Raw genomic sequence first — 144179 nt, forward strand, 5'->3', positions numbered from 1 at the left:
GAAGACATGATGCTCAGTGAAACAAGCCAGTCACAGAAAGACAAATACTGTGTGATCCCACTCACATGAGGCCTCTGGAGCTGTCAGTCATAGAGACAGAGGTAAGATGGGGGGCACCAGGGGTGGGGGAGGAGGATGGGGCATTATTTAGTGGGGACAGAGTTTCAGTTGGAGAAGACGAGAGCAGTGATGGAGATGATGGTGGTGACAACCACACAACACTGTGAGCTCAACAGCACTGAATTGTGCATCAAAAATAGTTAAAATGGTAAATTTTATTGTGTATATTTTACTGTGATAAAAATATTCAAAAAATAAACAGCAAAAACAACAACAAAAAAAACAGGCCAGGTCTTACACACAGAACCGTGGTGGGACGTGCTCAGGCTACCTGATCTCTTGCTCCCACGAGGCCGCTGGGCACACAGTGATGAGAAGAACTTGGGGTCCGAGGTCCCTTGAGCAATCTTGGACAAGCCTCGCTCCCTCCTGTTTACCTTACAGGCCTCTTAGGGAAGGAAAGGATGCCTTGTTGGGGGAGTCGCCACTGTGTGCGCAGGCGCAGAAAGGTGTCCCCACAGGCAAAGTGCTGCTTTCTCACACCTTTGTGGACAGCTGAGCAGCCCTGCCTGATGCACAGCCACCCGCAGCTGATGGATGGAACCCGCATGGCGACCCCGCCCACCAGCAGTGCCACAGAGACCTGCGCAGGGGCCCGCTGAGAAGTGCCAGACAGGACTCAAATGGTGACCCGTTTTTAATGTTCACATTAATAAATGTTTTAATCTGGCAAACATTGATTCCATGTAGTAATTGTGCTACTATTACTTTCCAAAGTAATAACTCCTAGGACTGTGCTGGTGATGCTATTACTTGGGGACACACATTCAAATCAGATGGGATCATTGTTCAAGGCTGTCAGTGTGTTTTTGTTAAACGTGTTAAATTTGTTTGTTTTAAATATGATTTTCAATTGATTTTAGAGAGAGATGAAGGGAGAGGGAGAGAGAGAAACATTACCAGGGTTTCCATGAAACCCCTCAGGTATGACGATTTACCAGAATGATGCACAGAACTCTATTCCCGCAACACGACTGTTCCACTATACACCCCCTTTAAAAACTTTTATTCATATTCTACCCAAAGTATTTATCTTCTTTTAATGATACCCTCCTGAACCTTAGGCAAAATTTCCTCATTCAGTGCTACTCTTGAACCTAGTTTGCAGGTCTTCTATTAGGCATTTTATTGTAATTGTAGGTTAGTTGCATGTGCCCCTTAATCGATCATTGCCTTCCTAAAATCAAGGCTTATAATATTTTTGCTCTTTATCCTCTGCAGTGTGTCTTTCATGCACAGGACATATACACTGTGCTTTTCATACACAGAATACATGTACTCCCACATATGTATGTGCATGCATGCATGTGTGTATGCATGTATCTATCTGAATATGTTTGTATGTATATACGTGCGTGTATAATGCAGGTAATTTTTTTGTCATGAGCAAAGGTGCATCCCCTAAAGGAGTCACTCACACATTTGTATGTTCCCACAATGCCAGATTTATTAGGATTAAGAGGATTATTAGATTTAAGAGGATTCTCCACACAGAGGCCTACTCTCCATGGAAAAAGTCTTTACCAGCACATCACCCCATCTAAAAGGAAGGGCATGTATCCATTACCCTCTAGTCTTCCTGTCTCACCTAAGGAGTGGGGAGCCATGAAACACACAGGAAGGTCACAGCCCAGGAATATAGGCTCACTAAAACATTGAGATTTAAGCATAAGATTACATAATGTTTCTCCTCTCCCACACCTTAGCACCACACTAATGGCTCCAGGATAGTAACGTGGATTACTGCCAAACAAGGTACAAGATGCAGGCTCCATCTAAGAGAGAGCTCTTAGGGCAGCTAGAAGTCAAGAGGACAGACAAAAACAAGGGCACTGAAGAAATGTGAACTCTCTGGCACCCACCTACACCAAACATGAAACACAGCCCAACTTTTAGACATATTAACAAAATCTCACACAACAGATCTATTTATCTCGGTTCCTATTATGCAATTAAATATGTCTGGCTTTCAACAAAAAATAATAAAGCCTACTGAAATGCAAGAAAAATCACAACCTGAAGAAACAGAGCAGCATAAAACCAGAATAAGATGACATAGATTTTTAAATCACAACACAGTAAACTTAAAATATCTATAACTAAAGAAGGATTCTGAGAAAGAGTAGACAATATGAAAGAATGGCCTGGCTGGCATGGCTCAGTGTTTGAGCATTGACCTATGAACCAGGAGGTCATGATTAGATTCCTGATCAGGGCACATGCCTGTTGTGGGCTCAACCTCCAGTGTGGGGCATTCAGGAAGGAGCCAATCAATGATTCTTTCTCATCATTGATGTTTCTATCTCTCTCTCCCACTCCCTTACTCTCTGAAATCAATAAAAATATATATTTTTTAAAAGTGATGGGCAATTTAAACAGAGATATAGGGACTCTGAGAAAGAAGCAAGAGAAAATGATAGAAAAAAACAACAACACTGTAAAAGAAATGAAGAATGCTTTGATGGGCCCTTGGGTAGACTGGATATGGCCAAGAAAAAATAAAATCTGTGAAATTAGCATAGGTCACTAAAAACCTTCAAAAATAGTAGAAAAAAATGTAAAAGAACGGATCATTCAAGAACTGTGAACAATTTTAAAAGGTATAATACATTTTGGAATACCAGAAGAAGAAGAAATAAATAACAGAGCAGAAGAAATATTTGAATTAATAATCACAAACAATTTTTGTAATGACAGACACCAAACCACAGATCCAGAGGCTCAGAGAACATCAGACAAGATAAATACCAAAAAGTCTATACCAAGACATATTTCAAAGTGAAAAAAGAAAAATTAAAGGCAAAGAGAAAACCTTAAAAAGAGTCAGAGGTGGGTGAAACACCACAACAATACAGGAATAAGGATAAAAATTTCATTTGATTTATCAGAAACTATGCAAGCAAGAAGAGAATTGAATAAAAAAGTTAAAGTGCTGAAAGAATAAAACCATTCTTCTAAAATTCTATATCCAGTGAAATTATCCTTGAAGAATTAAGGAGAAATAAAAACTTTCTCTTTTTTTTTTTTTTATTTTTATTTTTATTTATTTATTTTTTTATTGCTTAAAGTATTACAAAGGGTATTACATATGTATCCATTTTATCCCCCCGCCCTAGACAGTCCCCTAGCCTCCCCTATCACCCAGTGTCTTATGTCCATTGGTTATGCTTATATGCATGCATACAAGTCCTTTAGTTGATCTCTTACCCCCCTACCTCCTGCCCCCCAACCCTCCCCGGCCTTCCCACTGCAGTTTGACAATCTGTTTGAGGCAGCTCTGCCTCTGTATCTATTATTGTTCAAAAGTTTATAATGGTCTCTATTGTCCATGAATGAGTGAGATCATGTGGTATTTTTCCTTTATTGACTGGCTTATTTCACTTAGCATAATGCTCTCCAGTTCCATCCATGACGTTGCAAATGGTAAGAGTTCCTTCCTTTTTACAGCAGCATAGTATTCCATCGTGTAGATGTACCACAGTTTTCTAATCCATTCATCTACTGATGGGCACTTAGGCTGTTTCCAGATCTTAGCTATGGTGAATTGTGATGCTATGAACATAGGGGTGCATATATCCTTTCTGATTGGTGTTTCTGGTTTCTTGGGATATATTCCTAGAAGTGGGATCACAGGGTCAAATGGGAGTTCCATTTTCAGTTTTTTAAGGAAACTCCATACTGTCTTCCATAGTGGCTGCACCAGTCTGCATTCCCACCAGCAGTGCACAAGTGTTCCTTTTTCTCCACATTGTCTCCAGCACTTGTCGTTTGTTGATTTGTTGATGATAGCCAGTCTGACAGGTGTGAGATGGTACCTCATTGCTGTTTTGATTTGCATCTCTCGGATGATTAGTGACTTTGAGCATGTTTTCATATGTCTCTTGGCTTTCTGAATGTCCTCTTTTGAAAGGTGTCTATTTAGGTCCTTTGCCCATTTTTTGATTGGATTGTTTATCTTTCTTTTGTTAAGTTGTATGAGTTCCCTATAAATTTTGGAGATTAGGCCCTTATCAGATATGTCATTGGCAAATATGTTTTCCCACACAGTGGGTTTTCTTGTTGTTTTGTTGATGGTTTCTTTTGCTGTGCAGAAGCTTTTTATTTTGATGTAGTCCCATTTGTTCATTTTTTCTTTAGTTTCAAGTGCCCTAGGAGCTGTATCAGTGAAGAAATTGCTTCGGCATATGTCTGAGATTTTCTTGCCTTTGGATTCTTCTAGAATTTTTATGGTTTCCTGTCGTACATTTAAGTCCTTTATCCATTTTGAGTTTATTTTTGTGTATGGTGTAAGTTGGTGGTCTAGTTTCATTTTCTTGCATATATCTGTCCAATTTTCCCAACACCATTTATTGAAGAGACTATCTTGGCTCCATTGTATGTTCTTGCCTCCTTTGTCAAATATTAATTGAGCATATTGGTTCGGGCCGATTTCTGGGCTCTCTATTCTATTCCATTGATCTATATGCCTATTCTTGTGCCAGTACCAGGCAGTTTTGAGAACAGTGGCTTTGTAATACAACTTGATGTCTGGTATTGAGATCCCACCTACTTTGTTCTTTTTCAGGATTGCTGCAGCTATTCGGGGTCTTTTTTTATTCCAGATGAATTTTTGGAAAGTTCGTTCTAGATCTCTGAAGTATGCTGTTGGTACTTTAATGGGAAGTGCGTTGAATTTATAGATTGCTTTGGGTAGTATGGACATTTTAATGATGTTGATTCTACCAATCCATGAACATGGTATGTTCTTCCATCTGTTTATGTCTTCCTCTATGTCTTTTTTCAACGTCCTGTAGTTTTCTGAGTAGAGGTCTTTTACCTCTTTAGTTAAGTTTATTCCTAGGTAGCTCACCGAAATAAAAACTTTCTCAAACAAAAAGTGAGAAAAATCACCATAAGAAAGTAGATCTTGAAAGTTGTGTTAAAATAATTTTTCAGGGGGAAGGAAAATTATATAGATCAGAAACTCAGACCTACATAAAGAAAGGAAGGATGTCAGAGAAGGAATAGATGAAGGTAAATTTTTTTTGTTTGTTTGTTTTCATCAATCCACACCCAAGGATATATTTTTCTATTGAGTTTTTTAGGGAAAGGGGGAGAGAGAGAGGAGAGAGAGAGAGAGAGAGAAACATCAATGTGAGAGAGATACATCAATTATTTGCCTCCAGAACACACCCTGGTGGGGCCAGAGTTTGAGGCTATAACTGAGGTATGTGCCCTTGACCAGAATGAAATCGTGACCCTTGAGTCCGCAGGCAGATGCACTAACCAAACTAACTAGGGCAATAAAGTCACTTTTTAATTTTTTTCTTATTCTTACCTAGAGGCCTGGTGCACAAAAATTTGTGCACTCGGGGAGGAGGGGGGGTCCCTCAGCCCGGCCTGTGCCCTCTTGAATTCTGGGACCCCTTGGGAGATAACGACCTGCTGGCTTAGGCTTGCTCCCGGGTGGCAGAGGGCAGGCCAAATCCCTAGGTGCAGCCCCTGGTCGGGCTCAGAGCAGGGCTGATTGGGGAGTTGGGGCGCCGCCCCCTGTCATGCACAGAGCAGGGCAGATTGGGAGGTTGCGATGCCACCCTTAGTCATGCTCAGGGTAGGGCCGATTGGGGGGTTGGGGCACCACCCTCTGTCACACTCAAGGCAGGGTCAATGGGGAGCTTGCGGCGCCACCCCCTGTCACACACAGAGCAGGGCCAATCAGGGGGTTGGGGCTCCTTACCCTGTCACGCACAGAGCAGGGCCAGTCAGGGGTTTGGGGTGCTGCCCCCTGTCATGCAAAGAACAGGGCGGATCAGGGTGTTGGCGCGCCACCACTGTCACACTCAGGGCAGGGCTGATGGGAAGGTTATGGCTCTACCCCGTCACACACAGAGCAGGGCCCGTGGGGGGTGGGGAGCTGCACCCTGTCACACACAGAGCCGCAGGGCAATCAGGGGGTTTGGGCGCTGCCCCCTGTCACACTGATCCCGGTGCTGGGAGGCTTCTCAGCTCCACTGATCCCGGTGATGGGAGGCATATTACCCTTTTACTATATAGGATTTGGCCTGGTGCATGGGTGGGGGCCAGCTGGTTTTCCCTGAAGGGTGTCCTGGATCAGGGTGGGGGGTACCGCTTGGGTGCCTGGCCAGCCTGCGTGAGGGGATGATGGCTGTTTGCAGCTGGTCACACACCCTTCAGGGTGGGGGTCCCCACTGGGGTTCCTGGCAAATCTGGGTGAGGGGCTGAAGGCTGTTTTCAGGCTGGCGGGTGACTGAAGCTCCCAACCGCTCCTTTTTTTCTTTTTCTTTTTTATATTCTGGGCCAGCTTTAGCTCTGGCTCCAGGTCTTAGGCCTCCACTTCTGAAAGCAGTTATCTGGTTTGTTTAGGTTCTATAATGAGACTCTGTATCAACTCCAGCTCCGAGATCCCGGCCGGCTGAAAGCTGGTTTCTGGGGTTTTGTTTAGCTTCTATATTTGTTACAATGTTTCTTAAACTGCAAGCTCTGAGGCCGGCAAGGCAGGCAGGGAACGTTGGAGCCCTCCGTCACTGAAGCAAGCAAGCCTCATGTTAGCTTCCAGCTGCCTGGCTGCCTGCCGCCATCTTGGCTGGCAGTTAATTTGCATGTCACCCTGATTAGCCAATGGGAAGGGTAGCGGTCGTACACTAATTACCATGTTTCTCTTTTATTAGGTAGGATTGATGTAAAATGTAACTGTTTAAAGTAGTAATAGTGAAAACTTACTAGGTGCTTATACTAGTAGCCTATGGATATGTGAAATGAATGACAGCAATGTAATAAGGAACTGGATGGAGGAATTGGGAATTCCCTGCTATAAGGAACCTGCACTACTCTTGAAGTGATGTAGAGTTTTTAGAAAGTGAATTTAGATTAGTTGTTAATATATATGATAAACTCTAGGATAACCACAAAATTAATTTTTGAAAGAACTGTAATTAATATGCTAACAGAGGAGATAAAATAGAATCATCCTATATAATAAAAGGGTAATAGGCAAATTGACCCTAACAGCAGACGACTGGGAATGACTGGTCACTATGACACACACTGACCACCAGGGGGCAGATGCTCAATGCAGGAGCTGTCCCTTGGTGGTCAGTGTGCACCCACAGGGGGAGCTCTGCTCAGCCACAAGCCAGGGTGATGCCTGCCAGCACAGTGGTGGTGAAGGGAGCCTCTCCCGCCTACTCAGCAGCACTAAGGATGTCCGACTGCAGCTTAGGCCTGCTCCCTGCTGGCAAGTGGACATCCCCTGAGGGCTCCCGGGCTGCCAGAGGGATGTCTGACCACCAGCTTAGGCCCGATTCCCCAGGGAGCAGGCATAAACCAGCAGGTGGACATCCTCCAAGGGGTTCCAGACTGCAAGAGGGCATAGGCTGGGCTGAGGGGACCACCCCCTCGCCGAGTACACACATTTTTGTGCACCGGGACTCTAGTCCTATATAATAAAAGGCCAGCCACCATAAGCTTAAGGACTGGAACAACCAGAGATCACAACCACCATAGCCTTCACCCGGCTGGCTCCGCCCCCAAGCAAGCGGTTAGGGGTGGTCAGGCAGGCAGGCAGCGTGGTTAAGGGTGATCAGGTAGGCAGACCAGCAGACAGGGGCAATCAGGAAGGCAGATGGTTCCTCACAGAGCTGGCCCTGCCCCCCAGCAAGCAGTTAGGGGTGATCAGGCAGGCATGCAAGTGGTTAGGTGTGATCAAGTAGGCAGATGGCCCCTTGCAGGGATGGCCCCATCCCCCAGCAAAGAAAGAGGGAGGCTCAGGCCACCGGCGGCAACTCTGTGGCAGGTGGGCAGCCAGCCAGCAATTGCCCCGCAGAGGGGGGCCTAGGCCAGCCAAGACATTGCACCCCACACCTGTCCCCAGCAGAGGGTGGCCACCAGAGGGGGGCAGTGCTGCACAGGTGGCAAGCAGTGGCAGCAGCGGGGAGGGGGCCAGCTGCCTGCAGCCGGAGGAAGGAAAACCCCAATAGGCCCTGATCTCAGGCCAGGCCTATGGACTCTACCCAAGGGTTTAGAGCAGTGGTTCTCAAACTGTGGGTTGTGACCCCTTTGGGGGTCGAAAGACCCTTTCACAGGGGTCGCCTAAGACCATAGGAGTACACATATATTTTTGTGATTAATCACTCTGCTTTAATTATGTTCAATTTGTAACAATGAAAATACATCCTGCATATCAGATATTTACATTACGATTCATAACAGTAGCAAAATACAGTTATGAAGTAGCAACGAAAATAATTTTATGGTTGGGGATCACCTCAACATGAGGAACTCTATTAAAGGGTCACGGCGTTAGGAGTGTTGAGAACCACTGGTTTAGAGGGTGCAGGCCAGGCTGAATGACCCCCCAAATTAACGAATTTTTGTGCACTGGGCCTCTAATATTAAAAATATATATATATGAATTGTCTTGGAAGGTTTACTGTATTGTATCTTTTAGAAAATTGTGTTAACTAAGACATTCCACTAAAGAAATCATACGATAAGGGACAGAAGAAAGGTAGGTATTGATGTAGGTGTTGCTGTATCAATTTCATCATATCTATTGACTGTGAAATTATAGAAAGCTCAACCTAGACCATGCATTTCCCTCATTTTACAGGGAAGAAACTATGGGACTAATATGTGAAATGACTTGTCTATATTTAATTATACTGAGGAAATGGATCCACTACCTATATCCTCTTATCTTCCTATTTGCCACATATAATCATTGGGCAAGATTTGATTCTATTCCATTCTATTTTTGTTAGCTTGTTAACAAAGATTAGACATAGGTGCCATGACCTTCGTGGCGGGGTTCAGAATCTGAAGGAGGGGCTGACGCACAAATGAAAATGTTACACAAGAAATATGAATTTAGAAGGCATTGGGGGCCAGGTGGAGCCTCTTTATTGAAGAGACACACCTACTTCTGGCCTAGTTCGCCTTTTATTGACTTGAATACACATTTGCCCTTTAGCAATGCCTACAGGCATATCAAAGGTAAAGTTTGGTAAATAGTAAAAGGATTATCAGGTTAGGGAATTGCCTTGAGCCAACACTATCTCAACAAGAACAATCATGCTTAGCATCAGCCCTGCTAACGCCCAAGGTCCATTGGCCTTCCATGTTCCTTGGTGCACTCTCATGACAGTATCAGCAAGCAGTGGCTTCCCGCCCATAGGTTTTGTGTGTGTGTGTGTGTGTGTGTGTGTGGTGTGTGCAGGGGCATGATGGACAATCAAATTGTTGTGTGTGTTTTTTTGTCAAATACTTATTTTCTTTAATTTTTATTTACATTGTATTTTTATTTTATTGTTAAATACACACTTTTTTAAAATGTGCTATTTATATAAATCTGATATTAACTACTAATTTTTTCAAAAACAATGAATAAAATTTTCCAATATTTTAAAGAATGTTATTCATGAGTAATGACCTCTTTCTATCTTCTATAAATAAACACTTTGGAAAATAACATTTCAAGAAACATTTAAGCCTTTGGATTTTTTCTTGGTGAAGCTATTTTGTGATATGTGTAATGTAGTTCTTGTGATTTCTGATGCATTAAACTTTAAAAATAGAAATGATTTTCTTGCTATTACCCCCAGAGTAAGAAGGGAAAGTAGACAGCAAGAAGAATACATTAGAGCCCATGAGTGTCTCCCCATCACTATTTAAATGCCTAACAATGTAAGCACCTATGGCTAAAAATACATTTAAACAAATCAATAGAAAATTCTTCAGGTCCTCAGTAAGTATCACTAATTTCTCTGGTCCTGGCCTGAGGCAAAAAAAATGAATAGCTGAGTGTAGATTGTGAAGATAGGTCACAAGGAAGTAGAAATGTTTGTCAGCTAAAGATAATCATGAATACATGATTCAAATAAGAGTGTAAACTGAATGGAAGCTAAAAACCCATACTATATTTTTTATTACATTTGGAAACCTGCGACTATTAGATCTCACTAAAATATAAATTATTTTTAAACTAAATATAAGATCAAGAAAAAGTAGCTACTGAATGTTACCTATTCAAATGCATTTCATTGCAATAGATTATAAAATTATGAATATAGATGATGATTAGGATTTTGTTTTCTTAATGAAGCTTTGAAAGTTATAAAGCTGCTATTACACACTTTTTGAGCTTTCAGTACTGCCCTAGGTAAGCACTCAGAGGTTTTATAATTGCCTTCATGTCTAGATATTTCTTAAACATAAAATCTATACAAGAACCTATTATGCTAGTGATGATACTAAGGTTTATTTTGAATAGTCTTAGTCAACTGAAAAGTGACTTCATTTACATAAAACAATGAATACCAAAATAAGGACCAATGGCAAAAATGAAGTCTATGGAATAGACCAGAGTCCTACCGAGGTTCAGAAGGAAGAACAGCTAACCCTGGGTTTATAATATAACTATATCCTGTACAGGTACAGTATAGAATGGTGTGAGGCAGGAGCCCCTTTTGGGTTACATAGGTGTTATAAGTGGTTTTCTTCAGAGAGAGGTCAATTGTGTCTACTGACGTCGTATTACAGAATGGAGTTATCATCCCTGCATATCTTCAGGGATGGTAGTAACAAGAGGCTCTTATGTGGAAATAGGCTCAACTGAAACTAACTACTTCCTGTCAAGCAGTTCCCGAAGGTGGAATCAAAGAATTCAAAGGAAACTGCATTCAAGAGGTATGATCAATGGAGACAAGAAATTGCATTTGAACGGGGGAAAAACACCTGAAAGGGACTTGATGCCCACTGTCAACTTCTTGAGATGACTCCGGTGTTTTCAGTTAAATTTATCTAATTAGATTAGCTCTTAATTTAAATTAAACTCTCTAGAACGTTAAATATTTGATTTTGAAATGTATTTAAGTTCACAATTTACTAATACATTTAAAACACTGGGATTCACACTTGAAAAGCCATGAAATGTCATATAGCAGCCATAACATATTTCATCAGAGATCAAAGTGAGCAAATCTTACAGACTATAGAGACCTGAAAGTTAGTTTTCCAAATGTGGTTAAAAAAAAAAAAGTGTTGTGTTTTAGCTTCATTCAGTTTATATTTATTATAACTTTAAAAATTAAAGTTTATTTAAACTAAAAAGCAAAAACAAAAAAGCAGTTTGCCCATACGTTTCTCCCAACCTGCCCAGGAATCAGAGGGTCACACAGAGTTCATCCCAGCCTTCCATCATGGTGATGCCAGGAAGGTGACACATGTCCCAGAGCCCACCACTGTCATGACCTCCAGTCTCACCCATGCTGACAGTACCTTCTCTCTTCTGTCTCTGCCCCTGCAACCCTGCTCTGGACTTGGCCCCACCCAAACATGACTCTTCTCTCCCTCTTCCATCAGGAACCTATTGTATGTAGATTAGGGACCATCAGGGCTGAGAAATGAGGGTGAATGACAAATTCAGTCCTTCAGACCATCCTCTCAGCAAGGACCAGAGAGGGCCCAGGGAGGGCAGCACTGTCCCATGGCACAAGACAGGCGAGGCCCCGACTGGACATGGTGTCAATTCTAGGGGAAGGCAGGAGGAGAAAGAGGGAAAGTTAAATGTCCTGGAGTCAAAGGATTTGTACAAGAGGAACAAGGTTCCCTCTGGGCTCTTTCATTGCCATCTAATGACCCTAGCTGGGCCAAAGTATATAAATTGATTATAACACTTCACCTGTAAAATGGGCCGACATTGCTACTGATGTCTCTTCCCAATGAAGTTGTGCATCTGAGAGGGAGGTTGTCCAGGTCAGAGGGGTTGTGCAGGTCATACCCGGGACTTGTGAGGATCACAACCTGCTTTATGGCGTGAAGGGACAGAAACAGGCAGAGAGGAAATGAAAAGCTGCTCCAGTTGGGAGAGACGCAGAAACATAAAATGTGTGATTCATGCTGGAGGTGAGGCTGAGTGAGAATACAATATTATTTTCCTAGAGATATGACTCCTTTAATTTTGCTGGAGTTATTTGCTTTGTACAGTAAACCAGAGACTATTTTTATCAACCTAGGGGAGGAAATGAGGGCCCAATCCCTGGGTTGCTGACTGGGAAGTGATTTATTTGAAACAAAGTTTGACCCTTTGCTGATAACAGAGTCTAAAGGGGGCCTTGGGCCCTGCTCTTGTCTGAGCTCAGCACCTCAGTCCTCAGTGACATGGGGACAGCTGAGGGCACCTGGGCTCCACTAAACCAGGCCCAGCCACACAAAAGAAACCAACACCGGGCCGGGCGGGAAGGACATCCTCTCCAGCTTTCCTGGGTCACCAGACCTCCGGCCTGGGGTCACAGAGTCCTAGGTAGCACCACCTGAACTGCCAGCGAGCACAATGGACACTTTGTGCATGACGTCCGGCCAGGCCTGTCATACACTTCCCATTCAGGGTCACATGGTGCAGGACTCATCAAACAGACCCATCTGCAGAACAGTTGTATTTGGATTTTCTCAACACAGCTCACACTGTTTGGAAGACACAACTCATCTCTTTGCAGATTTACTGTTTGATTTGCTGGAGTTTCCTGACCAAGAAACAGCCCTTCCCTATGGACAGCATGTCTGCCTCTTCTATTTCCAAAGCATCTGCTTTCTTAATTCCAGGGGGACCATCCAGACACCTGACATCAGCCTCTCCCAGAACCTCTAAGGCAGCCAGGAGAGGAGCTGCCATCCAGGAGGGGTAGCCGGGCAGCAGGCCAGTTAGTGGGGGGCTTTGGGAGGGGTTGACCCACACTACCTGACCCCCTCTCCCTGCAGGCTTGAAGCCAGGAGCAAAGAGCATGGGGCTGCCCCACATTCAATGGTCACAATTCCTGGTCCCCAAGTAAGAAATGAATCAGAGCTCAAGGATTAGGATCATCAGAGCATGCACAGCCCTGAGATGGGGTCCCCTGGCACCACCGAAAGTAGTACCAGGTGGGTGAACATGAGATGAGGTGTCAGGACCACTGCCAGTCAACTGGCCACCAGAGGCCTGAGGGCAGGCTAGTGGGGAAAGGTGGACAGGAGGCACATCCTAGTGTGAACCGGGTCTGCTGTCAGGATCCTCTCCCCCTCTGAGGCAGCTCACAGAGCAACTACTGCATTTCTGAACCAAAAATCAACACACAGGTTTTGACAAAAATATTTTTTTGTCATTTGTGAATTTAGATATTTGGGATGTCCTAAAGAGGTTTTAAAAGTCATATGTAGCCCTAGCTGGTTTGGCTCAGTGGATAGAGCGTCAGCCTGTGGACCAAAAGGTCCCAGGTTCGATTCTGGCCAAGAGCACATGCCTGGGTTGCAGGCTCCATCCCCAGCAGGGCGTGTGCAAAAGGCAGCCAATCAATTATTCTCTTTCATCATTGATGTTTCTCTCTCTCTCTCTCTCTCTCTCTCTCTCTCTCTCTCTCTCTCCCCCCCCTTCTTCTTTGAAATCAATAAAAATATTTCTTAAAAAATAAAAATCATATGTATTTATATGTAAATCAATCAGGTTTATTACAAAAATAACATTTTATAAAATCTGAAAAGAGCCCTTCACTCCCGAACTCATTGAACACATGTGTGCCCCTCCATGTTCCTCCCTGGACCTGGGTCTTTGGGGGGAGGGCCTTCACAGTTTACCTTTCAGGAGCTGAAAGGGGCTGGGAGACAGACAGGAGAACAAGAGCCACATTTTATTTCAGAAGATACCCAAAGCCATGGAGAACACAGGCTTGGTGATATGAAGAGGGGGTGACAGTTACTACATGGGCTCCTATTCCTGCCATAACAACTAACTCAAACGGAGTGGCCCTGTACTGGGCTGCATATCGGGGCACGCTGTACTGTCTGTTTCTGGAACAGACAGATAGGAAAGTACTGACATCAGGTCATTCCTTGAGTTATGGTCTCATGGTCCCTCCTCAATATACTGTGCTCTCTGTTCCCAGAAAACATAGATAAGAAGGTGATAATGCTATACTGTGTTGGGAACAAATTGCGTAAAGAAGGCTTTGTAACTTTGTAGTTTTTGCAAATAAATAGGCTGTAACGCTTGCGGTCATTGCTGCAGTTCAGCCTTTGCTTTGGCAGAGTGCTGGGACTGCAGACAGCTGGCCAGCTTAATAAAGTTTCCTAAATTTAAATTCTGAGTCGGTGGTCTATCTCGCTGAGCCAACCCATAACATTTGGAGGCCCCAGCGAGATACCCAGCAGGCATGAGAGGGACCCCATGTTTAGGGCAGGAGGCTCTCCCCCGGCAGGGAGGAGAGGGACCCCCTATTCAAGGCAGGAGGATCTCCCCCACTTGTCGCCGGGCACTCAGCGAGATACCCCACACCTGTGGAGAACGACTACCAAGGAGGCCTCCACTCCACCCAAAACTTTCAATTCGGAAACGGAGCCACCTGGACTCTCGAGAGAGGTAAGGACCGGTCGTTAACAGGAATTGGGACGTCCCACGGAAGGACCTATACGGAGGGCTGGACGCAGCGGTATTCCTGGTCCTAACCCGCTGCCACGACAGTGGCAGGGGTCCCTGGTTAGTGCGGCTGTAGGCTGCACTGGGTTTGACTGTCTGGTATTTGTTTGTCTTGGTATTTATTGTCAAAAAGTTGTTTGCCTCTGTGTACACCCTGCTACAATGTTTTTTGAAAGATTTTCAGGAATTCAAGGAGCGAGCTGCAGGTTCGGGGCAAACTTAGGTTGCATTTGGCTGATTTATTTTGTCTTTGTTCTTTGTTGTCTTTGTCTTTGTCAAATGGGATAGGGTCAGTCATCTTCGTCGACCCCCTATCAATCAGGCCCTCTCCTAGTGAGTGGAAGGGGAGCTTGATCACCTCCCGGGAAGCCATAGAGCTCCCTTAGATAATTAGTCAGGAATTGGTTGGATTGTTTAAACTTTGAATAAACATTTGGTAGAAGTCAAAAACTCGGACTGTCTGGTGTATGAATGTAAGTATGAGAGTCTGTGTGAAGTGAAAGAAACTGAAGTTCTGGGGTAGATTTAAAAGTTATAATGTTAATGCTTTTTGATTTACAGCGATTCTGTGAACAGGAGTGGCCCACTTTCCAGGAGGGGTGGCTGGATACAGGGTCTTTTGATCTGACCACTGCCTACCGGGTCCATTATGTCATATACGGCCGTCCAGGGCATCCTAATCAAATTCCTTATATTCACGTTTGGGTTGACATATTGTCCATGAAACCCCGGTGGATGACGGCATGCCTCCCGAGGGGAAAATTGGGACAGAAACAGACAGTCCTCTTGGCTTTGGCCCAGAAGGACAAAACTCCCCCTGTTCTCCAGGGTCCAAGTGAGGAGGCACTCCCCAGGGTCAGGCCTCCCCCGTATGCTCCCCCACCCGCCGGCCCGACGGTGGCTAAAGACCCTGGCCCAGAACCTCTGCCACCTCCACAGCCGGTTTCTTTTCCTCCAAAAACACCAGTCCAGGACCTGGCTTCGTTCTCCCCTCCTCACACTAGGCAAGGGATAGTGTATGGAGAGAGAGAAGGAGAGGGGGAGAACCTGCAGGACCCAGCGGCATCTGCCAGTCCTGCAGTTCCTATGCTGCCACTATGGCAGGCAGGCCCTTTAGATTTGGTTTCAGACGGGCAACCTTTCATGGTCTATGTCCCCTTTTCTACCAGTGACCTGTACAATCGGAAGAACCAGAATCCTTGATTCCTCCAGAACCCACTCTTTTAGAGTCTGTGTTTTTTTTTACCCATCAATCTACCTGGGATAATTGCCTACAGTTGATGCAAACTCTTTTCACTTCAGAGGAGAGAGAGTCAAGGCAGAAGGGAGGAGATTTGTACTGGGTCCGGATGGGCAGCCTACCTCTGACCAAGACAGATTAGAGGCTGTGTTTCCCTCCAGGAAACCTAACTGGAATCCCAATAGTGCAAGGGGAAAGGAGGCTCTCTATCAGTATCACCAGACTCTATTGGGGGCATCCAAGCTGTTGCTCAGAGACCCACAAACCTCTCTAAGGTGACAGAGACAGTCCTGACCCTAAAGCCCCGGAAAGTCAAAGGGCTGTCATTGTAGCATTTGTTTCCCAGTCGGCTCCAGATATTAGAAAAAATTGCATAAGTTAGAAGGCTTTGAGGGGAAATCAATCTCTGAGTTGGTTGAGGTGGCCCAGAAGGTTTTTAACAATCGGGAGGACCCTACAGCAGGTTTAAACACCCAGATGGCCAAGGTCCTCCTGGCCCTAAATGAGGAAAAAGGCCCAAGGGGCCAGAGTGACAATAAAAATAAAGAAAAGACTCGTGGGAGAAAAGGAGTCCAACCCAGGCTTGGAAAAAATCAGTGTGCACTTTGCAAAAAGGAAGGACACTGGAAAAGGGAGTGCCCTGAACGTGCGGGGGAACCGACTCCCGTGCTGGTGGAGGAGGTGGATTAGGGTTGCAGGGCTCAGCTGGCCCCCAAGAGCCCGGGATAACTCTGACAGTGGGGGGCCAAGAGGTGGACTTCCTTGTGGACACGGGAGCCACCTTCTCTGTCTTGCAACAGCCAGTGGATCCGGTCTCTAAGACCAAAATCGCCATCAAAGGGGCAACTGGAAAAGTGAAATCCTACCCATGGACTGAAGGTCGGATCAGCGACCTAGGAAACGGCTCAGTGACTCACTCATTCCTAGTAATGCCAGAGTGCCCTTACCCTCTGCTAGGCTGGGACTTGCTGAGTAAATTACGGGCCACAATCTCTTTTGAAGGGCCAGGGCCAGAGGTCAAATTGCAAGACCCAGGGACTGCGGGGATCTATCTCCTGACATTGCCCTTACAGGAGGAATATTTACTACATGAGGAGGAGCCTGGGGAAGTCTCAGCAGATGCCTATCTCCAACAACTAAGACAGGCTATCTTGGGAGTTTGGGCAGAGGACAATCCGCCAGGGTTAGCTAAACACCGGCCTCCAATTGTAGTCCAGCTGACCAGCAGTAACACCCCAGTCAGAGTCCAGCAATATCCAATGAGCCAGAAAGCAAGAGTGGGAATTGCCAGGCACATTAAGAGGCTGAAAGAGGCTGGAATCTTGATTCCTTGCCAATCTGCTTGGAACACTCCCCTGTTGCCAGTACAGAAACCAGGGACTGAGGATTTCAGGCTGGTGCAAGACTTAAGGGAAGTAAATAAGAGGGTTGAGACTATCCATCCCAGGGTTCTGAACCCTTACACTCTTCTCAGCCTCCTCAAGCCAGAACACCGGTTCTATACTGTTTTAGACCTAAAGGATGCCTTTTTCTCCCTTCCCCTGGCAAAGCAGAGTCAACCTATTTTTGCCTTCGAGTGGGTGGACCCGACAGAGGGAGAGTCTGGACAGTTAACTTGGACTAGGTTGCCACAAGGGTTTAAGAACTCACCCACTCTGTTCGATGAGGCCCTAAACCAAGACCTCCGGGAGTTCCGTCAGGACCATCCACGGGTGACTCTGCTCCAATATGTAGACGACCTCCTACTGGCCACGGAGGAGTAACAGGACTTTAGACAGGCCACTCGAGAGTTGCTGACCACCCTAGATCATTTGGGGTATCGCATCTCAACCAAGAAAGCTCAGCTATGCACTACCCGAGTAACATATTTGGGTTACAACATAGAAGGGGGTAGGCGAACTTTATCCAGTAGCAGAATAAAGGCCATCTTGTCAATCCCCAGGCCTACCACCAAAAGGCAAGTCCGGGAGTTCCTCGGGGCAATGGGTTATTTCAGGCTATGGATACTAGGTTTTGCAGAAATTGCAAGACCACTATACTCTGGAACGGGGAGAAAGGAGGCTGCCCTGGTCTGGACAGAAAAGGAAGAAGAGGCTTATAAAAGACTGAAAGAAGCCCTGATAAGCGCCCCAGCACTCGCCCTGCCAGACCTAACCAAACCCTTTCAGCTATATGTAGCTGAGAACAAAGGGGTGGCGAAAGGGGTTCTCACACAACCCCTAGGACGATGGAAACGCCCCGTAGCCTATCTCTCTAAGAGACTTGACCCAGTGGCCTCAGGATGGCCCAACTGCTTGAGAGCCATTGCAGCCACCGCCCTCCTGGTAAAGGAAGCCTCAAACCTAACCTTTGTCCAAAATCTCCAAGTAGTTGCTCCGCATGCAGTTGAGACCCTATTAAGGAGCCCCCCGGAGAGGTGGATGTCCAACGCCCGCATTACCCAGTACCAGGTGTTACTGCTAGACCCACCACGAGTCAGCTTCCTGAAAACAGCTGCCTTGAACCTGGCCACACTCCTCCCTGACGAGGAGGCAGAGCCCCCTTTGCATGACTGCGAGGAGACATTGACTGCCCTCACTTCCTCCGAGAGGACCTTGTGGACCAGCCCCTGCAGAATCCAGATGAGACCCTCTACACAGACGGGAGCAGCTTCATACAGGAAGGTACCCGGTATGTGGGGGCGGCAGTGGTGACACAAAAGGAGGTTATCTGGGCACAGGCCTTAGGACGAGGCACCTCAGCCCAAAAGGCAGAACTTACAGCACTCACTCAGGCCCTCCGGTGGGGAAAAGGAAAAAGAGTGAACATTTTCACAGACAGTCGGTATGCTTTCGCCACTGTACACGTGTGTGGGGTCCTATATCAGGAAAGAGGCCTCCTGACCTCAGGAGGAAAGGACATTAAAAATGCTTCTGAGATACTTAACCTCCTGGCAGCCACATGGGGGCAAAAGAAGTGGCAGTAATTCATTGCCGGGGGCACCAGAAGGGTATTAGTCCTGAAGCATAGGGAAATTGACTTGCAGACCAAACCGCCAAGGACGTGGCTAAAAGACCAGTAGGGCCCCTAGAAGTTCTCGTAGCCCTGCCAGCACGAAGGCTCCCAGAGAAGCCTACTTATGTGACGGGGGAGCAGAGGCTAGCTGTGAAACTAGGGGCCCAGGAAGGAGAGGCTGGATGGCTAATCCTGCCGGTCGGGAGGCCTATAGTGCCAGAAGCCCTGGGGCAGACCATCGCTTCCCAGACCCACCAGAGCACCCACCTGGGGAAAACGAAGCTATCAAAACTACTGGGAAGAGAATTTTACATCCCAGGGCTCCAGAAAATATCCCAAGATGTGGCTAGGAGGTGCCAAGTGTATGCCCGGGTAAACCAAGGGCCCCCTGTTGTGGCCGCGCCAGGACAGCGATTCCGAGGACAGAACCCTAGAAAACACTGGGAAGTGGACTTCACCGACAAGGACAAGAAGGGTATAAATACTTGCTGGTTTTCATTGATACCTTCTCTGGCTGGCCTGAGGCATACCCAACCAAGGCAGAGACAGCACAGGTAGTAGTTAGAAAACTCCTCACTGAAATTGTCCCCCGGTTTGGCCTGCCACTATACATGGGGACTGATAATGGCCCAGCGTTCATCGCCAAAGTTACACAATCCATAGTTAAGGCCCTGAGGGTTACCTGAAAATTGCATTGTGTCTATAGGCCACAGAGTTCTGGACAGGTAGAGAGGATGAATCGGACCTTAAAGGAAACATTAACTAAGTTAAAATTAAAAACTGGCAAAAACTGGGTGTCTCCTTCCTTTTGCTCTCCTCAGAGCTAGGTGCACTCCATACATAAAGGGACTCACCCCTTTTGAAATTATATTTGGCAGGCCACCACCTCTTCTTGCCCACCTAAGGGAGGAAGAGCTTGCCCGACTGTCTACCCGAAATTTGCTTAAGTCCTTACAGGCTTTGCAGAGCAGCGCCTCGTCGGCACGACGGGTGGTGAGAGCCGTACGGGAGGAGGACGTGCTGAGATCCAGTCCAACACAGCCTGCCTTCTCTCCGGGAGATCTCGTTTGGGAGAAGCATCACAACCCTGGCAGCCTGGAACCTAGATGGGATGGAACCTACCAGGTGGTGCAGAGCACTCCAACCACCATCAAAGTCGCAGGAAAGAGGCACTGGATCCATCATACGCAGGTTAAGAAAGCGAAAGACAGCGTCGAGGGATGGCGGGTCCAGAAGACCAGAGACCCGTTGAAGGTCAGACTCACTCGGTGTTCTTCCTAACTCTCCTCATCTGCCTGCAGCCGGACTGGGAAACCCCCATTCGGCCAGAAATTAATCTTGGGAGGTCACAGGTACTATTGATGGGACTGTTATAGGCTCTGTTGTTGGAATAGGGGCGCCTGTCATCCCGACAGATCTCTGTAAACTCTTTGGAAAAAACTGGGGAAATTCCCGTAGCAAAACTGCATCCACTGGGCATGGCTCCTGGGGCCATCCCCAGGTCACCAAAGCCAGGGGTTACGGGTGCGGAGAAATAACCCTAGAGCAAGAATTGTGGCACACTCGACATTATGTCTGCCCCCGGGAAGGGGGTAGTAACTGTGGAGGAGAGGGTGCCTTCTATTGTGCCTCTTGGGGTTGTGAGACCCTAGCCCCATGGAAAAAACCTCCCACCGACAAGCTCCTCCGTCCAAACAGAGAGGTTCGACCTGGGGCCCCGAAGAAGAACTGCAGGATCGGAAATTGTAACCCAGTCCTCCTCATGCCTCTCGCCTGGTGGACTGACCAATGGGAAGGAGGAAAGACGTGGGAACTAAGACTCTATGTAAGCGGCCGAGACCCTGGCCAGCTCTTCACCATTCAACGCCGGACTCTTCCCCGGTGGTTCAACCCAATTGGCCCCTTGCGTCCCCTAGACAAGCCAGAGAGGCCGAGCCAGCCACAGTACCCAGCCCCAGCTAAACCTCCTGGTTCCCCTGGGGCACAAAGCTCTGGGATCCCCAGCCCTACTCCACCTGCAGCCATGACCTCGCCAGCCCTTGGGGACCTACAACAGCTTTTAAATACAGGCGCAGGAAAACCAAACCGGAAGCTAGTGGGAACCTTGGACTTAATGTTTTCTTTCCTAAATCGCACCTCCCCAAACCTGACCGCGGATTGCTGGCTGTGCTTCAACCCTGAACCCCCTTATGTTAGGATAGGGGCAGGGGCCCAGCTCGGGAAGGACGCTTCTGCCATCAGGAACCTTTCGGCAGAAAGTCTGCCAGACGGACTGTGTATGTGGGGACACAAACACCAAGGACTTACTCTTGGGGACATCTTAAACCCCGGGACTTGTGTGTACCCTATGAACTACCCCCTTAGCAGTTCCACCTATACAGATCTATGTAATCCATCTATCATACTTCCAAAGAATTATACAGGACAGACCCCCACCTACTTAGTAGCTCCTAAGGGGACTTGGTGGCCATGTACAACTGGTATAACCCCTTGCATCTTCTCTCCAGTCCTTCAGAATCCGATGAACCCTGGACTATGCATTCTAACTCATATCCTCCCACAGGTATATTACTATTCGGGAGAAGGGGGCCGAGAACCTTTAAACCTCGAACCCAGAAAAGTTAAAAGGGCCCCCATCCTAGTCCCCCTCCTTATGGGAATAGGACTAGCAGGATCCACGGCCATCGGAACAGCCGCCCTAGCAACTGGCCACCAGAATTATAAAAAATTAAATAAACAGATAGATCAAGATTTAAACTCTCTCAAAAATTCTGTTAGCCAACTGGAGGACTCCCTTGGTTCACTCGCAGAGGTAGTACTACAAAACAGACGAGGCCTAGATCTGCTTTTCCTGAAGCAGGGAGGCCTCTGTCTGGCCCTAGGGGAGTCTTGCTGTTTCTACACCAACCACTCGGGGGTGATCAGGAAAAGCCTTAGCCAGCTGCGAAAACGGCTGGCTGACCAAAAAGAGGCTAGAAAGGCTAAAGGCCATTGGTATGAGAATTCATTTTCCTGGTCCCCCCGGCTAACCACCCTGCTCTCCTCCTTGGCAGGACCAGTCGTTCTGCTCCTCCGAGGGCTCATCTTTGGCCCCTGCATTGCCAGATGCCTCCTCGATTTCATACAAAATCAAATACAGGCTGTAAAGTTAATGGTTTTATACACCCAATACTCCAGAATCTTACAGGAGGACGCTGAAGCAAAGATTTGAGTCCCAATAAAACCAGTAGGGAATGTACTGGGCTGCATATCGGGGCGCGCTGTACTATCTGTTCCTGGAACAGACAGATAGGAAGGTACTGACATCAGGTCAGGTCTTGAGATATGGTCTCATGGTCCCTCCTCAATATACTGTGCTCTCTGTTCCCAGAGAACATAAATAGGAAGGTGATAATGCTATACTGTATCGGAAACAAATTGCATAAACAAGGCTTTGTAACTTTGTAGTTTTTGCAAATAAATAGGCTGTAACGCTTGCAGTCATTGCTGCAGTTCAGTCTTTGCTTTGGCGGAGTGCTGGGACTGCAGACAGCTGGCCAGCTTAATAAAGCTTCCTAAATTTAAATTCTGAGTCTGTGGTCTATCTCGCTAAGTCAACCCATAACAGGTTCACAAAGGTAGGTGAGCGGGGTGGATGCCAGAGGTGCCAGGGAGCTGACAACTTGTGGGAGGCAGGCAGACCAGTTGGCCAGGCCCTGCCAAGACCCAGGGACAAGGGTGTTGGGGGGACCTGGGATGAGGACAGTCAGCTAAGAGGGGCTGGCACATTCCAGATCCAGACCCAGGTTCAGGGGAGCGACCACCTGTGGGAAGTGGAGAGAGGAGGGGTCCAGCCTGCACCCCAGGTTTTGGCTTCTGTGATTGACAGCTGGTGGCCTTGAATAAGAAGGCAGCCCAGAGGACTCAGGGACAGTGGAGAAGCCTGCAGCCCGGGCAGGGGGTCTAAGGCAGCGACCTCAGGCCTGAAGCTCAGGAGCAGTCAGTGCTGGGGAGCAGGTGGCTCAGCCCTGCAGAGGGGCAGGGAGGGGGCTGCCTCCACGATGGAACCCAGGAGCGAGCACACAGGGAGCTTCAATGAGTGTTTGTGGAAAGGATGAGGGGCGACCCAGGGACCGGCCAGTTGCGCCCTGAAGAGATGTCCCAGACGGGAGAGAATCAGGGGACAGAGGCTGAGAGCTCCCAGGGGTGACCGGTCAGGTTCAGACCCTGCAACAGGCAATGGCGCAGGGGAGGCGGCCTGCAGGGGTCCACATGCTCAGTCTGGCTCCCAGCTTTGGGGAAGGCAGCTCGCGGAGGGGGCAGCTCCCCCAGGGGCAGGGCCTTGGAAAGAAGGGGAAAGGAGGCTAAAGGCGGCACCTTACAGAAGAGGCTGGCGAGGGAGCAGGGACACGCAAGCGGCAGCTGGATGGGCCGCCATGAGGTCAGGTCAGGGGGGATCTTCACCTGCCGTCCTCCTCCCTCCTCAGCCTCTTCCTAGTTGAGTGGCCTTGGAAAACCCAAGGATCATTTTAAGCTGAGCTCCTGCTGTGATAGAAATCCCAAATCAAAATGGGATTCAACTTAGAGGGATTTAAAATACACCAAGGCCTGGGAAGATCGGCTGCCTGGGAAACAGGAAACCTGGCTTCCCATTCTCTGGCCTCCTAGCCAAGGGATGTCTGTGTTCCAGGGGCCCAGGACCCGGGGGCGGACATGGGGAGCCCGGAGCCCGGACATCGCTGCCAGTGAGGAGCGGTGAGGAAATCCAGGACTCAATTCTACTCCAACTCATTTTATTAAAAACCCTTCCTTGTGTTCCAGAATCAATAGGTATTTAATATATGTGTCAAAACACTCAGACACAGAACACATTAGCACACCCAGTTCTTACTCAGCACATTAACTCCAAAGGAAAACCTCTTTATAGAGCCCCAGTCCCCAGGCTTAGCCCATCCCAGGAGAGCACCTTAGTAAACACGAAACCATGTGTCAGGAAACCAGCCAAATTCACACTATAGGTGAGACCCCAGGAGAAAGATTGATGTCAATTGATGTCAATATCGGCTGTTTCCCAAAAAGATATAGAGAGGGCAGGCTGTTGATGGACAATGAGTCCCCATTGAATGTAAATATAGTTTGTCCCCCAAAACAGATACAAAGAGGTCAGACACGTGATAGAAAATGACACCAACAGAATGTAAATATAAGGTGTCCCCCTTAAACAGGATGGAAGTTATGTTATGAGGCAGGTGCCGGTGACACAGCCCCCAACTCTGAGGGCCCCAGCCAAGTGGTGGGGACATCTGAGCAAGTCACTGCGGTGTGGTGCTGACAGAGGTCGAGGGCACAACCCCTTGTCTCCTGAGGGACATCTCCATGGCGTGCCCGCCACCACTTTGAGCCCAGCACCATGGCACAGATGTCCTTCATTGCACATTATTAGAAGATAACCCCGCCCTCAGTCCTCTGTCCTGGTGTTTCTCACAAGGAGCAATGACTTACAGTTTGAAACTATGAATACAAGATTTTGTTAAAGAGCAGATCTTTCTTTCACCTTTGTACCACAGTCAGCCATTTCTCTAGCCTTCTGAAATCCAGTAGTTGTTCCGGCCAAAGACCAAAGTGCCCGACGGTGGGACGTTGGTCACCCCCAAGTGCACCTACTATGTGCTAGGCAGCGTGAGAAAGTACACAGAGAAAGTGAAATGTTACCCTTTTCCTGGAGACATTACCAGAATGGGGGTGGTATTTTTGATACTCAGGTGCCTTTATCTTTTCATTGCTGTGTATGTGACCAACCCTGACCATGCACAGGCACCCATCTCATGGCAAGGAAGGGGGTGGTTTTCTTACCTGGGCAAGAGGAATGTGTGTGGTTAGGACTCTGAGAGCAGAAAAGAAGGAAACACATTTGGAATTCAGCTTTTGAGTGCTAACCAGAATTAACAAGACAGTATTTTGAAAGTCATACCTTATTAAGATGTGAAGTAGACATTCCCTAAGTGCCAGTTGCCATAGGAGAAGCCAGACCCACCTGACTTGAAGTGAGAGCCTAGCTCTGCATTCACTGCCATCAGGGGACCAGGCTTCTGAGAGTGGACACACTGTGGCCGCGTTTCCGGGGCTGCGGCCCTCCGGCCAGCAGGGGGCGTTACCCCGGCCCTCCCTGCTCCCTGCTCTCCCCAGGAAGTCCCGCCCCTCCCTGATCCCTGCTCTCTCCAGGAAGCTCCGCCCCTCCCTGCTGCCTGCTCTCCCCAGGAAGTCCCGCCCCTCCCTGATCCCTGCTCTCCCAGGAAGCTCCGCCCCTCCCTGCTGCCTGCTCTCCCCAGGAAGCTCCGCCCCTCCCTGCTGACTGCTCTCCCCAGGAAGTCCCGCCCCTCCTTGATCCCTGCTCTCCCAGGAAGCTCCGCCCCTCCCTGCTGCCTGCTCTCCCCAGGAAGCTCCGCCCCTCCCTGCTGCCTGCTCTCCCCAGGAAGTCCCGCCCCTCCCTGATCCCTGCTCTCCCAGGAAGCTCCGCCCCTCCCTGCTGCCTGCTCTCCCCAGGAAGCTCCGCCCCTCCCTGCTGACTACTCTCCCCAGGAAGTCCTGCCCCTCCCTGATCCCTGCTCTCCCCAGGAAGCTCCGCCCCTCCCTGCTGCCTGCTCTCCTCAGGAAGTCCCGCCCCTGCTGGAAGTTGGAGTTCCTGTCTCTGGAAGATGGTGGCTTTCCAGTGCTCATGGCCTCAGGCAGGCATGGGCTGGAGCACAGAGGGCAGCGGGCGGGGCCCTGGAGCAGCTAAGCCCTTGGTGAGGAGTCTGTGCTGGGGCCTCAGAAGCCAGCCCCGCGGGGGAGCAGCGCCCATTGCAGGTGGTCCGTTCCTTCCCCAGAAGGTGGCCAGGGCCAGGCAGGGCAGGGCAGGCCAGGCTTGGTCCTCCCAGCTGAGCCCCCGATCTGTGGGCACCAGCTGCATAGGGAGCCGCCTTCTAAGGTCGGGATTCCCTCCCTCCTCACCTCGCCAGGCCCGCTGCTCCCTGCAGGGTGTAAAGGAGCCAGGGCCTTCCTCCAGCCCGTGTGGATCCAGAGTTTCCCAGCCCCGCCCCCTCCCTTTGTCAGACTGGGACCCCCCACAGCCACACGGTTCTGACCAGGACAGGATTGCAGGGAGATGCAGGGACAGCCATGGGCCTGACCACCTAGCAGGTCAGTTCACTGACGGGAACACGGGAGGTTATGGCCACTCCTCACTTCACCTTCACTCGTGGCGTGAAGGGCACCAGCAATGACGGTTCCAGGGAAGCCATTGCGGCGCCTCAGCCCAGGGCAGCCCCTGAAGCCTGTGCCCAGCGAGGAGCTCTCCCGACGCTGCGCCCAGGGAACTCCAGTGCTGTGGGGCCAGGAAGGGCCTCCCGGGATGAGAGGGGCACGAAGCCCTTGGCGCCAGTCACTGAGTGGCCCTTGAGTCACTTAAAAATAAAACCAGGTCTCTGCTGATTTGTGTTAAAATCCCATCGAATGAATGTATGTGCTTAAATAACTTCACTAACATAAACGGCATTGCTATTTTTAAATGCTATATTAAGTTATATTTATTTTGAAGACATCAAATGAATTTAAAATTTGATAAAATTTGATATAATAAAATAATACCATTCCTGTGTTCAAAACGTCCAACCTGAGTGGCTTTTATGCATGATTTTTTCTTGATATCTAAAGAATTCTAATTTCCCTTTTTTAAGTTATATTTGAACATAATATAGTGGCACTTAAGGTTTATCTTTAGTGAAGGGGCTCAAATGGGGAGTTTACTGGTTACATTTATTTATTAACTAAAGAATATTCCAAGTCTATAGGAGCTGGACTCTGTGAAGTCATTGTACCATCCTGCCCATCGGTGCCTTTCTCTGGGGTCTTCTAACATTTAGTGTTTGCATTTTGTCAGTGACACATGTATATCCTGTTGAGCTCACCTGCACCCACACTTTAACTAGCCCCCACTAATCTGCTCTCCCCCCATTTTCTTTTTCCAGCTTTTGTTCCCCAACGTTTAAACCTTCCCATCAAGTGTCTGAGTGGCTGGTCACACCTGCTAATTGTCCGGCACAGCTGTGTTCCTCCAGGTCTGGGTCTCACTTCCTGACTGGACCGTTGACATCCATCCAAGTCATCCTACTTCTACCTCCTCCTCCTCCAGTCTCAGCCTGCAATTCAGAATGAGTGCTGTTAGATATGCATTGTTGTGCAGCGTTACAGACAGAGATGCGTTTGAACACTTCTAACAGTGCTATTTTGCCAGGGGACCAGATGGCTGCTGGCCAAAGCACACCACCTTGTAGGAGATGAGGGGGTGTACTTACAGGGGAGATTTGAGAGCTGTGGCAGATTGCTCTGTGCTTCATTCACCAGTCCATGCTGTTGTGCATCAATACTGTACACTCAGACTGGTTTGCAAAGATTATGCCCTGTGGTAGTGTACATCCTATCATATGTATACCTATGTGTTAATTTTAATATATTTTTGTTGACTTCAGAGAGAAAGGGGGAGGGGGAGAGAGAGAGAGAGAGAGAGAGAGAGAGAGAAACATCAATGATGAGAAAGAATACATGATGGGTTGCCTCCTGCATGCCCCCTATTGGCAATTGAGCCAGAAACCCTGGGCATGTGCCCTGACTGGAATTGAACTGTGACCTCCTGGTTTATAGTTGAATGTTCAACCACTGAGTGACACTGGCCCGGCTTATGCATTAATTTTTAAAGTAGTGACTCTTTCAACATAAACATCTAATTTTGTTGAAAAGAAGGATCCCTGAGAGTAACTTGCCAGCATGATTGTCAAGTGTGTGCTTGCAAGGTTCATTGTTCCTGTGCTGGGACCTCCCCAGTCACAAAGCTGACTGGCAACCATATCTGAGTTTCCATCAGTGTGGCTCTCACTGTTTTCTCCACCCTGGTTATTCCCTGAGACCTCACCCCATCCAATTTGCAGCCCTACCCAAGCTGTTTGTAGCCAATTTTCCATATGAGTGGCCTATCCTGGATCAGGCTTCAGACTTTGCTAGAATCTCAAACAAGCAACAGCTGGCATCGAACCTATCAATAAAAGGCCGAAGACTCTGTACTATCACCAGCCTGTTTTGCTTTACAGCTGGGTCTTGCCTGGGCACTTCCTAGCCCAAAACAAATAGCAGCCATCTGCATATCCCTCTGTAGCTCCTGCTAGGTGGCCCCAGGCAGTGGCTGACTTTGCACCTCCTGGAGGCCCCAAAGCCAATGAATCTGGTGGACAGCTTCATATCATAACAGATTACAGCTCTGCACATCCACAAGCAACACACTCAAGGAGCTGACTCAGCGAGCACCAAAGCCCCACTGAAACAAGTCCTGTTCCATATGGGTGTCTCCTGCACAGAAGCTCTTCCATTTGGGATGCAGCTGGTCCTCACAGCCCATCAGCCTGGAAATCAATTCCTCCCAGTGATGCCAACAGCAGTCAATTATCAACTACAACAAGACTGTGCACACAGCCCACACAGGAGCAGACACAGAGTGCCCTGCTCAGGTGACTGGGGAGTCTGAACCGTGACTAGGCCCTACAGGAAACCTAATATACAAGTTCTCTCTACCAATTCCAGGAGACATAGTAGTTCTACCTAATACATAGAAACAAATACAGATACAGGGAAGCTGCCAAAATACAGAGACAATGAAACATGTCACAAATGAAAGAAATGGAAGTAAGCAAACTCCTGGAGACAGTGTTCAAAACAATGGTTCTAAGGTCACTCAAGGATCTTAATGAGAGGTTCAAGGGACTTAATGAGAGCTTCAAGGGAATTAATGAGAGATTCAAGGGACTTATTAAGATGTTCAAGGATCTTGGTGAGAATGCCAAAGACATAAAAATAGGACCAGTGAGAAATTAAGCATATACTAACTGAAATAAAGAATAATTTACAGGAATTCAACAGTAGAGTAGAGGATTCTGAGAATCAAATAAATGATTTGGAACATGAGGAAGCAAAAGGCACCTAATAAGAAGAACAAAAGGGAAAAGAATAAAAAGGTATGGAGATAATGTAAGGAGCCTCTGGGACAACTTCCAGTGCACCAACATTCCCATTATGGGGGTTCTAGAAGGAGAAGAAAGAGAGAGCAAGATCTTGAAAAATTATTTGAATAAATAATGACAGAAAACTTCCCCCACATGGTAAAAGAAATCGTCTTACAAGTTCAGGAAACAGAGTAAGTCCCAAACAAGATGAATCCAAAGAGGTCCACATCATAATTAAAGTGGCAACTGTTAAAGAAAAACAGAGGGTTTTAAAAGCAGCAAGAGAAAAGCAAGTAGTTACCTACAAGGGAGCACTCATATGACTGTCAGCTGATTTCTCAACAGAAACTTTTCAGGCCAGAAGGGAGTGGCAAGAAATAAAGAAAGAGATGAATAGCAAGAACCTATAACCAAGATTACTCTACCCAGCAAAGCTATCATTTAAAATTGAACATCAGATAAACAGCTTCACAGACAAGAAGAAGCTAAAGGTATTCATCCCCACCAAGCCAGTATTACATGACATGTTGAAGGGTATTCTTAAAGAAGAAGAGGCAGAAGAAAAAAAGAAAAAAATATGAACAACAAAATGGCAATAAATACATATCTATCAGCAACTGAATTTAAAAATCAAAATAAATGAACAAGAAATCTTACGAACAAAATAAACTGATGAATAAAATAGAATCAGAAGCATGAAAACAGAACAGACTGACAAATCTCAGAGGAAAGGAGTGAGAGGGGTATGGGAAGATATTCAGGAAAAATCTTATATGCATATATGCATTACCTAAGGACACAGACAATAGGGTGGTGAAGGTCTGGCGTGGGGTGGGATCTGGGTGGATGGGGGCCCTGGAGAGCAAAGGGGGGCATCTGTAATGCTCTCAGCAATAAAGATTTTCCTAAAAAAAAAAAAGGATATTTAGATGTGCCCTGACTGTAATCAAACTGAGACCTCCTGGTGTCATAGGTAGATGCTAATAAGTATATTAAAACTACTTAATTATGATATATACATATATAAATAAAAATAAAATATGGTCTGTGTTTCATTTATTTCTTTTTAGGTGCTACAATAAACAGTAATCACAATAGAATTTAGCTATGTTATCCTAGTCTATTATATCATCCTATCTAATAAAAGGCTAATATGCAAATCGACCTAATGGCAGAAAGACCAAGCTATGATGCTGTGTCCCGCACTGACCACCAGGGGGCAAATGCTCAACACAGGAGCTGCCCTCTGGTGGTCAGTGGGCTACCACAGGGGGAGCAGCTCAGCCAGAAGCCTGGCTCACAGCTGGCGAGTGCAGGGGCAGTGGCAGTGGCAGGAGCCTGCCTTTGCAGCAAAGCTAAGGCTGTCCAGCTGCCCACAGGGAGCCCCAGACTGTGAGAGGGTGCAGGCCTGGCTCAGGCCTCTAGTAGTTCATAAAATATGACCTACAAAATTTCCTGTCTCCCACCAGAAACTGTTGCCTGTCATACCTTTTCGATTTGTTGTGTTTGTTCTGTGGCACTATTGAACACATGGCACCAGATACTGTCAGAGGCGGAGATTCAGGACATAACAAGGTATGTTCTGTTTTTGACACATCTTTATATATCGCTATAAACTGTATAATAAGAATCGTAGCTAATAACTTAGGTAGAGTTTTTAACAGTCCTCTTTCTGGTGTTGCCTTATCTTTACTTTTTCTCTCCTTTGCTTTGTATACATGAACACATTATGGTATCTAGGGTTGTGAGGGAAAAGATAATAGAAAGGTTAGGACATTCTGGATTTCCCTTTTTTCAAGGGTTACTGCTGAGGATCATCTTTTGTTTTATAGAGTAACACTTTGTTAAAGGAAACTTCAAAAGCAACTAATTCTTCATATAATAATTTTTACGTTATCTCCATGAAAAGAATCTGTATCTTGAGCAAAGTACCAGTGGTAACTCTATATAAAACCAAAATCATTCATTTTCTGTTGCATGGGGCCTGCTCTTTTAGGACTCAGCTGAGCCACAGCACAGGGCAGAGGAGTCACTGAATGCGCAGACTGTCCACTGCTCCTGTCTGAGTCGCGCGTGATGATTTTGGACAGCGCTTTTAGGCATTATTGATTTTTGTTAGAAAAATACACGGGACATATCGTTGGCTGTGTCACCTTAGGTTGATATTTGCTTTGTAAGAGGGCATTGAAAAAGGAATCTTTCCTATTTTTCATTTCCAATTGTGCTTTTAACTTTGTAGACATACTGGAGACTTTGTTGATTATCTCTCCCACAGAAATAATCATTGGAACACTCCTTGGAGAAAGAAAATCCAAGATAGTCTCTGTTTTCCTAAGCCCTCTAAAGCAACAGTCACCAACCAGTGGCCCGCAGACCACTGGTGGTCCATGAGGTCCAAAAGGTTGGCGACCGCTGCTCTAAAGAGCTCAATTTTTTCCTTCCCACTTTCTTTGTATTTGCAAAATGAAGGCTGGGAAGAGGCTTTCTAAGTAATTATGTTATAAAATCTAGGTCACATATTTTTATTTCATGAATGAAAAGGTACACACCTGTCCATTTCTTTATCTTTTTAAAAAAGTATATATTTTATGGATATTGCAAAGAGCAAGGGAAAGGGACAGAGAGTTAGAAACATCGACGAGAGAAAAACATCAACCAGCTGCCTCCTGCACGTCACCTACTGGGGATCGAGCCTGCGACCAAGATATATGCCCTTGACTGGAAACTAACCAGAGAGGGATCCTTTAGTCCGCAGGCCGACTTCCATCCACTGAGCCAAACCAGTTAGGGCTGTCCAGTTGTTAACACTTTTGCTTTATTAATAACTTTCTCCAAGTAAGGAATTCTGACTTTTTTGTTTCTCACCTCCCCTCTTCCTCATTCCCTTGCAAAATCCCACATGTACAGTCCACATATCTTAAGTGTAGAGGTGTTTGCTAATGTCTCATCGTATGTTTAAAGACTATTATTCAACTTTTCCCAACTAGGAATCTGATTGTAGAGCTGTATCTATTGATTTCCAATCCAACGGCAGAACGTTCTGAGGGTCTGACTCAGATGGCAGTAAAACTGCTTGTATAATAAAATAATTGAATTGTTGGTTTAGTTCGAGTCAAGGCATTCTCTGTAACTATTGGAAATTTTGATAGGAATTTATAACTATTAAAATTTGAAAATTACTTTCTAAGTTTTCTAAGATTTAATAGAACCATTTTCTTTTCATCCTAACCCGAGGATATGCTTATTGATTTTAGAGGGGAGGGGGAAGAGATAGAGAGACAGAGATGGAGAGAGAGAGAGAGAGAGAGAGAGAGAGAGAGAGAGAGAGAGAGAGGAGAGGGAAGAGATAGAGAGACAGAGATGGAGAGAGAGAGAGAGAGAGGGAGAGAGAGAGAGAGAGAATCATTTAAGTAAGAGAGCAACATTGATCGGTTGCCTCCCATATACACCCTGACTGGGGATTGAACCCACAACCTAGGTATATGGCCTGACTGGAATCAAACCCACAACCTTTCAGTGTATGGAATGCTGCTCCAGCCAACTGAGCCATAGCAGCCAGGGCATGGAACCGGTTTTCAGGATAGAAAACCTTATATTACTCCTAGAATTTCTGCATACCTGAGGTCCAAAGTTCAGCTAAGTCAGTGGGAGTTGATGGAACACCTGGAGGCCTTTGAGTTGATTGAATGAGCTATAATGTGTGCAACGTGCTCATCACTGTGCCTGGCTTGCACTCACTCTTGTGGTTTCAGTCTGCCTGACCCTGTTTTCTATGTCACTGTTACGTGTTTTCTTTAAAACAGTTCTAGTCCCATAAATTGTGCTGCATTTCTCTGAAACCTTGGCCCTGAAATTTGGAAGCAGAGAGTTTAAAATTTTAGTATCCAGTTAATATCTCATTGGCATAAGCTCATATAATCAACCGTTATTCAAATCCTGATTTGCATAATCATTAAAGAAATTTATCAAGAATCTCTAAGTTATATGTAATGTGCTGTGTTCTCAGTTCAGGTAACTACATTTATAAATTTGTTTCCCATTTCGGTCACATTTTGTTTTGCATTATTTTAAATCTCATCATGCTTCTCACAAATGAAGGCTGTTAGACTTTTGGTAGGTTTTATAAGAGGAATTGATTTAGGTGAGTATGAAAAAATAACACCTGTAGGTGGGCTTTTTTTTTCATTTTTGTTCTTTGACTTTAGGGAATTTGTAATATTTATTGGATCTGGGTAGTTACAAAAAATGCTAACTGGTACTTTGTCCCCCCTCTATCATAAGTCCAAAGATTTCATTTACTTAAAAAATTAAATTTATTTTAAATCAAAATAAAATTTTTAGTTAACCAAAATAAAACGATTACTAGTTTAGAAAGTAATTAAAACACTTCTAGTTTATTGATTGACAACCTAGATGTTTAAATTTGTTCTGACATACCTGCATATCTGTTCTCTAAATGTCTTTCTTGCATGTGCTAGTTTAATGCTCCTTGCACAGAAAGCTATGCACAGGCTCTTTTTGTTAAAATATTTCCCAAATACGCAGCTTTATTTTGTTCATTTTTCTTTCCTCTAAATTACTTACTAGTTAATATTCTATCAAATCGTTTTGTAGGCAGCTAATTGGTGGGTTTAGGTGTTGTAATGTATGAACTACCAACTGGAGGGTCTCCGTTCACTGTGATGGGAAAGAGAACTCCCAAGCTGAGCTACTAGGTCAGACTTAACAAAATAAAACGAATGGTTACTTCAAAGGAACTGATCAAATTTCTGCAATTTGGCTGATGGAAAAAATAATTAAAAATGGAGATTGGCAAAATTATGTTGAAGTGGTTAATTTACATTTATAAGTACATAGGCTGTAGACATAGACCTTTTATATTTCCTCATATTTTATGTGCCCAGAATGATTTTAAATTTCACAGGGAGTGTGTCATAATTTTTGTGTATTCCAAAGCACTTAGCATTGGCCGGGAGCTGCCACAGCTTCTGACCCAGCTGTGTTCCCTGCTAGAGCCCTTTGGAATATGGGTCCTAGAGCTGTTAGGAATACACGCTCAAGAGCCGTTTAGAATTTGGGAAAAGAGCCTTTTTCGAATGTGGAGCAAATAGCAGTTTAGAATGTGGTGCAAACAGCAGTTTAGAATGTGGGGTGATGAGCCATTTGGAATGTGGGGCGAGTAGCCGTTGGCACTGCTTGGCGCAGAGCTGGTGGGCTCAGAGACGGTGGGCCCAGAGCCTGTGTGCATAGCGATGGACGGTGGACACAGCCTCATGATGGACGTTACTGTACGAGAGCTCATGGAGCTCTTTCTGCAGAGCACGCTGGTGGCTGGGGTGAGTGCACCTGCCTCCCTGTCCCATTGCGGGTGCCCTGGCTCCTCTCCCGCCCCCCTGGGGTCTCCACAGACCCCACCCTCCTGGACACTAGCAGTCCTGGGACTCAGGGGTCTTCACAGGTTTCCAAACTGGGGGCGGGGGTCCTGGCCTGGGAACCTGAGGGGTTTCCTACTCTGGAGCCCATGCACCAGGTGCAGGACCCCCTGGCGCTTCCAGCCCTGGACTGAGATGAGTTCACTGCTCCTGCCAGGGGGCTAGGCTGCGGGTCCAGGCTCTAGATGGTTTCGCTCAGTGGTTTAGAGTGTTGGATTGCCGACCAAAGGGTCACAGGTTTGATTCCCCGTCAAGGGCATGTCCCTGGGTTGAAGGAGGTGATGTCGGCAGGTGGAGGAGAGGCTGCCCAGTGAGGATGAGGCCATGGGCCTGCGCTCACACCCGGCAGAAAGGGGAACCAGGTGGTCCTGTGTGGCCAGTGGGGATGAGATACAGGCTCTCCTGAGAAGTATTTCAGGTTATGAATGGTTTCCTCAAAATATAAGATTGTCATGGACCCAACCTTCTGACATAATCGCTCTGATATTTTGCCATCTCCGCGTTAGATTTTATTTGCAGAATAAGATGCCATCCCTCCTGACCCTCCCCTTCCAAGGCTTACCCTCTTTGTGTGACACATGGGTGGTGTGCGACTGAAATCCCTGGGACAGTTGAGGGAGCTCCCACACTGGGAGGAGTGCTGTCTGGTGGGAAGTCAGTGTCCTCCTCGAGCTAGTGTGACAGCAGCAGTGGTGTGTGAGGAAAGAGCTGGGCTGCAGACTGTGGCTGCACTTGCTGAGGAGCCTGCCCGCCCCCACAGGAACTTGGTGGCTGAGGGTTAATAATGTCAGTGAGGTGGGTCAGCTGTGGGAGAGTGGGCCTAGGTCCCAGGGGGCGTGGCCTTGGGAGGTGGGTGCTCTCGGGGACCCCAGCGCTGCTCCCTGCCCGACCTCTGCAGCACCTTACCCTTGTGTGCCCTCAGGTGACCCGCCACCAGGAGACCCTGTTTAACTTGCAGAGGTTGGAGGCCCCAGACATGGCCCTGGAGGAGCTGGAGTTTCTCTCCAGCAACATGACCTGTCGCCTCAGGAGGCTCTTAATTGAGCAAGACAGTTACAGCGAGGTGTGTTTGCGTTTGCGGGTGGCTCAACAGCCTGGGGGACAGTGGGGAGGGGCCTGGGTCTGGGGCCCTAGTTATGGTCTCACTCCTCATCCTGACTTCCCCTCAAGCTGGCGCACTGTCTGTCCTCCTGGCCCATTTCCGAGGGGGCAGGGTGTGGGCACTTTCCCTGCAGGGCACAGTCCCCTGAGACAACTGTGTGAGCTCAGAGGTTGAGCTTGGGGAGCCTGCTCCATTCCCTCGGCCCTTCTTTCTCACTAAATATATCCTCGCTTCTTAAAAACTCCCCACTTTCTCCTGCCTCCCTCCTGCTTTGCAGTCTCGGCTGCCATCTTCTCTTTTACTTTCTTCCGTCTTTTGGTCATTCTTCACCACGTTCTAGTGCGGGCACTGTGCCGGGCACAGGAGCACGCCGGTGAGACCCCTCTGTCTGCCCTGCTGTAGCTGGTCGTGACCCTGACCCAGGAGTGGAACACCAGCAGCCGCCCCAGCGAGGACACGCAGCCCCTGGCCGTGGAGCTGGCGGACACCAAGGCCACGCTGCGCGGCGTCAGGCAGGAGCTGTGAGTCCCCCAGTGACCCGGTCTTTCTGCTCTTGTGCCCTGTGTCACCCGCGTTGCTCACACATGTGGTTCACTGCCATGTGGTGCAGCAAAAGGGGCAGCTCTCACAGTGCCCTGGGGTGACGGGGCTCTGCTGTGAGCTGGGTCCCTGTTGGGCCCTGGGCTAGCCCACTCCCTCCCCTCCCCGGGCCTGCACAGCAGGGTTCTGCTGGGCCTGTAGGGATCAGGCCAGTCCAGACCTGTCAGACTCAGAGCAGCAGCCTGCCGCTCAGCCTCGGGCCCAGTGTGGGTGCTCTTGGCTGGAGGGAGGATGTGTCTCTCCCATCCCGTCCGGTGGGCCTGCTCCCCCTTTCCTGCAGCTGGTGATGGCACCATGCCCACTTCCTGGGAAGCTGCCCCCTTCACCTCCCTGCCAGGGGGCCTCCCTGCCTGCCTGACTGTGGAGGGAGCAGTGGCTCTGGGGGCTCCTTCCCTGTCTGCACCTCAGAGGAAAGCTCAGGTCTGTGGTGTAGTCTGAGCGCTGCAGTGACAACTTAAAGCTCACCTTGGACTCCAGAGCGTTATTGCAGCCCCACGTGCAGACGCCCTCCTCACTCCTAGAAGCCAGGACCCCCTCCTTCCCCGCTGTGGTCTCCCAGGTGGTGGGCTTTCCGGGTGCTTCTGAGGAGCCCTTACCACGTGTTCTCATCGCCCGCAGGGAGGAGAAGACGAAGCAGCTGGCGGACGCCAGACATCAGTTGTACCAGCTGGTGCTGGAGCTGCAGGAGGCCCGGCGCAATGTGAGCAGGAGGCCTATCCTGTGGGCCGGGGGTGAGGGGCTGGGACGCCCCAGTCACCGGGACCCCAGGTCCAGGAACGTGACCTGGGACACCTCTCCCTCCCGCTCAAAGCAGCGCTGCCTGAGAGCCAGCTGTCCTGGGAGCTTCTGGGGAGTGACATGCTGCAGTGACAGCATGTGGGGCCCCCACACAGGGGCCTGCACATGGACCAGCTTGGCCGCCCCTGGCTTCTCCTGGGGCTGCAGGGACTTGGGCCTTTCCCCAGCCCCGAGGGTGCTCTGAGCCAGGTCCCCTGCCTTTGCCCACCTCCCAGAACATGGAGTTGGCAGCCAGCGCCCAGGCTGCTCCTGCCCCCTCCCTGAGCTGGACTCCCTGAGGGAGAAGGTGAGGCGCGTGGAGAGGCTGGAGATGGAGGCGATGGGCCTCAGGCAGAAGGAGAAAGACATAGACTTCTATGCAGCCGCATGGAAGTGACCCCAGCAGGGTCAGGCGGCCCGCGGGCACTTGTTTCCTGGTAGAGGGGAGAGGGGCCATGATGCCTCCCCAGTTGGCCCTCTCCCTGCACTGCAGACTGTCTGCCAGTCCCCTGGGCTCCCTCTGGTAGTGGAAGGAATAGGATTGGGATTGTGGCTGAAAGGCCCTGATTCTTCTAGGACTTTCCCTTCTCCTCCTTCATGCTATAGTGATGACTTTCTATTCACTGATCTTTTTCTTTAAGACTCCTTGTAATCTCTATGGCTAAATCTTACCAGGACTGTTTCCTCATCTATAAAACAGAGATAACTGTACTAGTCTGTGAGGTTTATACAATGAAAGAGGTAAAATACCTGGTATTTGGGCAAGTCCCATATGAAACTCTCCGTGGTGTAGCCTACTCAGATCCCGAGGTTATGGGCCTGTTCAGGGGAGGGTGTCAGGGCTGAGGGGGGATGGAGACCAAGACCCAGGCAGGGTTACTGATGCTCTGACCATGCACCCAGCTGCCTCATGTGAGCAGTGGGTTCAGGACCCTCTCTTCCAGTCTTGTTTGCTCCTCCCACCTACTCAGGGAATGGTTGTTCCCGCAGGAATGTTGGTGGCTCACTGCTCTGCCCCCTGGGGAGAAGGCACCCTGGGTGCTATGCTCAAGCAGCCTGGCCCAGGACGGGTGGGGGTGGGAGGCCAGCTCTCGGCTTTGTCCTGGAAATGGTCCCCTGGCCATACTGGTGATGAAGGGCATCAATCTGCAGCACAGACAGGTGTGGGGCACGGGCACCCTCACTCACAGGTAGGAGGGTTGCGGAAGGTCATGTGCAAGCTTCCCCAGGCTGCCGCCTCCGCAGCCTCGTGCACACGGGGAACCTAAGGCAGGCCCACATCTCAGCCAACACTCTGCCCCGTGGATGGGGGTGGGTTTCAGGGCTCAGCCTCTGTCTCCGTGTCTTTTCCGGGCCTGTCCAAGCAGCCTCGCTCAGTCATGCAGACACAGTGACTGAAGGCCTGTGTGGCGCCAAGCCCTGCGCCAGGAGCAGGGGATCTAACACAAAGCGAGACTCACTCCTGGCACTGGGGAGCTTCTGGGCTTTTGCAGGGTTTCCTGTGGGAACCCCCGTTCCGTGTTCTCAAGGTGCGTGCCTCTGGATAACAGCAGCAACATTTTTAATATCCTATTTAATAAGAGCCTAATATGCAAATTGTCCCCTTGGATGGGAGTTCCACAGGGAGGCCAGGAGTCCGACTGCTTGCTATGACATGCGCTGACCACCAGGGGACGGCATGGAACATTGCTGGCATTGGCAATGCGCTGGGACCTCTTGCTGGCTACCCAGGAGCGGGGGTGACGGGGATGGAAGTGCTGTAAGAATGCGAGCTCGTTCTCACTCCCCCTGCAACCCTCCCCCAGGACGCCAGGGCTCGCCCGCCAGGGAAGCCCCTGAGCTCAGGTGCTGGGTGCCCAGGAGGAGCCCACCCTGCACCCGCACAACCTCTTTAAGGTGAGCCAGGCCACAGCAGCCAGGACCACAGGGGCCTGTGGGGCTCCTGGTGGGTTCGAGCAGGAGCTGGTCTGCAAGGCCGGCCAGGAGAGAGCGTGCTGCCCGCCGTGCTTCCGGGGGACACCACTGGGTGGACCAGAGGCCTACACTGCTCTCCGGCCCACAGTGTCTGGCCTTGCTCACCACATCTCTGTATGGAGACTTGGGCACCATGACTCAGGTATGGGGGGGAGGGGTTCCATAGGGGCCAGGGGCCCAGAGGTCAGCTGTGACCTGCCCTTCCACACCAGGCGCTCACACTTCGATCTCCGGCCAGGCCTAGGGACCAACCCAGCAGGAATTTCATGCACCGGGCCTCTAGTCAATTAATCATTTTGCTGTGAAACTAGTAATGCCTTACACTTTCCATTAGTAAATGAATTACAAGAGAAATAGAGAGGTCCATGGAGACCAGGCCACATAGAGGATGAGTCACACTGTTCTCCAAGGCCCGTGTGCCAGGGCCCAGGGAGCAGCGAAGACAGAGCTTGCGCCCACATGCTTACATCACAGTGGTGCCAACAGCCCTGCAGGCTGTGCAGAGCCTCCAGTCAGCCCTGCTGGGCCAGGTTTCCTGTGTGCAGCTCGAGCCCCTGAGGGCAGGGGCAGGGCCTGTCTGACTGCATGCCTGGGCCTGGCACACACAAGTCACTTGGTAGTGACCTCACAGGCCAAGTAAAAACACATCTCAGCATGAAAAGACTTGCAACCTGGGGAGAAGGACGGAGGAATCAGAGGTGTTGTCTCCTTCGGACGGTGACAGTGTCGGGTGTGATGGGCAGCAGAGCAGAGAGCCAAACACGACTGTCACGTGGACACCCACCACTTGGGGCCCTCCTATGGGTGTAGGGGGAGCCACAGACGGCCCGGGTGGCCGTCCAGTGTCGCCACTGAGAAACATAAAAGGGGAAGGTGTCAGTGCCACAACCTGAGGAGACAGGCCTGGGCGCCCCTAGGCACAGCTGGGAAGTGGGGGTGCACCAGGGGATCCTTGACTTCCGTCTGCAAACACTCATCCCACCTCTGCTGCCAGGGCCCGGGGTGGAGGACAGAGGCAGAGAGAGAGTGCCTGGAAGGTCCCGCTGGTCCCATGCTTTGTCCTTGGCTGAAATCCCCGCTTCCAGAGCGCAGACGTGCGGGTGCCTTGAGGGTCCTGAGCAGCTGAGGGCCAGCTGGGCCTGTCTCTGCCCCTCAGAGAGGGATAGGCACTGAGCTTCCTGGGCAGGTCTTGCTCCCAGAGGCGGCGGAGGCTCCGCAGGGGAGTCCCAGCTCTCACTCCACTTGCTGGGTGTGGAGCAAGCCTTGTCCCCATCCATCACAGAAGAGGTGGTCGAGGCACCTCTGAGCCCCTCGTGCCCTGGCACCGGGTGGCGTCGATAGGAACACGTTTCTAGTGAGCTTATAACGTGACGTTCTGTCCACAGATGGGGCCCCTGGATCCGATCGTGCAGGGAGGGGCAGGGCGGGTGGTGGCAAGGCAGGTAGGAGCTGGGTTTAAGATCGGGCCCCGGGGCAGGTGGTCTCACACTCTCTGCCTCCTCCAGGCCCAGCCTTTGCCACTTTAGGACTTGGGCACAGCTTCTCGGGGTCTGGTCTCTCACTTCTGCGGTGGTGGGGTGTGCAAAGCAGGTTTAGATGTTTCTGCTGCCTGATACATGGGGAAGGCTGACACCCCCAGAAAACTGAGGCCCATTGGAAGAATAGCTGTAAATCATTTCGTCCCATGCTGTACTCTGCTTCTGGACACTTGTCCATCCTGCCTTTCCCCAGGTCCTTCAGGGCCCAACTCACATGGCACCTCTGACTCCCCCTCATGGTATGATTCAGCTGACAAGTGTCTTTGAACACTTCTGGGGGCCCCATGCGAAGAGGAGTGGCATAGTCCTGCCCTGCAGGAATAGCCTTGCGGGGGGCGGGCTCACAGGCCAGTTCAGTGTTGCCTCATAGTGGGCACTCTGGGTGCCCAGCATCTGACTCAGTGGGTGGGATAGAGTGGAGTTGAAGTCCTCAGAGTGGGCAATTCCGGCTGGGTTTTGAAGGCTGAGTAGGAGTTGGTTGTAAGGATGACTGAGAGGCTGTGCTATGGGATCCTTCAGGGCCTGAGAATATGGTGAGACTGGTAAGTACTGGTGGGTAGACACAAGATGAGAATTCTGGGGGCAGTGGCCAAGAGGGGAGAGATGGGCCTCCTTCCTGTAGAAGCCCCTCCATGAGCTCTGTCTCACAGCTCTGATAGTGGTTGGGGCTCCTTACCCACGCGGGCTCCTTAAGGATAAGGTGCAAGGCTGCTGAGGGCAGTGAAGAAACAGGACTGGACCTCTCCTGCCTGAATACAAGCCCAGCTTAACCCCTGGCTGGCTTTGTGACTTGGGGTTCATTCCTTAATTGACCCAAGTCAGCCTCTTCGTGTGTAGGAAGGGACTGTCCCTGCCTCCCTCTGGGGGCTGTTGTGAAGAGTGAATGTGGCAGAGACAGAGAGCACCTAGTGCAGGGCCAGGAACAGGCAGGAAGGGGGCTGCGAGGTTAAGCCAGAGTCACTGGCCAAACCCTTCCAGCTGCCAGGCTTTGACCAGAACCGTGTCCACTGGTGGTAGGTGCACGGTTTCCCCTCTACCGAGAATACGGGGTTCTGGCCCGTGCGGGGAAATGAACACGTGATGGATAAGCAGGAGCTACTGGCCCGCTCCCAGGTGTTAGAACCAGTGAGTGGGGCAAGCCTTGGAAAACAGCCCGCCAAGAGAAATGGGCATGTCCCCGTGGATGCGTGCTTGCAGACTCTGAGTGCATTCAGGGGAGACTCAGTCGCCCTGAGACTGAGTGGCGCAGGGAGGGCTTGTGGGGGTGGGGCGGGACCAGAGATGAGGGGGATGAGCTGAACAGCTCCCCGGTGTGTGCTGGGCACTGGGACAGGAGTGAGTGCAGTGGACGCCTCCCGTGAGGTTGCCTGTAGGGGCCCCACCATTGTGTTCCACCCCCAGCATGTGCCTGGCACACAGAGGCCATAGTACTGGTTTGCTTGTTGTGTCTTACAGACCCTCATTGCTGGGAAACTGCCCAGAGCTGTTGTTTCTCTAAGAGTAGGTGTGTGACATGTTCAAATAGGACCTGCTATTGAACAAAAGCTCCTCTGAATTTTGTTCCATGACCCAGATCAGTGGAGTGACTGAGAGAGGCCTAGACTCGGCCCTCAAAGCCAGGACAGACTCTCAGCCCCACCCCTTCCTTGTTTAAGAAAGTGGCTCAGCCACATCCCACACCTGTCAGCAGGTGCACGCATCCAACCACGGAGGCTGTACATGTCAGACACTCTCACAGTGTTCCCTTCCCGAATTTAAATAGTGTCTTGCTGCGGGGATTTTTCCATCTGGCCTGGCCTAATGGAGAAGGGCAGGGGCTCAAAAGTGGAGACAGAGCTTCCCGTGGCAGCAGGGTCATCCCTAGGTTGTTGGTTTGGGCCCAGTGACTGGAAGAGCTGTTGTCATGATCAGGGGCCTTAACCTGATGGCTCTCATGTGTGTTCTTGCTGACCAGGTGCCGACTGGAGACGATTATTTTTCCATGGACACTGAGAGCTATCTCCAGGACCATTGGATTTGGTATTGGATTGATAAGCTATTCGAGCGGGAGGAGGAGAATGTGCAGCTGAAATCGAGGCTGCACCACCTCCAATTGGTAGGACAAGCTGTGGTCACCACGTGTAGCAGAGATGGGGGCAGTTTTAGGTTCATGTTGTGCCCTTCTCTGATGTTCAGCTACTGGGTCGGTGCTGCTGCCAACACAGTGACGCTCTGAGGGCGGAGAGTCGCTTGCTAAGCTCAGTGGCTTGAGTGGGCACCACTGAAGCCTCCAACACAGAGAGGGCCTGATGCTATGTTGCTTTCCTGTGAGGATGGAGGGGTTGGGCCTCTGTTGCAAAAAAGGGTCTCCCTGGCGTTTATGATGTGGGTTGAGCTGTGATGTGCGAGTCCCTACGGCCTTTCCAAGGCATTAGGCCTGCTAAGGGGCCACAGAGCTGCCGTCACCATAGCACTTGCTCTAAAGCCCTGCGCTGTACGTCACTTTGTTCAGACACCCCTCAGAGACCTCGGGTGTCTTCATCCCCTAGGTCACTGGGTCAGCATACCTTTTAGTGGCTGTAAGTCTCACCGCTGGGCCATGTACTGGAGTCATTTCTGTGCCGCTGTGTTTTTGGAATTGAGCAGGGGCATGGAGGCCCTTCATCCTGAGGGAATGAGGACAGATGCACGGGGGCCGGGGCTTTTCCAGAGCGTGCCCCAGTCCACATCCTCACCCCCCACCCCCACTTCCTGCACTAGGCCCGGGACACAGACCAGAAATGCCTTGAGGAGCTGCGGGAAGAGATCATGGCCCTCAAGACTGCACAAGGGCAGAGTGTGGAGGAGTCCGCCCACCTGCACTGGGAGCTGGAGCAGCTGTCAGAGGGTAAGCAGCAGCCCCTGGTGGCTGAGAGCCAGCCTGGCTGTGGATTCTCTCTTACCCAGGGAGCTGAGCCCTTGGCTCTGAAACTCATGTGTCAGCCCTTCCTCTACCCAAGTAAATAGGGTTTTATTGAAGGGCCATTTGGAACTGTGTCATTGCAATTCTCCCCAAGAACATGAAGGGCCTGGCCACCTTGAGTCAGGCCGCGAAATGCGAAGGAAGTGCTGCCAGTTTTCTCAGCTTCCATTCAGCCAGTGCCAGGAGCTTCCAGGTGACAGCACGCTGATGCCCAGGGGGGTCTTCGATCTGTCGGGGGAGGAGTGGAAGCTCGGGATGCAGGAGGCGTCCCCAGTGGTCACTCGCCTCCATGATAGTTGTACCCAGGGCATGGTTTCCTCCGTTGATTTCATCATCGGACAGATGGGTATGGTCTGCTCTCCGTCTTCCTGGGCTGGGGCTGCTCAGTGGCTGCTGTTCAGGGGACCCAGGCCTCTTCCACTCCCTCTGGTGTTGGCCCCCTCCCAGCCCCCAGAGGAGGTGAGGGGGTGGCCAGGAAACGTGGGTGTGTGGCCGGCAGTGCAGCAGGAGCCTCAGCACCCGGCAAACAACAAGCCAGTTCCTGTGTCCAATAATAGCACACGTGCACCTGAGAGTGCAGGTTAGGGTTTGCTTAGAGCTCTGCAGAGCCAGGAGGGCCTTAGGCTGGTTTGGGGAGGGGCTGCTTTTTCAATTCTGAGCAACATTCCTCAGCGTCATGGAGAGGCTGTTGAAAGCAGCTGGGTATTCCTTCTCTTCAAGGCGTCCCATCCACTCCAAACCTAAAATCAGTTCACTGAACTGCGAGTCTGTGTGAGAAGTTAGCTCTTTCCGTGGTTTGGTGTCTCCCCAGTCCTGGGAACCCAGGCTCTGGGAGTTCAGGTTCCTGGGGAGCACACTGCCCCCTGGTGGGACACAGAAGTGGTGCCAGCTGGCAGGGCCTGGCTCAGACCAGATGTGCTTGTTAGAGACCAAGGTGGCTGATGGGGTTGGAAAGCCTCCCTGATCCAGATGCTCAGTGCAGCTTGTGAGGCCTTTCACTGACTGACTTCTTCTTCGTGTTCCCAACTCCTACTGCTCAGCTGGCAGCTCACGAACAAAGCGTGAACGTACTTTGTGTGGTTGGGGTGGTGGCTTCTTGAGTCAGAAAGGCCTGGTTTAAAGTCCTGGCTCCTCTACTTGTTAGCCAGGTGACCTCTTCTGCACCTCAGTTTTCTTATCTGAAAAATGGGGGTAATGAAGCTGCCTCACAGGATTGCTATGGGTATCTTGTGAGAGGAGGCAGTGAAGCATTAGGCTGTGCCTGGCCCACGGGGCGCCAACAAAGGATCGCTGTTCTCCTCGCCCTTGTCTTATCCAAAGATACCCATTGCTCTGCTTCTTGGGGTGCTCGTGAGCAGCCCTACTAGCAGTACAGTGTGATAAGGCTCCCAGAGCTGAGTGTGTGTCCTGGAGGGACAGGCGAGGGAACAACCCTGACCCCTCAGACAGTCATGTTTTCCTCCTGAACAAGCCCCGGGACTTTCCCAAAGTCACACACCTGCTGGCGGCAGGGAGGGGCCGCGAACTCCCATTCTTCTCAGGTCTGTGCTCCCTTTCTGTTCCAATGCTGTTTAAAAGCAAAGGAGGACATTGCCTTTTTCTACCTTATGTTTTCATCTCACTTAGAATTGTAAAAGCAATTTGGATACACTGTCTCATTCTCTTTCAATGCAACTGTGAAAGTACAAAATGAAATCTCTGACTGAAGGACCTTACCCAGAGATGGCGAGTACTGGGCATATGCGCCCCATAGCCTCTTCCACCCACAGACATGCGGTCAATGATCGTGTCCCCGCTACACCCTCGGCTGAGCCACCTGGATTCCCACCACTGTAGGGAGCCGATATAGGGTTAAGCCTCGGACTGACCTGTTGGTAAAGTCACAAACAATTCCCAGCTTAGAGGGCACAGTCCTCTTAGCATAATTAGGCTTGACCTTATAACACTCCCTCGATCTTATCTGGGAAGCTAATGGGCTGAGAAAGTGCAGGAAGTATAACCATGGTGTAAACAAGTGAAACTCACAAGAACAAAAACAAGTGAAACTCACAAGAACAGTGTAACTTTGGAAACCACTACCTTGTTTACCTCTCACTATAAAATAAAGGCTCAGCTTGCCTTGGGATCTCTCTCTCTGTGGCCTCAGCCAGGCACAGGGAAGATCCACGGAGACTAAGGAAAGCTAGAGAGTTCTGAACGCTGTCTCTGTAAAACATTCTTCACCGACTCCGTCCACACCTTTGGGAACCGCTGGACCGCTGGGGCTGGACCCCAGCACACCACTCTGAGTCTGGCACAGAGAGCTCACTCTCTTTGCCATCTCCGTTAGTCTCTGAAATCCTTGGCTTGACGGTCAGGTTAAAATGTGGCAGAAAGTGGTGCCAGCAATTCCACTGTCTTGAACGTTTGCATTGGCTTCTCTCTACCATCACCTGCTTTCTTCTTAAGCTCTGCTTGCTCCCCTAACAAACCCAGCTGAGCCAGCATAGGGGCCATAACCGCCCGAGGAACCCTCAGGTGCAGACAGCAACAGCACCCTGGGAAAAAGGAAGGGCACCCAGCTGACCATCCCAGACCCTCAAGCCTAGGGCTCAGGGTGATGGCCGTCTCAGGGCCGGGGGCAGAGAGCAGAATCTGAGGCCCCTGGAATATGGGCTCTGACTCCACTTTGCTCTTCAGCCTCCAGCTGCTTCCTGAAGCTGGACAAGGAGAAGCAGAGCCTCCAGGACACCATCCAGGGGCTGTGCGACGCCTCCCTGGCCATGCAGGAGAGCAGCCTCCAGCGCCGGGAGCTGGAGAAGGAGAACCAGCAGCTCAGAAAGCAGGTACCCGTGGGTGGTGTCCAGAACATACAGGCATGAAAGTGACCAGGGGGAGCACCCAGGTGTCGGTGAGCATGCACAGTTGGGGGACAGGCAAAGTCCAGTGCAGCCACTGTTATGGTAGGGGGACAGGAGGCCTCCTGGAGAGGCGTCAAGAGGCAGCATGAGGAGTCCCTGCAGCAGTGAGACCGCACACGATGGACCTCTGTGTGCCTCGTTGCCCTCATCTGTGAAATGGGGTTAGCGATGCACCCACCAGTAGGTGTGGTGAGGATGGTGTGAGTTAGTGCAGGCAGAGGGTCCAGCCCGTGGTGAGTGCCTCATGGAAGGAGAGCAGCGCCCTGTTAGAAACCATCAGGCGGGCCCGGGAGAGAAGCAGCGATGGAAGACTCGCTCCCGTGTGGAGACCATGGATGGGCCGTTTCAGGGCTTGGCTGCTGGTGACAGGAGCGCAGTGCCCACTCTCTCCTTTCGGTCGAGGGGATGAGGGAGAGGAGATGGCTGGACTGCATTGCCTTTCTGGACAAACCAGGTCTTCCCAGTAGCACAGTAGAACAGACATCTGGGAGGACAGACAGGCTTACCAGCCAGGTTCATCCTACAGTTACCAGGACCCCATTCACATGTCAAGAAGGGCCCTGAGAGGCTAGCAACAGCCTCCCTGTGCTGGTCATTCTGGGTCAGAGGGCCTCAGTCCATGTAGCCAACACGGGTGACACAGCTGCGTCACGGGCTCTGAGCACACCTTGACAGGTGCCCGGATTCCGGGTGAGGAAGGCGCAAGGTCACTCTTGCTTGCTGACCACCTGGCAGGACTGGTGCTTTCAGGTGTCTGGTGTCTGTCCCGACCGGCCCAGGGGTCCTGCCAGCATCATTTGCTGAGGCTGCCCTGGCAATGGAAGGGACGTGGGCTGCAGACCGGAGACCTGGGTGCCGTTGGTCACAGCTCTGCTGGAACTTCATCTCTGGGTGAGGCTGGGACCGCCCCTCCTCCTGTGCAGTGGTTTCTCCAGGCCTCTCGTGGGGCTTCCGAGTTTCCGTGACTCACGCTTCTAGTCCTTTGAGGCTTCGTGCGCCTAGCAGCAGAGCAGCGGCCAAGCAGCGTGTCCTCTCCCTGGGGGCCCGGAGGAAGGCCCTCCTCGTACCGCGTCACTCTGTGCAGCGCAGCTCAGGGAAAGCCACCAGACAGCCTGGGTTTTAGATTCATGTGGGCGGGAACAGTGAATGTCTCTGTAAATGGCAGCTCAACCTCTGCCAGATAGAAAGGCTTGACCTTTAGAAAGATGAGAACCTCCAACGGGGCGGGTCCTCAGGGGTGAGCTGCAGAGGCCTGCACTGTAGCCTCTGGCCCAGCTCCCGGCAGGGCTGAGAAATGATCTCTGATGCTTCTCCTGCCCTCGGTGTCCACTCCGGTCCCTCCTCCGCACACACAGGACAGGTGGGGGCTGCTGCCTCCCCACATGACTCCTTAGCCCTGTCTCTCGGGTCCCATCCCCACTTCCTCTCCTGATCAGTTCCCTGTAGGATCCCAGGGCAGTCCTGCCACAGCCCTCAGAGACCTGTCTTGGCTCTGAGCCCCTGGTGGGAGGGAGGGGCCACAGTTCCCAGACTAGCACTGTCCCTTGTTTGCTGCCAGGAGCCCTGCGAAGGCGGCCCTTCTGCTCTCCTCCCTGTCCTGCTCAGCCCGCTGGGGCCTGGCTGCATCATGGGTCCTCCTTAATGTTGGATCGATGGTGCATCTGGGCCATCAGCTAAAAACCACAGGGGACGTGGCCTGACATTGACCTCCCTGGAGCCAGGACAGGCCCATCTTGGACACGTCCAGACAACGTGGCCCTCTGGGAGGTGTCTGAGAAGAAGGGACCAGGGTCAGCCAGGACAGGCGGCTTGGAGTCCCAGGCCCCCGGTGCCAGCTCGGCTCTCCCACCACCCAGTGTCGCCCAGGATGTAGGCTCCCTTCGGTCTGTGTAAACCTTAGTTCCCGAAGTTCACGTCCTTCCCTGTAACTCATGACCTTTCTGTGGACCTTAGAGAGGGTGCGCCCCCCACCCTCACTTGGCACTGACATCCTCAGACTGCATTCCTCTTAGGAAGAGGGCAGCCCTTTGGGGCCTATCGTGGGAACACAAGCGCAGCACAGGGGCTGATGGCAGGCCCCTGGCACCCGCGTGCTCTGGGGACCTGGAGCCTCCACACAGGAGCCCGCGGCCCAAGCCTGGTGCTTTGAGGAAGACAGGAAACCATCTCAGCCCAGTGAGCTCTCAGAGTGGTTCTCAACCTTCCTAATGCTGCGACCCTTTAATACAGCTCCTCATGTTGTGGTGACCCCCAACCATAAAATCATGTTCATTGCTACTTCATAACTGTAGTTCTTCTACTGTTATGAATCGTAATGTAAATATCTGATATGCAGGATGTATTTTCATTGTGCGCGACCCACAGGTTGAGAACCGCTGCCCTAGGGGAAGGGAGGGCCTTCAGGGAAGGACAGGAGTGAGAGTTCCAATTCCAAGACAAACAGAAGCAGAGAAAGATGGGGGTGTCCAGCGGGTGGGGGGTGCTGGGGGGGCATGGGGCAATCACAGCTTCAGACAAGAAGCAGCCATACCAGATATGCAAAGGTTGGACATAACATTCCTTTCACTGGGGCAGATGGGGGGCAGCAGGGAGAAGGATTAACAGTAAGACAGGGAGGGGGGTGAACAAGGCAGGAGGTTGGGGGGCACACACCCCAGGCCCCTTCTGAGAGAGCAGGCCTGGGGTCGGCCCACTGTGGTGCATTTGGCTCTGCCGCATCCTCACTGTGGGGCTCTGGGCAGATCACTGGACTCCCTGGGCTGGTGTCCTTCTCTGAATGAGGGGGATTGACAGCTGTGCAGGGCCTTCCCCCTCAGGGCCAGCTCCAGAGCAGGCGCTGCCATCAGGGCAGATGCCTGCTTCCTGCTGAGCCCAGACCTGGTGCTAGGAAGTGAGGCAGCGATCAGGAAGGAGAAGAAAGGTGTTCTCACTTGTGAGAAAGACTCAGACACATAGCTCCTTGCAGCGCCTTTTGCTGTTGACCCTGGCTGGGTGGGACTGCCCCGTCCTCGGGTCCCCATGTTGGGGCAGGGGGCTGGGTGTGCCCACAGGGTGCTGTGAGGGCACGGATATGAGCCCCACTGTGCCTGGCCCTCCCCCTCATGGGGAAGAAGCTCCCTGCCTGATACTTCCTAGGAGTCTGGAGACGGTGCCCAGACCTGTGAGATAAAGGCAGGGCGGCCTCGGCCCAGGAAAAGTAGGCAGAGCTGGCATTAGAGCAGCGATCCTTCCAGGAGTTTGTCAACCTGCCTGTACCAGGCCACCCCCAGCCCGGTGAATGGAGCCGGCTCTCGGTCCTGCTGCTCACTGGGTTGCAGGGTGTCTGAAGGTCCTGCCCCCAGAGGTTCTAGTCAGTGGCCTGAGGTCTCAGGTGTCTAAAAGCTCTGAGAGCCACATGATCTGGATCGTGGGGCTCCTCTGTTTTAGCTTTAGAGCCATCATCCCAAACCAGCATCAGGGTCAAAAGTCAAATGCAGGCTCTTGGGCCCCAGCCCAGAATGACCATGTCAGAAGCTCTGAGGGTGGGAGGGGCCTGGCGCTCTCAGGAGGGGTCAGCTCTTGTTGTACCTGCCCCCTGCCAGGTGTGAGCTGAGCATGTCACCCTGACAGAAGCTGGCGCCCATGCCTGCTGCTTGCTGGCACTGTCAGTTAAGGACACCTGCTCACAGTCACATCGTTAGCAGGGAATGACCCTCTTCCCGTCCCCTGTGGTCATGAGTTTGTTGTCAGTGGGAAGGGACAGCAGCACGGGCCTCGCCTTGGAGTCGCACCTCAGGGCCCACCCTGAGTCTGAATCTGCATCCATCACGGTGTTCAGGTGTCAGGCACAGTGTGTGAGACGTGCGGGTCCAGGCAGTTCATGTTCAGGGAGTGGGCACTGGTGGTTCCCGCAGAAGAGCTCCCTGTCAGGCCGCTGATTGGGCAGTCGTCCAGGCAGGACGGAGCTGGTGTGGCCTGGGAAGCAGTGGGGTGTGGAGGGGGAGCCACATGGGGAATGAGGACAGGCCTTGGTGGTCCATTTACTTGGAGGGGAGAGGAGGGAGAGAGATAGCAGAGGACCCCTCAGAGCATCTGGATGAATAGGAATGTCACCAACTGGGTGAAGTCCCTGTAGGACATCCAGTGGTGGCTGCTGGCCCCAGGAATGTGGCCTGACCCTCAGGACAGTAGTGGACACGGCCTAAGACGGAAGCATTGAGAGTGAGCAGTGGAAAGCTGGGAGGGAAGTTGACCGATGGGTGTCCATGGCCTTTTTCTCTACCATGAGCTGGAAGTGTACACCATGGGCTGAGAGGTGATGGTCCAGGGTATGGGGAGCTCACTGCACAACTAGGCCTGACCTGGGCAGCGGCTCAGGGACGCCACCCAGGAGCCAGGCTTCTCCCTTCCTGCTCTGCAGCCTTGGCAGTGGCTGATGTACCTCCCCAGGAAGTGGGCAAGAAGGTTTCCCTTAAGAAAAGGCCTGATAAAGTGTTCCGTGGGGCTGACAGGTTTCGGGTTTGCTTTAAAACACAGTTCACTCCCTGAAATGGACTTTTGCATGGGCTGGGTCTTTGGCTCCGCAGATTGAAGACTGGCAAGTCCAGATGGAAAGAGAAAAGCAGACAAGCCGGGATCTGGCGACTCTCTGTGAGGAGCTGGTGGAGGAGAGAGAACAGCTGCTCCGTGACATGGAGACCCTGAAGGCTGAGGAAGCCCAGGAGGTAGGCCCTCCAGCGCCATGCCTCCCCTGGCGCCCCTGCCTGCAAGAGGGAGAGTCCAGGACCATAGGCTGTCCTGGGAATCCAGCAGTGATTCCCGGGTTACCAGTCTCTTCCCTCAGCTGCAGCTCACACCAGCAATTCCAGCCACAGCAGGGGCGCGGGGACAGATATTGCTTCCCAGGGACACTGGCAATCTTTTTGTTTTTTCAATCTATTTTTTATTTATTTCAGAGGGGAAGGGAGAAGGAGAGAGGGATAAAAACATCAATGATGAGAGAGAATCATTGATCGGCTGCCTCCTGCATGCCACCTACTGGGATTGAACCAGCAACCTGAACATGTGCCCTGACCGGTAATCGAACCGTGACCTCCTGGTTCATAGGTTGATGCTCAAGCATTGACCCACACTGGCTGGAGATCACTGGCCATCTTGTTTATGATTGTCATGACTTGGGGGAGGAGAGGGGAGGTGCTCCTGGCTGTGCTCCAGGCTGTGGTGGGAGAGGCCAGAATGCTGCTAAATGTCTTGCAGCTCATGGGACAGCCCGTAAGACAAAGATACCCCTTCAAATGTCCAGCTTCACACTCAGAGCCCTGGATAACCTCCAGGGTTGACCTGCCTCACCCCACAGGAAGTCCTAGGGTAGGCAGCCCAGTGCTGGGGCAGCGGCTCAGGGACGCCACCCAGAAACCAGGCTTCTCTCTTCCTGCTCTGCCAGTCTTGGCAGTGGCTGTTGTACCTCACCAAGAAGTGGGCAGGAAGAATGTGGAGTGTGAAGAGACAGAGGGAAGGCCTCCCGGGATCCTCTGTGGACATCTCATTGGCCACACCTGACACATGACTAACCCTAGCTTCAAGGGAGGCTGGGTATCAGGTACCTGAGTTCTTCAGCCTTTCTAGTATTGCAGAAAAGGGGCTTGGGGAGGTGCTGTGTAGACTTAAGAGGCATGCATCTACTCTCCCCCAATATGGCTTCCAGTCTAGGAGGTGGAACGACAGGTGACTTGAGACGTGTGCTATTGAGGGAATATACGTGGGTCCAGGGAGAGTCTTATTAGGTGGAGGACATTTAGAATCATGGTGCAGGGCTTCCCTGAGGAGCTGTCAATCACACTGAGCCCTGGAGGATGAGAAGGAGCCAGTGATGCTGGAGGCCGCGGGTGGAGGCAGGTGAGCATTCACAGTAGAGGGAAGATCATGTGCAATGTCTGCAGGGGAGAGTGGCGTGAGGGGCGGCCACAGAGGTGGGCGGTCAGCTCTCGAGCCACTCTGAACCAGGGTAAAAAGCACCAAGGAAATCACTTTCATTGTTTTAAGAGAAGATGTGTTTTTTGTTTCTAAGTCATTTGGCTTCTGTGAAAGTGTTTAGACTGGAACTGTCTGGGTGGGGATCTCCGTGCCTTCACCTTCTGTCCATATCAGGCCTTTGGGAAACGTTAGGACGTCCTTTGGGTCCATGATGAAATGGGCATTCCAGGCCTACACTTTAGGTCTCCAATTTGGACCGAAATCACGTCTGTGTCATTTCCATTGTGTTTTCCTGCAGTTCAAGGATCTTAAACAACTGGTGCGTTCACTGCGGGATAGTTCACAGACCAGCAGCAAGGCCCGCATGAAGGGCCAGAAGACTGAGAAAAAAGTGCTCCTCCAGACGGTGACGGACACCAAAAGGAAAGTGACCATGATGGAGTGGGAGCGGCGGCAGCTGTGCCGGGACCTGGAGCAGGTGAAGGCGCAGGCGGTGCAGGCACAGGAGCTGGAGCACAGGAAGGTGCGGGTGAAGGAGCACGTGGTGCGGACGCAGAAGCTGGAGCAGGAGCTGCATCGCCTGCAGGAGGAGATCGAGAAGCTGGTCATGGAGGTCAGCGCCCTGACGACGGCCCCTCAGAAGGTCCACGCCCTCGAGCGGGAGAGCCCGGACCTGTTGCTGGAGAACCAGAGGCTGCAGATGTCTCTGGACACCCTGCAGCCCGAGGGCCTGGAGCAGGACAAGCAGCTGGACACCAGGGTAATTCTGGCCTCAGAATGAGTTAGGACGGATTCCTCCCGGTCAACTTTCTGGTGGTTTGAATGCGGTTGGATGGGTGTTGTGTAAATATCGGAGAAATGGGTTGGTAGTGCTGTTCAGGTTCTCTATATCCTTACTGATTTTCCATGCACTTTTCAAAGTGGCCAGAGAGGGTACCCAAGGAGCTTATCCAGAGAAAGGGCACAAATTGCCAAGAAAGGTCACATGTGCAGAGAGGGGCCCAGGACTAAGCTTAGGCCCATGGGGCAGTCCGTTTCTGCCGTGGGCCTTCCCAGAGCAGCTCCTTGAGTTCAGGGAGAACTGTCCTCAGCACGGCTGGGTGCTGCCTCTCCTGAGGGTGCTGCTATTTTGGTGTCGACACTTGACCTGCTCTTGGCCCCTCACTCCGTGTGGGGACGTGGGGATCCGGAGTCTGTGGTCCCCCTGGGCCTGCACCTGGTGAGGCATCATCCCCTTCTCCCTCCCAGCAGGTGGAAAATTCCACTCTGAGCTCCCAGAGCGCCTCGCTCACTGCGCTCACAGAGCAGAACACGCAGCTCCAGCACCAGCCGCTGGCGGCAGCCCACAAGGCCCTGCAGCAGGAACACGCGTGCCTGGGCGCGCTCCACGAGCGCCTGACTAGGGAGCACGAGGCCCTTCTGGACAAGTACCGCCGCCAGAAGACACTGCTGAGTCGGACCCTGAAGCTGGAGAGCAAGGCTCTCAGTGACAGGTGGGTACCTGCGGCTGGGGGTGACGGACAGGCTCCCCGGGCTCCTGTCCCCCTTCACTCTGGCCCCTCATGTTTCCTCTGGTCCCCCTGCTTCACAGTGAAGAGAAGTAAATCCACCTTCACTCTCAGCGATGTGGAGTTGGTGTGGCTGGAGACTGAGGGGCAGGAGGGTCCCCCAGGGGAGAAGGGTGTGCCCAGTAATCCCGGCTCAGGGAAACCAGGTGTCAGCATTGGGGTCCCAGCTCCTGGGGGATTCCTACCCCCTCTTCCTTTCCTCTCCAAACCAAGGACCAGGAGGAGAAGTCACCACAGCTGCCAATTTTCAGGGGCGTGCCTTATCTAGCTCCCCAGGCCTTTTCCCTGTCCAAGTCTCAAAGTCTGCACTTCTGATTTTCTTTTTTTACTTTTAATTTTGGAAAGTTTTGAATATATGGACGTATACAGACTAGTATAGTGAAAACCCCGTGTTCCCCTCACCTGCAGCAGCATTATCAGTACCCTGCCATTCTCATGTCACCTTTACCTCTGACTCTCCATATACCTTTTTAAGGTAAAATTGATGTACCTTAAATGCATAAATCTTAACTTTGCACTTTTTCAAAATCAGGGCTTTGTGTGCATGTTGTCAGCCAACTTCGTCTGAGCTCCTGCCAGGCAGATCCCTGATTGCAATGGCCCCAGCAGGTGCACCGGGACCCAGAGCCTGGTGGAAGTGAGATGTACAGAGGACTCCAATGTGGTGGGGAGAGAGAGGGAGAGATGCACTAAAGAGAGGCTCTCCCACACTTGGAGCAGCCCAGGAGGGAGCTGTCCACTTCCTGTGCTTGTGAGTTGTCCCTGCTGAGTAATTCTCTTGCCTCTGCCTCAGCAAGATGCTAGGCAAAGGCTGGGGCTCCCTGGGAGCAGCTGAGGTGCAGGGATTTGGCATCACAGGGACCAGGAGGGCACTGAGCCTGCAGAGCCTGCAGAGGGCGCCTGCTGCTGCATGAACTTGGGGGAGATGACATACATTTACACACTCACCCAGTGCTTCCTGTGGACTCTCCCCAGAGCCTTCCACCCCTTTCTCCACCCAGATGCCCATCCTTCGGGGGTGCCGAGATGTCTGCTCCTATCAGACTCTCGTTTCTTCCAGCCAGAATGAGCATCTTCTGCCTCTTGGCATCTCCATCTCTGCCTCCTCCGCACCCATCCTGTGTTCACGAGATACTTAGTGAGCACCCACTGGGCGCCTCGTGCTGTCTAACATGGTTTGAATGCACCCAGCTGACTACTGATGGGAGCCTCCGGTGCTGCCCACCTCTCACCAGGTGCTGCGGGCCCTCCCCTCAATGATAACCATGTGGATATATTCTTATGGCTGTTAACATGGGAAGGTTTGTACAGGTGGCATTTGACTGGTCTGAGGGAGGAGTTCATTGCTCTGCCTATGACTCCTTGCTTGGTGGACCTACTGTGTGATTCAGTGGTTTTTGCTGGTTGGACAGATAGCTGGAGGCCCTTGGTGTGTCTGCAGCAGGGCTGCAGGTTAGAGGTGGAGGTGCCTGGAACACAGGCCGGGGGCTCTGTATTCATTTCACCTGACACTTGACTGAGACACTCGCTCCTTCCTTCCCCTGGTGCACATGCACTGGGTGTCAAGCCTCGTACCCGGGATTCAGTGGGGAGAAGCACTCGCAGTTTCTGCCCTGCAGGAGGGTGGTTACTGATGGTTGCGATATGCTTGATCCTGTGCTTTTCCAAGACACAACAGGGAAGCAGGAGGTGGGGACCCTAATGGTCCATAGCCCTGTTTGTCAAACCTGGATGAGAAAGATCGCCGCCCTGAAAGCCCAGCAGAGCCATCACCCCCACCTTCCATTTCCCATGTCTGGGCAGCCTCCACTTGTGGCTAAAGGCCACAGGAAGGAATGTTTGTCTTCCAACAGCCGACCAAGCAGGTGTGTGTGTGTCTGAGTCTGCACAAGTCTTGGCTCCAGGCAGATGGTACAAGTACAGCTGATATGGGGTGGGCTTGGATGGAGGGCTGCAGGCAGGGGCTGAAACCCTGGAACTTGGGTGGACTCTGTCAGCCTGTCTCTGGGTGTGGACACCTCAGGAAGGGGGTCTGGAAAGGGTTTTGCCTGCCTGGGGAAGATTGAAAGGTGATGACTCAGTCTCCACCTAGGACCTGGGGAGGCCCCTGAGTCACCTGAACAGGGAAGGTTCCTGCAGGAGGAGGAATGGCCTGGGGCTGGTCAGGGGCTCCCTCTTGTGCTCTGCTGCCCTCCGGAGAGGCTGTGTGGGACCCTCTGCAGACTGAGACAGGAAGGAAATAAAAGCCCGAGCTGAGGGGGAGGCTGTGGGAGAGCAAGGGCAAGGGCTGGACTGGGGGTGCCTTGAGGAGCCATGAGGGGGTGAAGTTGGCCATGATGGCTGCTTGGGCCCCACCAGGCAAGACTCTGGCCCCCAAGCTGCCTGGATCAGAGCAAGAAGAGTCGTGTTCCTGAGCTGGGGCGGAGGGCTCACCCAGGGCCCATTGAGGGGGATCAGCTGTTATGGGCGGTGGAATTCTGCTGTGTTTGCAGTGGTTTCTTTGAGAAGGGCGTGGAGTTCATAAAACAGTGGTTTTGTTCCCAGTGGGATGAAGGAGGGAGGCTGCTTTGACAGGGACTGGAAGGGACCATGGAGACACGTCGGGTGGGAGGAGGGAGGACTTGCCTCCTGTGCTGGAGGAGACCCCCGGAGGTGGCCCAGTGACTGTCCCCTCTCTCTGTCCAGCCCTGTCCCACGCGGATCCCCCTCTCCCTCAGCTCTGCAGAGAGAAGCCGCTCACCCAGGCTTTGAGGTCTCCCTGGGTTTCCATTCCTAGCGGGTGTGTTTCCCTTCAACAGATACAAGGACCAGCTCCAACATAAGGCGGCACTGGAGCAGCTGGGGACGCTCTTGACCACCGAGCGGGAGGCTCTGCAGCAGGAGCAGAGGACGAGCACCATGGCCGCCGAGGAGAACCAGAGGCTGCAGAGAGAGCTGGACAGGTAACCACCAGGCCCCCTGCAGCGCCTCTGCCGGGATGTCATTCAGACCCACTCACTCAGCACCCGCTGAGCTGAGCTCAAGTGAGACCCCTGGTGATGGTGCATTTTTACCAACCCTGCCCTGGAAGCAGCTGGTGGGAACAAGGTAAAGGGGCCTCCAGCTGGTGGCTGGAAGGAAGGACTCGGCAGCTGGGATGGGGCATTGTCTCGGTTTGGACAGTCTCCCCTCCCACAGTTATGATGCTGATGACTGTCGGGCAGGGGTACCTGCATCCTCTCACACCAGCGATCCCATGAGGGAGGGGGCGTGGTCCTCAGCATTCACGCATTCCCATTTGTGAATTCACATCCTGGCTGAAATGCACTGGTGACCCCCAAATCAGTGCCCGTGGCCTGTCATGGACGTGCCCAGAGTGGGAGATACTGGAGTTGCCTGATGTGCACATTTCCAGCTTAGGTTCAACAAGGCCTTTGACCCCAGACTTGTTTCAGCTCTCACCTACCAGCGTCCTCTTCATGGGCCACTGAGTGCCATGGTGTTCTATTTTGTGCACTTTGGAGGCGATTTCGCTGTTTGAAATGGCCCCCAAATGGAGTGTTGAAGTGTTGTCTAGTGTTCCCAAGTGCAAGGCTGCGCTGGGCCTCACGGGGAATATTCGAGTGGCACACAAGGGTCATTCGGGCCCAGGTATGGTGCTGTTGGCTCTGAGTGTATTACACGAGGCGTCTTTATGTCTTGATGAGCTGACAAAATGTGACCAGAGACTCCCAGGAACCGGTGGGAATAGTTTCAGTACTCACTAATTCAGGGTTCACGTGGTTGGGCAGAACATTATACTGTGAATCACAAGAGTTGACTGAGCTATTGTTATCCTTTAAAAAATCCACAGCAACAGAGGAGGAAACAGGCTCAGGGAGATTAAACAACTTGTTCAAGGTCAATGCTCCTAGTTAGTGACAGAGGCAGGATTCGAATCCAAGTCTTGCCTCAACCCAGAGGCGTGACCATATGAACCCTTCCTTCCTACAGCCCTGAGTAAACTCAGCTGCCTGCAGTGGCAGGGCAGGTCCAGCAGGTGGGGCAGGAGAGTCAACAATTGACCAGGCCCTGGTGGAGAATACAGCCCAGCTATAGAGGCTGTCAGCTGGGAGGCAGGCGGGGCTGCCAGGGCTTCCTTCTGTATGTTTGTTGTTGTTTTTTTGTTTTTGTTTTTGTTTGTTTTTTTGTTGTTTTTTTTCCCTGAGAAGAAGATATCTGAATGTTGATGGGTACCTTAAAAGATATCTGAATGTTGATGGGTACCTTAAAAGTTTGGAATGCTGATACAGTAATTATTTTTTTTGTTTTGTTTGTGTTTTTTATTAAATCTGCTTTTTTGGGCAGGACAGAGGAATGGGAGGACCTGGAGACATATTTGAGGCCAGGGACCCTTAAACCTAACCCGCGAGTATTCACAGGACCACAATGGCGAATCTTTTTATCTTGTTCTGTTTCTTTTTTATGTTATTTTAATAGGGGCCCGGTGCACGAAATTCGTGCACTGGGTGTGTGGGGGGGGGGAGTGTCCCTCAGCCCAGCCTTCCCCCTCTCACATACTGGGAGCCCTCAGGCGTTGACCCCCATCACCCTCCAATCACAGGATTGGCCCCTTGCCCAGGCCTGACGCCTCTGACAGAGGCGTCAGGCCTGGGCAGGGGACCCTCATTTCCCCCCATCACTGGGTCTGCCCCCAGCCCAGGCCTGATGCCTCTGGCCCAGGCATCAGGCCTGGGCAGGGGACCCCCAGGCCCCTCTGATTGCTGGCTCTGCCCCTTGCCCAGGCCTGATGCCTCAGCCAGAGGCGTAGACCCCCATCACCCTCTGATCACCTGATCGGCCCCTTGCCCAGGCCTGACGCCTCCACCAGAGGTGTCAGGCTTGGACAGGGGACCCCCATCTCCCCCCGATCACTGGCTCTGGCCCCTGCCCAGGCCTGAGGCCTCTGGCCCAGGAATCATGCCTGGGCAGGGGACCCCCATCTCCCTCTGATCGCTTGCTCTAGCCCCCGTCCAAGCCTGACGCCTCTGACCCAGGCTTCAGGCCTGGGCAAGGGGGCCATCATATCCCCCCAATCCCTGGCTCAGCCCCCCGCCCAGGCCTGATGCCTCAGCCAGAGGAGTTGACCCTCATCACCCTCCAATCACCAATCACCGGATTGGCCCCTTGACCAGGCCTGAGGCATCCGGCTCGGGCAGCGGGGACCCACAGCTGCAGCAGCCCCGCGATCGTGGGCACCGCTTTAGGCCCAGGCAAGGGACCCCTAGCTCCCGGGACTGACAGCTTCGACCGTGCCCAGCTCCCATCACTGGCTCAGGCAAGGGACCCCTAGCTCCCGGGACTGCCAGCTTCGACCGTGCCCAGCTCCCATCACTGGCTCCACCCCTACTTCCTGCTATCACTGGCCAGGGCGGCAAAGGCGCCTGATTCTCCGATCATGGCTGGGGGGCAGGGCAAAGGCGGCCCCAGGGCCGCCTTTGCCCTGCCCCCCAGCTCTTAGCTCCCCGCTAGGTTTCCGATCACTGTCAGTGGCAGGGGGCTTCTTCCTGCTTTCCCTTTAGCCTCCCTGCATTGTGCCTACATATGCAAATTAACCTCCATCTTGTTGGCAGTTAACTGCCAATCTTAGTTGGCAGTTAATTTGCATATAGCCCTGATTAGCCAATGAAAAGGGTATCGTCGTATGCCAATTACCATTTTTCTCTTTTATTAGTTTAGATTTTTTTTAGTTGTCTTTATTGGAGAGACATCAATTAATAAAATCATACACACTTTAAAATGAAATAAAATAGAATAAAATAAGTAAATGTTAAAAAAAAATTAAAAAGCTGTGTGGGCCAAACTTCACACACCTGTGTTCACATTGAGTCCATGAGCCTCTGGTCATATGATCTTTTTTGGTATAATCTACCCCAAGGAATCCCAGGTGATGATGATGATGATGATGATGATGATGATTTAAGTGGATATAGGTAACACTCCAGAATCTTCTATTTTATTTATCTCAGTAGTTGAAATTAGAAAGGGGCTTGGAATTGGGGAGAAGAGCTGGATATAGACATAGAGTCTTAGAGCAGTAATGTTCTGATTCAGTGTTTAAATGTTTGAATCAAAGAACCCTTTTTCCAAGTAGGCAGATGTGCCAAAGCCTCAGATAGAAAGGACTTTAACAGGGATGCTCTGTTGCCGTGGTGTCCGAGCCTGCCTGTCGTTCTACCCCAGCTGGCAGTGGGGTACCTGGGGTAGCCTCCTCGAACCCCAATGAACAGAGTTTGAAAACCGATGATTTTGTTCAACCCTTCATTAACACATGAAAAAAACTGAGGCCCAGAGAGGTTGCAGTTTTGATTAAGGTTGCACAACTGGGACAGTGCCTGGGAATGCGCCTCAGCCCTTGGCCTTGTGTCTCTATACCCCTAGGGCCAATTCCCTGCACCAGCAGCTGAAAGGGGAGCAGGAGGAGCTGCAGACCCACACTTATAAGCTGCAGACCTCCCTGAACGACACCCAGCTGCAGGTGAACCGCTGGCAGGCCCAGTGCAACTGCCTGAGGAAGGAGCAGGAAGAGCTGCTCACAGACAACAAGGAGCTGCAAACCTCCCTTCATGAAAGGCAGCTGGAGGTAAACCACTGGCAGGCCCAGTACGAGAGGCTCAAGGGGGAGCAAGAGGAGATGCACACACTCACCAAGGAGCTGCAGACCCACGCCAGTGAGCTGCAAACCTCCCTTCATGAAAGGGAGCTGGAGGTGAACCACTGGCAGACCCGGTACAATGGGCTGAAGGGGGAGCAAGAGGAGATGCACACACTCACCAAGGAGCTGCAGACCCACGCCAGTGAGCTGCAAACCTCCCTTCATGAAAGGGAGCTGGAGGTGAACCACTGGCAGGCCCAGTGTGAGGGGCTGAAGGCGGAGCTAGAGGAGATGCACACACTCAACAAGGAGCTGCAGGCCGACGCCAATGAGCTGCTCACAGAATACAAGGAGCTGCTCACAGACAACAAGGAGCTGCAACTGTCCCTGAATGACACGCAGCGGGAAGTGAACAGCTGGCAGGCCCGGTACGAGGAGCTGAAGGGGCAGCAGGAGGAGCTGCAGACTCACAGCAAGAAGCTGCAAACCTCCCTGGACAACACGCAGCTGGAGGTGCACCACTGGCAGGCCCAGTACGAGGGGCTGAAGTCAGAGCAAGAGGAGCTGTACGCCCTCAACAAGGAGCTGTACACCCTCACCAAGGTGCTGTATGCCCTCACCAAGGAGCTGCTCACAGACAACAAGGAGTTGCAACTGTCCCTGAATGACACGCAGCAGGAAGTGAACAGCTGGCAGGGCCGGTATGAGGAGCTGAAGGGGGAGCAGGACGAGCTGCTCACAGACAACAAGAAGCTGCGAACCTCCCTGAACGACACGCAGCTGCGGGTGAACTGCTGGCAGAACCAGTGCAACTGGCTGAGGGAGGAGCTCCAGAGCACGGACATCTCGCTGACCGAGCTGGACAACCGCTGCCAGGTGAGGCCTGGGGCTGGAGGGCCTCAGGACCCTGGGTGGGCCTGTTTCCTGGGCTGACGCCTTGGGCTCAGCCAGGTGGGAATGGGTCCTCATTGGCATCTCTGCTCAAAGGGTGTGTGTGAATGTCACTTAGAGGCAGAGAGGAAGCCAGAGGCAGTTGACTGGGACGAACACCATGACTGGCAGGGGTGTGCTACAGAACACCTTTCACCTGATATTTGCTTTTTGTCGGGGAGGTGCATGGAAGCATCCAAGTACCGTTTCATCTCCATCCTCTCGACTGAGCACTCTGCTCTCTGTGTCATCTCATTTAATTCTCACAATGATCTTGTGAGCTGGGGTTCCCATCCTTGTCCCTCTGAAGTAGCGGGTTGGAACCCCGTTTGTCTGAAGCCAAAGCTTGGGACTTTCCTGCTACACCAACCACGATGATATTCTAGAGCAGGAGCTGGCCAGCCTCAGCCCAAAATTCAGGTCCAGCTTCATGCGTGTTTGTGTACAGACAACTTTCTAGTAGCCATATTCAAAAAGTAAGAGGTATCAGGTGGGATTAATGTAGGGGTCTGTTTTATTTAACCCTTATATCTAAAATATCACATGTAACCCCAAAAGCTTATTAATGAGATTTTTTAAAATAATATGATTTTTTATTGATTTTTTGAGAGAAACATCCATCAGCTGCCTCCTGCATGCCCTCTACTGGGGAGTGGAGCCAGTAACCCAGCCATGTGCCTTGATCAGTGTGGGGCGCAGCTACAGTGTTTGGACAGGTTCAAGCCTTGGACTGATGAAAGGGCACAGTCCTCTCATTGCGACGTGCAAGGCCCAGCTTGGAGGGCAGAGCCTTCCCAGCACAATTATAGCCAACAGCTACAGTGGTAAGCTTGAACCTGTGGTCCGAACACGTGGCCCCACATGCCTGAGTGATAGAGTTCATGTGCATGTAGTTGAGTAGGACTGAAACCCACGAGAATGTTGTCAACATCTTGATCACGCCCTTCCTTTGCCTCGTGGCATCTGCTATAAAATAAAGACACGGCTTGTGGGCGCTGGTGCTGGCGCTGTCTCTATGTCAGAGGAGCAGCATCCCACTGAGACCCAGCTTTCATTCTCTTGCTGTCTTTTCTTAATCCTTCATTGACCCCTCTCAGGGTCACTGAACCAGGCTGAGCAGGCCTGGCACATAAGGCAGCCTGGGGCTGAGTATGCCATGGCCGTGCCGGCTCACCAAAACTCAGAAATTACACTGGTGATTTCTTAGTGAATGGGACACTCAACCTACTGAGAAACACACACACCGGGCAGCTTATTAATGAGATACTTTACATTATTTTTAATTGTTATTAAGTCCTCAGAACCTATTATATATTTTGCACTTATGGCTCAGCTCAGACTGGCTGCGTTTTCAGTGCTCAGCAGCCACACGTGGCCAGTGGCTGCCTGATTGGACGGTGCAGCGGCAGAAGGCTTGGCCATCCCCATGGCATTGGCCGTATTGGTCATGCCAGCTGACATAGATCATACCAAAATGACCACCTTTGTGCACGTGGCCTTTTTCTCCTTTTGGATGTCGATTCCCAGCAGTGGAATCACGGGAGCGTATGGTGTTTGACACATTGTCCATCTGTGTTTTAGCTGGTCTCCCGCCTCAAGGGCAACTTGGAGGGAGAAAACCGTCACCTGCAGAGCCAAATCCAAAGGCTGAAAGAGCAGAACCAGAGGCTTTTCCAGGAGGACGTGGAGGACAAGGACCAGCACCAGGAGGAGCAGCAGCAGTACGTGTGAGGGGTGTGGGCTGACGGACGCCCGTCAACAGAGGGGCCGTGGCTTCCAGCTCCACGACTAGACCGCACCATTCTGGGCAGCAGAGAACCCCTGGGTGCATTGGTGTCCCAGGCAAGGGGACGGACCATCCTACCAGCACATCCTTCTCTCGTTTTCCCGGGAATGGTTCTAGATTTCTGCAAATAGGGGCGGTTGGCTTTGTTGGCTTTTCAGAGACACTGCCCCCTGCCAGACGCTTCTTAATCTTCTTTTGGGATCAAGTTCACTTTGAAAAATACAACAGTGATGAAGAGAGGCTCCTAGGGAAGGACTTCAGATCGCAGGCTGAGTCCTTTCTGCGTCGGTTTTTCCCTTAATGGGCTGCAGAGTGGGTTGTTGGTGCACAGTGGCTGTCCTCCCTCTGCGGACATTGTGTTTGACAACAGGCCTGGCCCTGCAAAGTGCACAGAACCAGTTACCTGGTCTCCATGAACCAGTAGGAGTGATGGGATGTGAGCAGAGCTATGTGCACACAGACGTTGAGGAGCACCATGGAGGTAGAAGGAAGCATAGTGGTAGGAGTTGGGGTTCTGCTGCTGACATGGATGGGAAGAAGGCTGGCCAGTGTGTGTGTGGGGGGATAGGGGCAAGAAGGTGGGGCAAGAAGGAAGGCTGGGGGAGGCAGTGCTCAGCTGTGGAAGGCTTCCATGCCTGGCTAATGAGTCGGATTCACTGGGAAGTGGGTGATTAAGGGATGCTGGTGTGCAGGGCCTAGGAAGCTGCCAGAAATGAGGGCAGGAGGAAGAGCCTTGGTGCTGGAAACCTTGTGGTTTGGAAGTCAAGTCATCTGAGATGCATCTTGTGGGTCCAGGGTGGTCTTCACCCCTTGGGGCTGTGCTGCTGGGACTGTCCTTCCTTGTGATCGGGAATGGCTGGCCAGTGTGGGACAGAGGGACATGGCCACAGTGGCCACTGAGGCACTGTCCCAGCTCCCCAGGGTGACGATTCTGCTCACTGTTCTCCCAGATTCATCTGCTCATCTACAGGGGGCTCAACACCTACCAAGGATGGTTGACATGGAAAACCTCACTGTACTTTTGGGGTAGAAGTGAGAGATTGTAGCCTGAAGAGGGCTCTCTCTAATGCAGCTGATAAAAATTACCAGCAGAGCTTGGGCAGGTGCAAACTAGAAGAGTAGGGACCTGGTACCCTGGGGGATGATCTGGTGATGGGTTTGCATTAGAAAGTGTCTGTAGGAGGTCAGAGAGTGGGCAGGCTTCCTGAGCCTGCTCCAAGCGGAGTCTTCCCCAGCCCTGGGATAGCTGGACCATGAGTTTGTGGGGCTAGGGGACGGCTGTGGGAACAGAATAACACAGACTAGAAGAACAGAGTCCGAAATGAGGGCGCTGGGAGCAGAGCAGGTTCGTGGCCAGGGACCCAGTGGTTTGCAAGTGATCACTTCTCGCGGGTGCTCACTTTGCGGTGAACTCGCGGGAAAGCCCTTGGATTAGGGGGCCTGGGCACCTTCTTGACTGAAGGAGCCTGAGCAGCTGCCTGGATGCCGAGGATTCATTTTCAAGCAGGGAAAGCTGGGGTCTGAGATGTCAAGGCCACATGGGTGAGGAGAGGCAGGAACTGGACAGGCGCCGGCGGCCCAGTGGGGGGCGCTGTATAGCGAGCACTGCGTGCATGGCTTCTGGACCAGTGATGGCGTACCTTTAGAGCTCGGCGTGTCAGCATTTTGAAAAACCCTAACTTTACTCTGGTGCTGTGTCACATGTATAAATTTTTTTTAATTAAATCTTTATTGTTCAGATTATTACATTTGTTCCTCTTTTTCCCCCCCCATAACTCCCCTCCTCCCAGTTCCCACCCCACCCTCCGCCCTCACTCCCCACCCACTGTCCTCATCCATAGGTGCAGGATTTTTGTCCAGTCTCTTCCCGCATCTCCCACACCACTTTCCCCCCCAAGAATAGTCAGTCCATTCCCTTTCTATGTCCCTGATTCTATTATAATCAACAGTTCATTCTGTTCATCAGATTATTTATTCACTTGATTCTTAGATTCACTTGTTGATAGATGCATATTTGTTGTTCATAATTTTTATCTTTTCCTTTTTCTTCCTCTTCCTCTTCTTAAAGGATACCTTTCAGCATTTCATATAATCCTGGTTTGGTGCTGATGAACTCCTTTAGCTTTTCCTTATCTGTGAAGCTCTTTATCTGACCTTCAATTCTGAATGATAGCTTTGCTGGATAAAGTAATCTTGGTTGTAGGTTCTTGGTATTCATCACTTTGAATATTTCTTGCCACTCCCTTCTGGACTGCAAAGTTTCTGTTGAGAAATCAGCTGACAGTCGTATGGGTATTCCCTTGTAGGTAACTGAGTTTCTTTCTCTTGCTGTTTTTAAGATTCTCTCTTTATCTTTTGCTCTTGGCATTTTAATTATGATGTGTCTTGGTGTGGTCCTCTTTGGATTCCTTTTGTTTGGGGTTCTCCGCGCTTCTTGGACCTGTAAGTCTATTTCTTTCACCAGGTAGGGGAAGTTTTCTGTCATTATTTCTTCAAATAGGTTTTCAATATCTTGCTCTCTCTCATCTTCTGGAACCCCTATAATTCTGATGTTGGTACGCTTGAAGCTGTCCCAGAGGCTCATTACACTATCCTCGCATTTTTGGATTCTTTTTTCATTTTGCTTTTCCGGTTGGGTGTTTTTTGCTTCCTCTCATTTCAAATCATTGACTTGATTCTTGCGCTCCTCTGGTCTGCTGTCGGGACTCTGTATAATATTCGTTATTTCAGTCCGTGTATGCTTAATTTCTAGTTGGTTCCCCAATATAACATCGAGGGTCTCATTAGTTTTCTTGTAGATCTCATTAAGTTTATCGGCGGCTTCTAAACAGTTCTTGAGAGACCTTAAAAGTGTGGTTCTGAACTCTATATCTTCCATTGACAATTTTGTCCTGTTTCTTTGTCTCCGCATTTTGTTATGCTTCCTTGGTGCACCCCCTAGTGGTCTTTGTTCGCAGTCTTATAGTTAAACATTGATTGTTGTAGCTAATACCAGGGAGAGTTTGACCTCCAGGCCAAGTGGCTATGAGAATCAGCTGTGTCAGCAGTGAGAGAACTTCTGTCCTCTAGGGAGGTGCTAATCTAGCCTTTGCCTGAGGCTATCTGGCAAATGCCTCTGTGCAGGGCTTGGGCAGGGCGGGTCGCACAGGATCAACAGGGTGGGCCGGAGAGAGCAATTATGGGGGCTCTCAGTCCTGTCCCCAGGGGCTCTGCCTCTCTGAGTCCCAGCACCCGCTGCAAAGCTGGGAGAGAAAGCTGCACTCGCTCTGACTGAAGCCAGACAGTCCCGCTTCTCCCGTTTGAGTCTGGGTCCCTAAAGACTCGCCTGTATCTGGAGCTCAGAGTCTGCGACTCCCTCCCGATTGAAAACACCAACCGCGCCCTCCACCACCAGCGGGCTCCACGCACTCCGCACCTCAGAATTTGACTTCAGCACTGCGCCTCCTCTGAGTGTCCGTATGCGTTTCTCTTTCCTCCTAGTTGTAGGACTTCCACTCAGCCAGCGTTCCTGTGGTTCTGGGTGATGTCGGTTCCGTCTTTTAGTTTCACTTTTGAAGTAGTTGTTCAAAGCAGCAAACTCCGGCATTAACCTATGCCGCCATCTTGGTTCTCCCACATGTAGAAATTTTTTGATATTTACAACCATAGTAAAACAAAGACTTATATTGTTGATATTTATTTCATATATTTGAATGCCATTTAACAAAGAAAAATCAACCAAAAAATGAGTTCGCGTGTCACCTCTGACACGCGTGTCATAGGTTCGCCATCACTGTCCTAGACAGACAACAGGAAAGCATGCCATGCCCTCTGCTTCAGGAAGGCCAGGCTCCCTCTCCCAGGAGCAGGGGTGCCCTCTGGCAGCCCAAGGTTTAAGAGGTGTCTCTCTGGTCCTTTCTGTGTTTTTAAAGATGTGAACTGACTTCCCACATTTAGGAATTAAGAGATTGTGCTTCAGAGCCGGGGCTTCTGGATCCTTCGGGAAAAGCTGTCAGAAGCTCCGCCACATGGAGAGCGGCGCTTCGTTTGCAGGCCCCGCATTAGGTCCCAGGTGGCACCAAGCGCTCAGCCTCGCCGTAGCCCCCACTGCTCCCTCAGGTCCTCCCAGGCCGCTTTGCTCCTGATCTTATCTGTTTGGCTCCCAAAAGGCTTTGAGTTTGCTTCACTAGAAGTGTTAGCAGAAGCCCAACATTGGAGTGGGCCCTGGTCGGAGGTCTGACTTTGCTAAACTGACCTTTTTAATCTGATGTGCGTCTAAGTCACCCAGGGCAGACCCCTCCCCACCACTAAAGGTATCGTTGGGCTGCACCCGCAGGAGCTAGCCTAGCCCTGCGTCTGACCCGAGTGCCCAACGTCCTGAGCTGACATGGCAGGAACCCTCGGGGTTTCCCAGCTTGAGTGTCAGATGGTTCGGAGTCTCTCTCCTGAGGTGACGTCCAGCCTGACCCTCGGTGTTCAGCCGTCTCCTCGACGTGTTAGGCTCCTGGACCCACGTCACATGCTTCCATCCCCGTATTCCCAGCTCAGGGGTCATGGTGGTCATGAGCACCGTGATGTCTGAGTCCCAGAAACACACTGGCTCCTTCTGGGCCAGGTCCCAGGCAGGGTGATGCGTCAATTTATGTGTTTTATTTTAAAAAACAGACTGTTTTTCTCTCTCCTCTGTTAGAGACAAATTCAATGCCTTACAGAGACAAAATGAAAAACTGGAAGTAAAAAGCATGGCTCAGCACAAGTTCCATGATCCAGCGCCAAAGAAGTGAGTTGATTTAAGCGTCAGTAGCTTACACCCAGGACAGAAAGCTTGCTTTTTCACAAGTGGGGGAAGCTGTAGCACCTTGAGCAGCGGCCAGTTTGTTGGGCCCGTACCTTCCGCTGTATGGCAGGTCCCTGTGTGCAGGTCCATCCCAGCATGGAAAGAATTTAGAGTTTCTTTCAGTCCCGCCCTCAGTTCTCAGGGTTATCCTATGAGGGATGGTGAATGCTGCTGGCCAGGAGCCTGTTTAAGGGCAGAATCGGTGCTTTTAGAGCCACTAAAGCAGGCATATCAGCTTTTGTCTCAAGATTGCCGGACCTAGAAAATCATGCTTCTGTTTTGGGAAGGAAGCTTGGGGCGGATACCTGGACCAGCACCCCTGTCTTCAAGCACAGGAACCTTTTGTTCTGCCCTCCATTCCTCTGGGTTCACTGGACCCCCCCAGGGCAGGTTCACAAACACATTCCCTTCCCCAGAGAGCAGCAGCCCGGTGGTGGGCCAATTTGACCCCCAGGACTGCCAGCCTCCGTCCAGCAGGGCTTCCCCCTGGGCCCGGGCCTGAGCCCAGGAGCAGGGCCTTCCCATTGTCCTGTCCCAGCCCAGGCTTGAGGTCAAATCACCATGAGTCCCGCATGGCCTCTCTGTAGAAATCACAAAATTTCAGAACCTCCGCCTGACCCTTCTGTCGACAGGGAAATTGAGGCACCGGTGAGGAAATTGAGTGGCTTGTGTAAGCACAGTGCTGTTTCATGGCAGAGCCAGGACCAGAACCCAGCTGTGGTCCTTGTTACATTAGAATGCTTCATTTCCTGTTAGCTGCAGTGAATTACATTTTACATTCACTATTTTCATTTATTTAGTTATTTTTCCAATCCTCACCCGAGGATATATTTCCCATTGAGATTTAGAGAGAGTAGGGGTGGGAGGAAGGGAAAGGGGAAATGAGAGAGGGAGACAGGGTAGGAGGGAGGGAGGGAGAGAGAGAGAGATAGAGAGAGAGAGAAGGAGAGAGAGAGAGACATCTATGTGAGAGAGACACATCAATTGGTGTCCATCTTCATACACCTTGACCGGGGCCGGGGATCAAACCTGCAACCCAGGTATGTGCCCTTGTTGGGGGATCAAACCCACCACCCATCAGTGCTCAGGCCGACGCTCAACCACCAGGCAACACCACCCAGGGCTCACTGTTTTTAATTCAAACGGCCCACTCTCCTACCCTCTTCCCCTCACCCAGATTCCTCAATGACGAGAATGGGCAGAGTATGCCAGCCAATTTCATGTATTATTACACCTAGCAGAAAATGAGGAGGTCCCTGACTCTTTCTGAAAATGGCGTTTTGGTGGAATTTTGCCAACCAGCATGATTAGGTCAGCACGGCACCACTTCCTGCACTTGGCACAGTAATCAAGAGCTGAGAGCTGGGTGTGAAGTTCTGTTTTCCCGAGGGGCTAGTGTGGGTTCCTACCATTTGAAGGCCTCCACCACCCCTGGGTCTGTGCAGATTAACTGCACATTTTGTGCCACCTCCTGAGCCTCAGGTGGGATGAGCATGGTGATGGAAACGAGCACCCTCATTCTGAACCAAATTAAGCGCCACCTTCTCAGGCTGGTGATGGAAATCCCAGCTTGAGTAGAGCACCCAGACACCTGCTGGAGGGGCAGCGAGGCTTGGTTGTGTCCTAAAAACCTACTTCTTACAGGAAAAAGCACTGGATTGGAGCCAAAGTCTTAGTCAAACTCATCAAACTAAAGAAAGGGGGATCCAGAGAACGACCAAAGTCAACCCCACAGAGGCCTCCCTGGCCGCTGGGGTCCTCAGACCAGGCCTCGCCCAGTACTTCTCAGCCTCTTCAATCGCAGCTGGAACCCCTCGAGGCCACCCCATGCTGCTCAAAGGTGACAGAAGAGCAAGACACCTGCAGGGGGCCCAGGGGAAAAGGTAGGAAGGGCTTACCTGGCTGCAGGCGGGAAGTGAAGGGGGGAGGATCTCAGGTCTCCCTCAGGGATGGGAGAACCAAGGAGACTGCGTGGTAGGTGTGTACATGCGTGTGTGTGTGTGTGTGTGTGTGTGTGTGTGTGTGTGTGTGTGTGTGTTTGTGTGTAGGAGCCTGAAGGGGGCATGCTACACACACCACATCTGTCTCCTTTGGTATGTGAACACCCAAGTAGGAAATATAAACCCCCGTCAGTGTGGCTGCATGTTCTCCCAGAACAATTCAGGTCCTTCAGCATGAGGAGCCTCACAAATCATGGACACTGTGGTAGGGACTCGAATATCCAGAACTGATCTCCACACACTTCCTGCAGAGATAGCTCCACAGCGGATGTTTCCTCCAGGCCACTTCTGTAGGGAGATCCCCGGTGCATTTAACACGTGATGGACAGCTGCAAGGTCTTCAGCGAGGCCTCCTGTGGCTCTGATCTTCCTGTCACTGTGACAAGCGGGTCCAGTTTTCTTCTCTGACTTGATCTGGCCTTGAGTCCTGCCACCACGGTGTGCACTGTACCTCATCATTCAGGGTTGTCATGTGGAATTTCCAGAGCTTTTGAAGTGGATTCCTACTTGCATGTGCTGTATGTATTTCATCGAATCTAAGAGGCTGTCAGACAAGGGTGCTCACATAAGAAGAAGATAAATGGGTTGTGGCAGTGACGATTTTGTCACAGTTGCCACCTGGTCGACAGTGACTGTGAGACAGGCTCGAAGCTGCATCCTGATTTCAGAGATGTTAAGGTTTGGGAGAGGGGGAAAGTGCATCTTACTTGCCTTAAACATGGCTTAGTTTTCAATTTACTTTTAAATATCATGTTCTACATGACTTACCTATAAACCTGCCAAACGTGCACCCTGAGCATTTAAATTTTATGAAGGACACCAGGACTTCCTGAAGACCAACCCAGGCCTGAGACTCATGCCCTTTCAGGGGCAGCTGTGACAGCACCAGGGCCCCTGACAAGCCGCCTCTTGAATGTGACCTGTGCACACGCCTTTCTGGGTGACATTCACCACTTCAGGACCTGGTGTGTCCCTCGAAACTCATAAAACACAATGTGTACATGCATCTATACTAGTGTTTGGGGACTAATGCTTGCATTCCAAGTCTTTACAGGAGGTGAATTAGGTAAAATCCTCACATGCAGGGAAATGATAACAAACTTATTAACATTTATCTAGAGGTATCTGTTGCCTCTGGTTTTCATACAGGATACATATTTTTTTTCACACTCACACCTCCCCTTGTGTTATTGTCTAAGTTGAGTTAATTAATGATAATCAGCCGAATTGACTTAGCAACCCTTTCAGAGAAAAGATGCTTGACTGCCCAGGCTGGTTTTTCTCAGTGGTTAGAGCATCATCTCTCATATCACAGAGTCCAGGGTTCGATTCTGTTCAAGGGCAAGTACCTGGGTTTCAAGCTCAATGCCTGGCCCGGTCAAGGTGTGTGGGTGGCACCCAATCAATGTGTCTCTCTCACAAAGATGTTTTTCTCTCTGACTCTGTGCCTCCCTTCCACTCTCTGAAAAAAATATCCTCAGGTGAGGATTAACAAAACAAAAAAAATAGGAGAAGTAAGATGGCTGTTGACAGGACTGCAGGCTTCTAGATAGTGTGAGAGTGAGAGAACGAAAGGAGAGTGCATGGAGTATCAGTATTTGTGAGTGAGGGACAGCTATACTCCAAGGGACTGTTGGGACTGGCGGACTGGCCGCCCATGATTGGGCAGACTCTACAGCAGCTGAAATCTCTTCTGGAGTGGCCAGCTCTGCTGTAGAGACCAAGCCATCTTGTAGGGGAGATGGCTGTGATTAGAGACGGACTGTGATCAGAACCCCAGTCTTACCTTAAACTGGGGAGATCTCAGATGCTTCCTGGGACTTTAAAACCAAGAATTCCAGGGACCAGTTATCTCAGCTGCGAATCTAGGAATGCCAGAACTCCAACCTCCCCGACCACGGGCACCTGGCAGGTTTTCTCTGAGGGAGACAAATGTGCGAACTCACGGACAAGCCCTGTGCCTTGTCACAGAGCAGAAGGAACAGCTGAATCAAAGAGCACTCACCTGGAACTGGCAAAGTAAACACAGCTGGCATTGCCTGAAGAAAGTCAGTGCAGGAGACAGAGAGCTACATAACCAGAAGCACTGAGAGGAGAGATCATGGGGAGACAAAGAAACAGCCCGCATACAAAAGAAAGGCGGACTAACCAGAAAAGGAAGGAAATGAAATGAAGGCAAGCAGTATGACAGAGAAAGAATTCAGAGAAGTGGTCATAAGGTCACTTAAAAGGATGGAAGACACATTCAACAATATGTGTAGGAACCAAGAAGAAATGAAGAAGAAGCAAGAAGAAATGAAAAAATGACATCACTGCAATAAAGAACTCAATAGAAAGCATCAACAGTACACTAGAAGAAGCGGCGGGCCACATCAGTGTGCTAGAAGACAAGATAGGAAAAATACCCAAGCAGAGCAGCATCTATACAAGAAACTTAAAAAACAGGATGAGAGCCTAAGGGAACTTTGGGACAACACAAAAAGAAACAACATTCGCGTAATAGGGGTGCCAGGAGAAGAAGAAACTGAACAAGGAATAGAAAATCTGTTTGAAGAAATAATGACAGAAAACTTCCCTGATATCAGTAAGAAAAAGCTCACACAGTCCCAAACAAGATGAACCCCAAAAGATTGATAACAAGACACATTATAATTAAATTGGCAAACACCAACTACAAAGTAAGAATCTTAAAGGCTGCCAGAGAGAGACAGAAAGTTACCTACAAAGGATCTGCCATCAGACTATTGACTAATTTCCCAACAGAAACACATCGGCCAGAAGGGAATGGAATGAAATATACAAAGTCATGCAAAGAAAGGGTCTGAATCCAAGAATACTGTATCCAGCAAGGCTATCAATTAAAATTGAGGGTGAAATCAGGATCTTTACAGACAAAAAAAGGAGTAAGGGTGTTTATTACCCCCAAACCAACAATGCAAGAAATGCTAAAGGGTGTGCTATAAAAAGAAGAAATAGGAAGGGAAGAAGGAACACAGGCATAAAGAATAAAAATGGTGACAAACAAGTACCTTTAAATGTAAATGGATCAAATGCCCCAAACAAAAGACATAGGGTAGCTGAGTGGATAAGAAAACATGACCCATATATCTCCTGTCTACAGGAAACTCATCTTAGAACAAAGAACTCACACAGACTGATGGTGAAAGGTTGGAAAAGGTTTTTTCTGACGAATGGAAATGAAAAAAAAAAAAAGCTGGGGTAGCAATACTTATATCAGACAAATTAGATCTCAAAGTGAAGGCCATAACAAGAGATAAGGAAGGCCACTTCATAATACTGAAGGGAGCAATTCAACAAGAAGATATAACTCTCGTAATCATAGAGGCTCTCAAGAGAGGAGCACCCAAATACATAACAAAACTTCTGGAGGATATCAAGGGAGAGATTGACAGGAATACAGTCATAGTAGGGGACTTTAGTACCCCACTAACACCACTGGACAAATCCCCTAAACCAAAAGTCAGCAAAGAAACAGCAATCCTAAATGACTCACTAGATCAGATGGAATTGACATCTTCAGAACATTACACCCCAAAGCCACAGAATATACATTCTTCTCAAGTGCACATGGGTCATTTTCAAAGATAGACCACATATTGGGGCACAGGTAAAGTTTTTTTTCAAATTCAAGAAGATAGAATTCATATCAAGAATCTTCTCAGATCACAATGGCAAAAAAGTAGAAATCAACTCAATAAAAACCATTAAAAAATCAAAACCTGGAGGCTAAATAGAATGCTTTTTAGTAATGATTGGGTTACCAAAGAGATCAAAGAAGAAGTAAAAAGCATCATGGCAACAAATGACACTGAAAACACAACATCCAAAATCTATAGGACACAGTGAAAGCAGTCTTGAGGGGGACGTTCATAGCTTTGCAGGCCTATCTCAAAAAAAAACAAGAAAAAATGGTAATAAATTATCTAACCCTACAACTCAAAGAATTAGATGGAGAGCAACAAGAAAATCCCAGTGTAAGCAGAAAGAAGCTAATAATAAAGATCAGCATGGAGATAAGTGACATAGAGACCAAAAAAAAACAATAATAAAGTTCAACAAAACCAAAAGCTAGTTCTTTGAAAGGATAAACAAGGTTGATGAACCTCTAGCCGGGCTCACCAAGAAGATAAGAGAGAGAGCCCAAATAAAATTAGAAATGAAAGAAATGAAGTAACAACCAATCCCACAGAAATACAAATGATTATGAAAAAGTACTTTGAACAACTCTATTCCAACAAAGTGGACTACCTAGATGAAATAGACATATTCTTTGAAAAATACAAGCTCCCAAAACTCAATCAAGAAGAATCAAAAAACCTGAATAGGCCAATGACTCCCGAATAAATTGAAGCAGTGAGCAAAAATCTTCCAGCAAACAAAAGCCCTGGTCAAGATGGCTTTACAGGGGTGTTCTACCAAGCACTCAAAGAACTTCAACCTGTCTTCCACAGACTATTTCAAAAAATTCAAGAGGAAGGCACACTTCCAAGCTCTTCCTATGAAGCAAGCATTACCCTAATTCCAAAACCTGATAAAGACACCACAAAAAAGAGAACTACAGGCCAATATCCTTGATGAACATAGATGCAAAAACCCTCAACAAAATTCTAGCAAATCGAATTGAGCATTACATTATAAAGATCATACACCATGACGAAGTTGGATTTATTCCGAGGATGCAAGGATGGTACAATATCCACAAATAAATAAATGTGATACATCACATAAACAAACTGAGAGACAAAAATCACATAATCATCTCAATCAATGCAGAAAAAGCATTTGCGAAAATCCAACACCCTTTCTTGATAAAAGCTCTCAGCAAAGTGGGAATAAAGGGACCATACCTCAACATAATAAAAGCCTTAAATGACAAACCTGCAGCCAACATCAAACTCAATGGGCAAAAACTAAACTCATTTCCCCTACAAATGGGAAGAAGACAGGGATGCCCACTCTCACCACTCCTGTTTGAAATAGTACTGGAAGTGCTAGCCATAGTGATCAGACAAGAAAAGGAAATAAAAGGCATCCAATTGGAAAAGAAGAAGTAAAACTGTCCTTATTAGCAGATGACATCTTACTATATATAAAAAACCCCAAAGACTCCATTAAAAAACTACTGGACCTAATAAGTGAAGTTGATAAAGTAGCAGGATATAAAGTTAACACCCAGAAATCTATGGCCTTTTTATACACTAATAATGAACTCACAGAAAGAGAAGCGGAAAAAAAAACAAAAAAACAATCCCATTTACCATTTCACAAAAAAAAATAAAAATAAGATACTTAGGAATAAACTTAACTGAGGACATAAAAGACCTGTACTCAGAAAACAACACAACATTGAAAAAAAGAGATAGAGGAAGATATGAACAAATGGAAGAATATACCATGTTCATGGATTGGTAGAATCAACATCATTAAAATGCCCCTACTACCCAAAGCAATCTATAAATTCAATGCAATCACCATTAAAATACCAATGGCACACTTCAGAGATCTAGAACAAACTCTCCAAAAATTCATCTTGAATAAAAAAAGACCCCAAATAGCTGCAGCGATCTTGAGAGAGAACATTGTAGGAGGGATCACAATACCAGATAGCAAGCTATACTACAAATCCACTGTTCTCAAAACTGCCTGGTACTGGCACCAGAACAAACATAAAGACCAGTGGAACAGAACAGAGAACCCAGAAATCAACACAAGCCAGCATGCTCAATTAATGTTTGACAAAGGAGGCAAGAGCATACAATGGAGACAAGAGAATCCCTTCAATAAATGGTGTTGGGAAAACTGGACAGATACTTGCAAAAAAATGAAAATAGACCACCAACTTCCACCATACACAAAAGTAAACTCAAAATGGATAAAGGACTTTAAGATAGGAAACCATAAAAATCATAGAAGAAGCAATAGGCAGCAAAATAGCAGACATTTGTGGTAGCAATATCTTTACCGATACAGCACCTAGGGCAATAGAAACTAAAGAGAAAATAAACAAATGGGACTACATCAAAATAAAAAGCTTCTGCATAGCAAACACACACACACACACACACATACACACACACACACACACAAAACTATCAATAGAACAACATGAAAGCCCACTGCATGGGAGAAAGTATTTGCCAATGTTATCACCGATAATGGTTTAATCTCCAACATCTACAGGGAACTCATACAGCATAACAAAAGGAAGATAAACAATCCAATAAAAAGTGGACAAAGTACCTGAATAGACACTTTTCAGAAGGGGACATTCAGAAACCAAGAGACATATGAAAACATGCTCCAAGTCACTAATCATCAGAGAGATGCAAATTCAAACGACAATGAGGTATCATCTTACACCTGTCAGAATGGCTATCATCAACAGTTCAACAAAGGACAAATGCTGGCGAGGATGTGGAGAAAAAGGAACACTCGTGCACTGCTGGTGGGAATGCAGACTGGTGCAGCCACTGTGGATAACAGTATGGAGTTTCCTCAAAACGTTAAAAAGGGAACTCCCATTTGACCCAGTGATCCCACTTCTAGGAATATATCCCAAGAAACCAAAACCACCAACCAGAAAGGATACATGTACCCCTATGTTCATAGCAGCACAATTTACCATAGCTAAGATTTAGAAACAGCCTAAATTCCCATCAGCAGATGAATGGATTAGAAAACTGTGGTACATCTGCACAATGGAATACTATGCTGCTGTAAAAAAAAAAAAAAAAAAAAAAAAAAGAGGAGTTCTTACCATTTGCAACAGTGTGGATGGACCTGGAGAGCATTATGCTAAGTGAAATAAGCCAGTCAATGAAAGAAAAATACCACATGATCTCACTCATTTATGGATAATAAAGAGCATTATAAACTGGTGAAAATAGATACAGAGGCAGAGCAGCATGGAACAGACTGTCAAACTACAGCAGGAAGGCTGGGGAGGGTTGGTGGGGGAGGTAAGGGATCAACGGAAGGACTTGTATGCATGCATATAAGCATAAACAATGGACTCAAGATACTGGGGTGTAGGGTAGGCCAGGGGAAGGTCAATGGGGAAAAAAGGAAACATGTAGTACTCTTTGTAATACTTTAAGCCAGTGGTCGGCAAACTGCGGATCTGCGGGCCGCAGCTCACGAGCCACATGTTGCTCTTTGGCCCCTTGGGTGTGGCTCTTACACAAAATACCGGCTCTTTCACAAAATAACCGACTTCTGTGCATGGGCCACAAAGTCTCAATCGCACTGTATGTGCATGCCCGCACGTGGTGTTTCGTGGAGGAGGCACACTCAGGGGCTGGAGGGGAAGGGCAGGGAGCTGCATGTGGCTCGAGAGCCTCGGTTTGCCGACCATGGCTTTAAGCAATAAAATAATTTTTTTAAAAAAAAAAAGATAAAGAAACAACTGTTTGGATCCATGAATGAGCAGGTCAGTGGTAGATATTAGTAACGGCAGCCATGTAATGGGGGCTCTTTCTGAGCTCAGCACCCTTTAGCTAGTTTCACACTTTACATCTCTCCTTTAGTTCCAACTGCCATGTGAGGCAGGTACGATTCCTATCCCCTTTCCAGGGCTGGGAAAGTGAGGCTTGACAAGGTTAAGCACTTGCCCAGAGAATAAGGGGTGGTGCTGGGATCTGAACCTGTGCCTGACAGATTACAGAGCCTGAACTCTTAAACACTGTGAGCACTGCCTGCAGTTGAGGCTGCTTTGGTCCCTGAAGGTGCTGACCAAGCCTGGGGCACCAGCATTGCATAGTGCAGTGATGGCGAAACCATGACACGCGAACTCATTTTTTTGGTTGATTTTTCTGTGTTAAATGGCATTTAAATATATAAAATAAATATCAAAAATATAAGTCTTTGTTTTTCTATGGTTGCAAATATCAAAAAAATTTCTATATGTGACACGGCCCCAGAGTTAAGTTAGGGTTTTTCAAAATGCTGACAGGCAGAGCCCAAAAGGTTCACCATCACTGGTAGTGGGTTCCTTCTGTGGTGTGAGCTGTGGCCACCAGGTGGTGCTGTGGAGAGAGAAATAATGGTGGACCTGCTATGAACTTGAATCCTAAGTCAGAAATCAGATAAGTCAGTTACGCTCATGTACATGACATGTTCAGGAAGTTAGGCCAATTGTCTGCTCTGATGAGACTCCATAATTTAAAGGTCATGAAGTGTAGGTTTGCAGTAGAAGATGCATAGGGATCTAAATGGGAATAATTCTTGACGTTGACAGTATTTTGGTCTGAAAAAGATGAATTTCAAACTCATCCTTCCATAAGAGGCTGTTTGAGACGCACAAGGACTATTAGTGAGCAGTTCAGGTGGCCTGTCCCATTGCAGCAGCCTGAAGCACACCAGGAAGTGTCCCAAGGTGTTCGAAAAGGAGCAGGAATTAGTTGTGTGAGAGCCAAGTTGCCAGGGATCTTGTCACTAGGGTGGAGGACTAAGAAAAACTGGGTCCTAAACCAATAAACATTCTTATTTAATAATTTAACACGTTGAAATTGAAAAATAGTCTAAGGCATTGGCTCCTAGAGCAATATAGAATCCTCCTCACGTGCTAAGTAAAGTCTGGGCACAAGGATGCCACTAAATTAATTAAGTGGGGTCAAAGCGTAATGGTTCATCGAGTCCTGATCCTGATTGTGCTGTGGGTATTGTTTCCAACTCTCCTGGGCAGGACAGGACTCTGATTTCCCAAGAACATTTAGCTAACGCAGTCATTTGTTATTCATTTCATTTATTTGCTGTTTTGTTTTGTTTTTCCTTCCTCTCTTGGGTTATCGGGGGATCACAATTTAGCAACTCGGCACATAAAGAGTCGCTTTTGCAGAAGCGGAAGTGAGGACAAGGCCAAGTCTTCATCAGCCCGGCTGGCTTTCTGTAAACGCCTGAGGTTCTGGACCTCCTCTGACATCAAACCTGCTTCTCACTAGCCCCTCCATTTCGCAGACAGTGGGGATTTCAGATCCATCAGTGTCTTCACAATGTACCTGCCTTCATGTCTGAAATTCAAAAAACAAACAGAAAAACAGTAGCTAAAGGCCAGATGACCCATAGTGGACCCCTCCTCCTGACCCAAATTCCAAGCCAAGCTTAAAGTAGCCAACCTGGATTCTGACTTTAAAGGAGACCAGTTGTCTCAGACTCTGGACCTGACTCCAGCGCAGCGCAGTGTTAGGGGAGGTTTGGGGTATCCATGGCCAGGGTGTCTGTGCTAAGTGAGGCCCCGGGCCCAGTGCTGCCCCCTCTCTCGCACCTGCAGGCTTGTAGACCATGCCCCTGTGCAGTGCAGAACTCATCAGCGGTCGCTATGCTTCCGAAACTGCGCACCTCCTGTCAAGTGAGATTTTTCAGACTCATTTTTGGGCCGCTAACTTTAAATCTGCTGCCCTTGTCTCCACCTTCTGAGTCAGAGCACAGAATCTTGGCTTTTGCAGAGCAGTCCATTTTTAGATGTGTTCTGTGTTTTGAAGAATTTACTGCTCCACTCAGCATCTCAAATAATCGGATCGATGTTGCTCAGCCGGGGTTCAGCCCAAAGTGACGTTTTAGGACTGTGCTGAGGTCCTCTGACGTCTTGGATGCTACTGTGAGGACAGCAGTGGACAAACAGGACATCAGCTCAAAGTCACCGTCAGCTGGGAGCGCTGGTCCACAGAAGCCTTTAGCTACTGCATTGTTTTCTGTCTTCAGCCATCCTCATACCATCTCCATGATTTTGCAAAGTCTATTTCACCTGAGTGATACTTACATACTTCCCCTTGAATCGACTTGCAGTTTCCACTTTATTTTAAAAGATTGTTATCCGTACCGTAAATGGAAAACCACTATCATATAAACACAAGGTCACCGTAAAAGTAAACGGGTGATTCTCACACTGCTCCTGTCAGTTGATGTGGAACTGACTTTGTCACATGCATCCCTCTGATTCCTGGGCTGCTGTGTGCTGGTCCCCTGCCTGCCTGCCCAGCATGCTGTTGGAAACGCGCACTCTCTGCCCTGGCTGCTGTCTGGCGCATCCGCCTCCCTGCTGCTCCTCAAGCTGACTTCACGCAGTGGACGCCTGTCAGATTCATCCCACCAGACTTGAATCTTGCTTCTCATCAAGGTTATCTTTCAGAATCCAAATCTCCCCTTGGTTTCAATTGCAAGGCTTGGGTGCTTAAAACTTCCCCGTGAGTCCAGACACTGGGTGGCTGAAGGGCAAGGGCAGCAGGTCCTCGGAGAGTGGAGAGCCCAGAATCCCCACAGTGGGCATGGCTCCGGGACCATAGCCCTCCGGCTGCCTGGAGCAGGACACTGTGCAAAACAGCCTTGTCCTGATGCTCTGAGGAACTCCAACCACAATCGTTTTTCATTTGTATTTGGAGAGCCATCCCCTTTCCTACTACGAGGTAGTCCAAGGTCTTTTAGGTTTGTTTTTGCTCCCAATGTTGCTGTTTTCATTGGGGTTTTATTTAACTTGGACAAGAGTATATGTTCACAGTAGAAAACTCAGAGATTGCAAAACATACAAGGTAAAACTCATTCTTGCAATCAGTCACCATGAGAGATGAAAACTTCTTAAACAGATGATTATTAGGGTGGCAGTGAACTTCTTTCTCAAATCAGAAGGGAAGCCCGTTTGCAGGGTGCACATCCCGGACCTTGAGGGCCTGGCCCCAGGTCGGGAGTGGTCCTGAGCAGCCACAGGCCAGGTCTACTCACTAGTGATCAGGGATTGAGGGACACGGCAGGGGGGCCAGTAGTGAATGTGTTGGACTTTTACCAACATTTTTTTGAGCTTCCTGAGCTCACCCTTTATTTCCTCCCGGCTGCTGGGGATTCACACTGTGAGCCATGGTTAGAGCCAGGGCCGGCATCCTGGGGCCTCCAACTCAGGCTGCCGCCAGGGCCCCCCCTTAGACCACAGCCGGTGAGGCACACAGCCCCGCTTTTGTCCCTGGGCTCCCTGGCCCTGCTGCCTCTGCTTTTAGGCCTCAGGTGATCACCCCAACTTGGCATGGGATTTTGCAGCCTCATTTCTCACTGTCCTTCTCTGCCCCAGGCCCTGGGGACCCAATACCAAAGGGAGTGGCCCCACACAGAGGCAGCCTTGACCGCACTCGAGGAGATGCCTCTGCTGACCCAGCCACCAAGCCCCGGCCATCAGAGCTGGGCTCCGGGGCCTGTTCATCCTCAGCCATCACTACAGCTCCTTCCAGCTCCACCTCCACCTCCCGGCACCCAGGCCGCACCCACGGTGAGTCACGGGTTGCTCCAGAACCAAGAGGGATGAGCATCTCGGCCTGAGGTCCTTCCCAAAGACCCCGGCTCACAGGGGCAGGAGGCGCCTCCCAGACTGAGAGGTGATCAGCAGGTGGGTGACGCTGTGGACAGGTTTGGCATCCCACAGACACAGGTTCAGAACTCAGCTCCGCCTACAGCTGTGCGACTTTGGAAGGGTAACTCAGCCATCTGGACGGCTGGGCCTGAGCCCTGGGACCCACACCACTGCTCAGAAATTGGTAGCAACAAGTGGCTCCTGAACAGAGGTGAACCAGAGTTTGGGCTAACTTCAGGCAACATTGGAGGTTTATTCTCCGGGAGGAGACTTGACAGGGTCCCTGCCCTGGAGGCCAGTCCATGGCGAGGAGGGCAGGTGTCCTAGACTGAAAAACAAGGGGATTCAGGGAGGATTGACAGGTTGGATGCCTCCCAGATGCCAGTTGCCTTGCGTGCTCGCACCTTACATGGGAAATTATGTTCCTCTTCAAGGCATCTGATTAGCGGGAGACTCTCCCAGCAGGGTAGTCGGGTCATATGTTCCAGGGGGAGCCCATGAGAGGTCAGGGTTCCCGGACACCTGAGGAGCGTCTGCAACACCAGAGACAAACCAATGTGAGAGCAACAGGGTCAGCAGGCATTGGGCAGAGACAAAAGCTTTAAAATGCTCATCATGACAGCAGAGTAAACCACTTTGCACGGTGCAACCAGGGCAGGATGCTATGAAAAGGAGCATCTGGGGATGAGCACTGGGAAATTTAAAATGTGCAACAGATGGGAGAAATACAGCTTCAAACTTAAAAAGACATTCTGCTTATGACCTAGAGATGACAGCATCTGAGGACAGCAGAAGAGCTGGAAATGACCGCCCCGGAGGTGTTAGAAACTGACAAGAAGAGAAGGCGTTATGATTTTTCATCATCTTACCTCCCACTGGACCCTGGGAGCTATGACAAGCATAACTGTAATTTGACAAGCCCAGCAAAGACAGACAGGGCCCCGGCTCTCAACGCTCCCTGGCTCAGCTTCAGGACCTGGCCCCTGGTTTACAAATCAGGAGCACCCCTGGGAGAAGGTGAGGTGAGTGAGCACAGGGCAGGAGGCAGTCCCTCTGTGCTCCTGGACAGACACTGAAACGGCAGCCAGTGACTGTTGGGTGTCGGGGTGCTGTGCCCTGTGCAGCTGGGACGGGCTCGCTCTGTGTTCCTTGTGGCCACTCAGCAGTCGGCCCAGTCTCCCAGGCTCTGCAGAGCGGAAGCCCTGCCTGGGCTCCAGCAGGAGCCGGGAGCACCCCCTCCCCTGGGCCTGCCAGCAGGCTGTGTGGCTCTAGGCCCGGCCCTCCAGGCGAACCCTCTGGCTGCCTCAGCCTGGATCCCCCCTGAGCCAGAGCCCAGGCCTGTTCAGATGCCTGCGGAGCCTGCCCCAGGGCCCCCCATACTGCACGCCCAGCACTGCCCACGGCGATTCCTGGCAGCCCAGTGCTCACGCTCAGGGGGACCTAGAACTGTCTGCAAAATGGAGACCCTGGTGTCCCTTTGGAGGGGACCCAGGGCTGCTGTCAGAGAGCAGCTGGCAGGCCTGAGGCACAGGGCATCCTAGTCCTTCTCAGGGAAGAGCAGTGACTGGTGGCCCATGGATTCCTGACGTTGCTGGTGAGGAGATGCTGGTGCAGGCTCATTCTCTAGGGAACCCGCCTCCTCCCTCAGGTGGTGGTTCTTTCCTTTACCTTCCTCCAACACCCCCCACCCCGCCCCCCGCCGGAGAGCCCAGGCCCCTGGGAGGGGATTGCTCTCAGGGCCCTGCTTTGGGTGCAGCTGGCCCTGGAGGTGGAGGTGCTCCCGGGATACTAAGTATCAGCTGCCTTTGCTGCATGGCCCTTAGGCCAGGACACTTCTGTCCTTTGGAGTCCCAGTCATTGCGCAGGCGGAAGAGTGATTTAAAGTTAAGTCAGAGAGAGTCCTGAGTGTGAGGCTGTCCCAGCAGGAGAAATGGGGAGATATAGGACATGCAGGGCACGTACTCCCTAAGGGCAGGGTCCACCCATCCCTACCTCCTCCAGGAGCTGGACACGACCACGACTCAGGGCTGGGCCAGAGTCAGAGGTGGCCGTCTGGCAAAAGGCCCAGGTTCCCTGTGGATGTTCCAGGTCCGCTGACTCACCAGCATTATGTTCTCCACGGGCTAGAATTCAGATGACAGCCCCTGTGAGCAGTCCCTGGAGCTCCAGTTCCCCACCACAGGCAGCACGGGGAGTGGGCGGTGCGTGGTGCCCTTCAGCCTGTGTTCTCAGACCTGTTTCCATCAGCAGTGCTTTTCCTTCAAGCTAAGGCCTGTGTGCAAGTCCCACACACAAAGGAGGTGAAAGTGGAGGTGTTATGCTGAAGCAGGAATGGGGACCCGCAGTTCCTCAACACCCGTTCCCTGTCTCCCCGAGGGGCCTAAGCATGCAGCTCCTGCTTCCATCCCTCCGTGATGGGGAGTCACTCTTCTGGAGGCTTGGACTGCCCTTTACTGAAGGAAGGCCTAGTGGCCCAGGCAGACAGCACTGATTGCAGGAAGGTCTCACTTTCCTCACCTGGATTGGAGTTGCCCAGAGCAGCTCCCAGTGGTAAATTTAATCTTAGAAACTGGTGGAAACTCTTGCCATCTCATGGAGGCAGAAGGGAATCCGGGAATGAGACCAGCCTTCTCGACCATTAACAGTCGCTTCGGGTCTTTATAATTTCCAAAGAACAAAATCCTAGGAGGGTGGGGAGCTAACTTTTTAATTAAAACAAAAACTGAGAGTGTTTACATTGGCTTCGGCTTCTGAAGTATCAACAATAAGTGCAGGAGGAGCCCTATCTCCCACCCTCCCATTGCCTAGAAAGCTCCATGGTGCTGGCATGGGCTCCTGCAACTTATGGGCAGAGACAGGCTCTGTGGGGGGCAGTGTGACACTGCGGAGCCCACCCTCTTCACACTGGGTGGAGGGTAACACGACAGGAGGAGTCGGCCACTGTTTTTGGAAGTGTCACCGAAGGGCCAGATTTATGCTGAATCCGCTGAGGAAAGGGATTGTCTTCCTAAGTGTTCTGATTCCTCGAGCTTCTCTCAGCAAGAGACAGAGGCAAAGGGGTGGGCAGAGCAGGGCTGGAATGGACGGAGGCTTTGGGAGCCGCTGATCTGTATCACAGTTGCCTTTCAATGACACATCCTTTTCCAAGAGGAAGGTGGGTTTTTTTGTTCAAGTTTTTCCTTCTGAAAGAGGGGGCTCATTCTGCTTCTGTGCTCTTCACGGAAACCAAGTACTTGTTGACTCACCCCCAAACCCCGCTGCTAAGAGGCTTTTTCTGGTGCCTGCTATTTGGGGAGCGTGCCAGGGCTGGGGACCTGGGAGCCCTGTGCCCCAGTGAGTCCAGAGCAGACTGCTTGGTGGGGCAGGAAGCAGATCCGCTCCTAGTGTGTCCCTGGTTAGCAGTGCAGTTCAGCTCAACACCAGCTGTGTGCAGGGACGACGAGCACACAGTCCCTGTCCCCAGCTGTGACTGTGCAGTAGGACCAGTCTGATGATACCGGAGGGGGGGGAGGGGCTGCGCCGTGGGACTGCGTGTGCTGGAGGCGTGGACCAGGAGGGGAGGTCTGCAGGCCTGGAAGGGACCACCTGCCCTGACCGGGAGGTGCCGCCCTCCCTGCGGCAGGTGCTCCCCCTGTGATCCTAGGGAGGCAGGGAGGGCTGCCCTAGGCACGCTTAGGCGGGCACACACCGCAGAGAGGAGGGCAGCTGCCCCACACTTGTCACAGGGGAGGTCTGATTCTTTTCCCTTCGGAGCAGATGTCAATTTGAAACAAAAAAGAGGAGCTGAAGGACAGCAAACAGCCATGGAAAGCCAGCACGTTCTTTCCTCCTGAGACCCCAGCACCCGCCCCTCGGACCACCGAGGGGAAGCGGGCCCTGGAGCAGGCACAGGCTACATTGTGCACACGTGGCGCACACACTCTGCCCTGTGCTGCCTCCCGCCCTCACCAGGTGCCACTGTCCTGGTCTAGGCAGGGTGTTTCCATGTGTTCTAGAAAGCTCCATGTGTAGTAAGGGTGGGCTCCACACCCCTCCAACCCTTCGCTTTCCCAGAGCCGCCCTGTTTGGCCTGTACCGGAGTTCTGCGTGAAATTTCCTTTGTTAACAAAATTGTTTGAGCCCAGCCCCAGACCTCACAGACACAGAAACACAGGCTGTCATCCCGTACAGCTCATGCCCACCGTGCACGGGGCCAGGCACTCGGGAGGCAGGACCCCTCCTGGGGCGTCTCCAGAATCCGAGCTGTGCTCCTGGGGGTGCTCCCCTGAGCTGTGACAGAATCGCTCTGTTATGTCCTTGTTGTCAGACTGGAGGGCTTAGTGTGGGCTAGACTGGGTCATCGGCCCTTTCAGTTAAGAATTGTCCTTCCCGAGAGATTCAACAAGATGGCGGCGATATAGGCAGAGGGGTCCCAGGTCGTCTCCTGGAGCAAATGGAGTGAGCAGCTGAAACTAATAACACCCACGCCAGATTGGCGAAACTACTCATCTGGTGAGACGGTTTGCAGCCAGGAAGGGCAGAGCTCCCCTGGAAAGGTAAAAAACCAGGGATCTGGGCAGGAAAGTTTGCCAGACCTCTGAGCCCAGAGGGTTAGAGGGAGACCGCGTGGCAGATAGCAACGTCCCTTGGGACAGGCACAGCCCCTGACTGGGGAAAGGAGATCCGCAGGATTCCTGGCACCGCCGGGGGATTTGAGAGCTGGGTTCTGTGATCACGGAGGACTGAGCCTACAGGGGAGCACCCTGAAGAGCTGACCAGAGCATGCAGTGCCAGTAATAGAAGAGCTTGTAGAAAGTCAGCCTTCCCTGTTTCCGCGGCTGGCGTTTACTTGTTTATTTTCACTGAATCCTGTTCGTAAGACATTCCGGGTACAGACACTCACCTGTGCTGAAGAGAGGGAGAAGGTGCAGACGAGTGCAATCTGGGGAGAGACTGAGGAGAGAGGGGGGGCCGGGAGAGGTGGCAGCGGATTGAGTCCTGAGACACCCCTGGGCCCAGGATCAGGGCAGCCATCCTTTCCAGAGGGTGGGACTCCCCTACCTAGCCCCCAGGCAAGGAGCACAACCACACCCAGATTCCACCCTGAACGAGATCAAGGATTAAAATAATCTGATCAGTCCCTGGGAGTTAACAGGGTCTGGACTATAGAGGGATTTTCAATCCCAGCAACAACACAGAGTGGTGCCTGGTACGTGGTGCCTTGTTGTGTTGTATTTTGTGCCTTTAAATCAATGCAGCAGATCCAAACAACAGCAGCCTCCTGAGCACCACACCCTCTGTCTGAGGAACAGCAGCTGTACCTGAAACCTACCCCCACCAGCCAGAAGAACTACCACAGCTGTGAACAGCACCCACCAGAGGAGCTGCTGCCAACTGAAGAGCAGCTGCTACTGCAACCGCCTGAAGAGCAACCACAGACCAAGGAGTCACTGCCACCCAGGGAGCAGCCACTGAACGACTCAACTTCTAGATATGTCAGTGAGATCAAACATGGGTAGACAAAGAAACCCCCAAAGGAAAGAAAAAGAGGTCTCGCCAGAAAAGCAGCTAAGTGATACAGAGGCATGCAACATGACCGAAAAAGAATTCAGAATAAGGGTCCTAGAGTTCATAAACTGGACGGAGGAAAAAATCAATAACATATGCAAGAAGCTAGAAGAAACAGATGAAAAAATCAACAGCTTAAGTAAGACCCAAGAAGAAATGAAGAGCGATATAGCTGCAATAAAAAACACCATTGAAAGTATCAACAGTAGACTAGGAGAAGCGGAGGACCGAATTAGTGAATTAGAAGACAAGGAAGCAAAACACACCCAAACTGTACTGCAATTGGAGAAAAAAATTAAAAGACAGGAGGAGAGCCTAAGGGAGCTCTGGGACAACATAAAACGAAACAACATACGAATAATAGGGGTGACAGAACAACAGAAAGAGGAACAAGGATTAGAAAACCTACTCGAAGAAATAATATCAGAAAACTTCCCTGAGGTGGGGAAGAAAAAAGTCACACAAACCCAGAGAGTCCCAAACAAGGTGAACCCGAAAAGACCCACAGCAAAACACATCATAATTACCATGGCAAATGTTTAGGACAAAGAGAGAATCTTACAAGCTGCAAGAGAGAGACGGAAAGTTACATACAAGGGATCTCCCATTAGATTATCAAATGACTTCTCAACAGAAACACATCAGGCCAGAAAAGAATGGACTGAAATTTACAAAGTGATGCAAAGCAAAGGACTCAATCCAAGAATACTCTATCCAGCAAGGCTATCATTCAAAATTGAAGGGGAAATGAGAAGTTTCACAGACAAAAAAAGGCTAAGGGAGTTTATCACCACCAAGCCAGCAATGCAAGAAATGCTAAAGGGACTGGTGTAAAAAAAGAAATAAAAAGCTCAGAAAGAAAACAGCCACACTAAAAAAGAAATGGCTACAAACAAGTACCTTTCAATAATAACTTTAAATGTAAACGGACTAAATGCTCCAACGAAAAGACATCGAGTGGCTGAATGGATACAAAAACATGACCGATACATCTGCTGTCTACAAGAGACACACCTCATTAGAAGGGACTCACACGGACTGAAAGTAAGGGTTGAAAAAATGTCTTTCAGGCAAATGATAAGGAAAAGAAAGCTGGGGTAGCAATACTTATATCAGACAAAATAGACCTCAAAGTGAAGGCCATAACAAGAGATAAGGAAGGCCACTTCATCATACTAAAGGGATCAATACAACAAGAAGATACAACTCTGGTAAACATATATGCACCCAATGCAGGAGCACCCAAATTCATAAAAAAAACTCCTGGAAGATATCAAAGGAGAGATCGACAACAATACAATTATAGTAGGGGACTTAAATACACCACTGACATCACTGGATAAGTCCGCTAGACAAACAATCAGCAAAGAAACAGGAATCCTAAATGACTCACTAGATCAGATGGACTTAATAGACATCTTCAGAACACTTCACCCCAAAGCCACAGACTATACATTCCACTCTGATGCTCATGGGACATATTCAAACATAGAGCACATATTGGGTCACAAGCAACGTCTCCCCAAATTCAAGAAGATTGAAATCATAAAAAGCATCTTCTCAGATCATGATGGCATAATATTAGAAATAAACTACAATAAAAACAACCCCAAATACTCAAACACTTGGAAGCTGAATAGCATGTTATTAAATATTGATTGGGTTACCAATGAGATCAAAGAAGAAATTAAAAACATCCTGGAAACTAATGACAATGAAAACACAACAATCCAAAACCTATGGGACACAATGAAAGCAGTCCTGAGAGGGAAGTTTATAGCTCTACAGGCCTATCTCAAAAAACAAGAAAACATGGTAGTAAATCATCTAACTCTACAACTCAAAGAATTAGAAAGACAGCAACAAGAAAACCCCAGAGTGAGCAAAAGGAACGAGATAATAAAGATTAGAGCAGAAATAAATGACATAGAGACCAAAAAAACAATACAGAAAATCAATGAAACCAAGAGCTGGTTCTTTGAAAGGATCAACAAGATTGACAAACCTCTAGCCAGACTCACCAAGAAGCAAAGAGAGAGGACCCAAATAAACAAAATCAGAAATGATAGAGGCGAAATAACAACAGACCCCACAGAAATACAAATGATTGTTAAAAAATACTATGGACAGCTCTACTCCAACAAACTAGACAACATGGAGGAAATGGACAAATTCCTAGAAAAATACAACATTCCAACACTCAATCAGGAAGAATCCAGAAATCTCAATAGGCCAATAACTATGGAAGAAATTGAAGTAGTCATCAAAAAGCTTCCATCAAACAAAAGCCCAGGACCAGACGGCTTCACAGGGGAGTTTTACCAAACATTCAAGGAAGCACTAAAACCTATCCTCCTCAGACTACTACAAAAAATTCAAAAGGAAGGAACACTTCCAAGCTCATTCTATGAAGCCAGCATCACCCTAATACCAAAACCAGGTAAAGACAACACAATGAAAGAGAATTACAGGCCAATATACCTCATGAACATAGATGCCAAAATCCTCAACAAAATCTTAGCAAATCGGATCCAGCAGTATATCAGAAAGATCATACACCATGACCAAGTAGGATTTACCCCAGGGATGCAAGGATGGTACAATATCCGCAAATCAATAAACGTGATACATCACATAAACAAACTGAAAGAAAAAAAACACATGGTCATATCAATTGATGCAGAAAAAGCATTTGACAATATCCAACACCCATTTTTGATAAAAACTCTCAGCACAGTGGGAATTGAAGGATCATACCTCAACATAATAAAAGCCATATATGACAAACCCACAGCCAACATCATACTCAATGGACAAAAACTAACAGCATTTCCCCTAAGAACAAGAACAAGACAGGGATGCCCACTCTCACCACTCCTGCTCAACATAGTACTTGAAGTATTAGCCATCACAATTAGGCAGGAAGAAGAAATAAAAGGCATCCAAATTGGAAAAGAGGAAGTAAAACTGTCCTTACTTGCAGATGACATGATATTATACATACAAAACCCTAGAGACTCCATCAAAAAGCTACTTGACTTAATACATGAATTTGGCAATGTAGCAGGATACAAAATTAACCCCAAGAAATATGAGGCATTTCTATACACCAATAGTGAACTTTCAGAAAGAGAGATTATAAAAACAATCCCGTTTACCATCGCACCAAAAAAATTTAAGCTACCTAGGAATAAACTTAACTAAAGAGGTAAAAGACCTCTACTCAGAAAACTACAGGACATTGAAAAAAGATATAGAGGAAGACATAAACAGATGGAAGAACATACCGTGTTCATGGATTGGTAGAATCAACATCATTAAAATGTCCATACTACCCAAAGCAATCTATAAATTCAACGCACTTCCCATTAAAATACCAACGGCATACTTCATAGATCTAGATCGAACTCTCCAAAAATTCACCTGGAACAAAGAAAGACCCTGAATACCTGCAGCAATCCTGAAAAAGAACAAGTAGGTGGGATCTCAATACCAGACATCAAGATGTATTACAAAGCCACTGTTCTCAAAACTGCCTGGTACTGGCACAAGAACAGGCATATAGATCAATGGAATAGAATAGAGAGCCCAGAAATCGGCCCGAACCAATATGCTCAATTAATATTTGACAAATGATGCAAGAACATACAATGGAGCCAAGATGGTTTCTTCAATAAATGGTGTTGGGAAAATTGGACAGATATATGCAAGAAAATGAAACTAGACCACCAACTTACACCATACACAAAAATAAACTCAAAATGGATAAAGGACTTAAATGTACGACAGGAAACCATAAAAATTCTAGAAGAATCCAAAGGCAACAAAATCTCAGACATATGCCGAAGCAATTTCTTCACTGATACAGCTCCTAGGGCACTTGAAACTAAAGAGAAAATGAACAAATGGGACTACATCAAAACAAAGAGCTTCTGCACAGCAAAAGAAACCATCAACAAAACAACAAGAAAACCCACTGCCTGGGAAAACATATTTGCCAATGTCATATCGGATAAGGGCCTAATCTCCAAAATTTATAGGGAACTCATACGACTTAACAAAAGGAAGATAATCCAATCAAAAAATGGGCAAAGGACCTAAATAGACACCTTTCAAAAGAGGACATTCAGAAAGCCAACAGACATATGAAAACATGCTCAAAGTCACTAATCATCTGAGAGATGCAATTCAAAACAACAATGAGGTACCATCTCACACCTGTCAGATTGGCTATCATCAACAAATCAACAAATGACAAGTGCTGGAGAGGATGTGGAGAAAAAAGAACACTCGTGCACTGCTGGTGGGAATGCAGACTGGTGCAGCCACTATGGAAAACAGTATGGAGTTTCCTCAAAAAACTAAAAATGGAACTCCCATTTGTCCCTGTGATCCCACTTCTAGGAATATATCCCAAGAAACCTGAAACACCAATCAGAAAGGATATATGCACCCATATGTTCATAGCAGCACAATTCACCATAGCTAGGATCTGGAAACAGCCTAAGTGCCCATCAGTAGATGAATGGATTAGAAAACAGTGGTACATCTACACGATGGAATACTATGCTGCTATAAAAAAGAAGGAACTCTTACCATTTGCAACGGCATGGATGGAACTGGAGAGCATTATGCTAAGTGAAATAAGCCAGTCAGTGAAGGAAAAATACCACATGATCTCACTCAGTCATGGATAATAGAGAACATTATAAACTTTTGAACAATAATAGATACAGAGGCAGAGCAGCCTCAAACAGATTGTCAAACTGCAGCGGGAAGGCCGGGGAGGGTTGGGGGGCAGGAGGGAGGGGGGTAAGAGATCAACCAAAGGTCTTGTATGCATGCATATAAGCATAACCAATGGACATAAGACACTGGGGGGTAGGGGAGGCCAGGGGATTGTCAAAGGCGGGGGGAAAAAAAGGGACACATATGTAATATCCTTTGTAATACTGTAAGCAATAAATAAATAAATAAATTAATTAATTAATTAATAAATTAATAAATAAATAAAAGAATTGTCCTTTCCTCTCAGGGTATCGACCAGGCATCTTGGAGAGCCCTAGTGATGCGTCCAGTGACAGCTCACCTCGTGGCCTGAAGGGTAAGTCGGCTTTCCTTCTGGGCACTTTCCAGTGCCCTTGGATCTGGGCTCTGGGCTTTATGTTATTTGTGTGATTTAAAGAAGACAATTCGCAAGTTCTTCACAGCATGATGGGTTTGCCTCCATAGGGCACATCATGCAGTTTCAGGCTCAGACCTGAGAGTTTTCACGGATTTGGATCCAGATCCCTTCTCCTCACTGACCAGCTCTGGGCACCTGGGCGAGCCACCCATCCTCCAAGTGTGGGTTCCTGAAGCTTCCAGATGGGGACAGGGCTGGGAGTTCCGGTCCATCGTGGTCAGAGGACACGGGTGAGTGTGATTCCTTTACAGCGTTTAAGTTTGTTAATGGTGCAGAAGATGGTCTGTGTACGCTGCCCCAAGGGCTAAGGAGAGTGGTGCCTCACAGCTGTTGCTAATTTCAGCTTTAGCAGGAGCTCTGTGCTTCCCTCCCACGTTATTTTGTTTTTAAACCCCACTGTGAACTTCTAGAGAATCCCAGCATGTCCTTGACATCCCAGTGCCAGCCTGGGAGAAGTGTGCTCTGGGTTCCCCAGCGGGGCTCCCTGTGTTCCGTGAGCCGGAGGCAGCACAGAGCCCACTGGAGGTAGGTGAGCGAGAGTGAGAGACTGACGTGTGTCCCTCTGTGTCCCCTCGCCCTGACACCAGGTTCCTCCGACTCGGCCGGCTCCACCACAAACCCAAGAGCAGTGAGGACCTGATGCCCAGCAGGGACACAGCACTTTGCCCCGCCCCGCGATGCCAGCACCCCAGGCCACACTACCCTCAGCCTCCAGGAGTACCCGCCACCCAGGATGGGCCTCTCCACCAGGAGGCATCCAGTAGAGGGGTGGGGCCCAGCCCCAGGCCTTGGGGCAGCCCTGGGTCCCCCAGAGCAGAGGATGGTCACCCTGGAGGAGTTCCTGGAGGAGCCTGACCGCGCTCCCCCTATGCTGTGTGAGGCCTGGGAGTGCTCTTTCCTCTCTCCCCTCAGATGGACCTGGACCAGAGGGGAGACCTGGACAGCAAAGTCACAGAGAGGGATGGGGTGGGGCTGGCGCCACCTGGCTGCAGAGCTGGCTTGGATGGGGAACATAACCACTAGCCAGAAAGTGACTGTGCTGGCAGCCCACCCAGACCTGGGAGGCTGTTCTCTCCATCTGTGCAGGGAGCGGGCAGAAAGGCCAGCATGGAGGGCCTGAGCCATGCAGTCTGTGTGCAGTTACTCTACGCAGCCGCTGGGCAGGAGGCGGTCCTAGACCATCTGTCAATAAACGGGAAGGCTGTGCTCCAATGACACTTTTGTTATGGACACTGTCCTTTGAATTCTATAGAGTTTTTACAAAAGTCTGTTCTTTAAAAATATTTTGTTTTAATCATTAAAAAATGTAAAGACTGCTTAGCTCACAGGCCATACAAAAACAAGTGGCAAGTCCTAGCCGGCTTGGATCAGTGGTTAGAGCATCAGCCTGTGGACGGTAGGGTATCAAGTTCGATTCCAGTCAAGGGCATGTCCCTCAGTTGCAAGCTTGATCCACCAGTCTTGGTCAGGGCATGTGCAGGAGGCAGCCAGTCATTGTGTCTCTCTCACATTGATGTTTCTCTCTCTCTGCCCCTCCCTTAACCCCTTCCACTGTCTATAAAAATCAATGAAAGAAATATCCTTGGGTCAGGATTAACACAAACAAAAGAAGGGTGGCGAGCTGGAGTCGGCCTGCACCACCAGTTTGCTGAGCGCTGCTCTGCAGCTCTGACCCCTGGTCCTCAGCGGATTTAGGAAACCCTCGAGTCTCCATGTAGCTTTCCTGAACCTGCACATGCACCTGTTACTGAGCTGTTGCCTCCATGCACAGATGAAGGTCACTGCCTGACAGTTGAGACCCTTGGAGGATTTTAGTAAATGTCTCCCTCCCCTTAAGCATACACAGTGGAACTCTCTCCGGCCACATAGTGAATTCTCTGGCCTGCATTAGTGGAGCCTGGTGACACGGAATACAGACTATTTGTTCAGTAGATATGTACTGAGCGTGTACTCTGTGTTAGGCAGCACGCATGATGCCTGCTCCCCCCAAAAAACAAAGTAAACCAGGTGCCTAGTCAGGTGGGCAGTCCTGAAGGCAATATGTACATGGTCTCTGCCTCCCATCATTTCTGTTTCTGTCTACAGAGCACTGTGCGCCGGGGCTGGAGAGAAACCAAAGCCCTGCCCTCAAGTCCATGGTCTGATGCGTGCTTCTCAGACTGCGGCCTGCCTCACACTCACCTGGGCTGCCTTGACACAGGACGGACCCTGGGTTTCTGGCTCAGGGGCCGGGGGTGGGGCTCCCTGAGAATCTGCATCACCACCAAGTGCCCAGAGGTCACCTGGTCCTTTTCAGCCTCAGTGAGACCAAAGCAGCCTCGCTGTAGGAGCTGGTTGTGGAAGCTGATACTCCCTCCTGAGAGCCACCTCGCTCCCACTTCCCAGCGTGCTCACCCCACTAACCTGACACCCCTGAGCAGGCCTGAAGAAGTGGAATTCACAACCGTGCCCCTGCCTCCGCTCCCTGAGTCTTGGTGCTGGGTGAGGGTGTCACAGATGGGTCCTCTGGGTGGCCAGGGAGGGTGCACTCATGAAGATGGGTGTCAAAGATGAACTGTGTAGAGAGGGGCCGGGTGGTGTGAAAGACGGCTGCAGAGCCGGGCAGCTGTGGGTTCAACCCCCATCTGACACTCTCTAGATGTGAGACCTGCTGGACTGTGGCCTCACTGTTGAAGGTTACCTTAATACAACCTTGCAAGATTGCTCTGATAATTGAATGAGGGGGGGGGATGTTGTTTTTGTTTTGTTCTTTTGTAATTGCACCTATAGTTTCTAGCATGGTGCCTGGCACATGGGAAGCAGGTGATACACGGTACCTATTGTATTAGTGACCGCAGGTCTTCCTGGACAAACTCCCAGGGTATATGACTCCTAACTGGCATGTGAAACAGCAGGCTGTGTCTCTGGCCAGTTGAGCATCCAGATGTCTTCATGGGCCAGGGAGTTGGTAGGTGGAGGTGTCTCCTAGGATGCTGAGCTATCCCGCAGACTGATTCTGCCTGACACAGTCTGGTGGCCTGGGTCTTAACCCTGACTCACCTTTCACATGCCCTCCTTCTCCCTCCTCTTCTCCTGGTGGCCTCCACCTAGGAGATACCTGTTACAGAAGACCGGAGAAGAACCAAGCAATGCTGAGAGAGATGGAGTTACATTTTTTATTATGCGTGGGCCCAGAGAAAAATGTCTCTAGAATTCAGGGCCCGCACGTAATAATAAATGTAACTCCATCTCTCTAAGCATTGCTTGGTTCTTCTCCGGTCTTCTGTAACATTATTGGTTCCCTGACCAAGAAAACCAACCCATGCTTGGCCTTTTGGCCTCCGCTGATTGGACTAGGTTGGGGACCCAGGGGTGTCGGACAGGCCTCTGAGAGGCATGCACACTGCTGATCTTAGCAGAATTAAACCTGGGGACTCTGAGCACTCCCGCACCTCAGCCCAGGACCTGGCCAGCATCTGGAGAGAGTGGACAGACACCTCTGGACCTGTCGACAGAATTGGTAAGGTAGGGGCCCCTATCAGTCAGGCCCACTCCAAGTGAGTGGAAGGGGGAGCTTGATCACCTCTCCGGAAGCCATTAATTGCCTACAGCTTCCTTAGGCAATTAATCAGGAATCAGATGGACTATTTAAACTCTGAGTAAATATCTGGTAAAGTAAAAAACTCGGATTGTCTGGTGTATAAATATAAGTGTGAAAGCCTGTGTAAAAGAGAAAGCTACTTTGATTTATTCTACATTTCTGTTGATTCGTCTGGCTAAACGTTTGATTTATTAAAGGATGAACCCATGATAATCTGCAAAAGTCTTAAGCAGTGCTGCTGAGTTATTTTTCTCAGAGACGTTTGCTCTCTATCACAGAGGGAATCAGCCCACTTAGCTAATAAAAATTTCTGTCTAGTGGTTGCTCTTCCCTGAGTTGTGAATTTGCTGTATTAAATAGGAATTTTTGAAGTTCTGGGGTAAATTTAAAGGCTTAAACAAAGGCCAGCTAGGTTCCAAGATTGCTTGGTTTTGAGATTGCTTGTAAGAAAAGCAAGAGAGAAGTGTTTTCGAGTTAACTATTTGCAACAAAGTAGTAAACTTCAAAAAACAAAAACTTGTTATTTATGGCTTTTCTTATCTCTTTTGGTGGACAGAGACTTCCAGGGGCAGGGCTTACAGCTCCGCAGGGCAGAGAGATTTAAGGGCCCTGCCCCTGCCTGTGACATCATAGTCCAACATGAGCCACCTGAGGCGGAACTAAGTCTGAAGTTATTATTAACTGTCTATGGACCCCATTAACCTTGTTTGTGTGTCTTGTGCAGTCTGTTGTCTTCGTGGTTGTGTTTTTTGTTTGACTTGCTGTTTTCAGTTACTTATTAGGCTCCTCATAGAGGACATAACCTGGTCTTTCCCTTCCTCCTTCATCCTGATTCTGACAACATCTGTAACTGGATTAAAGATCTTTTCTTTCAGGAGACCCTCCAGGCTTTCAGTTGCAAGATCTCCCTACACAACCTTATCCTCATCTGCTATCTTTCCAGGCTGACTAAAAGTCATTTTTCTCCACAGGGTGGACCCCAGCCTCCAGGAGGGAGGACTACTACAGTGGCAGTCTGTGGTTTTCTCCACAACTCCCACTGTTTCTATTTCCCCCCTCTGTAGGAATTGTCTTCCTCTGACTCACAATAGGAGAGGGAGACAAGCAACGGGCCCTGGGCTGGGGGCCAGGGGGGTGTCAGCTGTTAATTATGAAGCAGGGAAAGGTAGGTTTTTGTTGATTTTTACTGGCTGCAGACCACTCTGCTGGTGTAGCGGTCTGGTCCATAGCCTACTAGGTGTCTTATCAGAACTTCACTAGATTCAAGGTCACAAGTTTTCTGCAAGTACAATTAATCTTTCTCTGCCCCAGTTTATTCTTTTTAACCGAATACTAAATTAGACCGATACAATATACTTTAAGTTCATAAATATTAATCTAAAAATGCTGACTAGGATGATGACACATTTGTAATTCCTTAACTAATAAAGAATTTAAAGAATTAAAAAATAAATAAATAAATAAATATGCTGACAATTCACTTTTGGTAATCATTAAAGGATTGACATTTCTAAAAATAAAGAATTCTAATACATTAAACACACACACACACACACACACACACACACACACACACACACTAAATTCCCAAGAGCCAAGTGGAGGAGAAATGGAGCTGAAGTCTGCAGCTGCCCTGGTGATTTAGAACTGGTTGCTAGGCAGACTCAGCCCCAGAAAGCCCGGTGAAAAAGCGGGGGTAGGGGCTGGATTCGTGAGCTGCCTGCAGAAAAGTGGAGGACAGCAGACATTTACCTGATACTAGAGCTGCCCCACTGCCGCCTAGTGAGTAATGAGTGTTTTGCAACAAGCAATACAAGACTTAGGCCTTTGGATTGCTGGCTACAGCAGTTAAACCAGAAGCCAGTGACTGTTACTAGCCTTCCTGCAGCCCCAGGAATAGAGCAGTGAGCTCAGGATCTGTGAAAGCAGCAGATAGAGCTAGTGAAAGCTCCCTGTTTGCAAATGTACTGAAAGGGTTCAGTACCTGTTGCTGCTGGAAGAAGAGGGGCTGATATCCCCTTACAGTGCACTCCCTTGGGAGAGGCCTGTTTGCTGCTATGCCACAAAGGGGACTGGTAGGAAGACAAGGGGCCTAATACCCAAGTCACTGCCACAGGAGTGTTTTGCAATATGCAAAGCTGTTTCTAACTTCAACTCTGGCTGTTTTGGACTGGCAGCTTAAAGTCAAAGGGCAAAGGAAAGACACTCTCCCTGGACTGGGGAGCCTTCAGGACTTTGAGATTCTCCAAGAGAGGAGGAGTCTGACCGAGGGACTGGCTGAGACCCCATTGGGTTAGGAGAACCGGAGTTTGCATATTGAACTTATAAACTACAGTTTTCTAGACAGAGGTCCAAGCCCAGTTGTATAGTGGTTAAGCTGCCTGTGTATAGCAAAACAACTCAGAATACATTTTAGGGAAATTGAACAGACTGTGTTTGTGGCTAGAAAAAAAAGGAACTGGCCACCATACACATCCCTGACAGTAGCCTCCAGAAAACTGTATAATAGACTTCGATAATGCCTGCGTCTTCATGGACATGACTCCAGAGAGACAAGGACAGTTTTGCTTTGTGTGAGAAGGTCAAAAATAGAAGGTCGCCTCCCTAAGATGTTTGTATAGCTCTACCATGTGTCATGTTTAGTAGCAAAAGATTTAGCTGTCAGAAGTGGCTGCAGTGCCAGTGTTATACTTCATTATGGGTATGTAAGACAAGGGGCAAAGCCAAAGTGGTACTCAACCAAAGTCTCAGCCCCTAGAAAAGGCCAGTAACCTATTTGTCCAAAAGACTTGACCCCTTTACATTTGGGTGACCTACTTGCCTCTGGGCAGTAGCAGCCACAGCTATGCTTATCAAAAAAGCAAATAAGTTAACCAGAGGGCAGAAACTAATGGCCCACATGCAGTCAAGGCTTTACTCCAGAACACACTGGAGCGCTAGATGTCAAATGCTCGAGTCACCCAGTTTCAGGTTCTCCAGTGGGCAAAAGAAAAATCAGTAACAATTTATAATGATAGCAGGTACTCATTTGCAATGGCTCATGTACATAATGCTATTTACAAGGTAAGGAGACTCCACAGAAGCAAGAGGGAACCGGGCCACAGACAAAGCGGCCTGGGAGGCTGTCCTAAAACCACTGGGGCCTCAACAGATTCTAGTGACTCTTTCAGACGCTGACCTGCCCAATCTAGAAAAGCCGAAATCCATAACCAATCTTTTCTCGAGTTCTTGCAGGCATTACAGTCCATCCAGAAAGCAGTCCAGAAGCACGTTCAAGATGCTCTGCCTGTACCAAATTCTGATCTGGTCCATCCCTTCCAACCTGATGACTCTGTTTAGATAAAGAAATCTGCCACCCAAGGACTGACTCCTACATGAAAAGGACCACCCCCACGGCAATCAAGGTCGACGGGATCCTGAAGTGTCTTCATCACACCCAGCTTAAGACAGCCATGGAAAATAGAGAGTCCAGGACTCTTCGGACCCTCTAGAGATTATTCCTGGCCCTCATTCCAGGCCCTTATAAGCAAGCCCACTGACTTTTTTGGCAGAGAATTAATTCTATTAAGCTTATAGTCCTCAGGTGTCAATATAACTCCCTCCCCAACAATGACCCAAAAGAGTCAATGATTTGACTCCTGTATAGAAAACCAGTGGGGAATGAAGTATCCATCTTCCCCAGACAAAGTTTTCAGTGCTGGCACCAGGCCAAGCCTTTGGTTGAGGTCTCAAAGACCCAGCACATAGGGGCTTTTAAAGAACTCACAAAGGGGACCAGAAAACCCCATATTTGGGAAACTAAGAGGGTAAAAAGATACAAATACAGGAAACTTTCTGAGTGACTTCGCCCAGAATTCTAGAGTCATTTTTCTCTGGGCCTGCGTGCAATAATAAATGTAACTCCATCTCTCTAAGCATTGCTTGGTTTTTCTCCACTCTTCTGTAACACCTGCACTGACTGAAAGATTTAACTGTTAATACTATAATTACAAGACACATTTCAGTATTGGATATTAAGAACAAGGTCAAGTTCCACTCAGAGCATGGTCTAGACTCTAGAATGACAAAAACAACCACTCAGAGAGGTAGGCCAAGTTCTCATTCATTATTACTCTGCTTCTTCTTTTTTAAATTGTAACTTTAAAAAATATATGTTTTTATTGATTTTAGAGAGAGAGGAGGGGAGAGGAAGAGAGAGATAGAGAGAAACATTGATGGATGTGCAAGCCCTCCCCCTACTGGGGATGGAGTCTGCAACCCGGGCATGCGCCCTGACCGAAATCAAACTGGTGACATTTTGGTACACAGGATCACGTTCAACCAACTGAGCCACACCGGCCAGGGCTTCCTACTTCTGGACAATCTGCCACAGCATGTCCTGCTGGACAGTCAGGGTGTGTCCCAGTCATGTCCCGTGCTGTGTGCCCCCTCTACCCGTCCACTGTGCACCTCTGTAGAAAGGCCCTTTCCTGACGTCTTCACAGGGCACATCTCCAATCCTTCAAATCCCATTTCAAATGCCCCTTGTCTTAAAAGCTACCTCACACATCTTCACTTAGATCAGTGGTTCTCAACCTTCCTAATGCCGTGACCCTTTAATACAGTTCCTCATGTTGTGGTGATCCCCAACCATAAAATTATCTTCATTGCTACTTCATAACTGTAATTTTGCGACTGTTATGAATCATAACATAAATATCTGATATGCAGGATGTATTTAGGTGACCCCTGTGAAAGGGTCGTTCGACTCTCAAAGGGGTAGCGACCCACAGGTTGAAAACCGCTGCCTTAGATGAATGCTATGACATACTGCACCAGCTACCTGTCATTACATTTGCATTTTTTTACACACTAGAGACCCGATGCATGAAATTTGTGCAAGGGGCTTGGCCCTCGCAGCCCCTCATAGCCTCGGCTGGCCCTTTCTGCCCTAGCTTTATCTGGAAGTTTGTCCGGACGGTTGTTCTGCTGTTAGTTCCAATTAGTGTAATAGCTCTTTATTATATAGGATATAATTACAACAGCAGTCAATACTTAGAGCTCACACTTTCAGTGTGTTAATGTGTGCCATGCACTATAAATAGTAGCTAAGTACCGTATGTGTATTTTCTCATTAAAGCTCATTATAGGTGATGGGATTATATTTCTGCTGTGCCTGTTTTAAAGATATAGACATTGAGACCCCAAGGGAGGCAGTGCTTTCACTTGTCCAAGAGGTTCCTGAGTTATAAATGGATAGACCTGGATTCTTCTAGTATAAAGGCTCCCTGCAGAAAATGCAAATCAAACACCAAAACCCCAGAGAATCCCAAGTGTTGTCAAGAATAACTGGAACGCTCATACACTACTGGTGAGCATGTAAAATAGTGCGGTCATTTTGGAAAACAGTTTGGTAACTTCATAAAAACAAACACCAGATGCCCCAGCAATCCCACTCCCAGGTGTCTATACCCATGAGAAATACAAACATATGTCCAACTTAAAAAAAAACTCGTACGCAACTACTCAGCACAGTTTTATCCATAATTGCCCAAACTTAGAAACAACCCAGATGTCCATCAACTAATGTATGGATAAACACTCTATGGTGCATCCTGCCAATGGAACACAGGCCCACCTCACTTTATTGTGCATCACAGATACTGAATTTTTTACAAAAATTGAAGATTTGTGGCAACCCTGCACTGAGAAATTATATTGGCCACTTTTCCAACAGGCTCATATAATGGTAAGCATTTTTAAATTAATATTTTTATTGATTTTTAGAGAGAGAGGAAGGGAAAGGGAGAGAGAAAGAGAAACATTGGTGTGAGAACAGAACATCGATTGGCTGCCTCCTGCATGCCTCCTGCTGACAAGGATCAAGCCTGAAACCCAGGCAATGTGCCCTGAATGGGAATTGAACCAGCAACCTTTTGGTGCATGGGATGACACCCACCCAACTGAGCCACACCAGCCAGGTGCCTACTTTAAATTAAGGTATTTATATTGTTTCCTAGACATAAAGACCGAGCTCACAGTATCCCCAAGGTGTGCCTGTACTGTTTAGAATGAAAAAGAACAAACTTCTAATATGTGCATCGGCATGGATGAACCTTGGAAGCATTAGGCTGAGTGAAAGCTTGACTCACAAGGCCACATACTGTATGATCTGATGTATAAGACATTCTGGAAAAGGCAAAAGTATTGGGAAAGAAAACAGGAGTGATTGCCTGGGGCTGAGGCTGGGCTGGGGCATTGATGACTAAGAGGCAAAGTTGCTGCTTGGGTGATGGACACATTCTCTATCTGACTGTGTGGACAGTTACATGACTGTATATGTTTGTCAGAAGTCAACAAACTTAAAATTAAAAAGTTACCTGGCCCTAGCTGGTTTGGCTCAGTGGATAGAGCATTGGCCTGCAGACTGAAGGGTCTCGGATTCGATTCCGGTCAAGGGCATATGCCTGGATTGCGGGCTTGATCCCCAGTAGGGGACGTGCAGAAGGCAGCTAATCAATGATTCTCATTGAAGTTTTTATATCTCTTTCTCTCTCCCTTTCTGTCTGAAATCAATTTATATATATATATAATCTGCCTTCGCCCATGTGCTCAGTGTCAGCCTACGCACCCAAGGTCATGGGTCTGATTCCTGGTCAAGGGCACATACCTGGGTTGGAGGTTCAATCAGAGCCCTGGATGAGGTATATATGGGAGGCAACCAATCAATGTGTGTCTCTCACATCAGTGTTTCTGTCTCTCTCTCCCCTGCCTTCCCTCCATTCCACTCTTTCTAAAAATCAATGTGAAAAATATCCTCAGGTAAGGATTAAAAAAGAAAAAAAAGTTCTCTGAAGATAGGCTCATGGATCGGTAAGCCCACTTAGAAGTTCTCCACACTATTTCTGACCAAATCTATCCTTTGTGCGAAGTAGTAAGTAGAAGAGTAAGCTAATCTGAACTTTATTACCATTCCATTTTCTTAGCGATCTTTGGCAGACGAGTTAATGAGGAAAAAATAACCAACAAAAGGTGACAAGCAGGGAAGCTGGGAGCAGAGATGGCCCACATGCTGAGTGACCTGAGCTCCCAGACAGGCAGGAGCTGCACCAGCTTCACAAGTCTCTTGATCCTCTGTTCAAAGACCTCAGTGTTACCAGAAGCTGCTGGCTGCCTCCTCCTCATCATCATCTGAGGGAAAACACTGCCATGTGCTTAAAATGTTAACAAATGTCCCAACTTTAAGTAAAACACAACCAAGTATTTTCATTTTAATTAAAAAACAAGGTATTTTGCTATAACACAACAAAGTCTTTTCAGCACCAGTGCCATCCCTGGCAATTTCATCATTGTTGCCAGATTACAAAAAAAAAAGGGGGGGTTGGGGGGAGGGGAGTTTAAAAAGCATATCTGGCCTGGCCAGTGTAGCTCAGGGTTTGAGGGTCAACCCATGAACCAGGAGGTCACCTTTCCATTCCCAGTCAGGGCACATGCCTGGGTTGCGGGCTTGATCCCCAGTAGGGGGTGTGCAGGATGATGTTTCTGTTTCGGGCTCCATCCCCAGCAGGAGGCGTGCAGGCAATGGATGTTTCTCTCTCCTCGATGTTTCTATCTCTCCCTTCCTCTCTCTCTAAAATTAATAAAAATACATTGAAAAATATTTTAAAAATAAATAATTACCCTAAAGAATTTTTTTAAAAAGCATATCTGACCTTAGGTCCAACCGCCTGCATGCCAGACCCCGAACTCCTTTCTGTCCCAAGAAGAGGGCCTGGCACAGCCCCGGCAGCAGCAGTGGGGAGGCCTAAGGAGTGAGGGGAAGGTCCAAGGCTGTCAGGCTCAGAGCTGCAGGAGGCACGGACCACCCCTGTCTGACTCTCCATGCCCACTGCCCACGGCAGGGCCTGGCCAGGGAACATACTGGACGGTGCTCCGTATTTCTGGAGGGCAATCTGCCCGATACAACACAACTGCACGTCTACACCCTTGGACAAGGGATAGACAGTCTCTGGATTAACCTGGTTATGAGTTTAGCCGAGTGCTCAATGAGAAGGAGCAAAGACAGGCTCCTCAAACTTGCTCATTTCCTTCAGGAGAGTCTCAGGTGTGCTGTCAAGAAAAGAAGCACTCAGATAAAGTGACCAAGACTTCAGCATGGAGCAAAACATTTTCAACACGTGAATTTCCTATTTGTGTTAGAACAGGGCCATCTTCTCGGATGCCTCCTGTTTGCTTGATCTCTAAGGCCAGGAAGGGAGGTGCCCTGTGGGAGCTATACCCCTTCTGGAGACTGAAAGATCCACTTCCACACCTTTTCCACAAGGGGCGCCACTGTTCAGGGGGAGCTCCAATGTATAATCCTACCAACAGTGCCCAAGGGTTCCCTTTTCCCCACTTCCTCACACCACTTGTCCCTTCTTGTCTTTTTGGTAATGGTCTTTCTGGCAGTGGGAGGTGACATTTTGTGGTTCTTATTTGCATTTTCCCTGTGATTAGTGACCTTGAGCATCTCCTATAATTTGATTTTAAATGCTACAGAATAGGCAGCACTATATGTAAAAGTGAAACCACTGCCATCCCCATTCCTCAAGGATTACAATTCTACTACAATAAAAACATCAATTATTTTACTGGTAGATACAAGGTTTTTTTGAAACCTTCTCTTTCAACTAATACATTAGAAAGCTTTAACTTTCAACTGACATACATTGGGAATATAAGACATTCTAAGGTCAAATAATATCCCAAGATCTGGAGATGAAGGATTTGGCCTGATGAAACAATCACCATCAAGCAAGCATGGCAAGGTGCCAGTAACCTGAAATAATGAAAAAATTAAAGTCATCAATAAAAATTAAAACGGGGGGTGGGGGGGAGGGAGTGTTCAGCTCCATTCACTTGTAAATGCTTCGTGACTTGTTGCACAGTAAAGGTCTCTTACAGGAAACAAAAAGCAGATGGACTGGACTCATCTGAACTAATGATTTGAAATGTAAAACTTTAACTTTGTGTTAAAGGGAAATAACTTTACGTTCACTTACGCTTTCCTTAGAGAGGCTAAGTAAAACAAGTACTACACCTACGCACCCAGAGGTGTGATGCATGTCATTTGCACATATAAGATCTTTATACTGGCCACAGTTCCTTGTGAACAGAGCTAAAATTAAAGACTTCATACTCACATTGGTATGTGAGCCCTGTGAATTTCCCTTTGCTCATTCTCCTCCCTCTCCTGGGACAACCACATACCTCTTTCCTGCCAATAAAACCCCACCATCCTTCAAGGTCTAGTTCTCCCTCCTCTGTGCTTCCATAGCACAGGAGGCCCATAACTGCTACATTCTGCCATTGAGACAGTTCTAACAGTACCCACCCCGTAGTGTGCTCTAAGGATTCCATGAGATAATGCACATGGTTAGAGCTGCATAAACACAGGTGTTTAATTATGTGTGCACAGGTTCCTTCCCTAACACCATGTAAGTTCCCTCAATACCTAGGAAGAGTGCCTTGTACCTCACAGATGCTTAATTTCATTTTATTAAATGAAATACTTATCCTAATGCCGCGACCCTTTAATACAGTTCCTCATGTTGTGGTGATCCCCAACCATAAAATTATCTTCATTGCTACTTCATAACTGTAATTTTGCGACTGTTATGAATCATAACATAAATATCTGATATGCAGGATGTATTTAGGTGACCCCTGTGAAAGGGTCGTTCGACTCTCAAAGGGGTAGCGACCCACAGGTTGAAAACCGCTGCCTTAGATTAATGCTATGACATACTGCACCAGCTACTTGTCCTTCCAAACAGTTCACCTCTATGTCTGAGAAAACATTAGAAAACTCTACTCCAAACACTTCACATACACAGACACACCACAGCAGGACTATGAAGTGTTGTGCCAAAATACCAGCAGGAGGAAGCTTAGAGGATCACAGGGCCTTTCAGGAGTTGTACTCCAGACACGTGTGCACACACAGCACGCAGGGTGCGGGTACCTCTGGTGCCCTCTCACTGAACCTCTGTCCTGCTTTAAGGTCTTTTGATGCCATAAGAGGGAGTTAATGAAGGTTCTTAGGGTGCAGGGACACACGGGAACTAGTGTGGCAGGGAAGTAAATACTAAAGCAATGAAAATGTGAGGGAAGAGAAAATAAAGTGAAATAAACCACAGACAACTAATCTTATCAAAAGAGCACTGACACCTTCATCTTCATTGCTACCACGCAGTGCTGACTCAGGGGTTGGAAACCACCAGGTGTCACTCCAGTCCCTTCATCCCTGTATTAACAGTCCCTGGGCGTGATGTCCAGGACCTAGATGTCAGCCTTGATTTTATCTGAAGAAAGCACAGCTTTCATCTTTGAAAAACACCTCCTAAATGTCATTTTTCTGTTTTCATCAGAGGGGATTTCTTAGATTTGAACCCTGAAATGCATTGAATGAGATGATTCAGGAATTATGACTTTGCTGAGTCAATAACGAGAGTAATTTTTATGTACATCTTCAAAGAACATTAAATAAAGATTTGAATCTGACCCCATATTTTCTAACATAACCATGCCATTTCAGAAATACACTTTACATTCTCGCCTTAGAAATTAATTGCCTATCAGTTGACAGATAAGAGAAGTTCACCTTCTATTGCATTCATTCAGCAGATGACTCACCTGGGGAGAAAGGTCCATGGGCTTTCTAGGCTGCCATTTGGTTCTCACTGCACAAATGATGTTCAGAACCAGAAATGATATTTTCTCATTTAAGGCATGTAGGAAGCTCTCTGAAACACCAGAAAACCTCAATACCCCCAAACAGTTAACAGGGACTATGCTGTCTGGGGCAAGGGGAGAAGGGTCTTTCACTTCTTTCCTTGTGCAATTCTGTGATTCCTTTTCGTTTAGTATCAAGTACATATATCACTTTTAAAAAGATTAACAAAAACAAATTTTACAGGACGTATTTATAAAACAGAAAAGCAACTAATAAAATGAACTGAGACTCAGATCTTTGCACTAGTAATAAATTACATTAAGTGAGATACATGTGAACTGAACTATATTGATCAGAAAAGTCAGTGAAATTTCGGGTACAAATGACCTTTTAGGACACGTGAACTTGTCAGAGCATTTCATGTGTAGTCCCTCACCTGCCCCTCAGACAGACAAGGCAACAGCTCAGATACATGCTTCCATCTTCTTCAAGATCTCAAGGCCCATCCTACACAATAAAGGTCTAATATGCAAATTGATCAAATGTTGGAACAACTGGACGCTATGATGCCCACTGACCACCTGGGGGCAGAAGCTCAATTCAGGAGCTTCCCCCTGGCGGTCAGTGTGCTCCCACAGGGGGAGCACTGCTCACCCAGAAACCAGCCTCACAGCTGGTGAGCACGGCGGTGGGAGTGGGAGCCTCTCTCGCCTCCATGGCAGCTAAGGATGTCCAACTGCTGACTTCTCCCAAGGGCTCCTGGACTTCAAAAGGGTGCAGGCTGGGCTGAGGGGACCCTCCCCGCTCCCAGTGCACGAATTTCGTGCACTGGGCCTCTAGTACATTATATTCTTCCTGCAACTTATTTCTTTTAAAATGCCACTGTAGAACTTAGCCCCACAATATACATAAAACAATGAAACACAAAAGGGGCCAAAACTGTAGAGATGGGTTCAAATTCTGTACATTTATGGTCAAAATTGACATCTTTCAAAGGAATAGTAATCAATTTTTATTTTCAACAAGTGTATTTTAGTATAGCACTTCTAAAACTAAGCTTTAAAAGTAATTAGAAATTACCCCAAACATGTCAGCTTAGGTCAAATTCAATCCACTGCCCTCCAAGCCCCTACTGCTAGGCAGTTAACAGTATCTCATGGGCATCCTAGTGGTTTTCCACATATGAAAGTCCCCTTCTCCCTCAACACCTAATACACATGAATTTATTTAAACTCTCCCTAAAGTAATATGTATTATCAACCTGGACTCTTGTAGTACAAACTCCTTCTGACTATTATCTTGTGTTTAAAGGGAGACTGCAATTTATTTATTGTAAGGTCCCAAGGAGAGAAGAGTTTGGAGCCAGAATGTAATAGAGAAAATAATGGCTGAAAAATCCCAAAATCTGGCAAAAGACATAAGCTACAGATTTAATAAGCTACACAAACCCCAACTAGGATAAAACCAAGAAATCCATGCCGAGATACAACTATTTTACTCCAAGTTCAGATGAAAGAACACCACTTTTCTTGAATTATGAGTTAGATGTCTACCAGGATAAGCTAAGCAAAACACACCAACCCCTTCAGAGCTTATCTGCTTTCAGTGTCCTGACAAAAGTGTACATCAGCACCATGGACAGGGCCCATTCTCCTTGACCAGCCACATCTCAAAGGGAGACCTCATCTGCATCTCCTAGGGCTGAAAGCAAGCCTGCCCTTTGTTCCAGAGGCCGACATGCTCTTCCAAAACTGTTCCCTACACACCAAGGAACAAGGGCAGACAGTGCCCCGTGCAAGACAAGCAGAACCATGGGGGAGCCCCAGAGGACTATCTCCCATCAGGCAACATGTAACTTTCACTTTCAGGAAATTGTGTTATGAACGAGCACCCTCTCCAATAGGAAGGTTCTTCTATACAATTCAACTAAGGACAGAGAACCTGATTTGATAAAGGACATGGCGTATATTCCTTGCTGTTATCACTAACCTAGTACACATTCCTGGCTATCTGACAGCTTCTGCAGTCAGGAGCAGCGCATGGCGTAAGCCAGCCATGGGCAAACTACGGCCCGCGGGCCAGATCCGACCCATTTGAAATGGATAAAACAAACAAAAAAGACCGTACCCTTTTATGTAATGCTGTTTACTTTGAATTTATATTAGTTCACACAAACACTCCATCCATGCTTTTGTTCCGGCCCTCCGGTCCAGTTTAAGAACCCATTGTGGCCCTCAAGACAAAAAGTTTGCCCACCCCTGGTTAAGCGGTCCCTCTGATTTGGGGCTCACAAGACCAGGGTTTTGGCTGAGACTGTGGTCTCCCCTGAGTGTCCAGGAGGAAAGGAGATGCTTCCAATCTCACCCCAGTTGTGGGCAGAATTCGGTTTCCTGCAGGTGTAGGACTGAGGGGTGGATCTCCTGTGGCTGCGGCTGCAGGCGTCCTCAGCTCCGAGAGGCCACAGGGAGCTTCTTGACCCGTGGGCCACTTGCTGCTGCAGAGCCCACAGAGCAAAGGGCCAGCAACTCCAGCTGAATGGGCACTGCAGTCTGTGAGGAATCCGTCAATGTGTCGGTGCCACCACGGTGGACATGTGCTCTCCTGCTGTCTTCAGATGTGTTCCTGGATGGGGCTGGATGGGATCAGAATCAGTCGGGTGGATGCCAGGGTGTCCTACCAAAAGCCACCATTGGGGTTGAGTGACAGTGTGTGTGTGAGGAGGGTGTGGGCACGAGGTGCCTGTGGACTTAGAAACTTGAGAGAAGTGGCCGCTGAATTGTCATTGAATGATCTGACTGGGTGTGTCTGTGTCCCACAGCCTGACCATTCCCTGACCCAAGGCCCTGATGGTCAGCAAGTGGAGCAGGGTCCCAGGACAGGAAGCATTAACTGGGCTTTTCCCCAAAGGCCTTGGCTGGAAGCCCAGCTTCACCGTCCATGGAAACACCAGGGAGGAGGCGTGTTCTCCTGAGAGCTGGGGCTGCATCTGTGATTCTTGGGGGCAGGAGTCCTGCAGCTGTGGGTTCCGGGTTTGCGTTTCCTCCAGCTCCCACTCTAGCACCCAAACTAGCCGTCCCTGACCAGGCCCTTCAGGGACTTCCACCCTCTTCCCCGTGCACAGGTGCAGGCAGTGGTTCATGCAGCTCAGCCCAGGGCCCTGGGGGCCACCGCAGGAAAGTTCCCGTGCCCTTGGAAGGCAATGGGTGAGAACCTGTGTGGCATTGGTTCCCACTCAGTCACACAGGACAATCTCCTTGCACCCGAGAGAGAAGAAATGAGACTTCACTGGCTCCTTCCTGCCTTATTCCTACAGATCAAACTTTGCCCCCTGTATCCTCAGGCCAGGGAAATACGGGGATAGTTTGCTTTTAGGGAAATGACCGTAGAGAACGGCAGGCCACTCTAAATTCTAAGAGTGACTCTGTCTTAGTGTTTGGGCTGCTATGACAAAAATACCATAAACCGCATGGCTTATAAGCATCAATTTATTTCTCATGGTTCTGCAGGCTGGGAAGTCCAAGATCATGGTGCTGGTAGTTTCAGTGTCTGCTGAGGGCCTGCTTTCTCACTCATTGCCAACCTTCCCTTCACTGGGTCCTCACTTTGTGGAAGGGGCACGAATGCCAGTCAGGAATGCTCCACTCTCATGACCTAAGCACCTCCTCCACACACCATCACATACAGCATATGGTTTCCACATGGGAATTTGGGGGCGGGGCACAAGTATTCAGTCCTCTCAGCACATTCCTTCTTGTATTGAAGTCTTCTGAGAAGAGGCATTTGAGCTAAACCCTGAGGGCTGGCATTCCAAATAAAGAAATGAGGGTGTACCCAGATCCCAAGACCACAAAGTGCAAGGTGTGTTTGGGGATGCTCAGGAGATGATCTTAGTGCAGACATAGGTTTCAGCCAATTTTAAATTTCTGGATAAAGAATTTGAACTTGATTTCTTAGGCCATAAGTTGTTTATTGAATATATATATATATATAGTTTTCACCTGAGGATTTATTTATTCATCTATGTGAGAGAGAAACTTCAATCAATTGCCTCCTGCATGCCCCTCACCGGGGATCAAACTGCAACCTAGGTATGTGCCCTGATTGGAAATCAAACTCCCAACCTTTTTTGGTTACAAGAGGACGCTCAACCAATTGAACAACCGGGTCAGAGCTCCATTGATACTTTTTAAAAATATATATTTCTTTATTAATTTCAGAGAGGAAGGGAGGAGAGAGAGATAGAAACATCAATGATGGAGAGAATCATTGATCAGCTGCCTTCTGCACACCCCCTACTGGGGATGGAGCCTGCAACCCAGGCATATGCCCTTGGCCTGGGTCGAACCTGGGACCCCTCAGTCCGCAGGCTGACTCTGTATACACTGAGCCAAGCAGGCTAGGGCTCCATTGATATTTTTAACCTAGACATCCTATGCAGTGGGAGAGCAGAGCTCAGGAAAGTTTTCTAGTTTCCATCAGTGTGAGATTGTACAGCTAAGTCCAAGGAGAGCGAAGGCCGGGGTAAAGCTGGGGTGCTTCATCCAGGTCTAGGGGTCACCTGGGGGTGTGTCTGTGAAGCTCAGAAATTGCACGCCATGTTTCTGTGAGGACCTCTGTGTCTTCCCTGCACTTTTCACAGGGTCTGGCCCAACAGGGTGAAAGAGCACTGGCAGAGAGGAAATCAGCGCGCCCCTCACCGCCCCAGTCCCACGGGGGAGCAAGCAGAACTGGCCTGGAAGTGCGGCAGCTCCCGGTGGAGGCAGCTCAGGCTCCTAGTGACAGGACCCAGCGCAGATGGAGAGGCCCGGGATGGTCTGGTCACAGCTCAGACTCCAGCTGACCGGGTCCTGCTTCAGGGCTGCACGCAGTGCCTGGGATGGAGGCGGTACCGGTGGGCGGACCCAGCATCCTCCCCGAGGCGAGCTGAGCCAGACTGGGGACTGTGGCGCCTCCCGCGAGACCCGGCGCTTCAAGGCCCCGCCCCCGGGCCCCGCGCGAAGCAGGACGGGAAATTCAGCTGGGTCCCATCCTTTGGTTTTGGATCAGAAGCTAACGCCCGTGGTCCGCGGCTGCCGCTCGCCGGTTCTCGGGAGCGGGGGGCGCAGGGGGAGGAAACGCTGCAGCGGCGGCGGAGTCCCAGTGACCGACTCTGCTGTGGCCCCGGGGGCGCAGCCGGGCTCCCGCGCCTCACGTGTCCCGAGTGACTCAGGCGAGGCCCGGCCAGCGGCGCTGCTGGTCGCCGCGTGTCCCTGACCCCGCACCGGACCGCCCAGGGCGGCCTGGCCTGGGCTCCGCGCTGCCCCTCCCCGCGCCGCCCCCCCCTGGCCTCCTTCCCAGCTGAGCGCGGTGTCCCTGCAGCCTCAGCTCAGGGCGGGCCCGCCCAGCGGCCAGCGCTCCTGAGGCCCATCTCAGCCCGTGGGTCTCGTAGACCCTGAGGCCCTGGACGCGGCCCTTCAGCCCAGACCCTGCGCCGGTGCCTCCTGTGCCTTCGGGTTCCCCCCAGCCGCCTCGCATGCTCTTGGTAGGTCTGTGTTCCCAGGAAGCGAGGCTGAGGTCTCCCTGCCAGCGCATCAATCAGTTCAATGCGGTGCTGTTATAGGGCCCTGGGAAGGCGCACACAGCTGGGGCTGCAAAGAACTAAATATGCTGATCAGCACAAAGTGGTCATTGTTCTGTGCAGGTGATTCTTTAATTACCGATTCTGTGGCTTCCTCTCAGAGTTAGTAAGTTGGTTAAACCCTTGACTTCACTAGAACATAGGAAGGCCACCTGGATTTTGTGGGTGTTTGGTGTAAGTTTTATAAGGCGCTCTGGGGTGCACAGTCCTTCTCTGCCAGGGGCTGTACGCACGTGAACGCCAGGTAGTAGACAAAGAGGACATGAGAAGACAGAGGCATATAGGAGAGTCTTTTTAAAAAAATATTTTCATTTTTTTACGTAGAGGAAGGGAGAGGGATAGTTAGAAACATCATGAGAGAGAAACATCGATCAGCTGCCTCCTGCACACCCCCTACTGGGGATGTTCCTGCAACCAAGGTACATGCCCTGGACTGGGACCCTTCAGTCCGCAGGCTGTTCTCTATCCATTGAGCCAAACCGGTAAGGGCAGGAGAGCCTTTTTTTGCAGGCCATGTAGCCATTGCTAACAAGGAGCCATCAGACAAAACAGTGCTTCAAAGTAGCTTCACACAGTGGCTGTGCCAAGCAGCCCTTGCTAATACAGTAGCAAACAGGAGCCATACCAAGCAGCCACGCACCAGCTCGTTAGTAATACGTTTATACTAACTTAGACACAAAGGCTTCCTGCCCAACAGTGACATCAGTATTTGGGTTATAGTAAGGTACCCCTGCCCAGTGTGTACAGTACAATCTCTGTGTCCTTGCTTAGATTGGCCTTGAACATCCTGATTAGGATTCTCCTGCTCAGATTGGCCTTGAACATCTGGCGTACTCTGATTAGGCTCCCACAGGCACTATCTCAGTCATGGCCCAAGTTTAACTGTTCCCAAAACTGACTTATCAGAAGGAGGAAAAAGTGTCATGAATGTGACATAACCGTTATCTCAGGAATAACACTTAATTCACAGAAAACATAACTGCAACCCTAGAGGAGCTGCATGGGAACCACAGGCTCAGATATTTCAGCCAAGAAAGCTGCGGGTGCCAAAAAGACCTCAGAGGAGAAACGATGTCAAATTAAACTGTTTGTGATGTGAAAGCCATTTCCAACACTGTTTTTAAAGGTTGTCTAGTGCTGACATGAATGTTTGTTTTGATTCCTGAATTTGAGGATTGCAGCTTAACCTCTATGCCACAAAACCGTTTTTCATATAAGAGTTGTCTGAGACAGAACTGTCATCCACCTTATACAGTGGCCACATTTGACTGGCTGTCAGTTACTGTTCGTAGAAATGTTCTGGAAGTAATGGGTGAGGGCTCTTTCCACCCACAGCTCATCCACTTCTTTGTAGTAATAAGCTGAACTGTAGTAGATTATGTTCTTTCAAAGCTAGAACTGTTAAGTCTGCAAACAAGCATAAATGTTCCATTGCCAGTAATTTTATTCATGCCTTGGTCTTTTGGGTTTGCACCAGAAATTGGAATTGCTTGCAATTATATGTTTAGGTGGATTGAGGCTCAAAATTAATGATGACATTTAATAGTTTCTTAAAGCACCAAGTGGTTCAACTTTTGATGAATTAGAAATGATATGTTGTTTTTGTTTGTTTCATTTCAATATGCCAGTGATCTGTTAGGTGTGCTTTTTAAATGTTGTTCCAGCATTTGAACAGAAATGCCCTTAAATGTTGAGAGCCATTTACTATAAAGTAAAACTTGTCTAAATCCTTAAATGTGAAATGTGGAGAAATTAGTGAGTAGTCGTAGGAAATGTAGGATCAATATTGTCAGACATAAGTGCTTATCTCTCAGCCCAGTGATTTCCTATAGTTGATTTTGTCAGCAACTAACATGTAGCTGTAATGTTAATTATGTACTGACTAGGGGCCCGGTGCACGAAATTCGTGCACTGGGTGTGTGTGGGGGGGAGTGTCCCTCAGCCCAGCCTGCCCCCTCTCACATACTGGGAGCCCTCAGGCGTTGACCCCCATCACCCTCCAATCGCAGGATCGGCCCCTTGCCCAGGCCTGACGCCTCTGACAGAGGTGTCAGGCCTGGGCAGGGGACCCTCATTTCCCCCCATCACTGGTTCTGCCCCCAGCCCAGGCCTGATGCCTCTGGCCCAGGCATCAGGCCTGGGCAGGGGACCCCCAGACCCCTCCGATTGCTGGCTCTGCCCCTTGCCCAGGCCTGATGCCTCAGCCAGAGGCGTAGCCCCCCATCACCCTCCGATCTCCTGATCAGCCCCTTGCCCAGGTCTGACGCCTCTGCCAGAGGTGTCAGGCTTGGACAGGGGACCCCCATCTCCCCCCGATCACTGGCTCTGGCCCCCACCCAGGCCTGAGGCCTCTGACCCAGGCTTCAGGCCTGGGCAAGGGGACCATCATATCCCCCCAATCCCCGGCTCAGCCCCCCGCCCAGGCCTGATGCCTCGGCCAGAGGAGTTGACCCTCATCACCCTCCAATCACCAATCACCGGATCGGCCCCTTGACCAGGCCTGAGGCATCCGGCTCGGGCAGTGGGGACCCGCAGCTGCAGTGGCCCCGCGATCGTGGGCTCCGCTTTAGGCCCAGGCAAGGGACCCCTAGCTCCTGGGACTGCCAGCTTCGACCGTGCCCAGCTCCCATCGCTGGCTCCACCCCTACTTCCTGCTATCACTGGCCAGGGTGGCAAAGGCGCCTGATTCTCTGATCATGGCTGGGGGGCAGGGCAAAGGCGGCCCCAGGGCCGCCTTTGCCCTGCCCCCCAGCTCTTAGCTCCGCCCTGGGTTTCCGATCACTGTCAGTGGCAGGGGGCTTCTTCCTGCTTTCCCTTTCGCCTCCCTGCATTGTGCCTACATATGCAAATTAACCGCCATCTTGTTGGCAGTTAACTGCCAATCTTAGTTGGCAGTTACCTGCCAATGTTAGTTGGCAGTTAACTGCCAATCTTAGTTGGCAGTTAACTGCCAATCATAGTTGGCAGTTAATTTGCATATAGCCCTGATTAGCCAATGAAAAGGGTATCGTCGTACGCCAATTACCATTTTTCTCTTTTATTAGTTTAGATAGTGTAAGGTAACTATGAAATGGTAACTAATTACCTGAAAGAATCAGATCTGGAATGCCCTTTATGTTATGATTACTGGTATACCTACAATATGATAGGATTGTATGACACTCATCTAAGGATTAATGGCTCTTCTGTAAACTTCTGATAATTGTCTTCTCATTTTGATTCCAACAGCTGGCCAGAATGTGTTTGAATTCATACAGAAATAATATTTATATCTGAAAGCCATGTTGAACTTCTCTGAAGAAAGGGCAACACTGATTGCAGCTGGGGATTTGCAGGAAATTGTTCCTTTTGGTCAAGACCACTGCAGACACCACCCTAATGCTTTGAACCTTCAGCTTCGGCAGCTGCAGCCAGCCTCTGAGTTGTGGTCGTCTAATGGTGCTGCTGGCTTGGTGGGATCCCTGCAGGAGGTTACAATCCACGAAAAACAGAAGGTTTTATCAAGATTGTCAGTTTTCTTTTGAAATGTAGAGAGATTCGATCTACTTGTAATTTAAGGCTACCCAGAAGCAACTGAGAAATGAGTATGATGCTACTTCTAGGGTATAGGTTAAGATTTGGTAATTTTTATCAAGCTAAAAATAATGACCTTAATTGTATTATAGTGTCATGGCTGTTTAGACATATAACTCAGCATTTATAATGAGAGTCACTATGATTATGGTCCATTTAAATCTCTTTTTCTCACTTAGTATGTGGGACCAGATTTTATGTTATTTGATGGTTAGATAGTAGAGTTAGCAATGGTCCCTGCTGCCAAAAACTTACACGTTTTTAGAGGAGAAAAGAAATGCCACATAAGTAGACACAGTACTAGTTTTCAAATAGCGGAATGAGAAGTAAGTGCATGTTAAACAGTCAGTCTTTCTCATCTTAATTCCATTTCTGTATCCCTTTTGGGATACCAAAATTTCCAGGAGCGGAAGTCTGTAGTTAGGAATCCAAACCTTTCACTGCCCTGTTCATTTTGACGGTTGGCACAAGGGCAGGAAGGTGAATGTATATGCAGTTGTGAAGCAGGGAAGTCTGCATGGTGGGTAAGCTCCCCCAGTGTCCCATGTGCACTTCACTGCCCCCTCTTCTTCACCCCCCATATGCTTAATATGTCTTTAGTCTCCCAAGAATGTTGGTTTAATTTTTGGATATATAGATAAGGTCTAATTTTTGTTTATTTATGTTTTTGGCAGCATAAAATGGTAATGTAATAATAAGATACTTAATATAGAGAATTCTTGAGGTAAATTCCCATTTTTGAAATCCTGTAAGATACAGTATGATACATACACCCACACCCCTTCCTCTGTTAATCAGTGGCACTAAACCTAAGAGTTGGGCTTGGACTGAGTCTTACTCCACAGACAGAGCAGGAGACTTGTATCTGGATTGCTATTCAATTTTAATTAATAAATCTTGCTCCATAATGTTGCAAAAGAAATAAAAACCGCTTAAACATGTCTTACGTATGTAAATTTTTAAGGAAAGCTGGCAGTTAAGGAGAGGCAGAAGTGAAATTGGAGAAGTGGATTATGACGAGGAACTCTGTGTGGCTGGAAATATGGTGATCTGGAGCAAAGGAAGTAAAAGCCAGGCATTGGCTCTTTACAAGGCCTTTACAGTTGATAGTCTTGTTCAACAGGTGAGTTGATTTGAATATTAGTATTTGATTGATTATTGAGTAATTTTTTAAAAAAATAAAGCTTTTATCCTAAAATGTAACAGAAATAATAAAAAATATATAATGATCCCAGTAGCTAGATATATGTTTTAACATGTATTGAAGATAATGGTAGGGAAATAAACATTTCATTTATTTTCTGTATCATCATTTTTTTGCACTGTTCTTTGTCAATTTCATGGTAATGTTTAAACACTTGAGTAATTCAATTAGTTATTGCCAAAAAAATTTATAAGACTTAAATTTAAGGGTATAAGAATATATTAGCACATGATTATATTTGGTTGCAAAGTGTTGAATAAAGAAAAATCAGGTTCATAGTAAAAATAGAGAGTAAGGGAAAGGAAAAAAAAAATCTAATTTGCTGTAATTGCACATGGTTGGGTTGCTGGCTTGATCCCCAGTAGGGGGCATGCAGGAGGCAGCCAATCAGCGTTTCTCATCATTGATGTTTCTATCTATCTCTTCCTTTCTGAAGTCAATGAAAATACATTTATATATGTATTTATATTTAATAAATTTATATATCAATTTATATGTATATTCATTTATATGTAAACTACATATATTTGTAACTGATTATAAAAAAAAGAATAGAAACAAATAGAAATTAGTAATTAAAGGGACAGAATTAAGCATTTGCCCTGCCTTTTTAGGAAGCCTTGCAGTTCATCTCCAGTTAATAAAGGAAAACCCTTATTTAAATAAGAATACCAGCTAATAATTATAGAAGGAATGGTAGAATTTGAAAATCGCTATTCTGTGTAAACTCTTACTCCAGTGTAACCTCTGATTCAGACAAGGATTGTAAATGGGATAGTAATGCCATTGCGTGAAAGGTGTTAGCATGGCACCAAGGTGTCACCCAAAGTGAAGAAACAAATGCATCTCTACTTTGAAGCTGCATGTTGTTCTCCACCTCCACAACCTGGTGGGTTTACCATCACTGATAGGGGACAGAGGACTCTTTTATACCTACAGCTGTAATGGGGCATGGAGACATGATGTCATCTACTCAGTTTTCTTCCCCAAAATATTTGACATGAAAGGAGACCTAACTTCCAGTTATAGGAAGTATGGGGGCTAGAGGATTAGTTTGTAAAATGAGATGAGGAATGGGTGGAGGTATAGATGAAACAAGAACCACCAGAAATTGAGAATTATTGAAGCTGGCTGTTGGAGATTTATTGTGTTACTCTGTTTACTTTGTATATATTTGAAATTTTCTATCATAAAGACTTAAAGAAAAAAACACTATGAGATACAATTAGACAAATCCAGGATATGGGATAGTCTACATTCTGGTCTCCTTAAAGAGTTAGTTATGGAGAGAAACCAAGATGGCGGCATAGGTAAATACTGGAGTTTGCTGCCTCGAACAACCACTTCAAAAATACAACTAAAAGACGGAACGGACATCATCCAGAACCACAGGAAGGTTGGCTGAGTGGAAATTCTACAACTAGAAGGGAGAAGGAAAGAGAAAAGCATACCGAGACTCAGAGGAGACGCAGTATGGCAGTAAAATACTATGGTGCGGAGGTGCATGCAGAGCGGACTAGCAGCTAAGGGTGCGGTTGTCGTTTTCAATCAGGAGGGAGTCTCAGGCTCTGAGCTCCAGTTCCAGGCGAGTCTCTAGGGACCCAGACTCATACAGGAGAAGTGGGACTGTCTGGCATAGGTCAGAACTAGAGGGTAGCTTTCTCTCTGAGGGGCTTGCAGTGATTACCGGGACATTGAGAAGCAGAGCCTCTGAGGGCTGGACTGAGAGTAGCCATAACTTCTAGCTCCGCCCTGTTGATCCTGTCGGACCCACCCTGCCCAAGTCCTGCAGGGAGGCTTTTGCTGGATAGCCTCAGGCAAAGGCTAGATTAGCACCTCCCTAGAGATCCAGGAGCCAGGAAACCCAGAGGTCAGAGTGGGACCATCTAGTTTGCAGCTCCATGGAACCATAAAGGACACACTCAGGGGGCAGACTCAGTGAGCATCAAAGCCCCATTGAAGCAAGTCTTGCCCAAGAGGGGTGTGTCCAGCACAGAAGTTCTCCCTCTGCAGACACAGCTGATTCTCACAGCCAATTGGCCTGGAGGTCAATTCCTCCCAGTGATAACTACAACAATCAAGGCTTAACTACAAGACTGTGCACAAAGACCACAAGGGGGTGCACCAAGAGTGTCCTTCTCAGGTAATTGAGGAGGCTGAACCAGTGGGCCCTAGTGGACACTCAGCACAGAAAACCACTTTATCAACACAGGGAAGCATAAAAAATGCAGAGACAAAGAAAAAGGACACAAATGACAGAAATGGAGGAAAGCAAACTACTGGATATAGAGTTCAAAACCACACTTTTAAGGTTTTTCAGGAATTTTCCAGAAACTGCCAATAAACTTAATGAGATCTACAAGAAATATAATGAGACCCTCGAGGTTGTGATAAAGGGCCAACTAGAAATTAAGCATACACTGAGTTAAATAAAGAATAGTATACAGACTCCCAACAGCATACTAGAGGATTGCAAGAATCAAGTCAACGATTTGAAATACGAAGAAGCAATAAACACCCAACCAGAAAAGCAAAATGAAAAAAGAATCCAAAAATACGAAGATATTGTAAGGAGCCTCTAGAACAGCTTCAAGCATACCAACATCTTAATTATAGGGGTGCCAGAAGAAGAGAGAGAGCAAGATATTGAAAACCTATTTGAAGAAATAATGACAGAAAACTTCCTCTACCTGGTGAAAGAAATAGACTTACCAGTCCAGGAAGCGCAGAGAACCCCAAACAAAAGGAATCCAAAGAGGACCACACCAAGACACATCATAATTAAAATGCCAAGAGCAAAAGACAAAGAGAGAATCTTGAAAGCGTCAAGAGAAAGAAAGTCAGTTACCTACAAGGGAGTACCCATACGACTGTCAGCTGATTTCTCAACAGAAACTTTGCAGGCCAGAAGGGAGTGGCAAGAAATATTCAAAGTGATGAATGCCAAGAACCTACAACCATCATTACTTTATGCAGCAAAGCTATCATTCAGAATTGAATGTCAGATAAAGAGCTTCACAGATAAGGAAAAGCTAAAGGCGTTCACCACCAAACCAATATTATATGAAATGCTGAAAGGTATCCTTTAAGAAGAGGAAGAAGAAGAAAAAGGTAAAGATACAAATTATGAACACCAAATACACATCTATCAAAAAGTGAATCTGAAAATCAAGTAAACAATCTGATGAACAGTATGAACTGGTGATTGTAATAGAATCAGGGGGCATAGAAAGGGAGTGGACTAGCTATTCTTGGGGGGCAAAGGGGTGAGGGGAATGCAGGAAGAGACTGGACAAAAATCGTGCACGTATGGATGAGGACAGTGGATGGGGAGTGAGGGAGGAGGGTGGGGTGGGAACTGGGTGGAGGGGAGTTATGGGGGGTAAAAAGAGGAACAAATGTAATAATCTGAATATAATGATTTAATTAATAAGAAAAGAAAAAAAAGAACAGTAGTTAAAAGCAAAAAAAAAAAAGTCATGGAGGGGGAAAAAAGGTGGGGCCTATTCTAGATTAAAAGAGACTAAAGGACATTACCAAATGCAATGTTTTTTGCACCATTTTGAATGAAGTTTGATTGAGTCCTGGTTCTAGAAAATTGTCTTAGAAAAACATTTTGGGGAAAATTTGAAAAAGTTGCAAATTGACTGAATATTAGGTGATGTTAGAAAAATTTTTTCTTAGGCAGGATGATGGATTTGTGGTGTATAGGAGAGAATATTTATTATGGGGAAATGCATGAGGAAGTCATGATGTGGGGGATTTTCAGGTAGTCAGCACCCCCCACTCAAATCCCTCACATGCACATAAGCAGATTTGGCAGAATGGTAACCACTGTTAGATTTATTTGTTTATTTTTAAAACATTTTTTATTGATTTTAGTGAGGAAGGGAGAGGGAGAGAGAGAGAGAGAGACATCAGTAACATCAATGGTAAGAAGAGAAGCATTGATCGGCTGCCTCCTGCATGCCCACTACTGGGGATTGAGCCCGCAACCTGGGTATGTGCCCTTGACTGGAATCAAACCCAGGACCAGTCCGCAGGCCGATGCTCTATCCACTGAGCCAAACTGGCTAGGCCTTAACAACTGTTAGATTTAGATGAAACAGGTGTTCACTGTATTATTTCAACTTTTCTTACTGAATATTTTCAGAATAAAAAGTTTTGGGGCGGGGGAGAATATATTTATAGCAGTTGAATTAATTGTTGGGCTATTGACAAGAGATTTCAAGACTTTTTGACTAATGTTAAATTCCTTAGTGGTAAGCACTGCAATCTTGGTACCTGGATATTGCTTTTTTGTGTGTTCCCCCATTAACTGTTTCCTGATGAACATTGTACCCATCTGACAATATACTGGGATCGATAAACTGAATTATTCCTAAACTTGAGGGCATGTGTAAAAGTATTTCTGTCCAGGAGTGTTGAAGCCAGTGACCATTTTTTTTTAAATATATTTGTATTGATTTCAGAGAGGAAGGGAGAGGGATAGAAAGATAGAAACATCAATGATGAGAGAGAATCATTGATCGGCTGCCTCCTGCACGCCCCCTACTGGGGATTGAGCCCGCAACCCGGGCATGTGCCCTGGACTGGAATCGAACCTGGGACCCTTCAGTCTACAAGCTCAGGCTCTATCCACTGAGCCAAACCAGCTAGGACACCAGTGACCATTTTGATGATATTTCCACCCCCCACCCCCACCCCATGTAACCATATGGTTAGTGTAGTTGTGAAAGTGGCATGACAATATCCAACAAGTGTTTGTTTTTTTTTAAATATGTATTTTTATATTTCAGAGAGGAAGGGAGAGGGAGAGAGAGATAGAAACATCAATGATGAGAGAGAATCATTGATTGGCTGCCTCCTGGGGATCGAGGCTGCAACTCAAACATATGCCCTGACCTGGAATCAAACTGTGACCTCCTGGTTCATTGGTCGATGCTTAACCACAGAGCCATGCAGGCCGGGCTCAAACTAATTCTTTGCTTCTATGTTTCCATCTTAAGTTCTCCAAAGGATGATTGCATGTTTACTAGATTCCATGGATGTGCAATTAGATGAATTGTCTCTTTTGTCTCCGTTATCTTAAGATTGCTTGTAAATAGAATGATAAGATTTTTAATTTCAGTCTTTTGGTCTGGAAAACATATTGTTCTTTAATCTTCTTACTATATGGGGGAAGATATTTTATATTTTGCTTAGGAATCAATACCAGGTGTATGTGACTCAGATTTAGTTGAACAAATAAACAGATAACTACAATGCTGTATGCAGATAAATTAAAATGCCATATAATACCTGTGTGTCCACAGTGTGGTGAGAGTCAGGGACTGGCTCTGAAGGAAGGATTTCTCAAAGAAGTTGCTGTTTGAACTGGAAGTTGGGAAAAGAAGGGCATTCTAGGCACAGCGAATCAGCCAAATGATTTATGGAAAAACATGATGTTTTCTAAGTTCAGAATGGATGTACACAGGGTTTGGGTGTGGAGAGATGCTTGCAGGTGCTGAGTGGATCCAAACTGAAGGGCCTTGTTTGTAACTGGTAACTTGAAATTTAAACTATATACAGAAGGAGCCTGTCAAGGCTGTTAAAATGGAAAGTACATCTTCAGTTCTGTATTTTGAGAAGATATGACTTTGGTGGCAATGTATAGGATGTGTAGGATTGGCTGGAGAGTAGAGAGAATGTTGTCAAGGATACTGTTCTATGATAGTTCAGGGGAAAAAGATTGGCTCTGAAGAGAGAAGACAGAGATGAGAGACAGAGCTGAGGGAATGTGCAAGTCCTGAGACATCAGGAGTAAGGGAGAGTATGAAAATACTATTGGGGTGGGGATGGGAGTGGCCCGGAAGAGATTAATGCTGGGAAAGGAGGACCTATGTAATACTTTCAACAATATAGATTTAAAAAATAAAAATAAAATACTATCTGCTTTTAGAGACTAGGAGGATGGGATTTCATAAAAGGAAGCTGAGTCAATAATAGGTACAGCGTAGATTTGGGGCATTTCAGGTGGGAGTGCAGCTCTAATGCCGGTTTTTCCTAAATTCAACAACCACAGATCAGACAATTCAATTTAAAACTGGACAGAGGGCTTGAACGGACATTTCTCTAAATGGCCAATGAGCACATGAAACAGTGCTCAGCATGTTTAATCATTAGGCAAATGCAAATCAAAACCACAGTGAGATACCATGTCATACCTACTGAGATGACTGATATATTAAACAATGAAAAAAATAAGTGAGGATGTTGAAACTGGAACCCTGTGATTACTGGTGGAAAAGTAAAAAAAAATGCCACTATGGGAAACCATTTGCTGTTTCTCAAAATATTAAACCTAGGCACGGTGGAGGGGATCAATGGGGGATAGAAAGGGACATCTATAATAATTTCAACAATAAATTTCAAGATAAATTAGCGGGGGGGGGGAGTTAAACCTAGAATTACCATATGATCCAACAATTCCCCTTTTGAGTATATATACACAAAAGACAGAAGCATCGATCAGATGCTCAGCCCTCAGAGGGAACATAGGGGAGGGTGGGGGTAAGGGATAGAGGTCAACCAAAGGACTTGTATACATGCATATAAGCATAACCAATGGACACAGACCCAGGGGAGTGAGTTCATGAACGGGAGTGGGGTGGGGGGCAATGGGGGGATAAGGACATTTGTAATAGCTTAATAAAAAATGTTGAAATGAAAAGATTTGAAAGCAGGGACTCAGTCGAACACCAGTGTTCATAGCAGCATTATTCACAATAGTTGAAATTGGAAACAACCCCAGTGTGTATGGAGAGATGACTGGATATACAATATATGGTATATGCCTACAGTGAAATATTTAGCCTTTAAAATGAAGGAAATTCTGAGATGTGCTACAACATGGATGGACCTTGAGAATGTTATACCCAACATAACATAAATACTGTATAATTCCACCTTCATGGGGTACTTTTCTTTGATTAGGTAAATTCATAAGGACAGAAAATATAATAGAAGCTGAGGGAGGGAGAAAGGGGGAGTTGTTGAATTGGCAGTTTCTGTTTGGGATAATGGAAAAGTTCTGAAAATGCATAGCATTGAGGTTACACAACTTTATGAATGAATGTATTTAATGGTACTGAATTTGTACACCACAAAATGGTTAAAATGGTAAATTTTACATTATGTATATTTAACCACAATTAAAAAACCCTTAAAATTCCATTAAATAATTTCAAGTGATTGTTAGGCATGCTAGTGAAAGCTGAATGGCATTTCCTAGTTTATGTTTTGCAAGATGAAAGGGAAAGTTTAGTTTTTCTAAAGATTTTTTCCTGACTGTCTAAGAATGATAAGATCATTAAGAAAACTGTAGGTTATGAATAGCTCTTCTGGTAATCTTTGGTTTTATAAAGGACATAAGGTCAATACAGGTTGAGCCACGGTTTGAGGTCACTTTTGTGGCAAGGCTTTTATCTAGTAGATTTTTAAATTTTTGTCTACTCTTTTCTTAAAATTTATTTACACACATAGTTTATCTTTTCTTATAATATTTATCATTAATTTGTTTAATTTTATTTTACCTTTTTTAGTTCCCATGGTGCATGTGTTGAGCTGGTGAGAAGATAGTATATAGCTATATGTCATAATTATTTATTTATTTTTAAAATCTTTCCTTTCGAAAGTATTATAGATGTCCCCCCTTTTTTATTGTCCCCTTCTAGCTCACCACAATTCTTATTTAGATATTATTTGTTAATAGGCTATTATTTAGATGCAATTCTTATATAAGCATTTTGTTTTAATTTTAGGCATTTATCATATCACAGGGTAAGTGGGAAAAAGCCTACAATAAGTTTCTTTTTGGAATTTTATTGAACTTTTTGATTCCAAATGTATACCTCTTTTTTGTTATTCAAAACAAAATGAATAATTGTGGTTTTGTCTAAGCATTTTTATATTATTCATTAAAGGAAGAGTCCCACATCTCTTTCTGGAGAAGGTGCTGTGGAGACTGTGGAAATGACAATAAAGAGCCTCAAATCTCGTGGAGAAAGTGCTTTGGAGACTGGACATGACAACAGAGGATTTAGAAGATCAATAAAGTCATTTAGGTGTTTTGATATTCCTTTCATTTTCCAGCATTGTGATTACTTAATTTTTAAAATGTTTTAATTGATTTTAGGGACAGGAAGGGGGAGGGAGAGAGATAGAAATATCCTTGATGAGAGAGAATCATCAGTTGGCTGCCTCCTGCACACTCCCTCCTGGGAATAAAACCAGAAACCTGGGCATGTGCCCTGGTCAGGAATTGAACCATGACCTCTTGGTTCATGGATTGATGCTCAAACACTTAGCCACACCTGCTGGGCCAGCATTGTGATTTTTTTTTTCATATTCTTAGATCAACTTAATGTGAAAATGGAACTTGAATTGCTTTATTTTTTATTTTTTTTTATATACTGCCCTTGACTTAAAGGAGCCCACAGTGTAGGACATGATTTTTATTTTGTAGTATTTAGCAGTATTTTTAATAAAAGGGCATTATACATGGACTCAGAGAAGATAACAGGTTAAAATGAGGACTCTGGACTGGAGGATCTTAAAGTTTCCCCTCTCATTCATAATATCTGATTCTTTTTTTTATTGCTTAAATTAATACAAAGGGTATTACATATGTGTCCATTTTTTGCCCCCCGCCCTAGACAGTACCCTAGCCTCCCCTATCCCCCAGTGTCTTATGTCCATTGATTATGCTTGTATGCATGCATACAAGTCCTTTGGTTGATCTCTTACCCCCCTACCTCCTGTCCCCCAACCCTCCCCGTCCTTCCCGCTGCAGTTTGACAATCTGTTTGAGGCAGCTCTGCCTCTGTATCTATTATTGTTCAAAAGTTTATAATGGTCTCTGTTATCCATGAATGAGTGAGATCATGTGGTATTTTTCCTTCATTGAGTGGCTCATTTCACTTAGCATAATGCTCTCCAGTTCCATCCATGCCGTTGCAAATGGTAAGAGTAACTTCCTTTTTACAGCAGCATAGTATTCCATTGTGTAGATGTACCACAGTTTTCTAATCCATTCATCTACTGATGGGCACTTAGGCTGTTTCCAGATGTTAGCTATGGTGAATTGTGCTGCTATGAACAGAGCGGTGCATATATCCTTTCTGATTGGTGTTTCTGGTTTCTTGGGATATATTCCTAGAAGTGGGATCACAGGGTCAAATGGGAGTTCCATTTTCAGTGTTTTGAGGAAACTCCATACTGTCTTCCATATTGGCTGCACCAGTCTGCATTCCCACCAGCAGTGCACAAGTGTTCCTTTTTCTCCACATTGTCTCCAGCACTTGTCGTTTGTTGATTTGTTGATGATAGCCAGTCTGACAGGTGTGAGATGGTACCTCATTGTTGTTTTGATTTGCATCTCTCGGATGATTAGTGACCTTGAGCATGTTTTCATATGTCTCTTGGCTTTCTGAATGTCCTCTTTTGAAAGGTGTCTATTTAGGTCCTTTGCCCATTTTTTGATTGGATTGTTTACCTTCCTTTTGTTAAGTTGTATGAGTTCCCTATAAATTTTGGAGATTAGGCCCTTATCAGATATGACATTGGCAAATATGTTTTCCCACACAGTGGGTTTTCTCATTGTTTTGTTGATGGTTTCTTTTTCTGTGCAGAAGCTTTTTATTTTGATGTAGTCCCATTTGTTCATTTTCTCTTTAGTTTCAAGCGCCTTAGGAGCTGTATCAGAGAAGAAATTACTTCGGCATATGTCTGAGATTTTTTGGCCTTTGGATTCTTCTAGAATTTTTATGGTTTCCTGTCGTACATTTAAGTCCTTTATCCATTGTGAGTTTATTTTTGTGTATGGTGTAAGTTGGTGGTCTAGTTTCATTTTCTTGCATATATCTGTCCAATTTTCCCAACACCATTTATTGAAGAGACTATCTTGGCTCCATTGTATGTTCTTGCCTCCTTTGTCAAATATTAATTGAGCATATTGGTACGGGCCAATTTCTGGGCTCTCTATTCTATTCCATTGATCTATATGCCTATTCTGTGCCAGTACCAGGCAGTTTTGAGAACAGTGGCTTTGTAATACATCTTGATGTCTGGTATTGAGATCCCACCTACTTGTTCTTTTTCAGGATTGCTGCAGCTATTCAGGGTCTTTCTTTGTTCCAGGTGAATTTTTGGAGAGTTCGATCTAGATCTATGAAGTATGCAGTTGGTATTTTAATGGGAAGTGCGTTGAATTTATAGATTGCTTTGGGTAGTATGGACATTTTAATGATGTTGATTCTACCAATCCATGAACACGGTATGTTCTTCCATCTGTTTATGGCTTCCTCTATATCTTTTTTCAACGTCCTGTAGTTTTCTGAGTAGAGGTCTTTTACCTCTTTAGTTAAGTTTATTCCTAGGTAGCTTAATTTTTTTGGTGCGATTGTAAACGGGATTGTTTTTATAATCTCTCTTTCTGAAAGTTCACTATTGGTGTATAGAAATGCCTCAGATTTCTTGGGGTTAATTTTGTATCCTGCTACATTGCCAAATTCGTGTATTAAGTCTAGTAGCTTTTTGATGGAGTCTCTAGGGTTTTGTATGTATAATATCATGTCGTCTGCAAATAAGGACATTTTTACTTCCTCTTTACCAATTTTGATGCCTTTTATTTCTTCTTGCCTAATTACAATGGCTAACACTTCCAGTACTATGTTGAGCAGGAGTGGTGAGAGTGGGCATCCCTGTCTTGTTCCTGTTCCTAGGGGAAATGTTGTTAGTTTTTGTCCATTGAGTATGATGTTGGCTGTGGGCCTGTCATATATGGCTTTTATTATGTTGAGGTATGATCCTTCTACTCCCGCCTTTACTGAGAGTTTTTATCAAAAATGGGTGTTGAATTTTGTCAAATGTTTTTTCTGCATCAATTGATATGACCATGTGGTTTTTTTTCTTTCAATTTGTTTATGTGTTTATTAATTTGAGGATATTGTACCATCCTTGCTTTCCTGGGATAAATCCTACTTGGTCCTGGTGTATGATCTTTCTGATGTACTGCTGGATCCGATGCGCTAAGATTTTGGCATCTATGTTCATGAGGGATATTGGCCTGTAATTCTCTTTCATCGTGTTGTCTTTACCTGGTTTTGGTATTAGGGTGATGCTGGCTTCATAGAATGAGCTTGGAAGTGTTCCTTCCTCTTGATTTTTCTGTAGTAGTCTGAGGAGGATAGGTTTTAGTTCTTCCTTGAATGTTTGGTAAAACTCCCCTGTGAAGCCGTCTGGTCCTGGGCTTTTGTTTGCTGGAAGCTTTTTGATGACTGCTTCAATTTCTTCCATAGTTATTGGCCTATTGAGATTTTTAGATTCTCCTGATTGAGTTTTGGAATGTTGTATTTTTCTGGGAATTTGTCCATTTCCTCCAGGTTGTCTAGTTTGTTGGAGTAGAGCTGTCCATAGTATTTTTTAACAATCATTTGAATTTCTGTGGGGTCTGTTGTTATTTCGCCTCTATCGTTTCTGATTTTGTTTATTTGGGTCCTCTCTCTTTGCTTCTTGGTGAGTCTGGCTAGAGGTTTGTCAATCTTGTTGATCCTTTCAAAGAACCAGCTCTTGGTTTCATTGATTTTCTGTATTGATTTTTTGGTCTCTATGTCATTTATTTCTGCTCTAATCTTTATTATCTCCTTCCTTCTGCTCACTCTGGGGTTTTCTTGTTGCTCTCTTTCTAATTCTTTGAGTTGTAGAGTTAGATGATTTACTACCATTTTTTCTTGTTTTTTGAGATAGGCCTGTAGAGCTATAAAGTTCCCTCTCAGGACTGCTTTCATTGTGTCCCATAGGTTTTGGATTGTTGTGTTTTCATTGTCATTAGTTTCCAGGATGTTTTTAATTTCTTCTTTGATCTCATTGGTAACCCAATCAATATTTAATAGCATGCTATTCAGCTTCCAGGTGTTTGAGTATTTTGGGTTGTTTTTATTGTAGTTTATTTCTAATATTATACCTTCATGGTCTGCGAAGATGCTTTTTATGATTTCAGTCTTCTTGAATTTGGGGATACTTTGCTTGTGACCCAATATATGGTCTATTTTTGAATATGTCTTATGAGCACATGAGTAGAATGTATATTCCCAGGCTTTGGGGTGAAGTGTTCTGAAGATGTCTATTAAGTCCATCTGATCTAGTGAGTCATTTAGGATTGCTGTGTCTTTGCTGATTGTTTGTCTAGAGGACTTATCCAGTGCTGTCAGTGGTGTATTAAAGTCCCCTACTATGGATGTATTGTTGTTGATCTCTACTTTGATATCTTCCAGGAGTTTTTTTATGAATTTGGGTGCTCCTGCATTGGGTGCATATATGTTTAGCAGGGTAATATCTTCTTGTTGTATTGATCCCTTTAGTATTATGAAGTGGCCTTCCTTATCCCTTGTTATGGCCTTCACTTTGAGGTCTCTTTTTTCCGATATAAGTGTTGCTATCCCAGCTTTCTTTTCCTTTCCATTTGCCTGAAAGATATTTTTCCATCCTTTCACTTTCAGTCTGTGTGAGTCTCTTCTAATGAGGTGGGTTTCTTGTAGACAGCAGATGTATGGGTCATGTTTTTTTATCCATTCAGCCACTCGATGTCTTTTGGTTGGAGCATTTAGTCCGTTTACATTTAAATTTATTATGGAAAGGTACTTGTTTGTGGCCATTTCTTTTTTTGGGTGGCTGTTTTCTTTCTGAGCTTTTTAGTTCTTCTTTTTATACCAGTCCCTTTAGCATTCCTTGCATTGCTGGCTTGGTGGTGAGAAACTCCCTTAGCCTTATTTCGTCTGTGAAGCTTCTTATTTCCCCTTCAAGTTTGAATGATAGCCTTGCTGGATAGAGTATTCTTGGATTCAGTCCTTTGCTTTGCATCACTTTGTAAATTTCTGTCCATTCTTTTTGGCCTGGTGTGTTTCTGTTGAGAAATCATTTGACAATCTAATGGGAGATCCCTTGTATGTGACTTTCTGTCTCTCTCTTGCAGCCTGTAAGATTCTCTCTTTGTCCTGAACATTTGCCATGGTAATTATGATGTGTCTTGGTGTGGGTCTCTTCGGGTTCACCTTGTTTGGGACTCTATGGGCTTGTGTGACTTTTTTCTTCCCCAGCTCAGGGAAGTTTTCTGATATTATTTCTTCAAATAGGTTTTCTAATCCTTGTTCATCTTTCTGTTGTTCTGGTACTCCTATTATTCGTATGTCGTATCGTTTCATGTTGTCCCAAAGCTCCCTTAGGCTCACCTCCTGTCTTTTAATTTTTTTCTCCAATTGCAAAACATTTTGGGTGTGCTTTGCTTCCTTGTCTTCTAATTCACTAAGTCGGTCCTCCGCTTCTCCTAGTCTACTGTTGATACTTTCAATGGTGTTTTTTATTGCAGCTATATCACTCTTCATTTCTTACTTAAGTTGTTGATTTTTTCATCTGTTTCTTCTAGCTTCTTCCATATGTTATTGATTTTTTCATCTGTTTCTTCTTGCTTCTTGCATAGGTAGTTGACTTTTTCATCTGTTTCTTCTTGCTTCTTGTAGAAGTTGTTGATTTTTTCCGCCATCCAGTTTATGCACTCAAGGACCCTTATTCTGAATTCTTTTTCTGTAATGTTGCAAGCCTCTGTATTACTTAGCTGCTTTTCAGGAGAGTCCTTCTCTTTCCTTTGGGGGTTTCTTTGTCTACCCATGTTTGATCTCACTGACATATCTAGACGTTGAGTCGTTCAGTGGCTGCTCCCTGGGTGGCAGTGACTCCTTGGTCTGTGGTTGCTCTTCGGGCGGTTGCGGTAGCAGCTGCTCCTCAGTTGGCAGCAGCTCCTCTGGTGGGTGCTGTTTACAGCTGTGGTGGCTCTTCTGGATGGTGGGGGGAGGCTTCACGTACAGCTGCTGTTCCTCAGAAGATTGTGTGGTGCTCAGGAGGCTGCTGTTGCTTGGATCTGCTGCGTTGATTTAAAGGCACAAAATACAACACAACAAGGCACCACGTACCAGGCACTAAACACAAATATATTCACGATATTAATAACCCCAAATAAAGGTGACCACCCGAATTAAGAGAATTAGGGGATAAGGAAGAAGGAAGAGAAAAAGATAAAAGAGAAAAAAGAAAAGAAAAGTAGGGACCAAAAAAAGGAGTTCAAAAATGAAATTGGGAAAAAGGAGGGGGGAAAATAAAAGTGAGAAAAGAAAAGAAAAAAAAAGCGAAAAGAGAGAATGAAGTGGAAGAGGGGAAGAGACTTTTTATATGAGGAGAATACTCCTATAGAACCGCCACTAATCCCAACAAATTCCAGCAACAGCTCCCTGGAGATGGATGCAAACTAGAAACAACTGATAATATAACGATGAAAATAGAATGGAGGACACTAATCCCAAAATAAAATAAAGAAAAAATAAAATGGCACTTTAAAAAATGGTAAAATAGTAGCAGTAATAATACTGGTTAAAAATAAGAAGGTAGTAATTAAAAGGGTAAAATCAGGTGATGGAAAAAGAAGAAAAAAAAGAAAAAAATGGTTTCTTAGTTAAAAGGTGAAAAAAGAAAAAAAAAATTTGCAGTAGTGAAAGTCCTTCGGTTCTTCTGTTCTTCAGTCTGGCTCGCCTTTAGTCCTGCCAGGTATTCAGGAGTGTGTTGAGTTTCCCTGCGATACACTGTTCCTCTGTGTTGTAAACCACAGTCCTTATTTTAAAGCAAGCCGTATTTGTTTCCCAGACTGCCTTATTTTGTGTTTAGCAAAGACTCAGTTTGTGGCTCAGCCTCTGGGTGGCAGTGTTCTGGGGTTGGCCTCTGAGGCTATAAGGCTTCTCTATCGCATTTAAAACTGATTTGGATAGGTCAACTATCCAGAGCTGGTTCCTTAATAGTTATCCGCTCTGTGTTGTTGCTGGGATTGAAAATCCCTCTATAGGTCAGACGCTGTTAACTCCCAGGGACTGATCAGATTATTTTAATCCTTATTCTCATTCAGGGTGGAATCTGGGTGTGGCTGTGCTCCTTGAATTGGGGCTGGGGGGAGGAGTCTCACTCTTCAGAGAGAATGGCTGCCCCAGTCCTGGGCTCAGGGGTATCCCAGCACTCAATTCGCTGCCACCTCTCCCGGCTCCCCTTCTCTCCTCAGTCTCTCCCCAGATTCCACTCCTCCGCACCCTCTCCCTCTCTTCAGCACAGGTGAGTGTCTGTATCCGAAATATCTTATGAACAGGATTCAGTGAAAACAAACAAACAAACGCTGGCGTCGGAAACGGGGAAGGCTTGGTTTCTGTAAGCTCTTTTCTTACCGGCACGGCATGGTCTGGTCAGCTCTTCAGGCTGCCCCCTTTAGGCTCAGTCCTCCGTGATCACAGAACCCAGCTCTCAAATCCCCCGGCTGCGCCAGGAATCCCGCGGATCTCCTTTCCCCAGTCAGGGGCTGTGCCTGTCCCAAGGGACGCGGCTGTCTTCCACACTATCTCCCTCCGACCCTCTGGGCTCAGAGGTCTGGCAAACTTTCCTGCCCAAATCCCTGTGTTTTTTTTTTTTTACCTTTCCAGGCGAGTTCTGCCCTTCCCGGCTGCAAACGGTCTCACCAGCTGAGAAATTTCGCCAATTCGGGGTGGGTTTTATTAGTTTCAGCTGCTCACTCCATTTGCTCCCTTGAATTGCTTTAAATGAATTTTTCTTATTGTTTAAAGCAGCAGTTCTCAACCTGTAGATCATGAGCCCTTTAGTGGTCGAATGATCCTTTCACAGGGGTCGCCTAATACCATGGGAAAACACATATATAATTACATATTGTTTTTGTGATTAGTCACTATGCTTTAATTATGTTTAATTTGTAACAGTGAAATTGGGGGTCAACATAACATAAGGAACTATATTAAAGGGTCGCAGCATTAGGAAGTTTGAGTTTAACACTGGTTTAAAGTATTACATATGTCTCCTTTTCCCCCCATCGACCCCTCCTTGATCACTCCCACCCCCCTAATTACAAGGAGGCATGATTTAAAAAATCAACATCTGTTTCTTCTTCTCGGGATTGGGAGTATTTACTGAAGTCAGACCACCACCAGAAGGTTGAGTCTCACCTTTTGAACAGATCTTTGTCTGAATCCTTTGGAAAGTTTCTCAGATGAAGGATGAAGACTTGTCACAGAATCTCAGTCTGGATTCTTCTACACTTCTCTCACATAGCTGCAATCTTTTTCCTACTTCACTGGGTCTCTGAGGAGCCTAAATGGAATACTCTGATGGGAGAAGGAATTCATTCACTTGTTGACCCCCCTTGTTCAGCTGGCAAGGTAAATACTGTGTGTAGAGTGAAAACTTCCAGGAGTGCTCAGGTGACTTAGAAATTGGCCTTAAGAACCCAGAGCATTTTTTGCAAAACACAGACTTGTTTGAAGATACTGTCTATGTAAGGGCTTGTGAGTCATCTTCGTCCCAAGATCAGCAGGAAGTCAGGAAACATGGTAAACACTGGGGGTGACCCAAAGAGCATTTCATGTTGACAGGCTGACTGCCTGCACTGTGGTGGAAGGTCTGTAACAATACCTGCTATGCTGTAACAATACCTACATTCTAGTAGTGCTTACAGTTCAGAGAATTGCAGTTTAGCTACATAAATTGTCAACAGGGCCAGGGAATCATGATCCCCATTAGTGATGAGAAAACCTGTCAGAGTGTGTTTCCAAGACCATGACGCTTGGTTAGCTGTGGGCTCTCTGCTGCACTTGTGCTGTCGCCTTCTGTGTCTTTCAGGTTCCTAGTGGATCTACATTTAAATGGTGCTAACACTGCACTTTCACAGCCTTGCCAGCATTCTGTTTAAACACCGAATTCTAAAGGTCACACACTTGGGTATTGTGACCCTTGATAATAAAATTGAATGGAATTAAAATATCAACGTCTGAGTTAATATTACAGAACATTTTCTAATTTTTGTGATCTTCCTTGAGATAAAGAAGTTGCATTCTGATACATGGCATTTTAATTTTTTTATTTCTCTTAGGACAAATCATTACTATGATGAAAACTGTTTTATAATGAAATGATTTCCAACCCTAATAACGGGCTCTGGTATTTTTCACATATTTTATTTAGTTTTAAAACTTCACAGTGAATTAACTGGTATTTCCCCATTTTCTGGAAGAAAATATTGAGGCTCTAGAGATGGTTTGTTGAAAATCAACAACTAATAGGTAATGGAAGAGAACCGAGATCACAGTGTTTTTACAGTAGTTTCACCTACATAAAATTTGTCTAGCAAAAGTAGTTGAGGTTGCACTTACAATACTGGGCACAGGAAAGTCCAGAAATAGAATAAAGGGGCTCTGGATTTGATTACCTTTTTTCTGATGAGTATGTTTTTAAATGGGAAAGTTCTACTGATGAATGCTAACTGTTGGGGGTGAATATTGTAATACCTTCCTAGTTATTTGTATTTTATATGTTCTTGTTGTTGTAGGGACTTGAAATTGGAGTTTTACTTAGATCATTACTGCAAGGATTACACAATGCTTTTCAGAACAACTAAAGAAGTATGCACACTTCATCAAGGTAAGCATCTGTTTCATTAAAAGTTTTGTGAACAGTATGGTGACATTTGCTTGTATTTCGGTTTTGTTTGGACTCTATGTCATAAATTCGCTTCTAAACAACATAGAGTACAGCCCAGCTGATGGGGTGTCAGGTCCTGTCACTTCTCTGGTACTCTAGTTCTTGAGGTCCCTTCCTTCCTCTCAGCCTCTCTCTTCCTTTCTCTGTCTGTGCCACTGACCTGTTATTCTGTCTGAAAGCTGAGTCCACACCCTTTTCCTTACCACTTTAGCAAATCTTGGTTTTGGTATGTTCTTCACTTTGTTCTGAGAGTGTCTTGGTCTGAGAAAAGATACGGCATATCGTGCTACTTTATTGTAACTTGTAGACATAAGCTGTCAAGTCCCATGAGTGGGATCGATTTCCACCTTGACATTCCTGATAACGACGATTCTAGTGTGAAGCCATCAAGGTGAGCAGCAAGAGTACTAAGCCACATTGACTTCAGGGCCTCCTGATCCCATGCATTCTCTGTGACCTATCAACCTCTAGTATCACCAGGTCCCTAAGCATTCTCTACCGGCAGCCCGAAGGATCTTTTGAAAATGTCAGTATATGATCATGTCTCTTCTGAAGACTGACAGTGCTCTCCTATGGCCTTTAGAAATGAGTCCCAAATCCTTAGCGTGTCCGTCCAGGCCCTCCATGGTCGGACCTTAGCTTCTTTTGCAGTCTTGTCTCTCCCTCACCCCTTTTCTGTGGTCACACTTTGAGATCCTCATTGGCATCACACTCTGCCAGCCCAGCTTAGAGCTGTGCCATGCCCTGTGTCCAGACGTCTCCCTCTAGAGTCGGTGGAAGGCTGGTGTTCTTTCTGGCATCTCCCATCTTTCCCCTGTCCTGCTCTCTGCTCCCATCGTTTTTTGTTTTTGTTTTCATTTTTGTTGATTTTTTTTTTGCAATACCATGAAATGCTACAACCCTGTCCACCCTCAGGGGTTTTAACGATCTCATTCAGTGTGGAAGCTGAGAATTATAAGCAGCAGAATAGTGATGAAGCTAACAGTAGGGCCTTGTCTTTCTCACAAAAGAACAAGTCCACAGGTAGGTGGATCCAATATTGAATTCAGCTGCTCAGTGATGTCAGGGTAAGCTCCCAGCATCAACGAGAGGAAAAAAATCCTCTCCTCGCTATTGTGCTTTATATCAGGGAGGAACTTTGTGTTTCAGAAATCAACTATGAGAGTCTTTCGTGAACCCGTGGGCAGAACGGTCCGAATTGCAAGGGACATGGAGCAGTTTAGTGTCAAACTGCTCCTGAAGGAGGTGCCTCAGCCCAGGAGGAGGTGGTGAGGGGAAGAGCAGTGGGGACATGTGGGATAGTGAGCTTGCTGTTTCTACTGTGATCACTGAGGGCCCCGTACATTTCTTCTGTGTGGACTTGTGGAGGAAAGGTGTCCCGAGATTCAGGGATGACTGTTTCACAACGGTTGCCTAGTGTTTTGAAGTACCCTGTCTCATAGGGTCCATATTATCCACATAGAACTGGTTAAACATATATGTTTCTACTGATCTCAGAGGGAGGAAGGGAAAGGGAACAGAGAGAGCGGGGGGTGGTGGTGGGGGCGGTGAGGAGGCTGGGAAGGGGAGAGAAAATATCAATGATGAGTGAGCATCAATGGTCCCATAGCCCCTAGCGCGCAACCCCGGTACGGGCCCTGACTGGGAATGAAACGGGGATCTCTTGGTTCTGGGGTCCACGCTCAAGCACTGAGCCATCCCAGCTGGGCAGCCACATATCAGTTTAAAATGAAATTTTTTTAAATTCTAATTTAGTAAAACTTAAAATTCACTGAGGCATTTGGGTTTCTCTTGTTGGATACCTGAGGGCTATTGGCTTGGTGTATTGACCAGCTAGCTGGTTTGCCTTGAAAGCAAATATGAAATGAAAGAAAGGAAATGTGTCTCCCCTCAGAGCAAGAGTGCTGCTCACATGAGAATGATGAGCTTTGGATGATTGGGCCACAGCACTGAACGGATCCCTCTTGCACAGCGTGCCTCCTTTTGAAATACTCACCAATGGCATTCCTTTGTCCTTTCTGCTTAGAATTTTCTGACATGGTGGTTTTCATTTCAATTATAGATTGTTCCAGTGGTGGTGTCAGTGAACTATGGCCCCTCCGGTAGAACCAGGGCTGTGTACCTTGTTTCAGTACCGTCCTGTTCCAGTGGAACCATTGCCTCTCCCTAAGCTGAGTTTGACTGGTGAGTTAAATTCTGGGCTCATGGAGGAAGGGAAATGATTCAGGAAGTGTTTAGTTGGGGGAGTTGTTTTGAGTTACTCCTGTTGCAACCAAGCAATGCTCTTGCTATCCCTAGTGATTTTAAGTATGGTCGAGAGCTAGTCTACTGGCTGTTTCTGGCCAAAAGGCAAATCCAGCTAAACAGCGAGGGAAGTAGAATGCCCCCCATTAAGTAATTTTTCCTTTCATGGGACCATTTCAAGAGACAAATTGGCTCTTGGGAAAGTTTAGAAAGATATGATTGAGTCTGGCCAGTGTTGCACGGTGGTCGAGCGTCCGCCTGTGAAGCAGGCAGGAGTGCACAGTTGGTTTGATTCCGGGTCAGGGCACAGGCCCGGGATGCAGACTGGATCACCAATAGGGGTCATGAAGGAGGAAACCGATCAATGCTTCTCTCTCATGGATTACGTTTCTGTCTCGCCCTTTCTCCCTCCCTGAAATCAATCAAAGTGTATTTTTTAAAATATATACTGAGTCTAGCCCCGGCTGATGGGGCTCATTGGATGGGCATCTCCCCTTGCACTGAAAGGTTTCCGGATCAGTTCCCAGGGAGGGCACGTGGCAGGGTTTTGCGGTCAATTCCTTGGCGGGAGTGGGTAGGAGGCGGCTGGTGCACCTCTCATCTATGTTCTCTGCCTCTCCCTTCCTCTCTCCACTGTCTATCTATATATTGGAGGTATGATCCTTGTGTCAACCAGAACCTATACATAAAGCAAAATGAGAAGAAACTGTCACTTCTAGTAGTTTCACTTCTGACAGTTCACTAGTGTGCACATTTTGGTGTATATATTTCCAGATTTTATTTCCCCATTTTATCAGTGTATACGTAGATATCAGAAGAAATTAAATGTTTCAAAACTTATTTTAAAACTGTATTATACAGTGAGCACCTTCCATGCCAGCATATATGTGTACATGTGTGTGTGTGTGTGTGTGTATGGAATTATGTATATGTACATGAGAAGACATAGTCTACACGTGTTTTTAATAAACATCCTTATTTAATCAAAAGGAGTATTTAACTTAATGGGACATAGTCGACATAAATAGGTGGGTACTTTTAGAAATTATCCTTATTTACTATTATAAATGTACAGTTGGGATGTATTCCTCTGAATTATTTAAGATAATCGCCTAGAACTGTTCTGACAGCACGAGAGAAGGCTTCCAGCGCAGCCAGTAGCTGGCTCCATAATGGCTTCAGGTACTGCCTCGGGCCAGGCCTGGCCAGGGCAGGGCCTCTCGTTGGACCAGGCTCTGGCCCCTGAGCAGACCTTTCCTCTGCCTCCGGAGAACTCTGGAGCTCTGAGCGTGGAACTGGAGCAGGAGAAAGAGACAGATTGACTCACACTCCTGGCTTTCCTGTGACTTAGTGCAGACAGGAAAGATGCCACCGCCTTTAAGGGAACTCCAGCCCATGAGCCTGCCCTCCCCCGATGATCTGCCCAGATGATCATTCCGCCTCACCTTGTTGAGTATCCTCGGTGGGCTCAAGGTGCTGCAGCGCCAACCATAGATTTTGGGCGTGGCCCACCAGGTGTGAGGCGGGGGAGTTGACGGGCACCAAGGCCTGCTCTACCTCGAAGCAGGCGAAAGGAAGGGGCTGCCCCAAACCCTGGACGTGGTCCAGCCAGGTCCCCACCATCGCAGCAAAGGCCCTGGGGAGAGGCAGGAGGGAAGCAGAGTCTGAGTCCTGGTGTTTCCTTCCACTCTGACCTCCCATGGCACACTTGTTTAGATCTGAGCCTCTGCGCAGGCCCCCCTTGCTCACCCAGGGGACAGCCCCATGCCACCCCCGGCCCCTGTGTGGCTGTCCTGGTTGTAGCAGTTGTGGGATCCAGCAGGTTCAACACAGAGTCTGTGTCAGACTCTTCTTCCCACTGGCAGCTCTCCTGAAGGTCCAGTGCACTGCCCACCCCCACCCTCCAGGCCCTGGGCATCTGGGCTGAGGACTGAGACAGACTTGTGAGCAGCCTGCTCACCACAGTCCTGTTCTGAGCCTGGCCACCGCGGTCAGGGGAGATGGATATGGAGGGGGCAGGCAGAGCGGGGTGGGTCTGTGGGGGGTGGGAGGGGACTGTGAGGGACAACTCAGCACAGCGTCCCCTCTGGGTCTACAAGGCCCGGGACCCCACCCACTGTCATCTTTGACTCCTATCCTCCTGGAATAGAAGACTCCAGAGCCCAGGCCTTTCTTGGGAATCAGATGATGTATAAGATTAGGGTTCTGCCAGGCACTCCCCACCCTCCACCCACCACAGTCCCCACAATGCTGACTCTGGGGGCCCTCCCTCTGGACCCGGAGACCACTCACTTTATGACTTGGTCCTGCGGTGTGTCAGCCCGGGCATTGTAAGCAGGTGTGCCTCCAGATGGAAAAATCACTCTGATCGCATCAGCCCTGATGGATGGTGGACACGACCTGCGAATGATGGACAGCGTGACTGCTGGACCCATTGCCCAGAACTGAGGCCCAGGGATTGTGTCTGTTTCATTCCTGGAGTCAGGCTAAGTGTCTCCAAAAGTGCGTGCACATTTTTGAGTAAAGAAACTCCAACCAGAAGCATGCCATACATCTGAGTGGGCCTGGGCCCCTGCTCTCCCCAGAAATCCCCAGTGTGGTCCACCAAGGACCAGGACCGGCTAGGTGAAACCTCACACTGCTTAACAGGTTGCTTTGCATGTGCTTTTCCAACCTCCGATGCCACAGGCCGCTGATGGGTGTGTCAGAGTTCTTTCCATGGGACAGAGTGAAAGAATTGCCACCAACGACCGCCGCACATCCACCTACCCTGTCTGCAGAGCCAGGGAGCAGGTGAGACCTGCCATGGCTTGTCCCCACAGCAGTGCTATGAAGTTCCGCCCCCCCCAGCAGCCCACTTTTCAGAGGAGCATCCTGAGACTCGGGAAGATGTGGTGACGTTTTCATGCCTCACAGCTAGCAGTGGGCAGAATCACAAGTGTGTGCTCACCTAGTTAGAAGCTCGTCCAGGAACCCTTGGGCTCTGTAGCAGGCCAGCGTGGAGACGTGGGGGACGATTCCCCCCGGGAAAGCTGGTACCATGGCCTTGGCCACCTTCTCCGAGGTGCCTTCCTGGAGGGCCTGCATCCTGCAGGACTCATGCAGGTTACCAGTTCGCTCAGCTGCACACTGGGTGGGAGAAGGAAGGATATCCATGTCAGCGGCATGACCGTGAATCCCACAAGGATGGAGATTTGGAGCTCAGTCGGGAGGTCCCAGCCCCACTGGGACGAGTGCAAGAGGAGGGACAGGAGTGTCCTGGCAGGACAAGGTTCTAGGTCTTCAAAGTGCCACTGAAGTTCCGTACATGTTCATACAATTGCCACCTTCTCGGCATCTTACCCCCCGCCCCCGCCCCCTTCCCTTTAGCTGAGGATCAACCAACCTCCTTTTCGTGATAGTGTATATGAAGAGCCCGGGCCCTGTGAGTCCCAAAGAAAGGTCCTTGTTATAGAGATGAGAACACAGAGGCTTAGGAAATATCAGATGCCTGCTCAAGGGCATGCAGGTCAGAACTGGGTACTGTCCTGCATGACATTCCTTCTCAGGTACCGGGGACTTCCCTGCTACTGACATGGGTGGAAAGGGTGTGGGAACGTTGTCCCTCCCCAGCGTGGGAACAGTGTACACGGTAGATATGGCCTGTGAAAGCCTTTGACTTCAAAAGAGCAAGTTATGTTTTATCCTTTTACATTAAAAGGCATTTTAAGACCCTCATTATGGAGATGGCAGATTCCGCAAGGTGGCAAATGCCTGGAGACTGCAGGTGGGAGAAAGGCGATCACGGGGCAGGAATCTGACCCGAGGACTTGTCGAGGAGGTAATCCATGTGGTGGGTGTAAAGTGACAGGTGCCTCAGTGTCCCCATGAGGCAATTTCCAGGGACAGAACACTGTGTTTGAGTTGGACACCTTGATGTCGGCCAGGTGAAACTTTCAATGAGTGAGATTTCCCGGGCCAGGCTGGGAGCAAGGCAGCAGCCATCATCAGAAACTGCTGTTGGCAATGTCCCTGCCACAGCCCTTTGGGTTTGGAATCTGCCTGCAGCCATTCAAATTTTACACATGCTCGTCCTTCCCCCAGCAGTGGGCATCCATCTCCAGCTGGGGACATTACATGTCCTGTGGTCTGAATTGTGTACCCCTAATCCCATGACTTTGCAACCCCTCGAACTTGATTATGTGTCTGCATTTGAGTTTTAGTCTTCAAGCAAGTCATTCAGGTGACGTGAATTCAGTGGTGTGGGTCTTCATCGAATCTGACCAGAGTCCTTAGAAGAGGAGGGGAGGACACGTGGCAGTGCAGAGGGGAGTCCATGTGACACACAGAGAGAAGACAGCCATCTACAAGCTGAGGAGCGACCCCCTCAGGAGATACCAGCCCCGCTGACAGCACCATCTCTCACTTCTAGCCTCCTGAATGGTGAGGAAATGAATGTCTGCTGTTAACACCACCCAGTGTGGCCCTATGTTATGGCAGCGCAAGCAAGCAACCTAACACAGTCCGTTCCGACACACATCAGTGTTCCGGGCAGCACTGCTGACATGGCAGCTGAACTGCATTAGGCCCATGTCCATCAGCACTGAAAGGCCACATCGCTGGGCAAACGACCTCCCCGACTGGACCACGTCTGCAAGGACAGTGGAGCTGAGTGCTCCAGAGGATATGTGGCAAGTGTAGTTTAAGCAACACAAACAGCAAAATGCCCAAGTGCTCATGGTCCACTGTGAAGTCACAGGACATTTCTCTCTCTGATATTGCTACAAATATGTGAGGAGCGTCTCTCTACCGTCCCATGTTGCTGGAGGGGGGCATGGGGGTCCGCATTTTTTTGTCTTGGGGCTGTGGGACACTAGGGAGAGTCCTGGGAGGGTGCCCGGGGAGTCCCCAGATTTGAGTGTGGGTTCTGGGCACTGCCAGGTTGTGTTGAGGTTGTGGGTGTAGAGACCCTCGAGGCCAGCTCTCACCTCAGACAGGCACTGGTCTGTGTCGTCAGCCTGGTGCACCTGCACCCTGACCCCGTAGGTGGTGTAGTCGGGTCCATGGGCCAGCACCTCAATGATGTCCTCCTTGGAGCTCTGCAAAGACAGAGTGGGTACTGAGCCAGGAGGCATCAGGAACCTTCCACCCAATCTGTGGTCCTGTGTCATGGCAGACCTAGTCTGTGAGGACACAGTGAGGATGTTCCTGGCAGCCCTGCTGAGCTAGCAACAATTGATTTGTGTCAAGGTGGAGCCACAGTGAAAGCCTGAATCACTGAGGAAAACTCTGTCCTTGTTGGGATAATATGGAGTTGGGTCAGGCCACAGCTCCTGAGCTGGCCACGCTGCAATGGTTTGTCATCCTCTGTGAGGTGATAGGTTGCAGAGAAAAGTATTCAAGAACTTAATCCCTTCCTATGCCCCTAACCCCCCTACCCCTTCTTCCCCCCTCTTTTTTTTTTCTTTTTTAAATACACAGCACTATCAAGTGGGATGATCTGTAAGGCTTGGAGAAGGCCTACAAGGACAGTCGGGCTGGGTCTGGTCCACAGGATACTTGGGGCAGGGAGTTCATCAGTTGAAAGGAGCATGAGGCAAAGACAGCAACAGATGCCTTTTCTCTGATCCCAAGAAGCACAGGAAGAAAGACTGCTTTTCTCCCCTACCAGGGAGCTGGTCGGGAGGATTGAAGGTACAGATCACTTTGGGAGTGGGCTTGTGAGAACTTTGAGGCCCCAGATTTGAGTCTGACTTCTGGTCCCACCCCAGTCACCTCAGGGTCCTGGGTGTGGGCCAGCTCTCATCTCAGTTTGGCACTGGACGGTTTTCCTGTCCTGACGCACTTGTACTTTGTACCCGTTGAGGGCCTAAGTGAACCTGTCAGCCAGCTCCTCAACGCTGCCCTTGTTGGAGCTCTGCATAGACAGAGCCTGCTACTGGGCCAGGAGGCATCAGGGGCCCCGGGCATTACCAGTGGGGAAGATGCCCACCACCCATTCTGCTCCCCAGATCAGGCAGACAGGGGCATCTGCAAAGACCTCCAGGCAGGGAGTGAAGTTGATGACCCCTTGAGCACCCCTGTGATTTAACAAGTGGGCAGCAGAGCTCCGACCCCAGCACTCAGCTTCCCTTCCTGTGAGCCATGACCTGGGCAGTGAACATGACACACCCTCCAACACCCTCCAGACCTCTGACACTTACCAACCTGCTCCTGAGCCCAGGATGAGCATCCCTCATCCCCCGCTTTCTTCCCCTCACCATCCCGGACACACACACACACACACATACACACACACACACACACATGCACACAGCCGGGATGAGGGGCAAGAGGTGTGGGCTCCCCAGGTGTGACCCCCAGTTGGCGCCCAAGTGTGAGCTGAAAGGGCCTGCCCTTGGTTACCTGTGTGTGCCTCGTGCCAGAGGGCGAGGGGTATTGGTGGTGGTGCTTGCACCTGTTTCCCCAGCAACAGAAACATCTCTTGCCCTGGGCGTTCTTCTGCCCAGAGCTTTGGAAGAATGGGAAGCAACAGAGAGACATCCTGGCCTCCTGACCTTCTCCACTGAAGTGAGCTGGAAAGGCAGTTGTCTCTAGAACAGGGGTGGGCAAACTTTTTGATTTGAGGGCCACAATGGGTTCTTGGCGGGCCGGAAGAAAAGCATGGATGGAGTGTTTGTGTGAACTAATATAAATTCAAAGTAAACATCATTACATGAAATGGTGCGGTCTTTTTTTTTTTTTTTTTAGTTTTATTATTTCACACTGGCCAAACCGGCCCGCGGGCCATAGTTTGCCCATGGCTGTCCCAGGTGCTGGGACTTGGAGTGTCCCACGGGGTAGTGGCTGTTGTGGGCGGGAAGGGCTCATTCCAAGGGTGAACTTGGGCTTGTCAGGTATTTAAACCGCTTGGAGGATTGGGGTTCCCTTGGGCCTTGCTCTGTGGGGGCAGCCAAGGAGTCACTTTCCCGAAGGGTGGGACTTGGCCAGCCCCTGGCTCCTGGGAGAAAGCAGGAGAGTGGAGAGGTTCCATCAAGTTGCAACCTGGGACCAAGAGCCCCAGTGAGAGACCAATAGCCCCAGTGTGGTCTGGTCTCCTGTCATTGTGGGGCAGGTTACATGTGCTCCCTGAACCTGGAGGAGTTGTGGCTGCTGAGCTGACAGGTGGCAGCTGGGGACAGAGTTCCAGCCAGACCCCAGCAGGGCCCCCTGTCTATTAAGCCAGGCAGTGAGGTGTCCTGCTTCTCTGGGGCTTGTGTCTCAAGCCAGGAGACAAGACAGATCTGTAGTCCCTAGAAAGTTAACGACCTGGTCAAATAGGGTGTGTGTGTGGGGGGTGAGCGGGGGAGGGTGGAGAGTCGAGCTGAGGGAAAAAAATGGGCAGGGGCAGAGCTTATTCCAGGCCTGGGAATATGTGTCTTGGAGGGTAGTCACCACGTGAGCCCATATACAACTTGGTGTTTATTCAGCAGTGGCTTCAGTGCAAGGATGATGATTAAATTGTGGTTGGTTGTGGGTGGTTGGTTGGTTGGGTGGGAGGTTGGTTGGTTGCATGGGAGGTTGGTTGGTTTGGTCTCAGAAGAAATAAGAGGTAGAGACAATCGTCGGTCTTTACTTAGAGCCCAGCAGTGGCCTGACTTGGTCTTGGCTGGTCGGGCCTGTCCTTCTCGGGCGGAAATTGGAAGTGTTCTGAGAGAGATGGCAGCACTTCTCCCACCTGTGAGCTGAGGCTGGCATCCTTGCTGCCTAGCGGCTGGCTGTCCGAGGGGCTTAGTGGCAGGAATGATTCACACACAGCTCCCTTCCTCACTGGAGAGAATAGGTGACATGTGGCTCTCAGTCCTTGCACTAAACTAATGTCAGG

The 144179-nt window shown here is 48.3% G+C and overlaps 1 protein-coding gene across 1 annotated transcript; it reads left to right on the top strand.

Moving 5' to 3' along the window:
• The first annotated feature begins 34053 nt into the window (after positions 1-34053).
• LOC132213919 (protein Daple-like) lies at positions 34054-111289 on the top strand. The gene is given in 24 exon segments (XM_059660797.1): positions 34054-34137; positions 35156-35296; positions 35738-35856; positions 36554-36635; positions 36949-36985; positions 36988-37097; positions 38775-38828; positions 42179-42319; positions 42964-43082; positions 43339-43511; positions 45845-45990; positions 50631-50768; positions 52316-52540; positions 52586-52777; positions 53269-53510; positions 56384-56527; positions 59985-60096; positions 61000-61074; positions 62710-62855; positions 67584-67673; positions 69375-69613; positions 80805-80999; positions 91916-92042; positions 110725-111289. Coding segments are annotated over 24 exon segments (3696 nt in total).
• Positions 111290-144179: the final 32890 nt, after the last annotated feature.

Source organism: Myotis daubentonii, chromosome 12 (assembly GCF_963259705.1).
Source record: "Myotis daubentonii chromosome 12, mMyoDau2.1, whole genome shotgun sequence".
Lineage (NCBI taxonomy): Eukaryota > Metazoa > Chordata > Mammalia > Chiroptera > Vespertilionidae > Myotis > Myotis daubentonii.